The 108,198-nt window shown below is 45.8% G+C and overlaps 3 protein-coding genes and 1 long non-coding RNA gene across 11 annotated transcripts; all 4 read left to right on the top strand.

The window, feature by feature from the left end:
* Positions 1–5,881: 5,881 nt before the first annotated feature.
* On the top strand, positions 5,882–60,291 carry nrp2a (neuropilin 2a). 4 transcript variants are annotated; one of them, XM_029515856.1, is made up of 19 exons: positions 5,882–6,675; positions 14,626–14,797; positions 23,367–23,548; positions 29,958–30,188; positions 31,460–31,605; positions 32,096–32,105; positions 32,153–32,322; positions 33,071–33,226; positions 39,032–39,176; positions 40,781–40,956; positions 41,153–41,332; positions 41,412–41,556; positions 46,822–46,902; positions 47,036–47,140; positions 50,304–50,569; positions 51,112–51,208; positions 52,842–52,874; positions 57,651–57,713; positions 57,819–60,291. In XM_029515856.1, exons 1-19 carry the CDS (start codon positions 6,603–6,605, stop codon positions 58,121–58,123), a joined length of 2,736 nt encoding a protein of 911 aa, XP_029371716.1. In that variant the 5' UTR covers positions 5,882–6,602; the 3' UTR covers positions 58,124–60,291. The 4 variants fall into 4 exon arrangements, with proteins under 4 accessions (XP_029371716.1, XP_029371696.1, XP_029371705.1 ...); XM_029515836.1 differs by lacking the exon at positions 32,096–32,105 and having other exon boundaries at positions 31,460–31,615; positions 57,819–58,123; XM_029515845.1 differs by lacking the exons at positions 32,096–32,105; positions 52,842–52,874 and having other exon boundaries at positions 31,460–31,615.
* Positions 60,292–71,743: 11,452 nt separating this feature from the next.
* Positions 71,744–78,650, top strand: abcb6a (ATP binding cassette subfamily B member 6 (LAN blood group) a). Its single transcript, XM_029520474.1, has 20 exons — positions 71,744–71,992; positions 72,303–72,820; positions 73,690–73,830; positions 73,977–74,166; positions 74,625–74,717; positions 74,842–75,034; positions 75,187–75,308; positions 75,423–75,532; positions 75,625–75,690; positions 75,833–75,958; positions 76,262–76,338; positions 76,498–76,561; positions 76,650–76,735; positions 76,892–76,953; positions 77,037–77,140; positions 77,510–77,684; positions 77,821–77,933; positions 78,049–78,143; positions 78,253–78,321; positions 78,408–78,650. Exons 2-20 carry the CDS (start codon positions 72,305–72,307, stop codon positions 78,562–78,564), a joined length of 2,559 nt encoding a protein of 852 aa, XP_029376334.1. The 5' UTR covers positions 71,744–71,992; positions 72,303–72,304; the 3' UTR covers positions 78,565–78,650.
* A 966-nt stretch (positions 78,651–79,616) lies between these two features.
* On the top strand, positions 79,617–83,534 carry cnppd1 (cyclin Pas1/PHO80 domain containing 1). Its single transcript, XM_029520489.1, has 8 exons — positions 79,617–79,815; positions 80,246–80,348; positions 80,478–80,559; positions 80,646–80,766; positions 80,870–80,998; positions 81,097–81,158; positions 81,283–81,400; positions 81,604–83,534. Exons 1-8 carry the CDS (start codon positions 79,732–79,734, stop codon positions 82,216–82,218), a joined length of 1,314 nt encoding a protein of 437 aa, XP_029376349.1. The 5' UTR covers positions 79,617–79,731; the 3' UTR covers positions 82,219–83,534.
* Positions 83,535–84,592: 1,058 nt separating this feature from the next.
* On the top strand, positions 84,593–98,359 carry LOC115056735 (uncharacterized). Of its 5 annotated transcripts, none has more exons than XR_003841817.1 (5): positions 84,593–84,686; positions 87,242–87,326; positions 88,942–89,727; positions 96,390–96,452; positions 96,895–98,359. It is a non-coding gene; the product is annotated as an uncharacterized LOC115056735 (long non-coding RNA). The 5 variants fall into 5 exon arrangements; XR_003841814.1 differs by lacking the exon at positions 96,895–98,359 and having other exon boundaries at positions 88,942–89,020; positions 89,637–89,727; positions 96,390–96,608; XR_003841813.1 differs by lacking the exon at positions 96,895–98,359 and having other exon boundaries at positions 96,390–96,608.
* Positions 98,360–108,198: the final 9,839 nt, after the last annotated feature.

Here is a 108,198-nt window from a genome sequence, read left to right as displayed (position 1 = left end):
GAAATGCTGTCACCATTTTCAAAATTGTCTCATCTAGTCTGACTCACTCAATGTGAACTGAGATGGAAAAAACTGACACACTGTCAGGCAGCGTGGAATAAGCTCTGAAAATGATAAAAAAAATAAAAAAAAAAGCAGGAAACTGCACGTTAAAAAGAGTAAATGCCACTTGAATAAAGCCAGCGTGTTTCTCTTTGGCCTCTTTTCCTCTCTGAGCTCATCTCATCTCATCTCAAGGAGACAAAGATATGGTCCATATTGCATCCACTGGTCCATGTCAAGGTCAATCATTGGCGAAGGGATGGACAATGAAGGAGATGCCTTTTAAAGTGTGTGTGTGTGTGTGTGTGAGGTGACACGGAGCACTCACTTACATGACTGACACAGATGTTACCTTTGTGGTCAGAAGGCTGTAAGTCAATTAGGTTCTGCTAATGGGGCAGAGTGCTTAAAGTCTGCGACACGCACACACACGATATTGATAAGATTACCATGGTAATGCGAGCGTCCCACCGTTAAACTACGTTAAAGGAGCTGCCTTTCTCAAAGATCTTTGCTTCCCTAAACCGTCAGCCGTCTCATCCTAAGTGCCCTCGTCTGCCACGCTCGCAGCTTCTTCCTGTTTCCCTCAATGCGACCTTTCTTCTTTTTGTGATCCGTCTTTCTTCACCTTCTTCCTCCCACAGCAGATGCACAGTAAATCCCTGTTGCTCTTTGCATCTCCAACGTCCGCTTTCCATCTGCTGCCCGTCTCTCTGTTTCTCTGTCTTTATCTTTTTGTCCTCAGCTGAGAAGTGCTATGAGTGGAATTTTTACCCATAAACTCTTGTTGACAGGGAAACGCGTTGAAATCGAGCCGTACATTCGGTCTATGTACAGTATGTGAGCTCTATTTATAAAAAGAGTTTCTCCTGGATGATGTAACATTACAGTGCGTCTTCAGTTACAGCATAAATAACGTTTAAGTGCCTGACTCCGTACGATACAGACATGATTCCTCTTGTTCTGCCACATACTGCGGTAGCAAGAAGGAAATCTGTGCCTCCTAGTTGTGCAACACTTTTTTTATCCCCCCTCCCCCTATCAAAAAAACTCTCATTAGCATACACTTGTCCTCCAGTGTTTTCTCTCCCCAGTTTGTCAAGCGCTGATCTTTCCTTCAGAGGCCGAGCGATAAAGGCCCTGAAGAGTAAACAAGGCGTGGAGAATGGCCTCCTGTCTTTTCATTATTGCCTCCTAATTCAGTACTCATCCTGCGATGATGGCGCGGGGGCTACAACCTAGAATTCATGTGCAGGCTGTGGGAGGAAGCGGGGGCGAGGAGTTCATATACATTCTTGTATTTGCCCACTTTAGGAAATATTGCATGAAATAGAGTATACAAATTTCCATGCATGAATATATAATGGAATAGATTTCTCTCACTTTCTCAGTTGACACCCCCAAAAAAAAAACACATGCTGAGGCATTTGCAGTGCAGTGCCGTTTTTATGCACTTGTATGTCTATTGTTATTTGAAAATTGCTCCATGTTTCTGGTATTGTAGTGCTGCCTGGATAATATGTGTAGTAAGCCGCCCCCCCACCCTCCGTGTGTGTGTGTGTGTGTGTGTGTGTGGGTGTCTCGAGGCTCCAGACTAAAAGGAGGGGTGGGGGTTTTGGAGGGAATGGGCTGGCGAAGGTCACTTTGATGTGACTATAAAGACACACAGCAGGCCAGTGGAAAGAGATGAAAGAGACAGAGCAGAAGTAAAATATATCCTGGTGGAAAAGCAAAGGAAGATGCGTTTCTCCTTCTTCCTCTGCAGCAGACAGAGGATAATGATGCTGTATCATAAACAAGAGGTGGCCGGGGAATAGAGCCGGCATCTTGCAATTAAAGTGGGCAAACAACATTTCTGAGTGAAGCTGACGACAGCTATGGGGAGACACACAGCAGTGCGGCCATCTTGCATGTGAAACAAGCCAAGCTCATATCTAAATCCAAAACTGCAACTTATTAAGCAGGTTAATAAATTACCATTCTTCAAAATGAGGCCATTTGGCAAATGCTGATCATCCACTGTGACTTATTTACTGAATGTTTCATAAATCCCCCGTATTTTCTCTGTGTGCCACGATGAGCCTGCATAGCTGTCATGTGCACGCTGACCTATTTTCTTAATCATTTCAGCGTACACACTGTCTGACATAAAGTTTGTTTATGTTCACACGGCGCTCCTGAAGATTGCCTGGAGCCCGGACTTCTCATCACCTTCGCTTGATGCTGTTGCCTGCCCCCATTAGGCTCAGCTGTAAACTGCAAATGAATCATCCTGCACTGGAATCAGAGCCAGGGTAGTTCTGGAGGTGACTGCAGACTACACTCGGTGCTCTGTCATCTCTCTTGCCTCAGTGGGTGACGAACCGATCTGAGCAACTGCAAAATGTCAGATTAAGTTCCTCAGAACTGATGGAGAAAAAACCTGAAGAGGAAGATCATGAAATTTGTTTCCTCAAATCATAACACTGCATTTCTGCTCAGCTCGACTTTGAGGTTTCCTCTCTGTCAGCCCCTTTTTTTTTTTGGCACTGCAGCTGAAAGTGTTTTGATGATGACTGAAGGTAGCACATACAGATTCACAGACATAGACGCCGAGGGAGGAGGAGAAGGAGGAGTGTTAAAGCAGCAGACAGACACCAGATGTTTCCATACAATCCTACCAGCCAGCAATGCAGAGCTAGGATTAGAGCATGAAGTACAGTCGGCTGAAGTGTGTGTGTGTAATTATTACCCTGGCCAGGACTTGCCCACAGCGCTGGGTGGCCCCTCAGGAATCTGAGGGTGGTAGTCAGGAGTAGAGGATGAGATCCCTCTCGCTGGAGAAAATGATGAGGGAATATTTGGAAAAAAATCACAGGGTAGAAGAGGATGTGTGTGTGTGTGTGCGTGCAGATGTGCTCATAAGATAAAGATCAGATGAAACTTTAATGATCCCAAGGGGAAATTGGGTCACTGCAGCAGCCACGAACAGTGTGTGAAGATAAAAATACAACAAACAGAACATTTTGAAGATTAAAGATGCAGCAGATCGAGGCCGTGAATTAGCTCGGAGTCCGACCTGTGCGATGGTATGTGTGTACGTGTATAGTGTTTAAATCGTTCTGTTGTGTGTGAATAATCCAGAAAAGCCATCGGGAGGCTCTAATATTGCTCATTGAGGGGATCACAAAACTCCCTCCTTGGCCTGCCACTCTTGATGTCCTTACAAAACCCTGAGACCCCCCCACCCCCAACAAACACACACGCTTGAGATGCATACGGGGTCAAGTCAAGGCTATCTCTGGCTTATCTCCCACACTGTTAGATCTAAAGTCGTGTCTGTCGGTGATGAAGGGAAGAAGGCTGAAGGTGTGGACTGAGGTCACGCAGCCTCAGAGTTTCCCTCCTGAACCTACAGCCGGCTGAAATACACTGACGAGGCAGAGAGCGGGGTCGGGTGGGGGTGGGGGGGGCGTTGAGAGGGTGGGAGAGGTAGAGAGGTGTGTGCTGGTGTATGACAGACGGGAGAGAGACAGAGAAAGAGAGGGAGAGTTATCAGTCATGCTGTCAGTCTCTGGGGCCGGTTGTGATAAGAGAGGCAGTGTGGCAGTCAGAGGTATCTATCTCTCTCTCTCCCACACGCACACAGACACACAAACACACACACATTACGGGGGAGAAAGACCCTGTTGTGTTCCTCTCCACCACCCTTGAGTGAACACAGCCCAGGTGTGCAGCAGTGGGGTCGGACTGTATGCCAGCCATTTGTCGACTGTATTTTGGGGCAGGGAGATGACAGAGGGAATACAGATGGCACGACCTGAGGAAAATACACCAGAATTGTGTGTGTGTGTGTTGCAGCTGCAGGTTAAGTGTTCGATTTCACTGCTCCGATACTCCAACAGCCTCTGACACCGAGCCATGCAGAGTCCCGTGGCTTTTTTTTAGACTCTGGCTCATATTGTGACACGTGCTGGTGAGAATATGAGAATCGCTTTAGTCGTTTGCAGCATATCTCACTCTCTAGCCCACAATGAGCCTATCTCGCTCCTCTCTGCTGCAGCTTCTTTTAAACACATATGAAACGACAGCGCAGATGTGGCCGAACGCAAAAATCGCAGACGGAAATTATAAAAAGAAAAAAGGTGCCGTGATCCCGAGAGCATTTCAAACATCCCTGCAAACGTGCAACTTGCCAAGAATGCCAAACATATACAGGCTGCGGTGTAAATATCTATGAAGGCTGGAGACGAATACATATCTCGCCCACAACATTCCCCCTGTGTCTCTATCTCTCTCAGTTCTCCTGTGGACTGTTGCCCTCCATTAGCCATGTGTTGACCCAATATTTTGGGGGTTGAAAGCTGATGGTGGGGGCAGAGATGTTGACAAATGGGGGAGAGGAGTATCAAATGACCCCTGGGGACATAGAGGGGGGAACAGAACAGAAAGTGACTTAGTGTTGCTTGAAGGTTTGATACTGGCTGTGCCTTTATCTCTCTTTATCTGGGGGAAAGGGTCATTGCAGGGGTTAAGCAAAGATCACCTCATGCTCATTAAAAAGAGTTTAATCAATGCTCTCTCATCGATAAACGCACATGTAATACACACCGGGGCAGCATGGGAAAACAAAAAAGAATCTCATGGTGGTGGTTCCACGATACGGCGCATGGCAAGCTGGTTTATGCCAGTGAGGACCCCCAGCCAGAGGCGCAGATTAGCCAATCAGAGTGATGTTTGACAGGCCGCCGCACCCTCAGGCTAGAGGTGGGCTTAAAGCAAAAAGACTGACAGGCTGCGAGAGTGCAGTAAAAGATGATGGCATCTAGTCAACCTGGCGATAGGCGGGGCAGGAAGGGGGGGCACAGAGCAGCAGAGGATGACAGCCGATGGAGGTGACAGACAGTGACACACAGCGCTGTCATACAACCTTCTGTCAAGGGCACGGAGGTCGTTCGCTGACATTGTTTACGACTTGTGACTGCAGTGATCCCTGGAGAATAACACAACGTAATAATGACTGTGTTGTGTAGCGTAGCGTGGCTCTCACATTGCACCGGGCTGCGCCTCTTACCTGGACAGGCTTCCCAGGAGAAGTCTCAGAAAGTCTCCCATGTGTGCTGACCTTCAGGAATGCACCTAGTTCCAAATAAAGATGCCGGCAAGGCTACATACTGTACCTCATTATACAGCCGGTCCACAGCCAGCCCATTACATTACACGGTAATACAAGCCATAGGCAGGGCACATGGGCTGGACGCTGGAGAGGCCTTTCTCAGCAGATTATTTTGGGCTCTCTACTGTGTCATTACTCGGCCTTGCGCTCTGTATTTAGGCCTGTTGATTGCAGGGCTGAGATTGGGCAGGGCTGAGGTGGGCTCTCCTTCTGATGAGTTGAGGGCTTTGACATTGGTTTATTTGTCTCATGTGTGTTTGTGGTGAAAGCCGTGTGCCATTTTGCTGTCTTTGACACTCCTTTCCCTTTCACTCTTTCTCAGATTTTCTGATGCTCGGTGTTCCTTTGAAAACCGCCCCAGGAGGAGTTCTGCTCCCTGCTTTGCCATTATAATATAAGTCTTATCTCAGGATGAGCTATGGAACAGTTCATATCTGTGGTATCTTCTGTAAGGGGGATGCGTCCTTTATATGTGTGTGTGTGTGTGTGTGTGTGTGTGTGTGTGTGTTAGAGAGGAAGAGAGAGAGAGACTGGGCTGTGTCCATGTCCTCTCTCTCTCTCCCCCTCCCTATAATCAGACACGGACGGGAGGGGGCGGAGCCGAGGCGCCTTGACTGTAACGCGATAGCTGCTCAGCTCAAAAGCACGATCCCTCTCTCTCTCTCACACACACACACACACACACAGAGAGACAAACACACACACTCACTCTACACACCCCTCAGCAGACGCGGCATTTGGAGCTCACGCCGGTGTTGGAGCGGAGCGGAGCGCAGGCTGTCCGGGGCTGAGGGAGAGACGCGGAGCTTCAGGAGGTGACAGGACCGGTGTGGACTCCTCATCCATCCCCGCTGAGACGCTGATCCGACAGGCAGGCAGCTCCAGACTCCTCCGCTGCTCTCGCAGCTCAGACTGTAGACTTGAACCTCTCGTGCGCAAAATACGCGGGGACTCAGAGACGCGGATCCCGTCCCCGGAGCCTCTGGGTCGGAACTTGACGCGCCCTGCAGCCGCCGACCAGAAGCTCAGAGCCGCTCTGCTGCGGAGAACCCGCAGTTTTCTTCAAGGAGTTTGTTTTTTTATGAGCATTTTTTGGATAAGCCTGAGTGGACAGACTTTCAGGCGAGCGGCTGCGTAAATAAAAAGCATCAGATTTTTTTCAGTGCCATGTGGTTGTCACAGTTCCCCCCTCCAATGGTTTAACAAACGCCGTGGGATTATCACTCAAGTTGTTCAGTTTGGACTGTTCCGTTTTTTGTTTTTTTTTTGTTTTTTTTTTTATCCTACGGGGGTGTGGATTTTTTTTTTTATTTTATTTTTGGAGGAACAACTGAATTTCTCTAATACGAGGTGGAAAAACAAATCCGAAACTTAAAGCTGTCTGCAAGTTTCTGAAACATCCAAGATGGATTTTGTGCCATCACTGATTGGATTTTTAATGGCAATGTGTCATGTGGCGCTGGGATTCAGAGGAGAGGGTGAGTTTCAGATACTTCTTTGATTTTTTTTTTTTTTGACGCATTCAGGGTCTCAACCAAAACCCACGAAAGAGAGAACAAACGCTCTGAAGCACAGGAACATGGATGAGTAGTCCAAACATGACATTTGGTTTCATCTGCTGGGGTACAGTTATCCCACTCTGGGTCATATGTTTCACATTATTTCAAACGCACGTGATAGAGCTGAATATTGGTTAATATGGGAGAAAATGACGGAGGCAAAGATGAAACATCTGTAAAAACAGGCCTAATGGGTGGAAAACCTCAGCAGTCCTGATGACTGCTAAACATTTAAGTCCGTGATTAACTGAATCTTGTACTGTACCAGTTGTTGGACATCTAAAACTAAAGAACTTGGACACTTTGATGAAATATTTAGGGGATTGGAACAGTTATCTGCTCCAGCCTGACTGGGTCCACAGAGCGGACTGCGAATGAGCTGATTATATGCATGAGGCTTTTGAAAATTCAAACACATTGTTTACGCCGTTGTTTTTCTTTGATTTAATTATTCATCAAGGGAAATAAACAAACCCCGCGCTGATTAAACTACGAGTTCACATCAGGATGAAAACTGGTTTTAGGCGTAGGCTGGGCTAGAACCTGCTATTTTACAAATTCACTGGTGTCCATGAAACCGTGCGTAAAAGCTCTCCTGTCATTGCAATATTTGACGACGAGGACTGTAATCACCACCATTATAATCATTATCCTCACCAGCCACCGCGGGACTGTCTCCTTCATTATCACCCCGCTCTCTTTGGGCTTGTGTGCGGGCTGAAGGCTGGCTGCTCCAGGCGGCGGCGCACCGTCACCTCCGTGCGCTCTCAGCAATCAAACTACAATAAGCAGCGAGACTATGGAGCAGGATGAGCCAAAGAAAGGCAGACCTTTAGCAGGAGGGGGGCGCAGAGCTTTGCTTTAAGGCACGTCAACAGCGCTGATCCCCGCTGTAAAGCGCGGAAGTGGCATGGTGGAGAGTCCACGTTTTTAAAGCTCCAACATGAAACAGCGCCAAATTAATTTAGAGGCCCAATTAAATGTGGATTTAACTGTGGGGCGCACAGTGCCCGTCTGGTCAGTGACACACATGATCAAATAATAATAATAATAATAATAATGAGGTATCAGTCATTAGCTGCTTCATTAAATCCTGACCACACCGAGGACTGACTCTGGTTCGTTCAGACTTTAAAACACTTTTCTCTGCCTATTCTCGATGCTTTTACGGTGCCACACTTTCCCATTTTATATGAAGGTGCGCTTTTTGGGGATTATTTGTGAGTAACATGAAACTTCAAACAGATTGATTCCCTCGTGGCCTGTTCGTCTTTTATCTGATGAATTGTAGTTTTTAATCCCATTTCTCTATCAGTTTACATTTGGCTTCAGTGCTGCAGCTCCTGGGCTCTTCCTCTTGTTTTAAATAGGACAGAGACAGCCATCCCTCTGTGTGTGTGTGTGTGTTTTACTGGCTGCCTGTGTACCCGTTGATCAGAGACAGATGTGGCCCTCTTGGCAGCCATCGGGCCAGCAAAAAGTCGCCCCCCACCCTCCCCACTTTCTCTCTCTGTCTCCCTCTCCTTGTCTCTCTCCCCTGCCAAGACCCTGCACCCCACGTCTCTCCCTCCACGCTCCTCTCAAGAGCCACATTACACACAGATGCCAGAAGGAAGAGAGGCTGAGCGAGAGCAGAACGGAGACAGAGCAGCGAGCTTCAGAGAGGAAGAGGGTGCAGCAGAGAGAGACATGAGGGGACGAAGAGGCAGTTACTGCAGGGACGAATGGAAGGCAGATGCACTCAGACCCAAGGTGCAGAAAAGTGAAAAGAGAAGTGAGAGCATCGTCCCACAGCGCAAAAGAAACAGAAGCTAAACAAGCAAGGGGGAGCTCTAAGAGGAGAGACCGGGGTGGGGGTACGGGCTGTGAATCAAACGGAGCGAGGGAGGAAAAGGGCAACATCAAAGCGTGCTGGGGTCAGGAGTTAAAATGGCACTGGATGGAGCGGAGCCAGATGGAGGGAGTTTATGAAGTGAGACTATCGTACAGCTAAAGAACGCCACGTGAGGCTGAAGTGATGTGATGTGTATCTACCTTTGAAAAACACAGACGAGCTCTGACAAAATGATGCTCTTCTAAAAGTTGAGTGCGTTGTAGTCGCATCACTTTCCTGCTCTTGATGGTAGACAGCCTGAGTTTGAGGCAACTTGGTACATTTCCAGTGGCAAAAGGTTTCCCCTGAAAATATAATGTTTTGGAACAAACTGATGCATGCCTGCGGTGCCAGAAATCCCTGGAAGTGTTAAAATCTCAGTCTCAAAGTAAAAGATCTGCAGAAGACTGGACTTCTCCAGTTGTGGTTTTCTGTTCTCTGCTGGTGGCAGTTTCACAACAACAGAGCAGAAAAAGGCCCTTTTCCTGTCTCGCTATCCATTTATATCACAAGACAAGCGACTTCCACTGCGCTTGTACTGTAATCGTAATAGTTTGACTCAGTGACATGTACATTAATTACCACATGCATTAATATTCAGGCCATTAAGCAGCTCATTTGCATGTTTATTGAGTGGGTGGCTGTGCATCCTCTCCACCTATGGTATCAAGTTCTTCCAGAATAATATTTCCATTCATTCTCTCCCAAATGTTGGCGCTTAGTGAGCAATTTGTCATTTCTGCTGTCTTTTCTGGTCTTTTTATTTGTGTTTTTCTCCCGTCTTGTGCTTCTCTCCTCTCCGCTCCCGTTCTGTGCATTTCTCTGTATTTTAATCTGCCCTGGCCTCAGAGGTATCAGCTGTGAAAACAGCGTCACCTATTAACATTCATGGCCAAAGACAAACTGAGCCGGCTGCTCAATACCAGTCAGGTATGGGAGTCACAGGTTCACGCAAAGCCCCCGAACAGCCTGTCGCAATTGGGGTGGAATTAAAAACAAGACCCCCATAAATAAAACAGAGCTGGGTCTTTCATTCTGCCGCATTAGCCACACAAGGGGTTCTTAACCGGTGCTCAGGGACGGGCTTAGGTGGGAGCTGGAGGGGGTTGGCATTGTCAAGAGGGAAAGCATTTGGAATTTATTGTAATTCAGAAAGCAGGGTTAAAGAGAAGAGGCTACAAGAGGAAACAGTTTCAGGTGTGAATTTAAAGAAAAGCTTTTTACAGACTCCAATTCTTTATTTTGATTTCTCGAGCAGTTGGTAGCAGTCTGTTAGGTGGGGGGTAGAGAGCGGCAACAAATCACCACGACTCCTGCAGCAGAGCTCAATTCTTCATCGCCCTCCTTGTTGATGTCGGCTCGGCTGTTTCAGCTCTTTAAACAGGGAAACCTTTAGTGAAAAGTGCTCCGGTGGAGCAGCTTTGACACAAGAGAGCACCAGGGGAGAGGGAGATGTGATACTGTAGTCAGGTAGTGTTTAGGATTAGACCCACACCATTACCCCCCGTGGGCTCCAGCAGCCATCTGTTTACTCAATTGATCCATTGAACCATTGATCAGGATGGCCAGCGCTGTGCATTCAGCTGATTAGCATGGGGGCACTTATCCTGTTAGGGAGTGTGGAAGAGAAAGAGAGGCAGGCAGAGAGGAAAATAGGATTTCTGGGGATATTATCTGCCTTTGATGTGCCTTTTGTTCGTACTTAACAGAAAAAAAAAAACCTTAAACACATTAACACTTTAGCATGAAGGAGCTGTCTGTGTGTGACACATTTCTTGGCTGATTGGTCTTTTGGTAGTTGACAAATATGATGCATTTCTCAGTCAAAGACGTCTTGTCATGCGTGATACAGACAAAGTGACAGGAAAATGTCTGCAAAATCTCTTAAAAAATTCTGCTCTTTGTTTAGGAGACCCACAAACATTCATCACAGCGAAGGTATCGGACTGCCTTCATTTTAGCACCTAAATGTCATTCAGATGTACAACAAGTCTGGAAAGCTTCATTAGCTTGATCAGTCCAGGTGGAATTCCCGTCCACACTCTGCTGCCACCGTTACCTTCTTCCCAAAGCGCCGTCAGTCTGCCTCTGCATACAGGTGTTACAGCAGAGGGCAATGAAAGTGAATCCCGTTTCTTCACCCTTCCTCCTCACCCCCCACCCCACCTCACCCCACATTGGGTCCAGTCTAGTGTGGAATGGGGGAGATTAAAAGCAAGGTGCAGAGACAGCCCCTGCTCTTGACTGAATGGATGAGCGCTGCCCACTCTCCCCTCATTCCCTCACTCTGGGCGATAGCACTTTTTAATTAAGGTGGGTGGGGGGAGTTGGAGGGGGTGGGAATGAAGGGGGGTGTGAGGGAGGGAGGGACAAGAGACACTAGGAATGACGGAGGGATTTATCAGTGCCTCTCCTCACACTCGCAGCTTATCCCAGAGCGTGACGCCATACTTCCCAGATAAGGCGACTAATAGAAATGAAAGCTCGGGTGTACGCGCACGCGCACACACACACACACACACACAATGTGAGTTAAGACATGCAGACATATGCACATTTCCTCAGATAATGAAGATAAAGGCACTCGCAGCGGGCACAAAGACGTCTCTGCGCTTGGCTTGATCTGGAGTGACTGTAAAATGTGTGCACACACTCACATGCAGAGAGTCACGTTAATTCACATTCATTTCACTGACACCACAATAGATGGTGTGGCTGCATGTGGAGGTACAGTATCCACACATTTATGGTACATTTCTGCTGCGTTTCACTTTTAGCCTCAAAACATTCAGAATGACAAAGAAAAACATTGTTGTGCAAACAAACTCTTCCATTTTCTGCACATACACACAGAAACACACACCCGCAGTAGTGATATTGTTCTCCTGTAATAGGGTTTTGGTCCTTGCATGGTAGGAACATATGTGGCGTTTTGTGTGTGTGTGTGTGTGTGTGTGTGCAGACAGATGGGCTCCTCTAGTAGAAGAGACAGTGTAATTCATGAAGCTCACTGGCAGCTCCTGAGTGCTTCCCCTCTGTTACTCATCCAACACCACAAGTTCTGTTCTCACCATAACATTATGCTTAATAGTGAAACAACAATAACACACACACACACACACACACGCACACACATCCACATTTTGTACTCACTAATTGATAGGGACATCCAAGCAATTAGGAAAAACTACACTCATCTGTCTCTACAATCAAGAAATCGTCTCACAGCAGCTTATTTATTGCAGAGTATCGCCGCTGTGTTACTGTTATTTTTAATTTTTTTCTCTGCTGCAGGAAACAAACACCCCCCCCCTCCCACACACACACACACACACACACACAGGCTGTGTGAGCTTCCTGACAGAGGTTTCCCAATGGGGTCAGCATCTACAGGGAGCCACTGGATAGCAGGCATGTCTTAATGAGGCTCGTCAGGCTCTTTGTGCATCACGCACACACACATGCACACACGCGCACGCGCGCACACACACACACACACACACACAGTCCCTCTGCTCCATCTCTTCTCTCCGTCGTTGCATCTTCTCTCACCCTCTGTGTTTCTCGTCCCTCACCAGCTCTTGTGGCCTTCCTCCCTCCCCATCTTTCTCTCTCTCTCTCTCTGCCTGTCACTCATCCTCCATCTTCCTCGTCCCCTCACCCGCCCATCATACATCAGCCCCACACCAGCGCCGTCACCCTCCTCCCCCTTCTGATCAATCTTCCTCTTTCCTCCTTAATCCATGTTTTATCCATCGCCTCAATGTTTCTCCTTCTTCATCTCCTCTTCCTCCTCTTCTCACCCTTTCTTTCTTTTGCCTCTTCCATTTTTCCTCCCACTGTAATCCTTTTCTCCCTTCTTCCCTTCCTTTTCCTTCCCACTCACCCTCACTCACTCCCTCCCCTGCACTTCATCCTCCTTTGGCGGCGACTGAATGGGCAGCTCAGGGAAAAAACTGTTGAGGCTGCAGGATTCTCCCCAAACGGCTTAATCTGCTGAGGCCCCGGGAGCTGATAGCCTCCTGCCCACCGTTCCCTCCGTAGGTTTCCTAACAATGGCTGTCTGTCTGCACAGCCGCAACAGAAAAAGAGATGTCTGTGTGTGTGTGTGTGTGTGTCTGTATGTGTGTTTGTAGCTTTCAGCCTGTCACTCTTTGCCATCTTTGTTTTTGATCTTTTCAGTTAGCTTTTTTTTTTCCACCTCTGCCGGCCTTTATGATTGACAGGCCCTCTGTATGTATCTGGATGTGTGTGTGGGTGGGTGACCGTTTGAACATGGAGCATTGACTCTGTGTGTGTGTGTGTGTGTGTGTGTATATGCAAACGTGTGTTGAAATGCGTGGGTTTGTGTTTTAAGCATGTACGAGCCAGCAGCTTGGGTGCACATGTATGTATATGTGTACATTTGTGTTGCCACATAAATACCCGTGGGCGGCTGGAGTCGTGCACCTGCACAAAATCACCGGCAGCTGTGTGTGCCCCGTGTGTGAGCGTGGGTGTAGCGCCTCTCCAGTAACAAAGTAAGGAAGCCATCACAGCTCTATCAAATGTCAGAGAATCTTAAGTGTGCCTTTTAAGCACAATAGGCGGTGAAAATGTCAACACTTGAAGGGTCTATTACACTTCAAGCCTTTGGTGCTTTTTTTTTTTTTTTCTTTCCACTTCCTTTATTGATGCTTTCACAGAAATTTGAAAAAAACAGGCAAGAATATCAACCCATTTATGTCAAGAATAGATTCAGCTCAGCAGCTGAATGGTTAAACCCACCATCTGGTTGAGCATTGTTAATGGCAGCATGTATACCATGAGCCTTCGTTAGACGCCTGATGTTGTAGCATTTTCCTTCTCTTCAATGATGCTTTCCTTATTTAGCCACTGAACGTCAGCTCCAATACCGAGAAAACATTCATCCTCCTTTGACTTCAATATCTCACAGTTCATTTCATTTAGACATCCCACTGGTGCGGCAGCCACCATGCACGCAGACACACACATGTACAGTGTTAGGTAGTGAGCTAAACCACCCCCTGCTGTTGTCATGGAGAACACGTTTTGCCTTTGCGTCTCCATAAAGAATAATAATGCCTGCAAACCTATTGCAGTGCAACAGTAATAAAAGAGCCATTGTGCACAATGTGTAATATCCCATTGGGCATGTGTGTGTTCACGCAAAATACCCATATACATGTTCCTTTTGTATTTACATGTGAGTTTATGTGTTTAGCGTGTTTATGAGAGATAACGCAAAGTGAGAGAGCTGGTGCAGCTCTCGGGCCGTAAGCAGAGAATAGGGCCCTTTGTTGCAGTGTTAGCTTCTCATTACAGAGTCGTGGTGACCCCCAGAACCCCACTAGACAGGCCGTCTGTGTGTCACTTCCTGTCTGAGCTGTCCGAGCGATGCCATTGGCAGGCTATTGTTCCTGGGAGAGCGTGATAGGATCAGGGAATGTGTCCTAATGTTTGCAGATTGGCTTGCTGGAGCAACAATTACACTTGGAGAACGCTCCCAACGGGGAACTAGAGAGATAAGAGCCTGGGTGTGGAAGAGGGTGAAAAAGGCTCTGTGTGTTTCTGTGTGTGTGCGTGTGTGTGTGTGTGTGTGTGCGTGTCCTCGCCAAATGCAGCAATGATCTTTTATTGTTTTAATAGCTTATCCATGTGTTCCCGCTCGCATTGAGAATACACAATGGAGAAGTTTTTCCAATTTCCTCGTAACTGACGGCCTAAATTGCTTTCTTTGTTTTACTGTTCATTTGTTGCTCATCACATCTTCATACAGAGAAACAAGGTAAATGAAGGAGCATCCTCCCTGTTTGAGGGAGTGCACCATTTATGGGGGATTTGCATGGATTCATTATAGCCTGTCACGCAAATAACAGACAGAGAACAGCAGCAGAAGTATATTTAAAATAAAATCCTCCTGAATGTTCGATAGTTCCTTTATTTTACAGTCACTAACTGTCACCGCTCACACGTCTGTTTCTATCCTCCGGCAGAGTGCGGAAGTGTCTTGGATGCCAGCGAGGCAGGTTACATCACCTCCCCAGGTTATCCTCTGGAGTACCCGCCTCACCAGAACTGTCACTGGATCATCACAGCGCCGGAGCCCTCGCAACGTATCGTCCTCAACTTCAACCCACACTTTGAGATCGAGAGGCTTGACTGCAAGTAAGTAGGAATGAGCAAGGAGGGAAAATACGAGAAAGAGAGCATCTCAAAATATTAGCAATGTCTTAACACCGCTCATCTCCATCAGAGCAGAATTGCTTTGACCACTAAGACATCACGGTGTTTTATTATTGTGGCAGAGTGATGATTTGTGTTGACATTTTCATTAGTATGCCACAAAACCATTTGTATCTCAAATAAGTAATTTCCTGTTGTCCGGGCTTTTACATATTATAATTCACTGCCAGTAGTTTGGCTTGATCCCAAGTTGGTGAGTCATTTTTCATATTTTGGCCACAGCGGGTCACTTGTAAAAGAAATGTTAATTGTAGGTACAAGCTTTCTGCAAAATGCAAACCATTAACTGTGGCTTCCTTTTTAAGGAATAATTATTTATTAAGAGAATGGCAACCTTCCTCTTTTACTCCATCTTTTTCCACTCTCACACCATTACACACATTTTGGATGAAGCCAAGGACAACAGCAGGCTTTCAGCAACGGCCATTAAAAGGCTTCTCCAGAGCAATTACTGGGTTAAATTCCTGGCTCAAGGGCACATGAGATTCACATAACCTCAGTTTCCGCAGCCCAAATTTTTGCTCTCATTTGCAGTGGTAAATACAGACAAGCAAAGCAGGTCACAGCATAGACTTCATGGAAAGAATGAATCAAATGGCTCGGTGATTATTCCTCATGTTTGTTCTGCTTAAACTGGATTTTGTTACATTCTTAAAGTTTTTCTGAAACTCATTGATTTGACCACAACAAAAGTTTTCACAAATTTTCAGAAGCATTTTTTTGTGTCAGCAACCTCTGACATTATCAGCTGTAATCCCCCTCCATCTGATAATCAAATGTCAGCCTGCATTTAAAAACAGCTGCGTGTCTGAGTTTGGGCAGAGAGGGCAGAACCGATAGGATGAAAGAAAACAATCGTGATGCATTTGGGAGTTTTCGTGGGAAGGTAAGGAGAGAGGTGGAAAAGCAAGAGGCTCAGCTGAGCCCCAGCTGCTCAGATGTGACGATATTCGGTCAGTTTCCTCTCTCAAACAGGAATAATCCAAATCATATGTGGTCTATTGTTTTTGACCTCAGAGGAAATCACCGTCTCTCCTGTTCAGTCCAGTTGTGTTTCGTTAACTTCAAGGGAATGTTGCACAATTTATCCGTAATGAGACTCTGTGTTTGCTCGTTTAACAGTGAACATACAGATGATTTGTCAGTGCAGACTGATGATACAATTAGAACAATTTATTTCTCCTTAGCTTACGCAGCCCTCTCATTTCTCTGAAAATTGAAGAATTAATAATCTGAGATGGCTGTTTTTTGTACTGTTCAGAGACAAAGCACTTTCTCAGGCCAGGAGGAAAATTCATGAGTGACTGCTTTAGTGCAGAGTTTTGTAGTGATTGTCGGTTCTATTCACGCGGTTGTGTCGCGTTATTTTGATGTCTCAGCTTTGTGAGGCACGGTGGACTTCCCTGCTGCGGTGTTGCAGTCAGGCAGGTGTTCCCAGCCCAAGGCGTGCAGGGCAGGAGGAGGAGGAGAAAACTCAAATGCCTCCTCTTCTCCTTTCCACAGAGGGTTTCATTGAGTTGGGGGGTTTTTGTTTGTTTTTTTACGCTCACCTGGAGGTACCAAGGCCTTGGCCTGCCCTCTAACGCACACTCCCACTCACTCCCTTCATCCTATATGTGTGACAGTGTGTGTTACAGAGAGTCAGGCTGCGTGGGCGGGAAAAGGCTTCTACATTTGAGTAACTCAGTGAGCATGTACGCCAGTGTTACTTTGCCAGACTAACCACTTCCCTGTTTCCTCCAACTATCCATCCAGCCTCCAAATTATCAACCCCATTTTAAAGGCCCATTAGAGAAATAGGGGATCACACCAAAATGTATTTATACATGATGTGTTTGCCCTTCAGTGTTTCAGGCAGGAAGCATTTACCTTCAGGATGCAGGAATACCAGCCGAAATAAGTGAAAAAAGCCAAATTACAGCTCGATATTCCTGCTCTCTTCGTCCTGTGCTATGCTTTTTGCTCAGATTGATCCAAACCCTGTAGTGCTGTTATGGGCTGCTTCCTTTTTTTTTTTTTTTTTTGCCTGTATGATTAGGCATGGCAGTGTGAAGGAGTGTGCAGAGAGTCGATTTTTGCATGTTTTCACGCTCCTCGGCTCCTCGGTGAGGGTTAGGGTGAGAGGAGCTGCAGCGGTGCAGAGGTGGAGGGCTACCCATCTCGGTCAGGGTTGAAAATCTGCATGACAGCTGTGATTAGAGAGAAGACATCAGAGCAAACCAGAGCTGAGCGTTACCTGAAAGATGCAGCACGATGTAGTCCAGACTGCCGATGCGAAAACACACCGAGGGAAGAAATAAATGGACGATAACATGGTCGTAAAGACGGTAAATGGACATATGTTTTCAGTGGCTATGCTTGAACACACAAGCACGTACACTCTTGGGCATGCAACCTGTCGGTGTGAAAGTGCTCATCAGACATCATTTTCCCCCTTGGGCACTTTAGGCTCTTATAAAACCAAGAAAAGTGCTTGGTCAGCCCCAGCAAGGGGTCTGAACTCTGGCTAATATCCCGGCCCAGCTGGTGATTTTCCCTCAGTGGGTTCAAACAGTCAGTACTAGGACGATGTAACGCAGCCAAACCGCGGCTCGACTGCAGCAATCAAATCCACAGCCTTATGCAGGCACTCCGTGTCTGAGGTGGCACTTTAATTCAGGATTTCATTTCAGGGGGGGAGTCCGGCCGTGTGCCAAATAGCTCTTACCTCCAGGCTGCCAGCCGATTGATGTGAACTAAATGTAATAAAGGCTAGATGAAATATCAGGCCCATATCTCTAATGCAATCTGCCATCACCAAGCCCCAGGATGCTACCTAGTGATATACCAGGAGCTGAGGAGGGGAGCGAGAGAGAGGGAGGTGGAGGCGATGCTCCCTCTCCCCCATTTTTTTCTCAAGCTCTCGTTCTCGTTTGCCTCATCTTCCTCCCTCCCTTTCTTGATCTATCTCTTTTCCCCTTTGTTCTTTCATTCTCCGTCTCTTTTAGCCGGAGGAGGAAGGGTTTTATTTTTACACACTTGAATTAAACAACGAATCACATACAGAAAGCACAAACACAGACACACGCACCATAAAACCATAGTCATTCAGGAAGATCCATTTCTTCCACCTCTGTGGGTTTTATTTTCTCATTTTTATTTGGTTATTTGTTATTGAGTGCAGCCTGAGGTGAGAAGATTTGATGATATAACTTTATAACTTTCCACACACACACAGACACACACACACACACAAAGAAGCTGTGTGACCCGTGACTTGCCATGTCAACAACACATGGCAACAACTCCCTTGTGTGTGTGTGTGTGTGTGGGATCAGTTTCCGTATTCCTTTTATAATGTGAAATCAATAGCTGATCAGCAGTAGCTGGAGGGGCACGGGAGGAGGAGGAGGGAGGTTGGTGGTGGAGGATGAAAGGGGAGACAGACGAGTTGCCAGAGGTCACGACTAAAGGGAGTTGTTCAGGTTCTGATCTGTCAATATCTGGCACTTTGCCGGCGTTCAGGACAAGACCGTGGTCATCAGTGCTCTGGACTATTACAACTGCCAGCGTCATAATGATGATATAATAAGTAACAGGTGCAGTTCAATGTAAAACCTGCCACAGAGGTGCTGAGATAAAAGCAATGCATCAGAGCTTCATGACTAATTTAGCCTAATGCATCAGTCCCCCCGGTCCACACACATGTAAGCAAAGTGGAGCAAAGTGGATTGGAACTTATCTGCTTCTCTGTGCATGAGTGTGTGAACAATCTCCATCACAAATATATGTCGACGGCGCTAAATTAAAATGCATCCAGCAGGCGCAGTGGGGTCAGACAGCAGTTATAGTCTGATGTTTCAGATCAATGCCGCGGAAGAGGCGAGGAGTGGATGGGCCGGGGCCCGGCGCAGACTGCTTGTGGTCAGCGGTTTGGCCCCAGTCATCTGTAAGTATGAATCTGAGATGGACAGCGGGGAGGTGAGGGAGAATGAGGATGAGGAAGAGGAGCGCCACTTGTTTTGGGGCTAGATTGAAGATGGCAGGAATCCGTGTATTTGCTTGCAGCATCTTTTTAATATTTCATAGGCACTTATGGTTTATTAGAGTCCCCTTTCGAAGGCAGTGGGGGGGGGGTGGTCTGTCGATGCATCTACTGTATCTATCTATCTACTGTAACCCCTCTTTCTTGCTTAATTTCTGCTCCGATTTCATTGGGAGATGAGAAGCGCGGCAGACGGTTCTTTGTTAGTTTCTGTAGAAAAGAGCGAGAAAACACAATGGAGCAGAGAGGAGAATCATTACAACTGAAGGCCTCGAGTGTCTGACTTCAGCCAAGTTTGCTTTCCTGATATTCTGCAACAGCTGCTGCTCTTTTGTGAGCATAAACAAAACAAATCAGACGATCATGCCGCACCCGCAGCAAACTGTGGTAATTTTTGGTGTAATTTTGATTTTTCGAAACGAAACAAAACATCCCAAGCCGGTTCTGAGACAGATGGGTCATCAAATCATCAAAGTAGTTAACAGCAAACTGGCAGGTGTTAACAGCAGGGAGAGTGACCACTAGTGCAGCAATGGGGGCCACAAAAGGCCAGTTGAAAGGTGTATAGATAGGCATGTGCGCACTGAATAGACGCTGCAGGTCTGTTCCGACGCCTGCAGGAAATGTCCCCCGTCCGTGACAAACAGCAAAGGTGTGAAAGGCAATTAGTTGTTTTGGCGGAGGGGCAAAGTGATATGTGAGAGTAGAGGAAGAAAGGACATGTCTGGACTGGTGCAAAATTTGTGGCCCTCAAGGGTTTTTAGTTTCCTTAACCCCTCTCCCTCTGTTCTAGGGGGAATGAGGAGGAGCAGGAGCGGGGCATGGTGGTGGTGGGGGGGGGGGCTGCTGTCCCATTATGGCTCTATAAACACAGGACTGGTCATGCAGACGAGACTGACTGCCAGACAGACAGAAAACTGGGAATGGATGGTGTCAGACACAGGCGGGGTTTGGATCAAAACATCTCCTAATGGAATTTAGATCTGAATATAAAGGGGGGGGTTGCATGTGGTCGACAGTGCTAATGTGTGTCCTTATGGGAGAGCGTTTGTGTGTGTGTGTGTGTGTGTGTGTGTCCGGTGTCCTGGAATTCGCTCAAGTGTGTGTCTGAGAGAGACAGACAGTAGACTCTCACACGTCAGGCCCTCATGCATGTATTCATCGGGGCCTGGGGAGAGGCTGAGCGAACAGGTCAATAATCACATCTGAGTAACACTCACTCACTGACGCTAATCCATGACAGGGGAGAGCAAGACGGAAAGGGAGAGAGGGAAGGATAGAGACCCACTCCAAAATCAATTAAAACCTAATTAGACTCTCAGCTCCTTCGCGGGCCTTTTGTGCTCGGTGTTGAAGATACAGCGGAGTGTGTGCGCACGCCGGTGTTTGCCTATGTCCGCGCTGTGTGTGCGTGTGTTTGTTGGCACTTGTTTGAGTGTGTGTTTTTCCTGAGCATGTGTAAGTTATAGCCCTAAGCAGACGTACTTAGGGATAGCCCCGGCTCTTAGAGGCTCACCGTGGGAGCTTGCTGCTAAAGCCTTCACCATTGCCTCTGTAATGCAGGATTACAACCAAGACATGTATAAGAGCATTGGACAACGGCTTCTCCACGCCTGGCACAAGTGTGCAGGTTTGGTTCAGCCCTAACTATCGCTTACTTTTACTGCAAGGATGAAGGACGTGCAGGCGGAAACCTGAAACCTCCTCACCGTATTATTGCATTTTCAGCACACATGCTCTTTAGAAGAAGGAGGACAACATCTGGTTTTGAATAATTAACATATGTTGTTTCATGCTGGTGTGCAGAAATAAATGTGGATCGGTAAAAGAGCCCTCAAGCAGCTTACTACTACTGCACTCACACAAAGTTAGCGGGTTTGAGATGACAGGATGGGAGACAGGATGGACCCAAATCAATGCTGCAGAGGCAGAGAAATCCTGAGTGTGGGTGAAGCTTCAAAAAGGCTCGATCCTGCTGTTCCAATAATCCAACTCAGTCGACTGTCCTTGCCTGGCGAACACCTTTTGTATCTAAACTTATAACACTGATGGAGAACTCCTGTTTGACATTCGGAGGCCAGCAGCAGTGTTGATCACGCAACACATTGTGTGAAGACATTTGTATTTGTAGCCAGCATCATGTAGTGAAATCAGGACTTAAATGACTGTCTGAAGCCAAATTGGAACCATCTCCAAAATGGCTTTATCGCAGTTTCACAAGAGCATTACTTGGCTCTTGTATAATCTCATAATCTGATAATTTTCTACTTTTTTTTTTATCTTTGTGAAACACAACTTTCCACACATTGTCATCTCTCGGATGCTTGCGTGGTGGAGGCAAATGTTGTGGTGGCATTACAAGCTCACTGCAGCCTTTTTAACACTTTGATCCTCACCTTTACGTGTGCCATTCTGACTCAGATTAATGTGGCTTGGATTATCCCTCCATCAGCTGTCTTAGCCTGAATGCTCTGAATGGGAATCAATACACTGAAGGAATGAGATAGCCAAAAAAGAGGCTTAGGGAGTCCACTTAATCCAGGTTTTATTCCAAGCTGCAGTGTGGAAGCAGTCTCAGTGCTCAGGTGCCACAGAGAAACACAGCTTAGTGCTGATTGGTACAGTTTAGCTTTCGTGAATACTTTTCATTTTGGGGACATAGTGAGAAAAAAATAAAAAGTTAGCGAGTGTCTGTGTGTTTAAAAGTGGCTGTGATGCTTCAAAGAGCCCATCACAGTAATTAGCAGGACAACAGTGGCCCTGGTGTTTTTTGACGGCTTCGTCAAATGAACTAATTGAGACAAGTGTGTTTGTGTGTGTAAATCTTGGGAGGGTGTCCTCAACATAGCTGCAAGGCTCCTGTGGTGATGCAGTTAGTTACGCAGGGAATCACAATATGGGGGGTGAAGAGAAAGTTGTTAGCGCAGCGACGAGAGAGAGAGGCAGGAATGGATGTTATGGAGACCAAGTTCGCACAGCTATGCAACTTAAAATGCAAGTGAGTGGAAAATACAAATAAAATACTACACTAACAAAAAGAGGCAAAAAAGGAAGATTAGTTTTAGTATTTTGTATGTTTGCTCAGGAATGAAATGTATGGTATAACCTGCAGGTTAAGCATGCCTACAAAGCTAAGGCGTCATTTATTAGAATTGGCATTGAAGCACTGTGTTTCTCAGAAAATGACAGTTTTCACAGTACCCACCCATCTGGGGCCATAAGTGGAAGCAGTTGAACTTTCTCAGTAAACAGGATCTACAGCAACAGATGGCTTTGCTGCACATGCAGAGCAGAGTGCGTAGCCAAGTGTAAAAAGCCATTTAAATGCCCTGATCGAGACACAAGGGTCCTTTAACTTTGTGTGACTCGGGCTGGACTTCACTGCAGAGCGTGTCCCCACCGAATCTCTCTCTTTAGCTCTCATTTCCATCACGGGCAGAAAGGCCTGTGTCTGTGAGGCTTTTCAAGTGTGGAAGATTAATTGTCACAAATTTGACATGCAAAAGAAATGCACAGTTGGAACGTGTGACTGCTGCTGTCAGAGGAATAACACACAGGGCTGTGAGCTAATTCTGGATCAGCTAGGTGGACTCCATCAATCTGCCTATCTCCCTCTCCTTCTTTCCGTCTCTCAGGCACACTCATAAAACACACACACACTGACATGACACTTAAGTGTTTGCTTTTATTGCTCAGGGTCAGCTGGCTAGTCAAGTTTAAGCTGAGAGCTCAAGCATGTAAAGGCGTTGTCACATTTATTTTTGCTAATTCCTGTCTCTAACTGCATCACCTCGCCCCCTGCACTGTTTACGTCCTCACCTTTTTCTCACCCAGCCGTCACCTCTTTATTTTTTCATGAGCCGCTCTGCCTATTTTACTCTGCTTATTAATGAGTCCATCCAGCTCTCTGTTTGCCTGCATCCTTGCCCTCCGATGAGTTTTGAAGCACAGGCCTCTATCAGCTTTCTTACCTGAGATGGAAGATGCAAAGATTTCGGGGATCGCTCACCCCTGAGCTGATGTCAGTGAAATCTGAGTTTACTAAACTGGCTCGTGAGAGCTAAATTTAATGCTCTCGGAAACAGCTGAGGGGGAGCCGTTCAAGTAAGCTGGAGATACTTTGACCTAGAGCCAAATCTGTGGCAGATATTTATTTGTGTCTTAATGTTGTGTTGTGTTCCTAAATGCTTTGCGTGGACACTGTGCATTCTGTCCTGAGGGTGAACTCTGCTGGTAAATACGTCCACACCTGTCTGGGTTTTATTAGCTTAGCCTGTTGCATAACCCCATAACTATCTGTCTATGTTTATCTCCTCATCGCTGCTCTGCTTTGATGTCTTTACTGGGCTTAATCGCCTCCTGCTGTAGTAAACTCAATTCAAACTGAATGTTAGAACTGTTTCTGGAGGACGCTTGTGACAAAGCAACAGAAAATCATTGTGTCTTGTTTTTTCTTTTGTGGACCAGATATGACTTTATCGAGATCCGCGATGGGACTTCAGACAATGCTGACGTTCTGGGTAGACATTGCAGCAACATCGCCCCGGCGCCAATCATCTCATCTGGCCCCTCCCTCCAGATCCGGTTTGTCTCGGACTACGCCCACCAGGGGGCGGGTTTCTCTCTGCGCTACGAGATCTTCAAAACAGGTGGGGGAACATTTCAAGTCTCGACTGACTACGTGGGGCGTGAATTGTTCATCAAAGTCTGACTGTTGGCTGGCTTCTTATTAAAACATGATTTATCATTTACATTTATATCTTTTATATCTTATATCTTTCAAAAGTTGGCAATGAGTGCAACCCGATAGCGGGATTCAAATACAACGGTTAGATAGAAATGAGTGCAAAATGTGTGTGTGTGGAGTTAAAGATTTTATCTTTGGCACATTGATGGCCAAATGTAATCATTCAACCCAACACTTTCATAACAATTTACACCAGCAGAAGCAGCCAGCCATGTAAATGAACTTAAACAAAGAGGGAACAAAGCTGCCTGGAAGCATGTGAGGAATGCTGGCTTCACTGGAGCTCGATCTGGAGGGCTGGGAGTGGGAGTGGGAGTGGGAGGCGGCGGCGGGATGATGGAGAGTGCTCCAAGGCAGCTTGGAGATGTTGGACTTCAGGTTAAAGGTTTGTAGGTGGAGGCGGAGGCGAGGAGATTGATGGGGATGAGTGTGTGGCGAAATGGAATTTTCTCAAGGTCGCCAAAGTGCAGGAGGTGAGGTACACTTTGCAAGCGAGGTTGTAGTGGGAAGTATATTTGTTTTGGTGGAAGCGTGTGTGCGTGTGCGTGTGTGCGAGTCGTAGAGGGGGTGAAATGCTCAGGTGGCCTTGGGGGAGCTAAAAGATTTATGTTGAAGAGAGTTACCAGCAGATTGTCCTTGCAGAATTTGCTGCATCTCAGCTCGCTCCTCTTGAAACTTAAGTTCAAGAGGAGTTTAGTTTAGCTCTTTCAACTATTAGTAAAAGCGTTTTGGTTGAAAGCCGTCACAGAAAGAAGGAACTCCTGAAATCTGAAGCACAAAATGAATTAAGAAAGAAAGCATTGAATTATCACCTCCTACCCTGTGTCAAACCAATGTGACCCAATTTTGACGTTCAGCTCCGTTACCAAGGCCACCAACTCAAACCCCGACAGTGTAATACTGTAGATTGCATCTGTCTCACACTCACACACACATATGTGGCTTGAAGAATGGTGGATGGGGGATGCGGTTGCCATGGCTTTAACAAAATCCTAGTATAAATTCAGGGGGTACAAGAGATTGTGTCACTGTGTGAGCACACGTAGGCGTCTGCTCGCTGCGTATGTGGGTGGTTCCACTCAGCCTGTTGTGTGACATGCTGTCCGTCTGTAGCAGCATGATCTGTGCACGCGCACGGGAGACAGGCACGTTTTGGCCAAAGTGAGGCAAAGTGAGACTGACGAAGGAGGAGCGAGTCAGTGAGTGAAATGTATTCTGGATGCATGATTAAGGCCATGTGTTAATTACGGTGTTTGAAGTGGCTGCACACTCCCTCATCATCGCTGTTTGTCTTCCTGTGGCAGACCTGGGCCACGGGTTTCCTCTAAATACAGCTCACAAAGCTTTGACGGGAAAACAGACATCCCAGATAAGATGTGTTTATTTATCAGACTGGAAGGAGTCACACTCCTCCTACATTCACCCCCATTCATGGATTTTAGTTGTGTTTTTGTGTACTTTTTTGTACAAATTTCAGTTTTGGAAGGGAAGGATATGGTTTTTAACATGCTGCTGTCCAAGATGTAAATGTGTGAAGGTGAACCTGGACGACGAGGGGTTTGTGTGTGAGTGGGCGTGTATTTATGGGCTCGTATGTGTTTTTAAAGGGTGCGTCCAAGCACAGATAGAAATCACAGCACGCAGCTCGGTGTGTGAGTGTGTGTATGTTCAGCTTCCTTCCAATCTTAAACAGACAGTACAGCTCAAGGCACAGGCTGACCTCTCAACACTGTGTCTAGAAGTCAGACAGTATGTGTCTGGTTTTGGCTATGTATCTCTCTGTGTGTGTGTGTGTGTGTGTGTGGGGGGGGGGGGGGGGGTGAGAGAGGCATTTCGTGGCCTGTTTTATTTTTATTTTTTTAATTCTATCAAGTAATGATACTGTGGCTTGTTTGCGTTTTGTTCATTCAACCCTATTACATAAGCAGCGTCTGTAACAACTCTAAGGGTTTCTTCTGGCCAAGCAATCTGTTTTTGTCAGTGTGTGTGTGTCTGTGAGTGTGTAGTGTAGTGAAAGCTAATTTTTTACAACTAGGAGCAGGAATCGACCTTTGACTCTCCATCCATCCTGGAACCCCTGATACCCCTCCACCTCCTGGGGGGAACCATTTGCCCCAAAACAACATTCATCCACCGCCCCCCCTCCCCCCAGACACACACATGTGTGCCTTAATCCTGCTGTACAGTGAAAGTGCACGGCCTCCCTCCTCCCCCTTATTGTTGTGGCCTACTTTGCTGCTATTCATGCATGCTTAACCCTTTATTCAGCCCCAGACTGTAACCCCCCAATCCACCCCATCATACACTTGCACTTGCACCCAGTCACGTGCTGCTGATGCTGTTACCACGGCTACAGGGGGAAGACTTGCCAGCAGAAGCCCCCTTTCTCCTGGTTCCCTAAAGCCCTCCACTAATGCAGCAGGGGCAGATAACGGCACAGCCAATCCTGGGTTAAGACAAGGCCGAGAGCACCCCAGGGCGTTTAGTCCCCTTCGTGGGCACTGGTGACCGCCGCCGTGGCATCTGTAGGAACGCGGCAGGGACGCTGCCTACAGCAAGACCCCCACCCAGGCGCCAGTCATAACATGGGCCCTGTGTGTGTCCCAGATGCTATCGTTTTGATTGGGTGCTGACTCCTGCATCAGTGATGGCTGTTACTGTGTGGCCGATTGCCATGTTGTGTTTATTTCCGAAACACCCAAGTCATCCCAATGTTAAAATTACACTCAAGTAATTAACTGGCAAAGGTAAATTAAATTCATGAATAAATGAACTGAGTGCGAACAGTGTTTAAGACTGATCAGTGATGAAGAAAACGTGTCCCAAAATGAAACAACAAATCAGCAGCTGCATGAATAAGATTCACAAAATCCGGAGTTGCAAGAACACTTTGATCACAAACAGCAGGAGGCTTTTTGGCGTCTGCTTTCTTTTGCACTGAAGATTGGGGGGAAAAAAAAAACGCTTAATGATGGCATTACATTCCACAACTCATAACAGAGGGATCAGTGTGATCTGTGACTCCATGTAAAGCTGCTTCAGACTGATGCAAAATATCTCTCTGGGTCTATAAAAGTGTCAAGTCGTGGCACACCAAGAATGTTGTTTTTCTTTTCTTGGTTTTTCTCTGTTTTTCACCATGTTGTTGTTGTTGTTGTTGTTGTTGTTGCTGCTGTCATTATAGCGGGGTTTCCACCCCCTCCCCTCCCGTGCAGCACTGTTATTCATGCACGCATGCACATACTCATCCTCGGATGCCTCAGGAGAGATTTTCTTCAATGAAACGCTGAGTTCAGCTCGAGCGGGGTTACATGAGAGATCCGCATGTGTTGGTGTATCAGGAGAAGTGGGATGTCAGACAGAGACAGGCAGGTAGAGAATGGAGGATGAGGCGGTTTTGATGTGCGGCAGACACTCAGTGAACAGAGAGGTGAGCCCTCAGCAAGTGCAGCTTGCGTAGGAAGGAGGAGCAAGGCGGCGCCAGACAAGAACGGAGACTTAAGAGTGAATGAGCTCAGATTCTTCACTTCGCTGCTGAGGAGAGAAGGAACAAGAGGGGGGATGAGGGATGAGGGAGGAGGAGGAGGAGGGAAAGGGGTTACCTCCACACAATATGCGATGCTGCCACTACATCAAGCACTCATGTGCAAGAGTCGAGTGGTTTTTACCCAGCAACTCACCCATCTCGCCCCCCTGCACCACAATCAAATACAGACACTCACACATACTATGACCTCCCCCTCCTTGCCAGGAGACAGCTCTTGCCAAATGGCAGCTCATGGTGCGATGCAGACACCAACTAAGGGGCCAAGACATGGGCCGAGGTGAGGGGGGGTAAGGGGGGCTTGTTTTTGGCATGTTCACATACTGTGAAGTAATGAGCACTAACGAAAAGAGGAGGTACTCATGCATACACAAAGGCAGAAAAGCGTGCACACGTAAATATATGAACACTTGCAGGCACAGAGCATTGGCACGTGGCAGCACCGAGCGCTTGTGAAGCTACTAGTTCTTGCACACTGAGTGTAAAACACACACTGAAAGCACAGAGTTGTGTGTTTGGAGGCGATGGAGTCAAGCTGTGCTCAGATTGAAGTTTTGAAGCAGTAGGACTCCAGACTGCTGCACTGTGACCCAAAAAAGAAACAAGGCCAGTGTGTTACTGGGTCTTACGCACACTGGGAAGCTGTCACACACACTGAAAGGCAAAGATTTCAGCACCAAATAATACACACGAAGAGGTTAATAAAACGCATGCACAAAAAAGACATGCTCACGCGAAGACACACACTTTCACGGCAGATGGCTCATGCATACTGCTTAGTTCATTTACTGCTCTGTTATCACCACATGACAATAATAAGCACGTTTGTAATAATGGATTCATCACGTCCGTGTTTACTCTGATTCATGCCCATACAGTTATTTTAGACATGCACACTCAAAGCACATTTAACAGAGAGAGGTGAGGTCAGTAAGAGTGGGATGGGGCGATATCGCCGGTAGCTCACTTTAAATTGCCATCATCTTTCAACATGCCTGGTTCAGGGTGTGTGTGTAGGCAGCCCGGCTCCAAGCATGAAGTGGTTCAGCGCTGCCTTTAACGCAAGAAAGGATTTCTGCATTTGTGTCGACATCTTTGGCAAAACATAGGCACATGTTCGCCAAACAGATCGATAACCTGACAGATTCCGCATGAACTTCATTAATCCATCCAGACGTATACACAGTGAATGAAAGAAAGTCAATTTTAAGATGATTGAAATATGTAATGCGAGAAAAAAAAAGAGACGTAAGGAAGCTGCGATAGAGAAAAGAGGAAAAGCAAAGCAAGATGGACAGAGACAGTGTATATCTCCCGGGTTTTCCCCCTGTGTGTGTCTCTGCCATTAACCAAGTGCAGACAGGGGAGGACCAGAGCAGTCGGTCAGCCCCTCCGCTTTTATAAGGCTGCCTGATAATAAGGACTGGTGCCTCTGAGGAATGTGCTGTTAAAAATGACTGTGTTCCTGAACGTAGCTTTTATGAACATGTCTCTGGTTATCCAATGCAGCCTGGCAGCGGTCCGAGACAGTGCAGAGATGCTGGATGCAACTCGCTGCTTTCCCAGGTTTGAAATCCACCAGAAGCTTCTCCCATGAGTCTCCTCAACCTGACCTCCCTGTCTGCTTTCCAGCAGTCAGTGATGGGAAAACACTATGAGAACAGACTCTTTTCCTTATGCTAGCCAGTCATGAGTGTCCTGGCAAAGGACCATGTATGAAATCTGTTTTTTGTCAGTCAGTCAAATGCAGAGATGCTGGAAATAACAACTTCCAGTGCAAGTGCATTTATAAATAAGCACCACCAGTTGGTTCAGGAAGGCCACCACCATGGCACTTCTGACATGTGCAGTTAAACAAAGATCTCATAAAGATGCTGAAGTGTCTCAGCAACATTATCTCACTAAGATATTTGCCCTTCTGTCAGTATGAAAATAGACAGAGGTGCAGAATGGCAACCTAACAGACTGTTTATAGCCTGAATACAAAGATAGAAGTGTTTGAGGGGAAGGCGAATGGACAGAGTGAGAAAATAGCCGGGGATTGTGAATGAGAGCGTATGTGAGTGTGTGACATTTGTGTAGAGTCCCCTGTCTGTTTTGTGTGTGGCTGAGTGCATGTGCGCTGGACCGTCAGCCCCCTCATTGATGTGCCGGTCCATAAACACTCGTCTGTGACAGGCTTCCCAGTGGGCTGCGGAGCAGTGGCTGATGGGTAGATGATCTGAGCCACACAGCTGCCGCCGCTCAAGGTGAGCCGCCCAGGGCGCATAAATCTGCATGGCTGATGAGGATCCACAGCAAAGGGCCCACTTAGAACCATTATACAACATTTGTGGTGTGTGTGTAGGAGACACACACTCGCACAGAGGTTTTGAATAAATGCAGCACACCATGGGTCAGTCTGCTCCCCTGTTGATCTTTGCTAAAGTGTGTATCATTGAACGTGTTGTATGACGTTACGTCATGCATATGAAGAGCAGATGTGCCAACAAAAAGAGTCATCAGCCTGCTCGTAGAACAAAATCCAGCGTTGGATGTGCCCACTTGAACATTTGCTCACTGTGTATTTTCTCCTCCATCGGTCATCATAAACCATTTGTTCCAGCTACTGTATATTCCACCTGGCTGTCAGTGATAAACGACTCTCTGAATCACCCTCTGCAAGTCAGATGAGATATCCTTTGTGATCAATTGCTTACGTCTTCTCCTAATATGACCGATTGTTTATCCCTTTCTGAATTTCCTCTTATCCTTGGCTTCCCCTCAGGGTCAGAATTCTGCTTCCGCAACTTCACCAGCTCCTCCGGCATGATCGAGTCCCCAGGCTTCCCGGATAAATACCCTCACAACCTGGAGTGTTCATACATGATCATTGCCCCGCCCCGCATGGACATCACCCTCACATTCCTGACCTTCGACCTGGAGAATGACCCCCTGCTGGTGGGAGAGGGCGAGTGCAAGTACGACTGGCTGGATGTGTGGGACGGCCTGCCGCAAGGTGAGGGTGCAGGTTGGATCGGCCGCGGGCAAACTGGTTTTCCAGAGTGCAAGGATGTGCATATACTTGGAAAATCAATGCTTGCGGCCTACACACACGCACACTCTCTGAGTCACACATTCCCACACACACATTTGCATACCAGCCTTCAATTTCCTGAGCTGCCATCGCTGCCTTTGATGTAAGCAGTGTTGCCTTACATTCCTTTACATTACATAGAGGAAACATTATTACACGGAGAGCTGAAAGTGCTTCAACACCCCTGAGGAGCAGTCCTTTCCCAGGCCTCTCCCCCTTCTCCCCTGTTCCCCCTTCCTATCCTCCCATGTCCTCCTTTCTTATCACCTACAGCTTCCTTCCTCCCCCTGGGTGAGTGAGAGTGACGGCCATGATGAATATCTGTTTACAACCAATAGGAGGTGCAGAGTGTCGTGAAAACAGCCTATCAGCTGAGATCAGGAAGTGGCGAGGAAAAAACATTTTAGGACGTTATCATAGACTTTGATGGTGACGGCCGTAGGGTAGTGTTAGCTGCTGTGGTGCTGTTGAAAACCACGGCAGTGGGTGCTGAGTGGTTCACTTCCCACCTCTCTCTTGCTGACAGACCTACACCCCCCCCCCCCCCTTTTTTTTTTTCTAAATATGAGGCAGAGAACTCAGGATTTGCTCTAATTATTCTATTTTCAGTTGCTAAAAAGGGATCCAAGTGGATTTAAAATTCCAATTATAGCCTTGAATTTGGGAGCTTTGATAGCTGAAAACAATTTATACCATTCAAAGTTGTGAATTAGGAGGAAATTAAAGTGTAACCCAGTTCCAGTGAGCTGAGTCCTCAGGCATGAAAGAGGGATGGGAGACAAGATGGAAGACTGAAGAATTTGGTGTCTGGCAACAGAGCTACTCTTGAGAATACTGTAATCCTAGCTGGTGTGTGTGTGTGTGTGTGTGTGTCTGCAGCTGATGCCAGTGCAGCTTGCATTAAGGCAGGGATTCCAATCCCCCTGCTGGGGCCTGGCTGAGAAACACATGGCAGATGGAGGGATGGACAGGAGAGAAAAAGGGAGAAAGGAATGAAGGGAAGGATGGAGATGGGGGGTGGACACATGCTGGGAATCATTAGACAACACTTACTGAAGCAGCGTGACCGCTGGACGCCTGTCTCTGTGCTCAGAAAAAGGCTGCAAGACAAAATACTTCATGGTTTTGCTTGTTCTGAGTCCCAAAAACAGAAGCACCGACACCTTGCTGTTATCGACCGTGTGTGTCTGCAGTGTCTCCTCTGATTGGCCGATACTGCGGGACGAAGATCCCTCCAGAGATCCAGTCGTCCTCGGGCCTGCTGTCCCTCTCCTTCCACACCGACATGGCCGTGGCCAAAGACGGTTTCTCCGCCCGCTACAACATGACGCACAAAGAAGTCCCAAACTGTGAGTGAGAGATAACTTTTTCACTGTGTGTGTATGTTTGTGCCTTCAACTGCTTCACTGTTTGTTTACCTGCTTTCAAACCATCTCCATTTTCTTTCCTTTCAGCATTTTCTCCTCCGTCATCTCTGCTGACACTCATCTTTCACTCCTTTTACCCCCTCCATCTTTTCAGCGTTGCCTACTTTAATGCTGTTTCAATCTAAAGTCCTCTCTCACCCCTCTCAGCCTATTTTGCTCTCTCCTCAGGGAGCATAATTTCTCAGAAGCAGACTCATGCTATTTTCTTTTAGAATATAAATTATCTTCCCCTCAATTTACCCCTGCTCACCTGTTGAGCTGCTTTCTGCCTCCCTCTGCCCTTTCAGTGCCTGGCTTTACCTTTTCATCTCAGCCATCTCAGCCTTCGCAGATCTTCTCTATCAGTCATCCATTCTATTCAAATTTCCTTTCCTTGGTCTTTTCCTCCTTTCTTTCTTTCAGCCCATCAGCCGTCTTGCTTAGCGGCCATGTAGTTACAGCTCTGCTTTCTCCCAACAGACTTCCATTGCAGCATGGCGCTCGGCATGGAGTCGGGGAAGATCAGCGACGACCAGATCACCGCCTCTACCAGCTTCTACGACAACCGCTGGTTGCCACGCCAGGCCCGTCTCAACAACGACGACAACGCCTGGACACCGTCCGAGGACAGCAACAAGGAGTATATACAGGTATATAGATACAGCTGTTCATCTGTTGTTAAGTGTAATTATTGTATCGCACGGATGAGATTATATTTCCAACTTTAAATACATGAGATATGAAAATCGTGATGATTCCAGCTGTGACCCGAAGGACGACTCTTAGAAAGAGAAATCTGAGTCAACATTACTTTCACTGGCTGATAATAAAATAGAGGATTTGTCTCAGCGATATCGGTGCACAGGAGAAGATGCACCAGGCAACCGCATCTGGTATAATAAGGACACACACACACGCACAATCATAAAGAGGAAATGGAGGAACTGTGAACTGATGATAAGGAAGTGCTTCTGTGCTCTCAATCTTTCCTGTCTCAAACACACATACATACACAGGCACACACACACACATACGCAACACACCCACAAGCACAGAGGAGAGCGGCGAGAAGCCCCGTGATTGATGAAGGTGCTCTTCAGGAATGCATCCGAACAGTGCGCCATTGATCTTTGCCTCCAGCCTTTCCTCCCCTCGCACACACCGGCAGCAAATATACAGACACACACACACAAACACTTCCTCAGCAGTAGGCCACAGTTGGTGTCCATCCCCTGCTGTCTCTGTGACAGATATTCACAGCAGCTGCTCTGGTTCTGTTATCTGTATCAACCCCGAGCCCCATAATTCTCTACAAGCGTGTAAATTGGTGTGTTAAGTTGGTTTGTGAATATATTGTCAATGCGGGGAATGGCTATTTACATCGTTTATTTTTTTCAGGTTGACCTTCAGTTCTTGAAGGTTTTGGCGGGTATCGCCACACAAGGGGCCATTTCTAAGGAGACTCAGAAGTCCTACTACGTCACCACCTTCAAACTGGAGGTCAGCACCAACGGAGAGGACTGGATGATGTACCGCCACGGCAAGAATCACAAAGTAAGCTTTTACATGCACACTCATTCACCGAAATTAAAATAAGTCAGTAACTGACCAAACTAGATTAACTTGAGCTACAGAGACGCAGAGGTGAAATGGAGCCTGCAGTTTGAACTTTTACTGCACTTCAACATTCACAATACTTTCTGGGCATCCCAGAGTCATTCCGGTGGATGCGACATTACCCATTCTTGGACTGTATGTATGTATGTACGCTGCAGGTTGTTGCTGTACAGTAACACACACATCTTCGGGGATTTGGGAATTCTGTCCCTCAAATCTGGGTTAAGGTCACTGTGGATTTCCCCGCACAAAAATAAATAGAGAGTGGAGGAGGTGAGGGTGCAGGAGGCGAGTTAATCCACACAGTTACCCCCACAGACTGGGACCCCCCCTTCTGTGTGCTCCAGTGATTGGTTTGGGTGGGGCCGGTGGGGGGTATTTGATGTGGAGATTATTGAGCAAAACGTGGATTTGACTTAAAAAGTCAACATCTGTGCAATTTGTTAGAGCCCCCACTCATTCCACATACACACACATGAGAAACATCGACCCCCCTCCGCCTTTTAGACAACCTCTGGATCAGCTCTGTCTGGAGATCTGTGCATGTGTGCGCATATGTATATGATGTGTGCCTGTCTGTCTGTAGCTTGTAATCTGAGTCCACTAATCTGTCTGAGCAAAAAAGAAAAAACTGTTCAGACGCTTTCAGACACGGACACAGACAGATGCATCAACACGGATCTGGGAGAGATATCCCTTGCTCTGTGAGTGTGTGCTTCAATGTTTTTAGATTGGATATGTTTTCATTGAATGCGAAGAACGCTCAAAGTGCGGTGAAGATCAATAAAATGTTGCAGACGCATGTTAAATTAAGGATCAAAACTAAGATGGAAGCAGGAAATAATGTCTGATAGTTTTTTTAATGGGGCATAACTTTATCCACATAAAATATAGATGTGATGCAGCGTACCACCGGTTTCTGATGACGGCGCCGATGATAATAAAGAAAAAAATGACACAGTTCACACTCTCCGATGTTTAATATAGAAGTAAGCTTATGTTGGAAAAATTTCTCTTTGTGTTTGTGCCGACCACAAGCAGCGATGGAAGGATCGGATTTAGGGAAAATGCCTTTGACAAATGAAGCACAACTTGCAGTCATGATTTCAACTGGTCTGTTTTTTTTTCCCCCCACCCAATGCTGAAAGCAGGCCAGGGTCTCCTCGAGTCCTTGTGAACTGCAGTCGAATCTTCCGTGACTGCTAATCCACCAGTCATGTCGTACAAACTTCCAGTTCGCCCATTCTAAGCCCCCCAAAGAGCCCTTAAGTGGTTGAAGCTCAATGCTCATCAGGGGGTCCTGTAATAACTGGGATTTGGGTCTTCTAATTGTCATTTAACAGAGAGTTGGAAGCTAATGTGGCTTTGAAAGAGTGCACGTGCACGTGTCATGGTGTTTGTAGAAGGTTGAGCCTTGAGTGTGTCTGTGCATCAGATGTGAATCCTCCATGAATAAAGGGATTGACCTGGCACTTCATACTCAGTGTTTGTTATTGGGAGAGCACGCGTTGTCATTCATTGTTAAGATTTGTGTTCTTGTGTTCTTATTTGCTGTGTTAACAAAGACTGAAGGATTTAATGCCAATAAAGATTATTTGACTGCAAGAAAAGCAGGCAGAAACAGAGAGAGAGGGACGAAGAGTAGCTGAAACGAGCAGAGGAATTGTGGGAAATAGGTTGAGGTTTTGTTTTTTTTTTTTTTTTTTTTTGAAGGAAATGAAAATGTGTGAAGAGAAAAACACCAGCGCTGCAGATTGCAATCATCTCAGCACACCACAAACAGACTTTGTGTGTGTGTGTGTGTGTGTGTGTGTGTCACTTCTTTGACAGATTTTCTGCATACAACACATTTTCAGTTCGACACCCATGTGACTCGTTAATTCTAAATCACACTACTCACATATGCACCTCATTTCTTGATGAGACATTAGCACACTAAGGAACGGCACACACACAATTTTTTTTTTTTACTGTAACACACACGTGTCCCTGAACAAATTAACATTAAAAACAATCATCAATCTGTTCAATCTGAAAATCCCATCAGCCCCAGCTTTGTGTTACTGAGGAGCTTTGTGAAGCTGTGCTATATATCTGTTCAGCACACAAACACGCACACAGACACACACAAAGTAACCCGGGATAGAAAAAAACACCCCACACAGCATTTCAGACTGCTCCTCCATCACACTGTGTCACACACCCACATACAAACGCACTCACACATGTAGACACTTCCCAGAGTCGCACACACATGTACATGCAAACAGTCAGACAGCAACTGGTAACACAGCTACAAAGTGGAGGACTTCAGCATGAGGTGGTGTAAGACAGTTTCTAAGGATCGCTGCTCCAACCTTGACATACACACACACACACACACACACACACACACAGCTAGCCCCTCTTAGAGCCAACAGTGGAGAGCAGCCAGCTGGAACCAGTTCATACTGTCAACATCTTCATACTGAGACCGCGAAGGAGTGGGATATGGGGGGAGGGGGTCTGGAGTAAAAGATGGACAGTGGGGTAATGGCTAAAAGACAGAGAGAGACTGAGGGAATAACTAGAGCAAGAAGACGAGGATGAGGAGTGTAATGGGGAGAGAAAGGGACGGGGATGGAGGGAACAACGTGGGGATGAGAAAACTGACGGGAAATGAATAATGTCTTGTGCAGAGCTCACAGCTTCTCCCCCCGGTGCCATCAGCTTGAAGGAAAACACTGGTAGTGGAAGGAGACGTGAGCGAAAAACAGAGGATAAGAGGGAGAGCTGGTGAATGAATCAAGCCGTGCCGTGTACATTTATCCACGCCTCATTTTCCTGAGAACTAACGCGCCTCACTTTAACAAGTGATTAGATGCACACCAGCTAGTTTTTAACAGTGTTTTCTGGTCCAGGGTGTTTCCAATAACACACACAAGCAACTTTCACAGTGACCTCATTCTCCTGAGAGGTCATCAATAGTTAAATACTCATGGTGCCTCTGTCCCGCCAGGGTCCACACAAAGCAGTCTGACCACTCTGAGCTGCAACGTGTGTGTGCGTGGGGCTTTAGACAACGACGAGCAGGGCTTCGTTATAATTTCATGACCCTCCAACTAGGATACACAACATGACAGCGTTAATTATTCAGCCCATCTCGCCAGTCGTCAGGCAGATTACAGAGGATTACAGGCGGGTAGCTCTGCCCTTCCTGGTGCCTCACACACACACATACTTTTAACACACGTTATCGGCTCGCACATCTGTAAGCCACGCCCGGCAGACATTCCTGGTTAGTCAAAAAGTAACCACGTAATCAAGAAATTGGTCAATGACCAGCCATCTGCTTCCTAAGGCGGTTGACCTTTAACCTTGGCAGTAATGGCTCAGGGGTCAAATGGACGACCTTTCAGGTAGCCAGACAATGCAAGAGAGGAAGTGGAAGGGACAGAAGGAGCTGAGAGCTGACAGACAACTTTTCATTGTTTCAGTCTCTCTTGCTCTTCTTGCTCTCATTTAAGTTTGCTGTGGCATCCAAGAAAGAAAAACAAAGAGTGCCTCTTGAGAGCTGATTCACATTGAACAAATTGTTCTTTTTCAGTTAGTAATGTTGGCTATATTCCCTGCTTTCATCCAAAGATGGAAACAAAGAAAAGCAGCTGGCAGAATTACAATGCACCAACTAATGGCCTCTTAGTCATGCTGGGCTTTTTCTGGGAAGTTGTGATGGACGAATATTCTACAGACATTTACAAACTTTCCACTTTCTATAGCCGGGCCATGAGCCTAATGGTGCCATGTTTACATCATTTACCCTTGAAAATGTAGGTTTTATTACAGCTAATCGCAAAACATTTTTGGCAACAATATGCACAATGCTCAGAAAGTTCTGGTGTTTGAATCATGATGTTTGTCCAATTATGTCATATGACTTATTTCGAAATTGAGGAAATTCCACTGAATGTTTGCTGTTGTTGTTGGTTTTATAATGATATAAATGCTCAGATGGACAACTTCCTGTCTCAGTTATGAATGTGTTCGTTGTTCTGCCCTTCCACCACTCCCTGCCTCCTCTTCCACATTCCTCTCTTCATATTCCTCATTTAGTTATATCTTCTGCCCTCCATTCGACCTTTCCTTTCTCTCCCCTCTCTCTCACACCCGCCTCCTCGCCTCATCTGTTTTCAGCTATTCTTCTGAGGGCTCATCCTCCCTGCAGTCATTTTCTGTTTTTCCTGCTGCTCTTTGTTTCACACACAGAATATCTGAAAGTAGTAAAGGCAGGTCGGTCATATGAGCATGCGTGGGTGTTTACATAACCCCCATCAGAGCCCACATCCACTGTTGGGCCTCCTCGGTAAACATGACAGTTGTCTATCCTTGATCCAGCAGCAGATATAGCAGAGATAGCCCCGCTTATCTATTCAAACACTCACGTTGCTTTGTATTACCAATGTCAGCTCCACTTGATTAAATCAGGCCATGCCAAAAATCAAATAAAGCCCCTCGAGTAGGATTCTGAAGTCATATCACTCCTATTCCCACTGGTTATGGAATTTCTGGAGTATCATATTATTTTCAGGGACAGAGAACTTTACAAATGGTAGTAGACTCGTTTTCCAATTCAAATGTAACCAGACAGTTTATCATTTAAAATGAAATACAACATCATCACAAAAAGAGGGAATCAAATTTTAAGGCAGCGCGGGCATGCTTGGGTTTGATCAGAGAAATATCATGTAAGGACCTTTTTTCTTTCTTTTTTTTTTTTTTGAAATTATGGCTTTCATCTTAAATTCAGCTGCTTGTAGCTGTTTTTTCTGTCTTCCCATCATGAAGTGGTTCTGCCCGTATCTGTGGCTCAGCAGTGGCTTTCCTATCAGCCGGCCCGGGCGACCACAGACAGAGAGCAAATGACACTTAACAGTCAGCCAGTCAGTCAAAAACCGCTTCCTCTGCTATCTCAGAGTGTGTTGTGTGCGTGTGTGGATTCCTGTGGTTTCCTGTGTCTTTTGTGTGTGTGGTTTCAGTGAAGAGAGGCGTATGGGCATAAGAAAGGCGGTGTAGAGAGATATCAGCTGTACAGAGGTCTTCCAGAGAAATGGAAGTGATGAGGTAAATGGAGGCGGGAGGGAGGAAGAGGAAGATATTCATAACTGCAAACTGCTGTTATGGCTTAAATTTGGCTTAAAATATGTCGCCTAAAACAGGAAGTAACTCACCACACTGGCTGCCCTCCGAGGCCCTGCTGCCTCAACACCGCTGCTTCATAGCAAAAGGAAAGAAGGGAGTTTTTTTTATGAAGTGAATGTTGATTATTATGGCCAGACACCTCGGGAAATTATTTTAACTCACATCCTGCCCACCTGAACGGACTTCCTGCATCTGAAGGCCATGCCAATTTTCCCATGACTACCAACTGAGAGGTGAGCGGGAGTTGGTGGGTGAGAGAGAGAGAATCCCTCATCCGTCGTTGGGCTTTCCCAGCCTCCCAGCACCAACCTTTGACCCCAAAACACATCGACAGCTGGGCTGGCGACATTGGATCCGTGTTTGGGTTGTCTCCGCTTTGTCCGGCTTGGCACTGTGTGTGTGTGTGTGTGTGTGTGCGCGCATGCACGCATGTGTAGTCAAGCGAAACTGCACTGTGGGTGGGTGTAGAGAAAGAGAGAGAGAAGACAGTGGATGCACTCAGGCGTACAGGCATGTACAGCACATCACCTGCTGAAACTAATCCACCTTTGTTCGTTCCCGCAGATCTTCCACGCCAACACAGATCCAGCTGAAGTGGTCCTGAACCGGATCCCACAGCCCGTTTTGGCGCGGTTCATTCGCATCCGACCACAAACGTGGAGGAACGGCATCGCCATGCGCTTTGAGCTGTACGGATGCCAGATCACAGGTGTGTGTGTCTCTGTCATATTTTCTAACCTCTTCTCTTTCAAACCTTCGTTCTATTTATCCTGCTTCACATTCAGACGTTACATTCAGTTTAAACAGAAACAGCCTCCTGCTGCACTTTTGGGCTCGGTTTCATTTTAAAGGCCAAGCTAGCAGAGCTGATGAGGGAGGGCAGAAATCCTTTTTTGTCCACTGTGATGATCTGGGGATTGAAAGCAGCACCATTGTGATCTCGAGTCTCTTTTTTCCATTGTCTCACCGAGGCAAAGATGTAAAAAGAGATCAACTGTGTAGACTTTGTACATCAGCAAGAAAAAACTTCCTAACCAATAAAAGAGAACACACACAATGTCACGAAGTCACTCACACATACATGTGTGTTTTGGCTCTCTCCCAGGCTCCCTCTGCTATCTTTAAAACATAGCGAGCCCCAGGCTAATTAAAGGAAACTTCTCCTTTATTCTTCCCGCAGTTTCAGTTCCCTCTCTCTAAGCTCTGCCGCTTCCTCTGTGCTCGCTCTCCGTCTCTAACTCCTCTTTTGATGAGTCCTCTTTGCGCCTCCATATCGAGAAATGAGCGTCAATCAATCTTTCATGGCTCCCTGTTCGTGCTTACATCAGAAACTGTGATTCTCTTCAGCTGCAACAGCTGCTATTGAAATAACTATTAGCTCTTACAGTACAGGTACACACACACATGCTGCTTTCTAATTTTAGCAGGTGACCTCAAAAAGCAGGCACACCCTTTGAAATACACACACACACACACACACACACACACACACACACACACAGCTCCTTTGACTCTTATTCATTATTTAAAATCTCCTGCTTTTGCGGTGACATAACAGCATGAAACTTTGATCTGTGCTCTCTTAAACCGTCAGTACAACTAACATCTTCCTATCTCCCTTCCTCATGCCCTTTCTCACTTCCTCTCTGTTTCCCTCTCTTCCTCTTTCTTCAGATCTCTCTACCTCCCACCGCCCTCCACGCTTGTCTACCTCTACTAGTCTCTCTCCTTCTTGCCTCAGTAGGAGTCTGGCTCTCCTTCTCTCAGGCTCCCCGTGCTGTCGTCTTCAGCTCCGAGTCCCTCTCTCCCTTACTTTTTTCTCTTCTTCGACTCTCTACTTCTCTGCCTCCCAGCTCTTCGTATTATACCCTTCTCATCCCCTTAATCCTCATTTCTCCCTCTCACATACTCCCTCAGCAAGTCACTTTCAGCGCGCTCCACTCGCCTTACACATCTGAATGAGTTTCAGTCCCAAAGTGCTTCGACGTGTATGTGGAACTTTCCTTCAGTTAGTGAATGCACATAAAACATGAGCAGTCTGGTGACACAATGCAAAGAACACCACAGACAACATCGCACCCCCCCCCCCCCCATCACTCTTTCACCTCTCCCTCTCCTGTTTGTCTAATCTCTTAATGCATAGTGGCCAGGAGTGCAATCCTGCGGCGAAGCTTAACAGCTCCCAGGCGGGAATGTTTGTAGCAGCCCGAGTATAGGTTAGGATGATGCTGAAACACCTTCGTCAGCCTTCCACCCCTCACCTCCCAAGGTGAAGGTTAACGTAATCCCTGCTCTCTCTCCTCTGCGCCCCAGATGCCCCGTGCTCAGACCTGCAGGGCCTGCTGTCCGGCCTTCTCCCTGACACACAGATCTCAGCCTCCTCCAGCAGGGACATGATGTGGAATCCCGCCACCGCCCGTCTGGTGGCCAGTCGCTCCGGCTGGTTCCCCGCCCCTGCACAGCCTCTGGCTGGAGAGGAGTGGCTGCAGGTAGAAGAAGATTTTAACGTTGTTTTATTCCACATTTTTATTTGTGCGCATATATCAATCTGAAATCAGTTACACACATGAAAGGGGGGACGTTAGTACAAAAGACTTGAGGACCTAGCTGTCATGTTGTTTTGGCTTCAACATGAAAAGATGAGACACTCAACAGATATTAAATCGTCAAATCGAATCCCTTCAGGTGGACCTCGGCGTGCCAAAGACAGTGCGTGGTGTGATCACTCAAGGAGCGAGAGGAGGAGACGCTGCGGGTGGGTCGACCACAGATAACAAGGCGTTTGTTCGGAAGTACAAAGTGGCGCACAGCCTGAACGGAAAAGAGTGGAATTTCATCATGGACTTCAAGACTAGTCTGCCCAAGGTGGGTAACAGGGGACGATGGTGTTGTAGTCTATGCAGCGCCAGGTCAGAAACCGTGACAGTTTGTGTGTTTTGTGCAGATTTTCGAGGGGAACACACACTACGACACCCCAGAGATGCGCCATTTTGAAGAGACTGTGGCGCAGTATGTCCGGCTGTATCCAGAGAGGTGGTCTCCAGCAGGGATCGGCATGAGATTGGAAATACTGGGCTGTGACCTTCCAGGTACAACGCTCTGCTACAGCTCAGTATATGAATCAGTTTATATATGATAATTTGCTGCCTCTGGTATTCCAGGCAGAATAATTTGCACTGCACTCTATTGAACTCAAGTGATTTAAACAGAACTGAATGGACCTTGAGGAGGGTGGCTCTTCAGAAAAGTGAGGCTCACATTAGATATGCATGAGAGTCATTAGAGTCTGGCAGAGGTGAAAAGAGATACCCAGTGCTGGCAGGAAAAAGGAAAAGTGGGAGTCCAGTGCGGTCCCCAACCTGTGTTTGGTTTCGGTTCCCTTCTGATATTATTTCACTTGGAAGATGCATTTTAGGCAAATCTTCTATAACAAGTGTCAGCATCAGCGGGGAGTGGACAGGGCTCGGTTCAGAGGAATGCATCCTCACAGAGAGAGAAAGACAGCACTGGTTTGTTCACTTTCCAGTGTGGTCTGTTATCCAGATGTGAGAAACACACACACACATTCACTGTCACTCGCGTGCGCACACACACACACACACACACACACACACACACACACACACAGACTCGAACTGCTTGTCACTCCCTCTGTGCCTGAACAGGATGAATTGGCTGTGCAGCACAATATGCTCAGTGCTGAAGCACTCACGCACCAAACAAACCATAAATATAAATGTAAACTCTCCAGACTCGGAGCGCTCGCACACCCACACCCACCACGGCAATCATGCTGGGCAATGCAACTTATACTGCGCCTGCCCCAAGGTAATTTGTGTGTGTGTGCATGAGCGCAGAATAAGTGTATTTCTTTCCAACTGAGGTGAGATTAAAGAACACATTATCATTAAGGCCTCTGGACAGCGTAACGCACATTTAAAGACAGAGACGCTCATAAATGCACATCTGCCTCGATCGCATCAATTTTAAACACCACGCCGTTAACCACACATCGTGCAATGTAAATGGGATTTTGCACAGTTGTGTGGGTAAGTTCCTTTATAAACACATTTAGAGATGCAGAGCCAAACCACATTTAAGATGAGCCAGTATTTTATTCAAATATCAAGACTGTCGTAAACAAATATCAAAAGTAAGATGTGGAATTCAGTTGCCACTTGATCGATGAATAATTTACAAAACACAGGGTGTCCCCCATAACCTCCCGAGGCACAGAAGAAGTGATCTGTTTTCCATGTCGGGGTTTGATTGACAAGCGAGCTGTGGGAGGTGCAGTGCAGAATTATAACAATACACCCCAAAGAGAGACAAAAATGAACAAGCAAGAGAAAAAAACTCCGAGGAGTGATTCTGATCAGATGGAGCAGGCAGTTTTGTGCTGGAGAAAACTGCCATCGAGGGTCACACATTGTTCACAGGCCTCTAAAACCCAGCATGCAGAGTGGACTACTGCTGACATCCTGTAAATCATTCACTTCCCCTTCCACACAAACTGTTCACTTCTTTCTGCTGTCCTCAGTTAAGTCCTCTTTTCAATGTCTTTGCAGCAGTATGATTTAGGACGATAAAGGACATATTTTTCACCCTAAATCTTGCGTAGTGCAGTTGGATCCAAGCTGCAGATAAAACACACAACGAGGCAGAATAAAGTCTCTCTTTTTCTCCCAATTCCTACACATGGTTGCAGTTTTTTTCTTTTCCCACCCTGAGGCCCAGTGCGTGGGTCCGTAAATGTTTTTGTTCTTTTTTCGTTACCATGCCTCCTCTCCTCTCCTCTCCTCTGTTACTCATCACTTGCACCTCTTTTCCATGCTCACTGCTGCTGGTCCTGAATCCTTCTGTTTTCCCCAGCTGTCTCTCCCATGCACTCATACTGAAACACACACACACAACCACTACAGTGACTTTTTTTATTATTATTATTGTTTTCAGTATATCTGCTCCAAAAATGAAAAATTTATGAGCTGAGGAAGGCAATTTTAGACTGATCTGTGAGTAAAAAAATGCAAAATTTCCCCACTTCCTTTCTCCAAGTAGGATCACTTTAGTGTTGGAAACACTCTGCCGTAGAGCTGCCATATACATATACACACCTGCAAAGCAAAGCTCAGTTTCACACCTGCTTACTGGATCCTTTAAAATCCCAGTAAGTTCTGTATTATGAAGCTATGATGAGATTTTAACCAGTCATCACTTTGGTCTTTGGACCGTTCACATAAACTCAGCACGTCATCATCTTCAGGGGATCCCATCATTTATGGAAGTGCCTGTGTGTGCCTGTGTGTGTCTGTGTGTGTCTGTGTGTGGATGAACCTTGATCTCAGCACTTAACCCCACCCAACAGAATCTCAAACAATGGCCTCTTGGCTTTCCCATCATGTTCTTTTGTGTGTGTGTGAGTGTACGTACATGCATGCGCATCCCATTCATTAGTGTGTGTGTGTGTCTCTCTAGGACTGCCAAGCAGAGATTTACAGAAAGGCTTTTTACATAATTGAAGATTTTTTTCCCCTCTTCTCTGACATATTGCTGAGTCAGCTTCTTTGGGAGTTGGCAATGTCTTTTGCATAGAGAGGGTTGGCTCTCACCACACTGTGCGTTAGTATTTTTATTTTTATTTTTTCATGTGTGTGTGTGTGCGTGTGTTTGTGCCTGTATGCGTGTATGCATGCACAGCTGCTCCCTGTGTGTATTTGTCTATGTGATCATGCTTTACCATTATCTATGCCAGCGGCTCCCCTGAGTCCAGGTCTAAATGTTGGCGCCTCATCCTGTGCATGATAATGACTTGCATCATCACCTGCAGCAGTAGACACATTATGTAAGACAACACTCCGCTGCAGAGGGACTCTTCCTGCATCGTAAGGCCCTCTGCAGCACATGTGCTGTGTGCTCTGCCTATACATGCATGTGCCTGCTGACTCCAGTGTGTGACTAAAACCTAACACAAATCAAGGACGATGCTCAGGGCAAGGTGGGCAGGTCGCACACATTCACATACACATTCTGACTCTATCTCACAAAGACTTACACATCTACACAAGCACACAAGTCTGTCCCATTCCCATTACTCCCGACATTCCTGTCACACCCTGGAAAGGTCAGCGCATTTACACTGTGACAAGGCCTGACCTTTGAAAGCATAGAGTGCCCAGGGTCCAGGTAGAATCTTAATGGAATAGGCTGTGTGTTTATGTGTGTTTATGTGTGTTTAGCTCAACGGTGCCTGGTGGATGTGGAGGTGCTCGGTTTGTATGGAGATCTAGCTGGAGGACTCAAAGGTTAGACTGGAATAAAAAGGCTAAAACAAACAAGTAGAGTGAGCACAGGGGACTGGATAAGAGGAGATGGTCTTGCATTTGAAACATGACAGGAAGGAGAGGTTTGAGGAGAGGGCTGTTCTCCTTGCTTTACCTTTCTGGTGGGGCCACCAGTGATAATTGTCTCATTAGGTAGTTAATGACTGGTGTAAAGGACGTGACATTAAGGCTGAGTTAATGTCAGAAGCCGTCGCCAGCTGTGGACGGCCCTTTCATGTTTGCCATTTCTCCAGCTGGGGCGCCATCGCACTCGTTTCCACAGGAAGTTCCTTTAAGCGGATCAATTGTGTATCACGCTGCGTTTGTTGCCTTTAGTGCCTTTCATAGTCTATAAATGATAATGGCAGTCATGCAGAAAGAGGAAAATGAACATTAGGAGGCTCCGGTATTACCACTAACAGGCATACAGCAGGTTAAGTCCATGTGACCCTTTTTTTTTGTTGTTTTCAGATGTTTGTGTGTTTCTTTTCCAACTGATGAGCTCAGTCTCACCAGGCACACAGGCCTCAGCGTTGTTTGGACTGGCTTATATAAGACAAGGCGGGGAAAGCTAACATCAGAATGTGAAATATAACACGCTTACGAATCCGCACACATAAATGAGTCATCATCAATTAGTGCAATGTGTTCAACTATCGTGACAAAAACAAGACTCTGTATAAACATATGTGGTTAATGACTTATTTTGCGAGCTGTACAGACATAAATTGAGACTCCATAGTTTATTCTCATGATAAATGTAGATCTTTGGTTGAGACATGACCCAAACCTCTGTGTAAACTCTCGTAACACACCAGAGTTGACCCATCTGCTCCTAATAACACGCCGCTTTCTCCCACTTTACATTCCAACGGCAGCCTGTTCAACATGTGTCTGTGTGAGCACTTGACGTGGTTTAACGAGCGCCCACAGTTGTGTGTTTTTTTTTTGTGTGTTGTTTGTTTTTCTTCATGATAAATCTGCATTTAAAAACAAGTTGATGGTAGACAGAGAACTGTGCATTTCACTTTGTGCATGTTCTCCCTTTTGTCGAGGTAAAGAGCGAGACGCACACAAGAAGCTCCCGCATGCAAAAGAAAGAAGTTGAGATGAAGTGTGTGTGTGTGTGGGGGGGGGGGGGGGGGGGGGGGTGACAGCCAGTGAGTGGTCCCAGAGCGTGAACATCCTGTCCAAGGTCGAGGGGAGTTTGTTAGACACATCCATCCATCAGGTTTAATGCCACACATTCTGTGTGTGTACACGAGTGTGTGAATCTGCATCTGAATGTTGACATGTGAATCCGTGCATCCGCATGTCTGCAATGTCTGAGTCAGTGTGTGTGTTTGTTAGACAGACACTGACGCCTGAGCACCCAGTCACAACACGACGGGACCCCCTCATGTCCTGGAGCGCTCTGACGCTCTGGGTGGGGCGGCTAAGTGGACTCAGGAGACACACTGACTCACAGTCAGCGATGACGTGAACCCTCAGTCGGACACTTAGATATTTACGTGCTGGACTGTTGCAGAAAAAACATCAACACATCACTTACAACTGAAAAGTTTTTTTTAAGAAAGAGATTAGTTGCAGAGTAGAAAGCACTATGCAATGAAACAATCGACTCTTTCCGGTCATTAAACTAAGCTAAGCTAACCCACTCTGGTTGTAGAAGCCATGTATCTTTTCATCTAACGCTTGTCATGATATTAAGAGTTTGAAATCTGAGCCACCAACTTTTAGAATAAATATAGCCAGCTAAAATGAGATGCAATAAATCACAATTTAATTGAGTCATTAAATGTGCACAAAGACACGAAACACCATTCCTGTCTGCTTCTTTCTGCCTTTGTTTCTTATCTCTTCCTGCCTGTGTTCCCAGACCTCCCTGACATGTGACACCACAGGAGAAATTTCACATGAATAATCTTAACCTAAACGCTGGTTTGATTAATGTGCCCCCCTCCACACACCCTTTCAGCAGTTGAATGTCTGATGATTGTTTCATGACCTGAATTCTGTTGTTTGTTCCTGTAGAAACCACCACGATTGCTGACACCGTGACGCCGACTCTGCCAGCCAACACTGAAACCACCACAGTGCCCATCACACTGACAGGTGAGAGCCGTGGAACCAGGAAGCTGTGATACAATAAGAAAGCCTGATGAATGGGCTCTGTGACATGCCGCCTGAATGAAAGTGTTTCTCTTACGCCGTCTTTCCTCTTCCTCGCTGCTCTCCACCTCTGCAGTCTCCACCTCTCCGTCACCAGACAGCGTTTGTAACTTTGACCACGGCCTGTGTGGGTGGACGCATGACTCCAACGCCCCGCTCTTCTGGGCCCTGCACAGACACGGTGAGTCTCCTTCTCACTCTGCATGAGTCAGCGCTGCTGTCTGCTTATCCAGAGACTAGAAGCTGCTTATGCTTTTCTCCAGCGCACAGATGATGGACAGTCACCAGCAGAGATTCAGGTCAGGGCGTGGTCAGCATCTCCTGATGACTAAATTTCATTCTGGCACTGCGTTTCTGCATAAATGGCTCTCTGCTGCAGCAGAGCCTTTATGTGTGCAGCTGCAAGAGGAATTTCATTTGGATGTGGAAATCACACAAGCACGAATGCATTAAGTTTATTTTCTCAATTTCAACGTTTTTATACACCAAACTGGACTTTACCCTTAAATGGACTCAGTCTCAAGAGTCATTTTACAGTTGAATTAATTATATTTCCTTAATGAATTGAGGCAATCACAGAGAAATCGACACCGCCCTCGCACCAAGCACAGACAATGTGACAAACAGCCGCTCTGCGCTGTGCGTCCAAATTCACGGCGTCTTGGCAGGAAGGGGTTAAGAACCAGTAGCTCCAATTAAGTTTAAGACAGGAGACTCCAAAGATGAGTCGGTATTCCCAGCTGTCCCTTTACTGCCCCTCAATTACCTCAGGCACATCCCAGATGATGCAGTGTAGACTTCCATCTACTTAGGCACTCCTTGAAGAAATAATTATTCATTTTCCTTCTATACATACCCGAGGATCAAAAGTGCAGCTTTTGGCGTGTTATTAAAAGCTGCAGCAGACTTCTCCTGCTGGGTTTAAAGAGGGTTTTTTTTTTTATAGGGCTATTTATAATTTTTCCAAGGCACAGTACAGGATTGTTGTACCAACCTTGTTTTAAAATTTGCTGGTTTTCAGCAAGTCTACATGAAAGATTCAGCATTTCTCCTGCTGGATAGAATTGAACAAGAGGTTCCGCATGCCGCTTCTTTTGTCAAATTTGTGATGTCACCTGGGTTAAGTTCAGCAGCGCAACGGAGCTCGCAGGAAAGTCGAGGCATATTCCTGAAGCTCAACCTATTTAGGTCATAACCATCTTTGACATAGAGAGGGGTAGTTTCGAGGGAGGCTTCAAAGCACCTTCTTTCATCACGGCTGGATTGGAAAGGGTTGCTTGGATTAGTTATGTCGTTGCTTTCATGCGTGGAGTATCATTTCCAGACGTTTTGAACACGCCACGCCGCCCTTTGATTTACCCGCTGATGTCAAAGGTCAGAAATCCCAGCGAACACAAGATCATTACTTCACCGCTATCAAATCGCTGTTTCAACTTCTACAGAATTCCATCTTCTCGTGTGACTCGGGATCTGTGATCTCCTCACCTCATGACCTCAGTCGTGAAACTGAGCTGGAATTAGCCCCCTTATACTGCTGCATTATTTGGCTTTAATATGCCCTGGCTAACAAGAATGTGCTCACTAGGCTTCAAAGATTGAATCCTTGTTTGCTTCTCGCTGCAGGAGATCTCTGTGAAATGGATTAATACTGCTGTTTCACTGTGTATGCTGAAGGCAGTCTCAATTATGAGCTGTCTGGCAAATAAGAGGCTCAACAATGGTGGTTTGTCCCTGCAAGATGCTGCACTTCAACACGAGTGAAGAGGCTTTAAAATGAGTGATAAAACAACTCGCCGAGTCACAGAAGTGTTTCGCTCACACACCCTCTCCAGGCGTGCAAACACATACAGTACATGCACCCCTTCCCAAAAACGTGTCATCTGCAGGAAGGAAGAGTACACAGAGATGCACGCACATTCAATCCAGAGCTGCAAAAGGCCAAGGGACACACTGTCACACACACTGTCTGAAGTGTCACACAGGCGTACGGCGGGCAGAGGGGAGCTGTCAAGTCAGAGGAAAGATTCGTCCCTCTAGATACAGCTTGTCTGATCTGCAGGAAGGACCGCACACACACACACACACAGAGAAAGGTTATCGGTCCAGTCACTCAGCAAGCAGCTATGCTAAAAACACACACACTTTCTGAATGCCGCTGTCATTTTTTGGAAAAGACGAACCTCGTGGCGTTACAAGGAAACAAAAACAGACCCACTCATATTCGGGAAAATGCCTGGATGCTCTGATTTGTGTCAGACTATTTTTCCTTGCCTGAAAAAGAGAGAGGCACATATTTGCTCTTACAGACACACACAGACACGACAGGTGATTTAATCTGCAGATTGTTGCTACTGGACATTTTCCCATAGGGCCCACTTAAGAAATCCTTCACCGGACGCCTCATTGAGTCACTCTCTGACACATACATGGGCAGTCTCTTCTTTTTCTCACACACACCGAAGCGTACAGTGTGCCCACCAATCTTACCCCCTCACAATGGATTTTTGTCAGCATCCAATTTGCAAACTAAACATCCTCTGGTGTAAACAAATAGAGTGGCCTGCGTTTTGTTGGACTTTTCCGTTGTTTAAGTTGTGTACCTGGAAGGGAATGAAGAGAAATAGGCCCCGAGGGGTTTTGGCTGGAGTTCTTATATCGCTTCACGTTTGAATGACGCTCTTACTGGACCCATTCTTCTGAGTGTTTATATTTGTCATATCCCTATTGTTTCGTGTTACTATTGTGCAGGGGTGATCCCGTTCCTGTTAGCAACTGGAGATTAGGATTTTTTTTGTTTGTTTGAGAGTCTGTAAAATGTCTGTGATTGTGTGAAAACACACTGTACTTGTTTGTGTAAGGGTATATATATGTGTCTGAGTCTGCCTGTATGAGCCAACAGTGATGATTAATGATGGAAATGGTATTCATGAGGACAGATTGTTCATGTGCTCCGTTTGTGCCCTACAAATTCTTTCAGCAGGATTCATTTTCACCAGATAAAAGTCTACATAGCCTTTCAAATTTTACGTTTTATCGCTTCAAGGGCTGAAATCTAAACCCATTAAAGCAGACTTTTTTTTTTCACTGTCATTTCACTGTTGCAACCACCAAACTCAAGGTTAACAAAGGCTCTGCTCACTTTTAGGCAATGTGTTCAAAATATTAGAACAGCTTGGTTGCACACTACTGCTGTTAAAATGTCTTTTTTTTTTTTATGAACTTTTCATTAAATTCTTTGTCAAATCGGATGTTCATATAGTTAGTTGCAGTTGCAATAGTGTTATTTTGCACACACATATCCCAGGATGACAAAGTAACCTCTGCATTGACATATCTCCCTCCAGAGAGCAACAGCTATCTGTTCCTGGACGCCAGCATCAACGTAGAGGAGCGGCGAGCCGCTCTCGTGAGTCCTTTGGTGCCAGCTGAAACTGGGCCCCTCTGCCTCCTCTTCTCCTATCAGCTGTGGGGTGAGGCCCAGGGCCAGCTTAAGGTCCTGGTCCGGGACGCCCACAATGATGAGACCCTCCTCTGGACGCTGAAGGACGACCAGGGCCCCATCTGGAAGGAGGGTCGCACTATCCTGCCTCGCTCCCCTAAAAGCTATCAGGTAGCAATAAATCCACATTAGCAACGTTAAAGTGGATCTGCATGATAAGAAGTATCTGGGTCAGACCCTTTATGTCTGAAATGTCTCCCCAGACACAATATGTCTTGAATGCGTCGGTAGACTCATCTCAGAGCATGTGAAAGCATCAGTTTTAACCTCTGTTACCTTAGGCCAGGTTTGACTTCAAAAGGAGCCAAACTAAGCCGTGTTTTCTCTATTGGCTGCGTGATTGTTTGGGGATTTCTGTGCATTTGTCAGCGACATCACAAGTAGTTAACATTGTCATGAAAAAGTAAGTTAAAGAAGCTTGCAGCGAAGGCGAGGATGATTGCAAGTGTTGAGTGTAACTTTGAAATCACAGGCACTGTATTAAGTTTTTATCCCATTTCTCTCCCCACCCGCCTGTCCCCATTCTCAATTTGCCTCCACCCCCCTGCTCCCTCGCCGCCTTCATCCTGTCTCCGTCTTCCTCTTCTTTCTCACCCCCCGCCCCTTCCCCTTCCACCTCCTCTTCCTCTTCCTCCTTTGTTTGGATGTGGTAGGTTGTGGTGGAGGGATTCTTTGCGCACGGCACCAGAGGACACATCTGGATAGACAACATCCACATTACCTCGAGCATCCCGCTGAAGGAGTGTACACGTAAGTCACACATGTACACCTATACTGTACACACACATGCTTATGAATATCACATATTCATACATAACTTTCCAAAATGTCTCCCATTCAGAAGAATACTCTCAGACACACACATCCTCATGCACATCAGCTCCCTCTCATCCTGTGTCAACACCGCCATCGCCTCTTCCTGTCATCCTCCATCAATGTGCCATTCCCTTTATTTCCCTCCTACCTCCTCCACTTTCAGCCTGAAGGTCCTCGAACGGTGACACATGCGGTGATAAACACCCCCCACCCTCCAGTCTTCCTTCCAATCCCCAGCCCTCCCATCCCAGTTTTCGGAGACAAGCTCTCCTCCAAAAAGCCCACCGAGTTCAGATGTGGAAGGAGGAAGGAGAGGGAGGGACACCGTTTACTCCTCCACATAGAACGAAAAGAAAAGGACAGAATAGAAAAAGTAGGCCATAAACGCCCTGTGGGCCCCGGTGATGCTAATCTATGTTTCATTAGATTTCTCTTCTCTTTCTCTGCGCTCCCTCTATCTCTCTTCCACTCACTCTTCCATCATATTTGTAAACAGAGCTTTTCCCGAGCCGTCAAAGGGAATTACTAGACAGGCTGTTTCCCAAGCAAGTTTCCGGGTGCCTGTTATGAGCCGAGCGCCAGCACAGCCTCCTTAATCTGGCCCAAGCAGTAGCTTTGGAGAAGGTCTTAAACAGATCAGAGACCGTGCCGCCGGTTCACGGCCAAAAAACTGCCGTCATCGCCTCTGACTGGCGTCCAGTGTGCTTTGGAGCTGGACCACAGAGGGGAGAACGCAAAGTGTGCTGTGTCCCTGGTTTGTTGCAAACACTTCTGTTTTTGCCTTTTTTAATATTCCTTCATTAAGTTTTGTGTATGTGTCATGAAAGTCCTGAGAGAGCCCCCCCCACCCCCCCAAACCCATGCCGCTGTGTTTCCTGCAGTACTCTCCCCCCTCCTTTGCCACTCCCACAGCATGCTGGGATGGTGCTTATCACCCAGCGCAGTTCAGTTCTTCACAGTACGTTGGCGTTCCCGCCAAAAGGCGCAAGTTCCCTAATTGGTTTCTCTCCTCCTTTGTCTTTCGCTCCTCCACCACCAACCGCCCCACCCCGCCCACCCCATCCCTCCACTCACACACAAACACACACTTGTCAAGAACAAATTGAGACACATACACACACCGCGTCTTTGTGTTTGCATTCCAGGCAATCAAAGTGAAGGTTCTGCTCTGTGTGTTTGCAGCAAGCCAAACCGCCCCAGCCCGCTCCAGTTTATCTGGACTCCGGAGATAAACAACTCGAAAATGCGTGAACTTTGCAAATGCGGACGCGCACATAAACACGTAGACCGTACACTCTCAGCAAAGCCCATCTCAAATTCCCAGCTCACACAATGTACTCTGTTTGAAAATACATTCGAGCAAAGAAGCTGGGTAAATGCCATAATTCATATGAGTTATCTGAGGAATTAACTTAAATTTCCTCAGGAGGGGTTTGATAGTCTTGTGACATTTGTGTGACATTTGGCTGACTTTTCCCTCGTATTTAAAGTTATCTAACAGTGCTCACTCTATCCCTCTTTCTTCTCCCCCATCTATGTCTGCCCGGCTTTGTCTCTGTCCTCGCAGAACCCTTTGCAGCTTTCTCTCCTGAAAACCCAGGTGAGTTTGACTTTGGTGTGATGTCACTTCCTCTCTGGTCTTGCTTCCTGCCCGTTTGTATGCACTACCCTGGAGTTTTTTGCTTGGTGGCACTAAGTTGAAGCGCTAAAAAAGAAATTTGCCCAAACCAGTCCTTCCACCAACAACACAGAGTCTCTGGAGCATGCAGACATCACCAAACAAATACCAAACCCCTTGCTAAAATCTAAATTATTAAATTTGTAAACACTGAATAATATTTGAAACTCTAACCAAGTTGGAAAATAGATGATTCCAGTAACGGGTTGAGGCGCATTAGTTTACCTTGTTAGTGTCAGTGGAAAAAAAGATTTAGTCTCAAAAGGGCTAGCCGTGTGTGCAAGGCAAGCTAAATGAAGCACACCTCATGGACTCAGATATTTGAACAGAGCTGCATATTCTCAGTTCTAGGCTGCATGACACAGCCTGAGGGTTGAAAATAACTGTCTGCTTCATGAAAAATATTTAGAGCTTCCTGGGGGACTCGATGAGATTGATGTTAGTGTTCTGGCACCTCATAATGTCTTCCAATAAGATAAGAGCTTTGGCGGTTTCAGTGTGAATGTGATGTGTATGCACTTTTTTGGCTTTTCTACTCTTCCATCTTCACACACTCTCACAGAGTCTTAACCCTTGACAAACTCGCACAAGTGCACACATTAATATCACCACACCGACACAACAGTGTCCCAGTGAAATGCAATCAGAGTGACTGAGCAGCAGCAGCAAGGATGGGTGTCTCTCTCCTCTCCCTAACTCGGCTCTGTCTAATGAGTGTGTGCAGTGTGAAGTAGAAGACACACGCACCATTGCCCTCTGTAATTATGTGACACGGTCCAAAAATCAGGATGTATTCAGCTCTACTTTGCTTTTCCTAGTTCAGTGTGACATTTTCTCAGTCTCACAGCACTCCGTGTCAAGTTTAGAAGGTACATGTGGTCTCTATCTTTTAGTTTTTCAACGTCTTCAGGGGCTCGTTTTTGAATAGCAGACTTGAATAATCAAGTAGAGGCTTCCTGGAAGGTGGTTTTTACGGAGAATTTGTGAAGAGGTTCAAGACAGGGGCAGCAGCGTAGAGGATCTGTGGAGATTGTCTCCAAGGAGACAGCACTTGGCTTGAGGAGGAGAGGACTGGCCGGGAGGCTGATGCATGAGAGAAAAGGAGAAAAAAAAAAAAAAACAAGAACAGAGAATGGGATAAATTATGTACTGACAACAAATCTGCCATCTCCAGCCAGCTAAATAACAAATCCCAATCCAATATCAGCTCCAAGGGAGCTCTGGAACATTGGATTCCCATGTGGGGTCCAACAGATTCTTGCATGGTTCTGAGGCTTTACAGCGAGCCGGTCGTGACTTCCTGTGCCAGTTTGAAACAGGAAGAGGAAGCTCCTTAATTCAATGTGTGTGGGTGCTTTCATGACTAATTATTTTAGCTTTTGTTTCACACCAAGTCATTCCAGTTTAGCTCTGAAAAAAAAAAAAATGGAATCACCTTGCACTTGATTGGATCAACCATTGGACTGATTTCAAACCAAACCCCTCGATGATCTTGGTGTGAAAAGCTGTCCCCCAACCGTGAAAACAAGCTACATGAGAGAAATGGATGCATTTTAATTTCCTGATTTTTTTGGCTTTGGAGATTTATTTTATTTTTTTGCAACTGGCATGCTTGTGCATGCTCATATGAGATGCACGCCTGCTGTTCGTATGATGAAGACATAGGGATAGAGAATGGACAGTTAAATGTAGAAAATAAACAAGTGCCACTCCTCTCTTTTCCCGCTGCCCAATTATTCTGTATCTCTCCACCAGGGGGAGGCGTTCCAGTGCCTCCCTTGCCCATCCACTGGTATTACATTATGGCCGCCGGGGGCGCCCTCCTTCTCCTGGCGGTGGCCATCTTGGTCAGAGCCCTCTGTTGCTGCCGCCAACACCTGGCCACCAAGAAGAGCCAGCTGTCAGTGGCCTATCACAGCTCCTCGCAGTGTTTCCAGTACTCTAACTGGTCATCCAGTATGGCCACCCCAGGGGTGGAGCCAGTCCTGACAGTGAGATTGGACAGCCGGGACCGACACCGTACTCTCTGCTAAAAAGAAGCCCTTAGCTGGGTTGTGTTTGGCAGAGGAGGACGCCAACTTGTGATGTCAGTGGAAGTGTGTGTGGTGATGCTGCGGGATTGACAGAACATCCACTTGACAAGCCCGTCTCTCCTTTAGTTTACAGTTGCAAGGGTGATGATGAGACAGACGTTGTCCTAAACTGCCAAGTGAAAAAATTTGCAAAGAAACACTGTGCTCTCCCTCTCTCTCTCTGTGTCTCTCATGGATGTTGTTTCGGTTGCTGTTTTCCTCTTTGTTCCATTAAGGAGTTTGCTGTTGACATTTCACACTATGCTGTTCCTGATGAGAGGACTGAAGTCTGAGTAAGTTATTTATCTGAACAGCTTGTTTCGGACCATTGAGTGCCGTCTGGCTCCTCATAACCCCAACGGTCCTCCTGGAATGACCCCAGCATGGACGTACACACAGACATGTGTGGGCTGGGAAGAAGGGGAGTGGTGTGTGTGTGTGGGGGGGGGGGGGGGGGGGGGGGCGTTGAGCTGGTTCCACTGCAAGAGCCAGCCAGAGCTGCCAAACCACAGGCTAAAACAAGACCCCAGAGACATGAGGAGCTCTGCAGTGCTGAGAGAGAGAGGAGAAAACTGTTAGGCTGAGAGGCATTCATTGTGCTAGCTGGGAAATGATCTGGCAAGCCCCAGAAAATAAAGCTCTTGGCATCTCTGTAATAACAACACGAGATAGCTGTGATATGAGTTGTGCCAGTCGTGAGGCTACAGTGATGGAGGAGCAGAAAAAACCCTTCCATTGTCCTTTTCAACAGAGCATGTGCACATTTAAAAACAAAGGAATGCAAATCCATCATACTTAAAGTCCTGCATCACAAATGGAGATAACTAGCTCTTTTGATTGAACGTCTTGTCTCCTGCTGATAAAGGCATCAGTCAGTGATGGATGCAGCCGTCTTCAGTGTTTAGTGTTTCATCTTGATTCTCTGGCGTAATAAAGCACGTTGTTTCACTCCCATTTATGCTTCATACCACCCACTCCCATTGTTCCTTATGTCCTTAAGCTGCCCTGATGAAAGCAAAAGTCAAGCCAAGCCGTATTGTGTTTTTGGTGTGAATATGTGCTTGTTGTTTTTAGGGTTGTAAATAGTTACAGCTGTCTGGCATCACCACAGCTGTCTGCCATCACCTCTGCTTTCTTGATTTATATTCCTACAAATCCCAAAATGCCGCTGTACCAGCTGGAAGCCATAAGTGCTTTGCTGTATATGTGCACCCTTGAGAGGGATCCAAGATATTATAAAAACCAGAGCTGCAGCTATTGATGGTCCTTCCTTTAGTGCCATAAGACACCCTGACTGGCCATTAACATGAAAGTAAGACATAGCTAATGTATTTCTTACTAATATTTAACATATCCGAGATCTGAAAGCCTGTTTTATTGTGACATTTCTCAAAAATCTGGCTGAAGAAGTCAAATTGGTGCCAATTTCTCTCTCGTGAGTTGGTACAAAGCTGGCGACATCCTGGATTGAATGAAATTGAGGTCTTTACTCCGTGGCTTAACGGGGCGTGCTCTCGTGATCTGTCACACCAGCAAAAATCCATCACCTACTTGCCCACAGCTCAGCAGAAAGCACCTCAATTTGTTTCCACAATTTAGAAGCTGCTCTTTTCCCTCCAGAGTGTGGAGAAAAAAAGTGTTTTTGGCACGCCCTCACTATGTGCTCTTAAATCAACTTGGGGAGGAGGGACCGGACACCCTACTTTGTCCATCTCGACACCGCTAAGATCCAAGCCTCTAATAGTTGTAATTAGTTAATGGACAGATAACATTTATGAAGGCTGCGGTAAGCACTTTTCCCTCCCATCTACTGCGCCTCCGTCGCCTAATCTGCTGCCAACTTCAGTTGCCCTGGAAACTGTATTAATAACGCCAGTGGCCATCAAAGACCTCCACATCTAGATGTGTGCCTTGCCAAGCTGTTACTCCCACTCCTGAATGCTTGCCAAGAACAGCAAGCGCAAACACACACACACACATTGACACAAGTGCGAAAAGAAAACTCATCTGAAGTATACTTGAGCTTTGGAGCTCAATTAAAGTACTGCAACTACTGCTAGTTTTTACCACACTTGTAATCTTCCCATTCACGCACTCTGATACATATCAGGTTTTCATACACTTTGCCTGGCAGTGTTGAGAATTTCACCAAATGGAGAGCAAGACTGTCACAAGCACTACTTAAATGTTGGCATTTGTTGTCATTAGTTGCTTTATTTTTTTTCCTCGATCATCTTAGACACCACTCTTAAACTTGACAGTAACAGTGTTGATGGTTTTAATGTGATTAATGAAGGGTAATGTTAATTATTTGATGATGACATGTTTGCATCTTTATTCACGTGGAATGAACAGTCTTATACCATCAGTATATTATGTGATGACCGTGTGTTTGAATGTATCATAATGATCTTTCTCTATAAATAAAGTCATATTTTTCTATCATTCAAGTCTTTCTGTGTGTGTGTGTGTGTGTGTGGGTGTGGATACCAAATCTCATTTTCACATGATCACTGATTGCAAATGGGGTTAAACTAGAAAGATCTGAAAATGTTTGTTTATCTGTATTTTGTGTACTCCTGCTCAATGTTTAAAGTCTGTGCATCCCTGTGCTTCTCTCTGACAGGAAAGAAAGAAAATGAAGTCGGAGATGGACGACTTTCCAGCGGCCGGGACTCACTAGGTGGAGGTAGGCACATTTTCATCACAGGCAGAATTTTTGATTCCAGAAAACACATTTAATCTTGTTAGCTTTAACAAATCCTCAAATCTATTCTCGCCCTTTCCTCTCCAGTCTTACATTTCCCTGATTGGAACACACCATCGCCATCATCTGAGCCGCCGGTGACCCGTGTCTCAGAGAAAGACAACTCGTGGCTGTACACCCTTGATCCCATCCTGGTCACCATCATCGTCATGAGCTCTCTGGGTGTACTGCTCGGGGCGGTGTGCGCCGGCCTCCTCCTGTACTGCACCTGCTCCTACAGCGGCCTGTCGTCACGTTCCTCCACCACCTTGGAAAACTACAACTTTGAACTGTACGACGGCCTCAAGCACAAGGTCAAACTGAACCAACAGCGCTGCTGCACGGAGGCATGAAAGACGAGACGGAAGGCGAACGAGAGATAAACAGCCATTTTGTGAAAACCTCGCACTATTTTCTTCATTTCCTCCAGTTCACTTTAGTGTCAGTTTACTTCCTCAGTGGTGCGGATCCCTGGACACACGGACAACGAGAACGCCGATATTTTTAGCTCCAATGAGATCTTGTCTTCTCTTTGGGAAGCATGGCACTGTTCGGTAGCTTTTGTGACAAAAGAACCAATGAGCGAAGGACTGGGTTACCCAGATGGATTGTTTCCATTGTGGGGATGTTAGGCCTCAAAAATAAATACCTACACATATCAATTACAGACTCCTGATCCACCAAAAGAGAACTGTTTATAAATGCTTCATAGATTTGTAAGAGGTCTAGTTTTGAAAGTGGATACTGTAAGCTACACATACTGAGTCAGAAGACGTTGTGTTGGAAAGGTGGTAGGTTAGGAACGTGCTTAGAAAGCGTCTTTTTTGATCACATGTGAACACAGTGGCCTAGAACGTAGCTCCCATGTGTGGCCCGTTGACTTTTTGTTCCGTTGTAGACTCTGCTACCTATCAGCCTCCGCGATCCTCTTAGTTCCTGACAGTCTGTGGTATTTTTAGTCACCAACGTCCCTCCAGTTTGTCTTTCAGCTCAGTCACTCTCTTTCTGTTTAATGTTTTCATTCTGTGATGGCAGATAAGTAGAAAAAAAACTGGTGAAGAAAATGTATGTGTGTGTGTAGAGGTGAGGGCGGGGGGGGGGGATTTTAACACATTCTTTTATTGACAGAGAGACGTTATTGTTAGATTTAGTTGTCGGAGACTGTTGTTGCTGGTTCCTGTCTAAGAGAAGGTCATGTTTACATTGTGGTTAATGGTAAAAGGTCAAGGAGCTTTGGTTGGTGCAACCTATGGATTGCTGGGAAGAGCAGAGACTGAGAAACAAAGAGAGACTGAGAGAGACTCTGACTGATGGAGCACTAAACCCCCCCCCAACCACCCCACTCCTTCCCTTCTCGCGGGGGTAATGTTCTCTCCGTGCTTTCACAAGGACAAAAAACAAATGGGATCAAAAACAAATGCACAGCCAGAAACTGCTTTATAAATCGACTGACTGTGTGCCCGGACACACAACAAGCCTTAAAAGCAAACTGTTTGCAGAAATGTTGAAAAAGGAACGTTGAGGCAACACCAGGACAAGAGAGGAGCGATCTGTCTCCCTGTCTCTTAACATGTGGACCTCAAAAGCCATGTTTTAAAGGACCTACCCCCCCCCCCCCCCCCCCACCCACAAACACACACACACACACACACACAAACGACAAACACATGCACACGCATCGAACCGTCCCACCTACCTACTGGCTAATAGTTTTATTTTCTTGATCTTTTTTTTTTTTTTTTTTTGGTTGTTGTTGTTGTTGTTCCTTTTATTTTCTTTTTTAATGTTGGCTTTCGCACACACCGAGACGGGCATTCTTGGGGGCAGTTCTGAACCAATCAGAAAGACTCTTGCACGAGGGGAATGGACTCATAAGCCATGAGAAGGCGAGGGCGAGAGATCCTCCCACGCACATGCACACACATGCTTCACTTGTACGTCCAGATGTATATACAGAACATGAATACACACCCTCTCTCTTTAGAAACACAAGAAACTGTGGACACTGAGAGACCTACAAACGAAGGGGATGGTGGCTGCAGCTGAGAGGTGTAAATTTGACACCATGAAGTGCATGAATGCTGTGAATGCACTCAAAATTTCATCCCATCCTCCCTCACCATGTTCCCAAACATACACATACACATACACACACACACACACACACACACACACACACACACACACAAGCCGTCCCTCTCCTCTGAGGCCCGCATCTCTGGACCCCACTGACTGTCTTCAAAGTGCCTTGGAGCCTCGGGGATCCAGCTTGCCTTTGGAGTCCGTATCAGACACAGTGATTTGACACTGATAGAGACAGTCACAGCGCCTCCATCTGCCTGGGAGGACCAAACAATGTAAAATGACAGGACCACCCCCCCACTCCCCCCCACCCCCTCCTTTCGCACTGCTCGGACTGCTGTTGTTGTTGTTTTAAAGGGGTCTTTGTACAGAAAAAGCTCTTTTTATGATTGTTATTATAATTATTGTTATGATTATTTAATAAAGGATTTATACCATACCGTGGAAGGAATTGGCCGATATTAAATATGGGGAGGAGCGGGAAGGTTCGACCGGGGGAGTGTGTTCTTAGCATTATTGACATTCCTGTGACACAGCTAAACACTTCCTGTCCGCTTCTGCACGAATTCCATCGTAGACCTGGTGCCAAACTTTCACTTTTAATTGCAAAAAGAACACACACAGGAAACCCGCCCCCCCCCTCCTCCTCCGAGGCGCCGTCACATACACATACATAACGCTGTGTTGTCAGCCCGCTTCACTTGGCCTCTAATCTCCCCATGATGTCCCATTAGTCTGGACCTCTGGTGGCCCTCATTTAGGAGCTCCAACATCAAAGCTTTGAAGTGCCCAGCGTCTTAGCCACACACAAACACACACACACACACACACACACACACACACACGGGCTCATACAGTACACATGCAATTATTGTGGCTCTCTTTTATACAGCTTGCTGAGTTTCCCACACACGGTTCCATTTATCCGCATACATTTCCTCACCTAAACTATTTGGGGTCTCGTGGATGTCTGTAGTGAGGCAGTGGCCCAAATATTGGCACCACACTGGCTGTCTTGATGCTTAGTTCGCTGTCATGACATGAAATAGTTATCATATTAATTATAGAGAAGTTTAACACAAGACTGAATCGGAACCAAATGAAGGCTGCAGCAATGGTACAACGTTATGAGCCATACAAAGCAGAAAGACACGTGTTGTCCCTGCACAGTGGAGGTGGCGGCGGCAGTTAGCATGCTCCGGTCCGTGACATAGCGGGCCAATTACTGTCTCTGGAAAAAACACAGACAATCCCCAGTCCGCTGGAGGAGTGCGATGCCATCTGCTCGCAGGTTTGATTGATCCCGGCAGAACAGTCACGACCACATCACACGAATGAACGCCGACAGGAAATTACCAAAGGAGCCAGATTGTCATTGTTCCATACCGCCTCTTGTTTTCACAGCCAGATTATTCTTAATTTTTTTTCCCTGGTTTGTGTGTGTTACCCAAATGTTTTTCGAGGTTTTTATCAGTCTGTTACGGCACACTGCAGGGGCCCTTTCCTTTAGCCGTCAGATCAGAGAGTTTTTTCGCCTCTGAAGCCAAGGCGGCCTTCAAAGAAAAAGCTCTGGCGCCCTGTAAGTCGATAGGCCAGATTGTGGGGGGGGGGGGCCCGTTTGAGGGTCACGCGACAGGAAGTGGCTGAAACACACAGCTAATTAATCTGGGGATTATGTAATCAAGATGGAAGAGAGGGCAAACCAGCAGCACATTAGTCATCACACTTAGGGAGGAAAGTTTGCCTGGTTTTCTAAGCGAAGCACTCATTACTTTATAATCTTGCGCTGAGGCTTCTCAGTAGCGCCCTCCCTGTTTCTTCAGTGACAGTCTCAAAAAGAGAGCCACCTGGAGACTTAAACGTCCTTCAACAGCTTCCAAAGTGCTGTCACAAACTGCAGCAGCATTGTGTACAGACAGCACATTTTTAGACTGTTTATGTACACACACATCCACCTATATCCCAGCGGTCTTCCCAGGAAGGGGGCCCAAATAATCTTGTCAGGCCTGCCAGCGGTTCAAAGCACCTATATGGGTCAGATGGTGAGAGTGTGCATGTGTGGAAGGGGGGGGGGGGCTCTGTGGCAGCCTGCCTGCCAATGACGGCAGACCCAACGTCAACAAATGCCAAAGTCTTATAAAAACACCAGGCAGACCATCACTTTCCTTCCTCTGTGACATTATCACCCTCCCACCAACGCCACTGCCAGAGAATACAGCCTCCGAAAACAAATACATGGAAATGATGGGAATGAGAAGAGCTCTATTCAAAGCTCCAAACTTGGCCATCCTTCTTGTCATTGTGAAGCAGCACAAAGGAAATTAATTTGACCACAGTGGCCACACCACTGATGGTCTGGCTTCAGTTTTGCTTTTGCCAGACAGAAGCCAATGCCTCGTGTTGAATTAACTCAGCAGCAGTGTTTGGGTGCAGAGCATTGGATGTGAGTTCCCTGAAGCATCGTAGCTCTGTTATTTTCTCCATCAACAGATCTGAGGCCATTATTGCAAAGACTTTCCCTCATAATGGAACTTTTGTTGTGGACACACAACATGACAAGAGTCCTATGTGGTGGGCCACCTGTTCGCTCCACTGGAGGCTGGGGTGTTTACAGTCACGCTTGCCCTCTATAGCCCAGGAAACTTGTTATCAGGCATGGCAGGACAGCTCCTCCACTGAGTCCTAACCATCTGTCTGGAGCGTTTGTGGCAGCTTTTGAGTGGAGGTGTTGCAGTTCATGAGAGACTGATGAAATTATTTGAGAAATTCTTTATTTTAACTGTTTTATTGTTCGGAGAATAGCTTCAGATTAAAGCAGCACCGCCTAAGTTTGAGTTTACATTATCTTTCTATTAGTCTAACTTTTCATTAAAACAAGTCACGTTCTTGATTTGCCTCAGGAAATCTTGATATCTGTCATACTATAGTCAATTAGAGAAATGTTCTATTTTGGTATTGGGGTTAGTATTGCCCAAATAGTTACAGGAACATTTTCATTAGCTTGAACATCTACTTTGCCTCTGGTTTAATCTCTGTGTATTTTATAATATTGTGGTCATGTAATGAAGGACAAGGTGTCATGTCATATTGCATACTGAGATTTAATGATTCCTTTACTTCACATACACACTGGATGAGATGCACTGAGTTATCCCTGCAGCAATTACGTCTTTAAAACAATATATATTCATTAAAATATCAGTAAGACTAAAGTTAGAGCTGATATCTGAAGTTTTAATATTGTCCAACTCTTGAAACAGCTCAAATAAGTTCTGTGAAACCTTCATCAATGTGAACTCTTGAACCCCAGACAGAGGAAACAACTAAAAATGTATCTGTCAATCACAAGTTAACTTAAGGAAAGCTGTTTGTGGAGCAATCATGCCTGACAGGTTGTCAGGATTTGAACGTTTTTTGGACAAAACATCTTAAAGCTTCTGTAATAATCTGTTCAACGCCGGCACCGCGGACAATCCTTTACTCCAAATCTGTCAAATTAATTCAACAGGGCCGAGGTGCCAAGCCTGTTATTATTTGAACAAGTGTGTCAATAATAGAGTGAAAAACAAAGTTGAATTTCATGAAACGTTGTAATCAATTAACAATGGCAAAAGCATCAGGCTTTTCAGAACGCAGCTGGGGCAGATTTCAGAAACAAGCAAATAAACAGTTGTATTCATCATGATTCACTCTTGATGTCATCAGAGAAAGACAGAAAATAAGAAAGGGAAAATCATCTGAGTGTCTTTGTCTGGTACCTCAGTTTAGTTTGTGGGATAATTGAAATGGCCTTCTCATAACTTTCTCTTCAAATTAAGGCTCTTTCATTATGTATTCAGTTGAAGTGATAATCTAATTCAATTGCTCTTTGAGACCCATCTGTTCCAAAATAACTGACGATTCTACCCTTAAAAAAAAAAACAAACCCAAAAACCAAAACAACCTTGTGAGTCTCCTCGTCTCTGCACATAAATCTCCTCATCTGAATCAAATTAGCTCCACAAGTAACGTATGTTTACAAAGTGGCTTTGTAAGAGCAGCCGCCACATTTCCTCTTTGAAGAAGTTGGACATTGCAGCGAGCCGTTGGCAAAAATGCAGCTGCAAATAAAAAGGTAAAAAAGAAAGTAGGTTTTTTTTATGATTATTAAAGATTTCACAGCCTAGTAAATGTTCCCCAGAGAAGACGTGCATTGCGTGCAATGATCCAGACGTGTGTGGATGCAGTAAAACACACAATCCCGACTCCCTTTGTGATATCAAGTTGCAGCATTTTCTCCAGGATGGTCTTGTTTTGCTGTTTTCCTTTTGACTCCATTTTCGCTTGATTTGATCATAAGCAGCATAAGCTGGGAGGAAGAGGGATGTGACAGAGGAAGATTATGAGCCAGTGAGGCCAGCGAGGATGAGAAGCCTCGAGAGGAGAGCTCTCTGTGTTTGGTTAATGTGGGCTGGAGCTCTGTGCTCTGTGTATATCCTAAGTCCTCTGAGTGGGTTGCTGTTGATGGCATGGGTTATATTTTATGCCTTGTAGGAGGTAGAACTAGTGTGTGTGTGTGTGTGTGTGTGTGCGTGTGTGTGTGTGTGTGTGTGTGCGTGTGTGTGTGTGTGTGTGTGTGTGTGTGTGTGTGTGTGTGTGTGTGTGTGTGCATCTGTAATGTGGTGACATCCTTCTCTCTCTGTGATAGTTCTGTATCAAGACTCTGAGAAACTGCACCCAGGAGGAAGCGGATTTACAGCCTCATTCAGCCGAGCTGAGCTCCAGTTAAATATCATTCAAACTGCCAACTTAGCAGTCCCTCTGTCTTCCTTTATCTTACCGCACACACACACACACACATCAGAACATAATAATATAGACACACAAACACAGAGGTTCTTGCTCAACAATGTCCTGGAAGTAATTCATGGGAAATTTTCAGAAGGTGTTTTAAGAGAGCATTCCTTTCATTTTTTTGCTCTATTGTTTTTCCAACTGAATTATTATATCACAGAGGTGAATCTCACACTTGGCGTGGCCTTGACACGACAATGCTCACACGAGCTGTAGTACTCACGTTCAAAAATATTCTTCTTCAATTTCTACTGATTTAGAAAGAGAAAGACAGAGAGACAGCGGATGAGCTAAACTGTATATAAATGGAACAGAGCAGGGAGGAAAGGGCCCTGCTCAATTTCCTTATCACTCCGTCTCAAGCTACAGTTTGGGACCTTGGAGACAAAACAGCATCAGGCCACTGGGGCATGAGCACGGAGTCAAGTGAACACATCGTAGCAGAATAAGCAAGCAATACGAAAGGCCTTCCTCCCATGACCGAGGCCACACACAAAGACTGCAGTCTCTGTAGATACCATATATACACTGGGAAGATCAACAAACACCGACAAAATATTGCTGCAAATATCAAATCAATATCCTGCCTTTATTTTTGCAACTGTTTGGACGTGGCGTCATCGTGGGATTATTTGTTACAGTAATAACCCTCGGGGGATGGAGGCGGGGGAGTTTGCACCACCTGCCCTAACCTCTGAACACACCTGTGGTGGCAAAACAACACAAGTTGGAGGAGGGGGGGTGGGGGGGGCTTTGTATGTGACATTACAACAATGGGTTTATTTTTGTTTGCATGTATGGACCTGCTTGTGCGCTTGCTTTACATTGACGGTGTGTCGGTTTAATTCCTGTGTGCCCTCCCACCCGGCTGCTCTGCCTTTTTTTTTTTTTGGGGTTGTTCACTGTCCCCTTCGCCATCAGCTGTTATCTGCAGAAGCGGGTTCAGCATAGGTGTTGCACGTTGGCCCCAGAGAGGACAGCGTACCAAACCGAGGTCTTAGCACCGTGCAGAGCATGAGAGGATTGCGTCTCAGATGCTTATAGAAGTGAAAATACAAATGGTTTAGCAAATTATGCGCATATAAATGTGTTTCTCTTTTTTTTTTTTTTTTTTTCCAAACTTTATATTTTCCCTACAAACTAGTTGGAGACAATGTGAGTCCTCCTGCTGCACAGTCTTATCACCTGCTGAGTTTTGACTGGTGACACTGTCAAAAACGTTTCCATTCAAAAGCAGTTACGGTAACTCATGAATATAAAATCAAATATTCTGTGAGTGCAGGTGCAGTATATACGTCTGTGTGCAGATTTCTCAGTTGTGTTTGTTCCCACCTATCACCCAGGTTGCATGACAATATATGTTGCTGAAATAGTTGCCTTTGACACAAACACACACACACACGCACTACTGGCATTGCAATATGTCTGAGAGCATCAGTTCTTCATTAACAAGAAGACGCTTCCAGTATTCCCATGACCCCTAGCCAAATAAATAACCCGCCCCCGCTTGACACCAGTGAGAGTCCTTGTCTCCAGATGCTTCGCCTGCCTTGAATCCACCCGCAAGGCCTCCTCCTCCCCTTTTCTTCCTCTTCCATAACTACACTGCAGCCAGGAGGAAAGCAACACTACCTGCATACAATCAGCACTACACACATGCACGCACATGCACATAGTCGTGATGGATGGCCTTCCCCTCTCAGTAATGCACAAAAGCATTATCCGTCACCCTTCCAGCCTAGAGGAAAGAGATGCTCTTTTAGAACTGACACTCTGCTCCCTGCCAGAGTCTGTGTGCACGCCACGAGGAAGTCAGTCTGTGGCGCTCCCCACGCAGGAAGGTGCCCCCTCCACCTCACCTCGGTGAGAGCAGCATTTCCATTTCTGTTAATTTTACACTGTTATGGGATAAATCACGATGCGTGTGCACTTCCGTCATATGGAAAGACTTTGTGCATTTTGGGAAAACTCTGTTTTGATGTCGGTTTGTATTTCCCATGATCCAACCCAAGATCCTGGACCTGGCCTGAGGCCCTCTGAGTGTTTGACCAATCACATGAGGCTGATTTTGTCATGCAGTGTGGCAGCCAAAAATAAGACATCATGCAGCAGTTTCTGGGAAGACAATTATCATGAAAACAGCCTTTAAACCTGATTGCTGCAGGATTTTGTTGGTTTGAGCCACCGCTGCAGTTTTGTAAATCAAGTTGCTCATGCTTTGTTTTTAAATTCATTGTATGAGCTTTGTTTCGTAGCTCCTCTTTTTTGGATCTTGAAAATTCCTTTTGGGGATGATTTACTGGCTGGCGAATCGCAGAGTTGTTCAGAAGGCATATTTTTCGTGGTACTTGTGTTGTTAAGTGCTGCTGGTAGTGACTCAGTTTTGCGTTCTTGGCAGCCAGAGTGTTGTTCAATGCTACTTTGTTCAGTAGCGGTAGGTTAAACATCCAAAAGCTGTGCTCAGGTTGGAAAACTCTTACCTTAAATAATGCACGCTAGAGTGCAGGTAAAACGAAATTCACTCTGATTATTAAAATATCCACCAACAGAACCTGATAATGTTATTTTAGAATGAAAGTGTGGCCATTCCAATATATTTACGTGTGCTAAAGCTTTTTTAGCAGCATTATCGGACTATTTGTGTTGTCCACTTCTGTAGGAAACCATCAGGGGCTCTGTGTTCAGAACACTTCTTGCTCAGGTTTCCAGTTTCGCGCCTCTGAGCTCGACGCCTCCGTCTGGATGTGCAGCTTTGCTTCTGTTACAAGAAGGTACACATTCAGTGGCAGAATGCCAGCAAACCAGAGAGATCATATATAATGAGCCAAGAATGATGAGGATGACCTCATTCCCTGACTTGGTCTTTCACAGGTAAACCTGGCAGCAATAGATCATCATTAATAGATCTGTTAGCAGTTGACTAATTTATATCTAGAAGACAATCTGAAGCAATTTTTTTCATTCACAAACTTAGAAAATTAAACAAGCAAATAAAATGTATATATCCTGCTCCAGAGAAGGAAAACCAATCATGGATAAATCCAGGTGTTTTTTCTGAGGGGGTGTCAGGGGGTGGAATCTCCTCAGGATGCTGCAGATCAGTGTGGCCATCCAGAGACGGCACCACTCAGGCTGTGAGGAGTTGTACTGGGAGACAGTGGAGCCTCACATGAGTACTGTACGTTATTACAGCGTTGTTTTCGGCTTACCCAACAGGCATTTTTATTTATTTCCCACTCGCTGTGAGTGACAGTGCAGTCTCCTGATATTGCTCTGCAGACCTGCGATGTCCACAGGTCATCATGACAGTCATGATGAAGCTCCTGGAGTTCAACTCAAAAGTGACGGACTTGGCATAAGTTATATGAAAATACTTGAAGGTCAAATGCAGCAACCTCAGCTGGGCACTGGAGGATGAGGAGATGATTCACTCATCAATGACTCACTGACGGTGAAGTCAACCCCCACATCCTGGAAGGATGTTTGGTCCAAGCTGTGCCGACTGTGTCATCTCACACTACAGACTTAATGGCTCAATTTCTCAGCTCTTTGCATATTTATTATTTCTGTGTCATGTTGTATATGACGAAGTTTGATATGTCTCCAAATTATGATGATTAATTAATGATCCTACATTTTTGTCCACGGGGTTTCAGAATGCTTCCTTCTCATTGGAAAGTTCAAACAGACCTCTATATTCATCTCCACGCCTCCCTTAAGTTTTCATCTCTGTAGGAGTTGGATGCAGGAGAAAGGGCACAGACTGTTCAGTATGGATATACTAAAACACCCTAAGGTGCTTCCTTTCAAGTTCATATTTCATAATACTGTTAATTTTAAAATCCTTTGCAGTAGCATACTGCTGCCTTCACGTCTCAAGAATACACAAAACCCACTTTTATTTATGGATGTATTTTCATTCTGGGTATCACTTGACTGAGCCACAGGTATTAATATGATGTGGAGCTGCCTCTTGTGTTCAAAGCTGAGTGTTTTAAGCTATTTATACTTATTGTTCTGCTGTTCAAAGTGTCTGTTTCCATGTGGCACATATAGAGGAGAGTTGCTGCAAGCTTTCCTGTACACAGAGCTATAAGTGTGTCAGACAGTCAATCTGGTCTCTGTGTTCTGTGTTATCACCCACACAGATACTCCCAATCTCTCTGTCTCTCTTCTCCGCCTGCCCTCATCCTTCTCACCTCACCTTTTGACTTCTAAGCCCTGCTCTCCCCTTTGCCTTTCTCTCTTTTGACGTAGAGGACTGTGATGAGGGTGCAGTTCAGCAGCAGAGGAGGCAACCCCTTTTTGTTTGGTAAGAGCAGTTTGACAGCAGATTTTATCCCCTGTGCTGTTCTCTTCACAGCAGGAAAAGTGACTGAACTACCCTCAGTGGGCTGCCAGGTTCAGGCGGTTCAGGCTCAGACTCAAAGATGCAATGTAAAGTCAGTAGGCCAAGTGGAAAGTCTTTCAGAGCGGAAAGTGCTTTCAAACATCTCTTAAACTGGAAATTATTGACCCTGTGTGCTCAGGAGCAAGTAACCTATTTAAAGGCCTAGGGTAACATTCATGAAGTGACAAAAAAATATGAGTACATGGTTCTTTATTATCCTTTCACAAAAAAAAAAAAAGAAAATCTGTTGCTTGAGTGTGCCTTAACTCAGCATAAAAACTGTATGTGGTCCATTCACTCAAACACCACAATGATGAAACAGGTTGAAAACCGCTGCAGTGGGTCACTGGAAGAGTCCAGGCCAGATGACAAAAAAAATTAACTTGGCACACATTCTCCTGGAAATTCAAGATTTGCTTTCAGTGTGGGTTGGTTCTGGTACATAAGCTCATCATTTCAAAAACAGACGTACGACATTGTTGAGGGTGAAGCTGTTGCAAGAATACAGTTGTCAAAATCATTCGACATATGACTCAATGTGATGTCGAATCATTCTTTCATATATCTAAAAAACACAAGAGCAACCTTTATTTATCCACACTGGAAAATATGATTAAATCTTGCAGCCATGTTGCACCCTAAATTTCATTGCCCTTTCAATGTGGCTCATTTACTGTTTGCTCAACAGCACTGCAGCAAAGGTGATGTTATATCCGGTGATATCCTCAGTACGAACAGCCTGTCTACACAATTGGTTCCCATCCAACCACACAATGCATCATGGGTGATTTGTGAGTATTAAAGGTAGCAAAGGTCATCTGCCAGTGAGCTGGTGGTAAGATCTGAATGCACAAAGCTCAATCCTTCAGTGAATGCTACATTCAACAGGAGCAGAAGCTTTATTGATCGCCCTCAGGACTAATGAGATTGGATGTACCATTCCTAATACCACCAATATTCTTTTCTCACTACATCAACGGATTAAATTGGCATATACATCCGTCTTATCCCCGCCTGTTTCCATCCATATGTGTCAGGCGGCTTCAACTGAACAAAGACCCATAAAGGATAATGAGAGAAAAGGTGGACTGAATACATGAAAAGACACACCTAAAGTACTTAAAGGGCTCCAGCAGAGTCTGTCTGTTGAGGTAGAGACGCCCACAAAAGGGGAGAGAGATGAGGGCTGTGATGGACAGGCCATCACATCCACTGAGGGACAAAAGAGTGAGGTGACAAGAAGCCAATGGACAGACGGTCCATTTCCACTCACACAAAAGAACCAGGGAGATGAAGCAGATTAGCAGCTCTTTATGCCCATTGTGAAGGCTCCAAATGATAAGATTTACCCCTTTTTTCCATCCCAGCCTGCGTCTCGTGTGTGCATGTGTGTGTTAAACTCACACAAGACATCACAAGCTCTTTGGCTCTGTCTTTTCAGTTTCTTTCGCTCTCTCCATCAGGATGTACCTCTGTTTTTTTTTTTTCTTCTTCTTCTTTCACACACAGGTACACACACACACATACACTTCTTTTGAAGAGTCTTTTATCTATCCTTATTGGAAGGACGCATGCGACAGCAGGCTTTTGAGTCACTTCCCTTCTTTCTGCTAAACCCGTAATTCACAGTTTGATGGGAAAAGCTCTAAACTTAAATCCCTTCAGTGCTGAAACTGATGTACTTTTTTGTCCCTTTGATTTGAAAATTACTCTTTTCAGTGGAAGAGGCACACATAGATGATGTTGCCATGCTGTCCCCCATCACTCATCATTCCCCGCCTTCAGGTAAAAACATGTCACTCATTGTTATTATGTGTCATATTCTTAAGTTCTAATTTTATGAACTCTTGTTCATACCTGAACCTTTTGTAAGTGCTGGTGGGTGGTATTAGTGGGTTCTTGTGGTCATACCTTGTGCACTGAGTGCCATCTCCTGATCATCTTATGACATTGCAGCTTGTGTGGTTCCCAGTTAAATCAAAGACAAACTTGCACTGTTATATAGTATAAATAACATCTCTAAAAAAGATTGATGCCATTCAGATGAAACATGGATGATTTTTGGTTATTTTTGGCAGTTTTATGGTTCGTACCTGAACCTCTGTATGAGTTGGTGGGTTCTGGTGTTCATACCTTTGTATGAAGTGCCATCTGCTGATCATTTTGTGAAATCGCTGCCTGTGTGATTATAGTGCACTGACAAATAATATGACTATTTCCATTTTATGTTACTTTCTGCTAACTCCAGATGAAAATACCTTTTCTTTTCCGCTCTACATGCATTTTCAATGTTTGGCTACAAATTATTTTTGAACAGTTTAATGGAAAACAACTGTTTAAATGTTTAAATTAATTAATTCATGTGAAAGCATCAGGAATAATATAAATGTAACACAGTAAAGAAGCCATTTTGCATACTTTTAATCCTTTTACATATATTTTGCTGGTAAAAATCTGTACATAAAGCTTTTAACTGTCATGTCATCATTTCATGTAGATTATTGCTTATTTATGTCTCTCGACAAAGATGATATTTGAATTTAGATTTTATTTATTTATTTTTCTCTGTTTTTCGCTTTATGAGCAGACGGTTCCCGCGCCGGTCCTTCCCGGCCTCCGTAGATCAGTTCCGTTCTGATCCACTGGGTGGCGCTGACGTTCAGGCCGAGCTGTCGATCGCCGAGTCATGGATGAGCTGTTGTTTAACAGACGCAGCACAAGGACACCGACTCCGTCCAGCAGCACCAAAACAGGCTGAAGACTGTGAATGGAATTTACTCCCATTCGCCGATCAGCAGTCCAAGTGCTGTTTGTTTTCAAGGTGTTTGTCGCTAAGCCAAACTAAGCTAGGCTAACTATCGGCTGGGCGCAGGTGGCGTCTCTGCAGGAGTCCACCAGGTCGACAGCAGCAAGAAAGGTAAACACGCCGATCTTTCCCGCAGTTGAGTGTTGCATTTCCTTGGCTTCTTCTTGTGTCTCATTTGAGGCTCGTGTTGGATCGTGTGCTATATTGACAGTTTAAACTGAGTAGAGGTGTTGGTCGGATGCAATAGTTAACCGTGACTCAGCTCCTAAAGGGTCAGCCACGTCCACGCACCTAATATAACCCAGACAAGTAGACAGCCAAGTGTGAGCATGGTGCAAACTTGGAGACTTGCATTTTCAGTTTTAAAGCTCTTTGGGTCTTGAAGCTGTCTTGTTTGTAATGTTTCTCTCTCTGTCTGCAGCCATGGCGTTTAATCAAAGCTACTGTGAAGCCAGTTCCTCCATCTCCCAAACATGGGTGGATGAAGGTATCTCCCCTTGTTTCTACTTCACGCTGGTCCCCACCATCCTGCTGACCGTCGCCTTCTTCCTGGGCACCATCCACTGCATATGCTTCCAGAAGTATGGCACAGCCATGGAACCCAAGTTCATCCCACGCTCCTGCCTCTTTGGTTTTCAGCAGGCCCTCTCCGTCCTTCTCTTAGTCCAGTTTCTGGGTGGGATAGTGTGGCGGGCTGCCAGCGGAGGAGAGCTCCCGGGCTATGTGGTGCTGTATGGCTGCTTCTCTGTACTGGCCTGGGCCTGGGCCATCGCTCTGCTCAGGGTGGAGAGACGAAGGGTCCTGGTTATGGACAGGACGAGGGGACACAGCACGGTCCTCCTGCTGTTTTGGGCTGTGGCGTTCTCAGCTGAGAACCTGGCCTTCATTTCCTGGTACAGTCCTCACTGGTGGTGGGGGCTGGAGGACAATCCACAGAAGGTGAGAGAAAGTTAAAACAATTTTTATCTAAGTATGCTTTTGAAAAAAAGCTCAGGACATTCAAGAGTTTTGGTGACGTTGTTATGCAGTTCTTTGTTTGAAGACTTTGTTGAAGATGTGATGTCCTGCATGCTGTTTTGAGTGCTTATCATTGCTTCACTGTTATTGTCAGTTTTGTATGGCAGTTTAACTACATTCCTATGTATTCAGGGTTTAGATCAACAAACTCAGTTTTTTTCACACCCCCTCGTGTATGCCAGTATGCTATAATATAATCAGTATGTTTTAACTGCCCAACAGGCCAAAGGGTAGTTAATTATTACAGATCGGTGTGTCTTATGAGTCACTCTGCGTCAAGTTGTGCAGCCTTTTGGGTTTTAGAATTAATGCAGTGGCTGTCCTACTCGAGAGGCTTGCATGCAAAATGCATGTTTTGGTGCACAAAACACTAGCAGAGATTATCAAAAAAGACTAGAGCCTCTTTTTTTTTGCTAAGTCATTGCTAAGGTTCTCTACTGCGCAGTTTACCAATCAGATCATCAGAGAAACTCTTGCCCCTCCCACAATGAGTCAGTTAAAGGAGGTTCATCTTTGTGTGTATATGACTAGGCATGACTATATGTTTGTTCATTCCTGACTCTTAAAGTTATCTTTTTATTTTCTTTTTATCTGTCCTCCACTCTAAAGGTCGTTTGTAATCACACCCTTTTTTCTTGAGCAACCTAAAATAAATGTTATATATATAATTCATTGATATCTAATGCATTTATGAAGTTATGCATTTATTCAAGCAGAACAATTCTTTGACCATTAGTTATGCACCATGACATTTATATTGATCTGTTATAAATTGTGTATGCACCTCTCAGGTGCAGTTTGCCCTGTGGCTGATACGCTACATTGGCACTGGGCTGCTCTTCTTCATCGGTCTCAAGGCTCCGGGGTTGCCACGGAGACCATACATGCTACTGATAAATGAAGATGAGCGGGATGTAGAGAACGGTGGACAGGTAGCGACATACTTACAAGTTCACCATCTCTGTTTGTTTTACAGCAACATCACTTTGTACTGTATTTTCAGTTGTTTTGCATTTGATGTAACTGAACACACCAAAACCTGTGACAACTGAGTTTAATTACCGATTCTCTATCTTAGAGTCTGCTGGGGAGGACAGAAGAAAACCAGTCTACATGGCAGGGTTTCACGAAGAAGGTCCGCCTGCTTGTTCCCTATCTGTGGCCTCGGGGCAACGTCTTCCTCCAGCTGCTGGTCATCTTTTGTTTAGGGCTGCTGGGAATTGAGAGGGCTATTAATGTCTTTGTACCAATTTACTACAAGAATATTGGTGAGTGACATATCTTTTTACTTTTTTTATATATATATATTATTTTTTGCCTGCAAATGTCAAATGTTCGCATATTCTCAAATTAAATAGCCTGTTTCTGTCTGAGACAAGCCAGTACTGATTGTTATTTATATTCAACCCCTTTTCTGAAAAGCCTGAAGACCCATGTAAAAACAAAACAACAATGTTGAATATACATCCAGTGGGTTGGTGTTAGACTCATCAATATAACTATACCTCAGGATGTGTGAATCAATGAGATTGCAAGAGTCTTGAGTGCCCAGAGGGCCAGAAAGAGAAATATAAAATGTGTAATATAAAATACCTCAGTGTCAAAGGGTGCCTTTGGACTTTAATGTGCCATGTTTATCGACTTGTTTATCTCCTTGTTTTTGAGCCAGATACCTGACCTTCTGGCTGTTTTTTCTAATTTACCTTCATGTCTTTGTCCCTCTCAGTGAATGAACTAACTGATGGCCGCAGCTGGCACACTGTAGCCACTACTGTGTGTATTTATGTCGTGCTGAAGTTCCTGCAGGGTGGAGGGGCAGGTAAGACTGCTCTGCAGTGTCGCTGAAAGGTGTACAAATGCTGTTAAAGTGATACTATGCCGATTCTCTTGAGTTATGTGACCATAGTAGCGTTTGCCCCTTTAACCCATATCTCTCTTCTCAGGTGCCTCAGGTTTTGTCAGCAACATGCGCTCGTTCCTGTGGATTCGAGTGCAGCAGTTCACCAACCGTGTGGTCCAGGTGCGTCTGTTCGCCCACCTGCACTCTCTCTCCCTGCGCTGGCACCTGGGCCGCAAAACTGGTGATGTGCTGAGAAGTATCGACCGTGGCACCTCCTCCATTAACAGCCTGCTCAGGTAAGATAGTAGAGGATGTGGTGCGTGACGATAAATATGGTTGGCTTATCAGAAAATGTGCTTGACTTGGAGCACAGTTTTTCCTGGACTCATGTTTTTCCTTTTTTAATTCTATTCTCTTGTTTGAAATTAACCTGTCCTCTTTTTCACAGCTATATAGTCTTCAGCATCTTCCCAACTATCGCAGATATCGTCATCTCGATCATCTACTTTATCACATATTTCAATGCCTGGTTCGGCCTCATCATTTTCATCTGCATGGTCTTGTACCTCAGTAAGTTGCAACTAGTGACCCATAGCTATCCAAAGCTCCACTGAGTGGGATTAATGATTTCAAAAAGGATCAGTCAAGATAAACACAATTCAATGATCCCTATGTTTCCGCCAGCATTGACCATCATCATCACTGAATGGAGGACCAAGTTCAGACGAGACATGAATCAGCAGGACAACAACGCCAAGTCTAAGGCTGTGGACTCCTTGTTAAACTTTGAGACAGTATGGCAAATATTTAGTTACTTTCTTAGTCTTTGATTCATTGAAAAGTTTCAAAATAATTCCAAGACTCATACATTTTGTCTGCTTTGTAGGTAAAATACTACAATGCAGAGAACTATGAGGTTTCCCGTTTTGAGGATACCATCTTAAAATATCAGGTAAATATTTGCAATAAGAGCCAGTTAAGTGCAAGTAGTCCACATTTAAATATCCTGAACTTACTCTGCTGGTTTACTTTAGCAAATATTTGTTGTACATCTACATACAATCTAGCATCTGGTGGTTCTTGTCTCCTCATAGGTGTCAGAATGGAAGACCCAAGCATCCTTGGCTTTCCTCAACCAAACGCAGAACGGCATCATTGGAGGAGGCCTGTTGGCCGGCTCCCTGCTCTGTGCCTACTTTGTGACTGAAGGAAAGTTTAAGGTGCTGATCACACTCTTGCTTGTGTCTTTTATGATGCTAAAATTGACATTTCATTCCACTCATATCATGAATTTAAATTTTTTTTATTTATTTATTTATTTATTTATTTTGGCATCGTGTGCTTCTCATGTTTCATGCTCCACATTCTGTCTGTGCTAGAATTGAGCTTGTACAGCGAACATATTGATACTGTTACTGATGATGAAAATAGTTTGAAGTTAATTCTTGTCTAAATACATCAATAGTAGTGATATGCTCATCATCCCATTGGACTCAGAGAAAAAAATTTTCTTGTTCTGCAAGGTTGGAGATTTTGTTCTCTTTGGTACCTACATCATTCAGCTCTACACCCCCCTCAACTGGTTTGGAACCTACTACAGGTAAGAATAGAATGTCAGTAAGAAAATGGATTGAAAATGACTGTAAATCTTAGCTGGATGAAAGTTGTTTGCATCCATACGTTGGCTTGATTTGTATGACACTGCATCTTTTCTCCTCTTGTTCTTCGTCTAAACTGTAGATTTTTTTTTCCACAACAGAATGATCCAGAATTCCTTCATTGACATGGAGAACATGTTTAAACTTTTTGAAGAAGAGGAAGAGGTACAAGTGAAATTGACAAATGTATTACTGTGAGCGCTGTAATATGTAATATCAGCCTAAGTTTCTGTGGATTTGTTTCCTTTTGCAGGTGAAAGATGAAGTAAATGCAGGCAGCTTTCACTACACAGCTGGAAAAGTGGAGTTTGAGAATGTTCACTTCAGCTACACAAATGGGTTGGTACATATCTAGTAAAACTTTGCAATATAGTCTGTTGTTTGCAAAGTGTGAGCCAAACTATGCACACAAATTGGAGTTTGTATCCAAAGTACATGCAAAGTATCCAGTACAGTTCAGTACATAATACTTGTAATATTTTAATTGTATTACAGCAAGGAGATTCTGAAGGATGTTTCCTTCACTGTACTGCCAGGACAAACCGTGGCTCTTGTAAGTAGCAATAGTGGTAGCCGTGGTCTCCTGTTTATTCTGGGTTTAGGTTGTGTCATCATGATCATCGTGTATTGATCGTCACAGGTTGGACCCTCGGGGCTGGGAAGAGCACTATTATTCGACTACTCTTCCGTTTCTATAACATTCAAGGCGGCTGCATTCGCATCGATGGCCAGGACATATCAAAAGTGAGTGTTGATAACAGAGCGAGCGGGTGAAACAAAAGGACACTTAAATATAATACCAGAAAATGTGCAAAATATTTCCTCACAATTTGAGCAAACATCAGTGACTCAGGATGGCTTAACATACAGGTGTGCCACGAGAGCTTAACAGAAAATTCTCATGTGCACCAGAAAGCACTAGACATCACTTTATGTGCAAATGAATTCATGAAGCTGTTGAAAGGATACAATTGCTGCTGGTTATTTTTCTCTTGTGATGACAAGCAATGACAGGACAAGATACATGAGCTTTAATATATCTGTAAGCGACCATGTGTGTTTACACAGTCACACTGAACAAGTAATTACTTGGTCTGCTTTGTCTTTCCTCAGGTGAAGCAGAGATCTCTGCGAGCTCATATTGGCGTGGTTCCCCAGGACACTGTGCTTTTCAACGACAACATCCGAGATAATATTCGCTATGGCCGCATCTCAGCTAGTGACCAGGAGGTGGAAGAGGCAGCTATAGCTGCTGATATCCATGATAAAATTATGGCCTTTCCTGAAGGTAACTCATCAATGAACCCTCCTGTTCATCATGTCATGCATTTATATTTTCCTTTATCTTAGAACAGAACGATTATTATATCTCGTCCTATATTGTCCAAACAATTTTTTTTTTCTACCTTTATTTTCTCTGGCAGCTTATGATACGCAGGTTGGTGAAAGAGGTCTGAAGCTGAGTGGAGGAGAGAAACAGAGGGTGGCCATTGCCAGAACTATCCTCAAAGCACCACAGATCATCCTGCTGGATGAGGTGAGACCACAAAAAAAGATCAATCGGGTCTGAGCTTTTATAAACATACGGCATAACGTGTTTCACTGATTAGTAAATTTTAGCCAAATTTTTAACGATTAATGTCGTTCTGCAGGCAACTTCGGCACTAGATACACAAACAGAACGCAACATCCAGGCCTCACTGGCTAAAGTCTGTGCCAATCGTACTACAATTGTTGTTGCTCACAGGTAACTGGCTCGTGCCGTCATGGACTTTTTCTCTTTTTCAATTTTTTTCTTGTGTGTAAAGAATTTATCTGAAGATATTGTGTGGGTCCTTTTTTTTTGTGTATAAAAGGTTGTCCACTATCATCGGAGCGGACCAGATTCTTGTAATAAGCAATGCCCGGATAGCTGAGCGGGGGCGGTAAGTGTTCCTTGGTGATCTATCATTCTGACAAACTGACAAGCATACTGTATATCCTCCTGCTCATAAAACTATCTCCATCCAAGACACGAGGAGTTACTAGTCAAGGGAGGCATATATGCAGACATGTGGATGAAGCAACAGCAGGCCCAAGACTCCGATTCCTCGTCAGACACGGAGGCCAAAGATCGCAAGTCAGAGAAACTGCAGGCCCAGTCAACTTCTTCAGGCCACAGCCACTGAATGTATTTTCCTGTTCTGAACAAAACTCCACACTTTAAAGCCATTTTTATAAAAAAAAAAAAAAAAAAAAAGTGAAAGATAGCTGATTTTAATGGGATGGAGTGTTTGAACTAGATGTAAATGTTATTTATTTGTAGAATCGTCCAACTTAAAGTGCAGTGGCAGGAGGTTGAGGTGCCTTAACCAAACTGAGAGGCAGAAAAAGTTTAAATAATCAAAAAGCATTTGTTTTTATACCAGGAAAATCAAACACGTGTAGATACTTATTTCTAAAAATTTAAATAAGTTATTTGTGAACTTAAAAAATGAGAAGTGACATGTGTACCTCTACCTTCATCAGGTGGCACCCTGAGAGTTTACCTCATTTTTTTCTTTGTGTGGTTTTATTTTTAGAAACAATCCCACCATGTTCTATATTCATTTAATTTAACCAATTTATATCCAACTCTTTTTTGGGTTGTGTTGTGTGTGTAAGTTCTGTTAAGATCCAAAGGATATGTGGGTAAAAACACTAATTGTGGTTTCTGCACTGCAAGTAGATGCGAATTACGCTCTCTTTTTTTTTCCTCCCACTGAGTTGTGTGTGTGAATGACAATTTGTCAGTCACAAGCTTTCAGGGATTTTATTCAACCTCATTTATTATTGTATGCGCTTGGTTGTTTATTTTAGAGCTCTGATCTGGTTACTTGAAACATTTTTATGTGTAAGCCTAGAAGATAAAACTCTACTCCAGTTGTGCTGTGGAAATGAAGATGAATGATTTCTATATAAAGTTGCACAATCCTTGTCAGCAACTATATATATATAAATAAATTTATCAGCTGTGTTTTAAGGATGGCAAAATATCTAAACCCACCGTTATTCACAACCAGTATTTGTAAATAAAGATGTGACCGTTAATGATGAGTTATTAATTGGGTTTTGTAAGATAATATGTTAAAAATAAACATCCAAATGTAGTTATGAGTGCGTCCTTTGGCCAATGGGAGCTCGGCGCTGTTGTGTATCCGCCCCACGGTGCGCCCCTCCCGGCCCAGCGTCACCGGCTGTCCGGGGTCAGGGTGTGTTGTCTGCGGAGCTCCTCGAGTCAGGCGGGGGCGCAGCGAGGGGGGGAACCTGGGAACCAACCAGGCCGACTTCTTCCGTCTTCTCTACATTTGGGGCTAATGTTTACGACATTAGCAGACATGGATTTCAACGCTTTATTTAACGAGAAGACCTTTCAGTTGTCCGACTTCCAGGAGTTCACGGTACGTTGCTGACTTCCGAAGGGGCGGCTAAAGCTATTGCTAATGCTAATGCTAACGCTAGTTGGCGGTCACGTCAGTCAACAGCAGATGTGCTGTCCCAATTTACTTTGTAGCGACGTTGAAAGTTAACTATACTTGATGTCAAATGGTTCTGCTTAATGTCTCATAACAATAATAATAGTTAAAAAATAGGTAACTAGGTAAAAGTGTTAGCTAGCTGCTGCTACTACTTTACCCTCCGCTATCTGTTGGCCTAGCATTAGCTTAGCCGATGTACTTTTATATTTGCTATGTTGTGTAGTTAAGTTTTTGCATTTTGAAGCAGTTAATCAGGATATATGCGTTTTGACAGCCTGTCAGTTTAATATGGAGAATCTGAAGTCGTGCTGCTAAAAGCGCAGTTTCATGATAAGTAATGTTTGTGTGACAGTTTCTTCCTGGACACCAGAAGTTGAGTGAAAGGGTGAGGAAGAGACTGTATTACGGCCTGGAAAAGGATGTTTCCTTAGATGCCCTCTCCTGCCCTGTTACAGGTAACAGCCCCCCCCCCCCCCCCACCAAGAAATGAGAAATTATAACACAATTTATTCAGTACATGGAGACAATCAATGTATGTTGTCCATCGAATGGTTTTAATCCCATGGGAACATGCTTTATTTTAGATATTGCTGTTGAAATCTTCCAAAAGTCAGCACCAAGTCCAATACGGAAGCTCCACAAGAAGTATGCTGCTCATGTTGCCAGGTCAGTATTGTGTATGCATATGAGCGTTGGTTAAACAGTCTTAGAGGAACTGTGTGTAACTGGTGAACTCTGTTTTCTCTCTTCAGGGAGGCTTGCATTTCTCCGTGTGCCATGATGCTTGCTCTAGTTTACATTGAAAGGCTCCGACACAGAAACCCTGAATACCTACAGAAGATCTCCTCCTCTGACCTCTTTCTGATATCTATGGTAAGTGTGCGAGGTGCTGGTGTTATTCTGGTTGTGTCTTTGAATAATTTTGCAATCAGTAAACCAAGCATGCTGATGATTTATTGATCTCATGTTGAAATAGATGGTTGCCAGCAAGTATCTGTATGATGAAGGTGAGGAAGAAGAAGTTTTCAACGATGAGTGGGGAGCAGCTGGGAAGCTGGATGTCCAAACTGTCAACAACCTGGAGATGAACTTTTTGAATGCCATTGTAAGTGGCAATTTGTGTCTCTTGTTTTTTCGTGTTTCCCTGCATGTATATGTGTGTGCACAAGTTCTTTGCCCCAATTGATCACTTGTATCTTTTAGGAGTGGAGTCTCTTTACTGAGCCAGATGACTTCTTCAATATACTAAGTCATCTAGAAACCAGGTTTGTGGTCTATTTCACCAAAATACAATTTTAAAGTAAAAAGACAAATTGGGTTCAGTTATTTAATCGTTCTGTGAATCCTTGCTGTTGCAACCAATTGGACCCTCTGTGTCTCTGTCCTCAGCATTGCAGAACGGCAGGGGATGAAACGTGGCTGGTTTACCTACACCGACCTCTGTGTGCTGCTGGAGCAAACAGCATGGAGTCAAGCCCTCACAGCCATCTACCAGCACTTTACTAAGGTCAGAGGGGGGATTCCAAGACAGCAGCCAGGCTATTAATATCCTTAAGAGACATCTGGCAATGGGACCACTTGGGCAAATTTAATTTTTAATGTCTTTTTTTTTTTTTGTCAAAACTGTGTAAGAGGAGTTGAGTTACTAATGTATTTGAATTGCTATCATCAAAGAATTGAGCATAAACTGGGATCTCATTTTACTTTCAGGTCTCCTGTATGCTCAGCTTGGTCTATCTGACCAGTGTGGCTGGCCTTATTGCCACCAGCGCAGTGCTGCACCAGCTCAGTCTCTCCAGGACTGGCCAGTCACCACTTTCACCCACAGCAGACACCAGCCTGACCCAAATTCAGACCTCCACCCAAAATCTAGAAGTTTCTGTGGCAGCACCACACCCTCCATGTTGGATTCAAGCCAACAAGAGTTTGAACCATCAGACCAATGGACCAGGAATAGCCCACAGACAAAGTCCCCCGTCAGCCTCCTCGCACACATCAGGGTTGTGTCTCTGGGGCTCCCTCCTTGCCTCAATGGGTCACATACATCCTGAAACGAAGTCTCAAACCTGGTCTGCTGCGTCCTTCTTCTGTCCTGGGTGTCTTGCAATGTTGTCTCCTCTTCAGTGTGGGCTTAAAAACACCTCAGCACTCTTCGCTTATGGTCCCCCTGATAACCATCAGCATGAAGCGCTGTGGCAGGAGCCCAGCTTCCCTGCAGCCAAAGACACCAACCTGAATTCTGACCCTGGAGTGTTTCCCCCTGTGCAGCTGGCACCCTGCCATCCAGAGTCAATGAAAGCCCAAGCTCTCCTCATGCCTGGCTAGAGACCCGAAAGCACCGCCACTCTCAACTTGTTAAATAGACTCGGGAAATTAAACTGGCATCATCTTCGTGGCGCAGCGACTGCTTTAAGTCATGTTCTGTTTATTTTCCCATATCTAGAAAACAGGTGTGAAGAGTAATGAGGCACATATCAAACACAGTGAATTTGAAGTCACTACTGCACTTATAGTTCAATGCTGCAGAATAAATTTGCCATAGCTTAAATGCCATTGTTTTCTGCTAACGCGCCGCAAATTGTTTTTACAGCAGACACGGAATTTGAGGGTTATTAATTGTTCTTCTCAACCAAAATGTTTCACTGCATTTGTCATATTGGAAGTTCAAACCTAAGATGGTAAGATGGTGATGTTTTTTTTTTTTTTGGTGGGGGGGGGTTTGATAGTGCAGAGGTTGCACAGCATATTTGAGAGATGAGAGTTTTTCAGTAAGTTTTTGCTCTTGGTTGTCTCTTTGGTTGGGTGTTGTGAAAAAGAAGGGACTAAGTTTATGTTGCATATACAATATCAGCTTATCCACATTTCCTCGTGGCACCATATCATTGATGTTTTCATGCAGATGTACATCAGACACATGCACACGCTACAAGCACTGATTTTGTACACATTTTATGTGCAAGAGTTACTCATTGTAAAGTGCATTGTGCTTGTAAACTTTCACCCTTTTATTCAGGAGGAAGCATCAAAGAAAAAGCAAGTGTGAACAGACTGTCTTCATACCTCTGCAGAACTGTCACAGTGATGATTTCCATCATCTCCACTTGTCCTAGTCCCTTAGTTTTCATCAGTCTGGCAATATTATTCAGCTTTCATGTCAGAGAAACACAATACTTACGTAAGATGTTTTCCTATAACAGGGTATTTTTCTGCCAAATTTGAGAGATTAAATCTACAGGTTTTGTTCTTCAAGGGAAAGAAGTTGAAGTAAAGATTTTGGGGTCTGGGGTTTTTACTCAAGTTCTAGTTGGTTTCTGGTGGGTGTTTTTTGAATTGAATATTTTAATATAATATGTTGAAGGATAAGAGCTGTTTTTTTTATGTGGTCTGGAATTTGCACATGTGGCTCCAGTTAAATGTCAACACGACATTTCACTCCATGATCATTACACCATGAACATCTGATATTTTTTCTGTACATAATCACACATTGTCCCCAGGACATTAACTTTGCAATGGGAGCTTGGAGAAGTTGCTCTTAGCATTTGAATTTGATACATTTTGAAGCAACAAGTCCTTTAATTTTGTAAATGCTGTAAAAATGAGTAGAAAAAGACAAGAGCTAATAAAAAAAATTGCATTTCTTTGTGGCATTTATTAACTGTTGTCTGTGTTTAGAACAATATCAACTATTTCCCTCGTTTTGCTTTGTGAGAAAGTCTAACTGGGCCTCAGAAGTATTACTCTTTGTGTCTGAGGTGTATGTGTGTGTGTGTGTGTGTGTGTGTCATTCCCCCAGGTGTGCTGATTGCTGGCTCCTCCCCTTCGTCTCCTTAAACTCAGTCCAGCCGGTTCGGCGGCCCTCAGATCGGTGGAAGGTGAGAACTGAAGAGGTGTTTGTTTGACTTCATGTCAGCCAGGATTTGTCTCTTTGTGGAGCTCCCAAAGTGTTCAGTTTTAGGTTTGTGTTTTTCAAAGTGTGAAGCAGGCCGGTCAGTGCTGGAGCTGGAAGCTGGAGAAGAAAAGGCCGAGAAGTCCCAGATAAGTGTTGGTCATATATTGGACTGAATGTCCTGTGTGTCTAAAGCGAAGTCCCTCAATGAGCAGACTTGATGTGGAAAATAAAACAAAAAAAAAAAGGTGTTGGCAAAAATGTGCAGGTGTGGTAGAATCCAAAATGCAATGGAGAGGCCAGTATGTGATGTTTGTTGGAGCAAAGAAAGCCCAGCAGCTAGATAGAGAAGCAGACTGGGTGAGTTTATGGAAGAGCTGCAGTAAAGAATGGAGATTGTGTGTTGGCTAACCTAAAGCGAAGCTGAAGCTCAGAGACAGCAGTGCAGAGTTTAGTAGCATCATTGTAGTTGTGCTTGTAAACTTGATGGGATTCTTTAGTGCCATTAAAAATGTCAGATGAGTGAGAAGTTGTCAGACTAAATTCTTCCTGTGCGACTCTTCCTGATTCTGGTCCCTAATGAACGGCAGACAAAAATTAGGGGAGGTTGGACCTTAAAGGTCAGAGTGTCCAACTCCTTTTTAACATGGCTGAGTAACAGTTTGTATTCAGAGTATTTTTTTTTTTTTTGGTCATGGCAGATTGGATGTGTCAATGTAGTGTTTTAAAACGTGTTAAATAAAAATCTTGAAATGTCCATGTGTTTTGTTTTTTTTTTAAAGTGCAGCCTTTTGTTTGTGTCCTGTTAAACAGGAGGAAGAATAAGCTGACTGCAGCGGCGGCGGCTGTGAGTGATGTCATCAAACGAGGATGACCACCAGGGGAGTGAATGGCTGGATGGAAGGTAAGGCTAATTAGCTTAGCAGAAAGACAGTAAGTTGAAGGTGTTGTGTGGTGGTTGTTTAAATGACGTAAATGATTGTGTATTGTGGGATGTGACTAGAACGACCTGGAGCTGTTTTGAGCAGGTGTCAAATAGCAGCATCTTGGTGTTCCGGCCCTGAGGTGTGTAGGAAAGCTCTCCCCCCCCCAGCTGAGCAGCGTCCTGTCCATCAGGCTCTCTGCAGCCGTTTGTGTCCAAGCTGCTGGTGTTGCTGAAGCCTGGGTAAAGGAAAGGAACGCCAAGATGGTGCCAGAAGAAGTGACGGTGCTGCGACAGCTCCAGGAAGTTGGTGAAGTGATGTTTGCTGCAGGTTGTCAGAGTTTTGTAGCCTTTTGTAATGAGAAATCTCATTAAAATGTGATGTGTAAATTAAAGTGTTTTTGTATTAGTGGCAGTAGAATAAAATGGAGCTGAATGACTGCTGGGAGTAGGTCTTCCACCAGGCTGTTGTGTTGTGTGTTAATGTGAATAAAACAGGAAATTGTGGTGTTTTGTGCTTTCCACCGTGAATGGATGTGAAATGAATGACTGTGGTGATGATAAAGTGAGGTGGTCCTCAGCAGCGACAATGAGGGACAGAATGAGGTGATTAGGTGTGAGGCAGCATTGAGGAAGAAGTGTAGGAGTTTCCAAATGTAGGAAGGGAGCAGCACGTAAAGAGTAGCTGCTGGCAATGTAGTGGAGCTACAGCGGAGTGAGGTGGAGTCCAGAAGGTCTTTGGTGAGGTAGTGTTCAGTTTGTGTGAACTAGCCAACAGGCCCCAGAGCAGCCAGGAGGTGAAGTGAAGGTGTTTAGCACCGGTTACATCCCTTTGTAGTCAATGTGGGTTTGTGTGTGCGTGCATCTGTTAATGGGAGCTTGTCTGCTTGTTGTGGTCATGTAGTCTTGGTAGGTGTTGAGTAGCAGGCAGTTGTAGTGAAGGAGCTGTGTAGCATGTGAGTGACTTTGTGTGGCAGCACTTGTGGTCGTGTAGTATATGTAGTGTTTTTTCCCTTGACTGTGTGTAGAGTTGGGATGGGAGTGTAAAGCAAAGAGTTGTTAATTTAGAAAGGCAGTGTGTTGTGGTGTAGATAGGTGCAGCTACTTTCCAAAGCACACCCTTAGAAAGGTGTTAAACAATGTAGCCAAGCAAAGGAAGTGATGTATTTATAGAGGCCCAAAACATTGGAGGCAGTGAAGATGGAGAGCAGGCGTAGACCAAGCAGGGAACGGCGTTGTTAAAGAGACCAGATGCCGTGTGTTGTGTCCTGTTGTAGGTGAAGGTGAGTCCCCCGTCAGTGAGGGAGGGAGGTAGTTGGAGTGTGGCCCTTCCACGGGGCTCTTCTCAGGTGATGTGGCCTGTGTGGGCATTGGAGCTGCCAGAGTGAGTGCAGCTGTGTGTGTCTGGTACCTTTAGGGTGAGTGTATGAGTGAGCAGGTGATAGGAAGGTGTGTGTGTTTGTTGTTGACATGAAGGTGAGGTGGTGTGTTGTGTGTATCTGTGGTGGTAGGATGTGACTGGCAGAAGTAGGTCAGGAGTGGTGTGTTTCTGTTGTGTCTGTTTCCTGTTTGTGCCACGTGCGGGCTGGCCCCGTGTGTAGCTGTGGCAGGACGTGTGGAAGGTGGTGCAGGTGTGTGGTTGAGTTGGTGGTGATGTGGAATGCAGGTTGGAGTTGTGTTTCTGAGCAGGGGGAAGAAGTGTTGTGTGTTAGTAGGTGAATGATGTGGAGTTGGGGTGTGTGTGTATTAGGCCGCTGCATGTTATTTCTGTGATGTAGGATGAGTGTGGTAAGTAGTGCAGGAAGTGTGGATGTTGTAGGGGGAGTAGTGGGAGTGTAGTGAGTGAGAGTGGTGTGTGTGTCATCCCCCCAGGTGTGCTGATTGCTGATTGCTGGCTCCTCCCCTTCGTTTCCTTAAACTCAGTCCAGCTGGTTCGGCGGAACTCAGATTGGTGGAAGGTGAGAACTGAAGAGGTGTTTGTTTGACTTCACGTCAGCCAGGGTTATCTCTTTACTCTGTTTGTGGAGCTTCCAAAGTGTTCAGTTTTAGGTTTGTGTTTTTCAAAGCGTGAAGCAGGCCGGTTGGTGCTGGAGGAGAAAAGGCTGAGAAGTCCCAGATAAGTGTTGGTCATATATTGTGAATGTCCTGTGTGTCTAAAGTGAAATCCCTCAATGAGCAGACTTGGTGGGGGGAGGTGTTGGCAAAAATGTGCAGGTGTGGTAGAATCCAAAATGCAATGAAGGAGAGGCCAGTATGTGATGTTTGTTGGAGCAAAGAAAGCCCAGCAGCAGATAGAGAAGCAGACTGGGTGAGTTTATGGAAGAGCTGCAGTAAAGAATGGAGAAGATGTTAGTTGGCTAACCTCAACTCTAACTCCTTTTTAACATGACTGAGGACTAGTTTATGTTCAGTAGTCTTTTTGTTTCGTAATGGCAGATTGAATGTGTCAATGTAGTGGCTTAAAACGTGTTAAATAAAAATCTTAATGTCCACGTTTTTAAAGTGCAGCCTTTTTGTTTGTGTGTCCTGTTAAACAGGAGGAAGAATAAGCTGACTGCGGCGGCTGTGAGTGACGTCATCAAACGAGGACGACCGCCAGGGGAGTGAATGGCTGGATGGAAGGTAAGGCTAGTGAGCTTAGCAGAAAGACAGTAAGTTGAAGGTGTTGTGTGGTTGTTGTTGTTGTTGTTTGAATGGTGTAAATGATTGTGGGATGTAACTAGAACGACCTGGAGCTGTTTTGAGCAGGTGTCAAATGGCAGCATCTTGGTGTTCCGGCCCTGAGGTGTGTAGGAAAGCTCCCCCCCAGCTGAGCAGTGTCCTGTCCATCAGGCTCTCTGCAGCCGTTTGTGTCCGACCTGCTGGTGTTGCTGAAGCCTGGGTAAAGGAAAGGAACGCCAAGATGGTGCCAGAAGAAGTGACGGTGCTGCGACAGCTCCAGGAAGTTGGTGGAGAAGTGGTGTTTGCTGCAGGTTGTCAGAGTTTTGTAGCCTTTTGTAATGAGAAATATCCACCCCCCCCCCCCCCAAAAAAAAAGCCCAGCCTTGCTCATTCACTGTGTGATGTGTGTAAATTAAAGTGTTTTGTATTAGTGGCAGTAGAATAAAATGGAGCTAAATGACTGCTGGGAGTAGGTCTTCCACCAGGCTGATGTGTTAATGTGAATAAAACAGGAAATTGTGGTGTTTTGTGTATTGTGCTTTCCACTGTGAATGGATGTGAAATGAGTGACTATGTGCTGGTGGTGATGATGATAAAGGGAGCAACAACAAAAGTGAGGCGGTCCTCAGCAGCAACAATGAGGGACAGAATGAGGTGATTAGGTGTGAGGCAGCATTGAGGAAGAAGTGTAGGAGTTTCCAAATGTAGGAAGGGAGCAGCAACTAAAGTAAGAGTAGCTGCTGGCAATGTAGTGGAGCTACAGCTGAGTGAGGTGGAGTTCAGAAGGTCTTTTGTGAGGTAGTGTTCAGTTTGTGTGAACTAGCCAACAGGCCCCAGAGCAGCCAGGAGGTGAAGTGAAGGTGTTTAGCACTGGTTACATCCCTTTGTAGTCAATGTGTGTGTGTGTGTGTGTGCGCATCTGTTAATGGGAGCTTGTTGTGGTCATGTAGTCTTGGTAGGTGTTGAGTAGCAGGCAGTTGTAGTGAAGGAGCTGTGTAGCATGTGAGTGACCTTGTGTGGCTGCACTTGTGGTCATGTAGTGTTTTTTTTCCCTTGACTGTGTGTAGCGTTGGGATGGGAGCGTAAAGCAAAGAGTTATTTTAGAAAGGCAGTGTGTTGTGGTGTAGATAGGTGCAGCTACTTTCCAAAGCACACCCTTAGAAAGGTGTTAAACAATGTAGCCAAGAAAAGGAAGTGATGTATTTAGAGAGGCCCAAAACATTGGAGGCAGTGAAGATGGAGAGCAGGCGTAGACCAAGCAGGAAACAGAGTTGTTAAAGAGACCAGATGCAGTGTGTGTGGTCCTTCCTGGATGTTGGTGTGGTGTCCTGTTGTAGGTGAAGGTGAGTCCCCCGTCAGTGAGTGAGTGAGGGAGGTAGTTGGAGTGTGGCCCTTCCACGGGGCTCTTCTCAGGTGATGTGGCCTGTGTGGGCATTGGAGCTGCCAGAGTGAGTGCAGCTGTGTGTGTCTGGTACCTTTAGGGTGAGTAGTGTTTGTCTCTCTCTCTCTCTCTGTGTGTGTGTGTGTGTGTGTGTCCATTGCTGTGTCCATCACTGTGTGTGTGTCATCCCCCCAGGTGTGCTGATTGCTGGCTCCTCCCCTTCGTCTCTTTAAACTCAGTCCAGCTGGTTCGGCGGAGCTCAGATCGGTGGAAGGTGAGAACTGAAGAGGTGTTTGTTTGACTTCATGTCAGCCAGGATTTATCTCTTTACTGTGTTTGTGGAGCTCCCAAAGTGTTCAGTTTTAGGTTTGTGTTTTTCAAAGTGTGAAGCAGGCCGGTCAGTGCTGGAGCTGGAAGCTGGAGGAGAAAAGGCTGAGAAGTCCCAGATAAGTGTTGGTTATATATTGGACTGAATGTCCTGTGTGTCTAAAGCGAAGTCCCTCAATGAGCAGACTTGATGTGGAAAATAAAAAAAAAAAAAAAAGTGTTGGCAAAAATGTGCAGGTGTGGTAGAATCCAAAATGCAATGAAGGAGAGGCCAGTATGTGATGTTTGTTGGAGCAAAGAAAGCCCAGCAGCTAGATAGAGAAGCAGACTGGGTGAGTTTATGGAAGAGCTGCAGTAAAGAATGGAGAAGATGTTAGTTGGCTAACCTCAACTCTAACTCCTTTTTAACATGACTGAGGACTAGTTTATATTCAGTAGTCTTTTTGTTTAGTAATGGCAGATTGAATGTGTCAATGTAGTGGCTTAAAATGTGTTAAATAAAAAATCTTGAAATGTCCATGTGTTAAAGTGCAGCCTTCTCGTTTGTGTGTCCCGTTAAACAGGAGGAAGAATAAGCTGACTGCAGCGGCGGCGGCTGTGAGTGACGTCATCAAACGAGGACGACCACCAGGGGAGTGAATGGCTGGATGGAAGGTAAGGCTAGTTAGCTTAGCAGAAAGACAGTAAGTTGTAGGTGTTGTGTGGTGGTTGTTGTTTAAATGGCGTAAATGATTGTGTATTGTGGGATGTGACTAGAACGACCTGGAGCTGTTTTGAGCAGGTGTCAAATGGCAGCATCTTGGTGTTCCGGCCCTGAGGTGTGTAGGAAAGCTCTCCCCCCCCAGCTGAGCAGTGTCCTGTCCATCAGGCTCTCTGCAGCCGTTTGTGTCCAAGCTGCTGGTGTTGCTGAAGCCTGGGTTAAGGAAAGGAACGCCAAGATGGTGCCAGAAGAAGTGACGGTGCTGCGACAGCTCCAGGAAGTTGGTGGAGAAGTGATGTTTGCTGCAGGTTGTCAGAGTTTTGTAGCCTTTTGTAATGAGAAATGTCCAACCCCCCCCCCCTCCCCAACAAAAAAAAAAACTCTGGCCTTGCTCATTCACTGTGTGATGTGTGTAAATTAAAGTGTTTTGTATTAGTGGCAGTAGAATAAAATGGAGCTGAATGACTGTTGGGAGTAGGTCTTCCACCAGGCTGATGTGTTGTGTGTTAATGTGAATAAAACAGGAAATTGTGGCGTTTGTGTATTGTGCTTTCCACTGTGAATGGATGTGAAATGAATGACTGTGGTGATGATAAAGTGAGGTGGTCCTCAGCAGCGACAATGAGGGACAGAATGAGGTGATTAGGTGTGAGGCAGCATTGAGGAAGAAGTGTAGGAGTTTCCAAATGTAGGAAGGGAGCAGCAACTAAAGTAAGAGTAGCTGCTGGCAATGTAGTGGAGCTACAGCTGAGTGAGGTGTTGTAGTCAATGTGTGTGTGTGTGTGTGCATCTTAATGGAAGCTTGTTGTGGTCATGTAGTTTGGGTAGGTGTAGTGAAGGAGCTGACTTGTGGTCATGTATATGTAGTGTTTTTTTCCCTTGACTGTGTGTTGGGATGGGAGCGTAAAGCAAAGAGTTGTTAATTTAGAAAGGCAGTGTGTTGGGGTGTAGATAGGTGCAGCTACTTTCCAAAGCACACCCTTAGAAAGGTGTTAAACAATGTAGGCAAGAAAAGGAAGTGATGTATTTATAGAGGCCCAAATCACTGGAGGCAGTGAAGATGGAGAGCAGGCGTAGACCAAGCAGGAAACAGAGTTGTTAAAGAGACTCAACATATCTTTGAAAGGGACGATGTTGAAATGGATAAAAAGCAGTCAGAAAGAACGGTGCAAGCACATTGACAAAGGCCTAACCTGAATGTGTTCAGTTGGATGAGAAAGCAGCAACATGGAAGTGTAGCTTGTAGCTCAGTTGTCAGCTTAGGCATGTTGAGTGAACAGAAAGTGGAGTTTGTGCACAGGAGGAGTGCAGTTGGCTGTCATGTGAATGTGGCAACTAGTTTGGCGAACGTCCTGAGTGTAGCTAGGCACAAAGTGTGTAGCTGGATAATGATTTCTGAGTGGACCACAGCATACGGAAGTGATTGTGGGCCCCGTCCTGGGTGAGCTGCTGTGAGAGGTGACGGCACAGCGGTTGGCTGAGAGTTCCCCCGGGTCGTCTGCTGGTGCCGAGTGTACCTGAGGCTGAGTGTGTGTTTATTAGTGAGCTGAATGTGCACAGTGGGTTCTAGTATTCAGACTGTGTGTGTGTGTGTGTGGTGTTTGTTAGCAGTCAGCGAGCTTCCATGTGTTGTGCTGAGCATGTCAGTAGGTTGATGGTAGCTTAGCGTCAGCGATTAGCCCACGAGCATCGATGAGTGGTGGTGTTGTCGTCCATGGTTGAGGCCATGTCCACCAGGTTGTAGTTGTGGTGCTGGTGTTAGGCTGAAGGTGCGGTCCTGTAGCAAAGGTGAAGAGGGATGTCTTTGTGAAATGTGCCCATTGTTGTCATCAAAGTGCTTCTTGGTGTGCGACAGGGTGGCCCCATAGTGTGTCCTTGTAGTGGAGTAGGCACATGGTGCAGTTGTAGTGTAGCTTGTGGTTGTAGTGATGTGACCAAAGTGGGTGCTGTTGTTGTCGTTGCTTTATGTGTAGATGTCATCGTGGGATGTAGTGAAATGATAAAGTGATGTTGTGAAGTTAGCCACGTGGAGTGGGTGTATTAGTGTGTGAGGTGTGAGTCATTAATGTGGGTGAGTGTTTATCTGCCAGGCTGTGGCTTAAGTGGGGTTTGTGAGTGTTGTCTATTCTCATCTGCCGAGAATAGAATAGTCTCTGTCTATGTTTAGGTCTATAGAAACTGTGCCTGTCCCCCGACGACCTAAATTTAGAAAAGTTAATAAACTCAAATTAAACAAAAGAGGAGCTAAAAACAAAAACCTAACTGTAATTAAAACAGCCACAAACTTAGTCTCAAATAACACTGCGATCAAATGTGGACTGTTGAACATTCAATCATTATCATCAAAATCTCTACTAGTTAACGATCTCATAGCTGATCACCATATTGATTTATTTTGTATAACTGAAACGTGGCTGCAGCAGGATGAGTATGTTAGCATTAATGAAGCTATACCCCCAACTCATGTTAACTTTCATATCCCTCGTACCACAGGTCGAGGAGGTGGGGTGGCTGCAATATTTCAGTCAAGCCTATTAATCAACCCCAGACCAAAATCTGGCTTCAGGTCTTTTGAAAGCCTCACTCTTAGTCTCTCCCACTCGGACTGGAAAGGTGAAAAACCAGTTCTGTTAGTTACAGTATACCATCCACCTGGTCCGTACTCAGAATTCCTATCAGAGTTTTCTGAGTTTATATCAGAGTTAGTACCAGAGTGAGTGCAGCTGTGTGTGTCTGCTACCTTTAGGGTGAGTGTATGAGTGAGCAGGTGATAGGAAGGTGTGTGTGTTTATTGTTGACATGAAGGTGAGGTGTGTTGTTGTGTGTATCTGTGGTGGTAGGATGTGACTGGCAGAAGTAGGTCAGGAGTGGTGTGTTTCTGTTGTGTGTCTGTTTCCTGTTTGTGCCACATGCGGGCTGGCCCTGTGTGTAGCTGTGGCAGGACGTGTGGAAGGTGGTGCAGGTGTGTGGTTGAGCTGGTGGTGATGTGGAATGCAGGTTGGAGTTGTGTTCCTGAGCAGGGGGAAGAAGTGTTGTGTGTTAGTAGGTGAATGATGTGGAGTTGGGGTGTGTGTGTATTAGGCCGCTGCATGTTATTTCTGTGATGTAGGATGAGTGTGTGTAAGTAGTGCAGGAAGTGTGGATGTTGTAGGGGGAGTAGTGGGAGTGTAGTGAGTGTCCACCACTCTGTGTGTGTGTGTGTGTGTGTGTGTGTGTGTGTGTCCATTATTGTGTGTGTCTGTCCGTGGGTCCATCACTGTGTGTGTCTGTCCGTGTGTCTATCACTGTGTGTGTGTGTGTCTGTATGTCTATTGCTGTGTGTGTGTCCGTGTGTGTCTGTCTGTGTGTCTATCACTGTTTGTGTCTGTCCGTGGGTCCATCACTGTGTGTGTCTGTCCGTGTGTCTATCACTGTGTGTGTGTCTGTGTCTGTGTGTCCATCACTGTGTCTGTGTGTCTATCACTGTGTCCATGTGTCCATCACTGTGTGTGTGTGTCTATCACTGTGTGTCTGTGTGTCCATTGCTGTGTGTCCATTGCTGTGTGTCTGTGTCCATCACTGTCCGTGTGTGTGTGTCCATCACTGTGTCTGTGTGTCTATCACTGTGTGTGTGTGTGTGTGTGTGTGTGTGTGTGTGTGTGTGTGTGTCTGTCTGTGTGTCCATCACTGTATGTGTCTGTCCGTCTGTGTGTTCATCACTGTATCCATCACTGTTTGTGTCTGTCTGTCTGTGTGTCCATTGCTGTGTGTGTGTGTCTATCACTGTGTGTGTCTGTCTGTGTGTCCATCACTGTGTCTGTGTGTCTATCACTGTGTCTGTCTGTGTGTGTGTGTCCATTGCTGTGTGTGTCTATCACTGTGTGTCTGTCTGTCTGTGTGTCCATCGCTGTGTGTCTATGTGTCCATCGCTGTGTGTCTGTGTCCATCACTGTCTGTGTGCGTGTCCATCGCTGTGTCTGTCTGTCTATGTGTTCATCACTGTGTCTGTGTGTCTATCACTCTGTGTGTGTGTGTGTGTGTGTCTGTCTGTCTGTGCATGCATTGCTGTGTGTCCATCGCTGTGTCTGTCTGTCTGTGTCCATCGCTGTGTCTGTCCGTGTGTCTATCACTGTGTGTGTGTGTGTCTGTATGTCTATTGCTGTGTGTGTGTCCGTGTGTGTCTGTCTGTGTGTCTATCACTGTTTGTGTCTGTCCGTGGGTCCATCACTGTGTGTGTCTGTCCGTGTGTCTATCACTGTGTGTGTGTCTGTGTGTCCATCACTGTGTCTGTGTGTCTATCACTGTGTCCATGTGTCCATCACTGTGTGTGTGTGTCTATCACTGTGTGTCTGTGTGTCCATTGCTGTGTGTCCATTGCTGTGTGTCTGTGTCCATCACTGTCCGTGTGTGTGTGTCCATCACTGTGTCTGTGTGTCTATCACTGTGTGTGTGTGTGTGTGTGTGTGTGTGTGTGTGTGTGTGTGTGTGTCTGTCTGTGTGTCCATCACTGTATGTGTCTGTCCGTCTGTGTGTTCATCACTGTATCCATCACTGTTTGTGTCTGTCTGTCTGTGTGTCCATTGCTGTGTGTGTGTGTCTATCACTGTGTGTGTCTGTCTGTGTGTCCATCACTGTGTCTGTGTGTCTATCACTGTGTCTGTCTGTGTGTGTGTGTCCATTGCTGTGTGTGTCTATCACTGTGTGTCTGTCTGTCTGTGTGTCCATCGCTGTGTGTCTATGTGTCCATCGCTGTGTGTCTGTGTCCATCACTGTCTGTGTGCGTGTCCATCGCTGTGTCTGTCTGTCTATGTGTTCATCACTGTGTCTGTGTGTCTATCACTCTGTGTGTGTGTGTGTGTGTGTCTGTCTGTCTGTGCATGCATTGCTGTGTGTCCATCGCTGTGTCTGTCTGTCTGTGTGTCCATCGCTGTGTCTGTCCGTGTGTCTATCACTGTGTGTGTGTGTGTCTGTATGTCTATTGCTGTGTGTGTGTCCGTGTGTGTCTGTCTGTGTGTCTATCACTGTTTGTGTCTGTCCGTGGGTCCATCACTGTGTGTGTGTCTGTGTCTGTGTGTCCATCACTGTGTCTGTGTGTCTATCACTGTGTGTGTCTGTCTGTCTGTGTCCATTGCTGTGTGTGTTAGTCTGTGTCTGTGTCCATCACTGTGTCTGTGTGTCCATCACTGTGTGTGTGTGTCTATCACTGTGTGTCTGTGTCCATCACTGTCTGTGTGTGTGTCCATCGCTGTGTCTGTCTGTCTATGTGTTCATCGCTGTGTCCGTGTGTCTATCACTGTGTGTGTGTGTGTGTGTGTGTGTGTGTGTCTGTGTGTCCATCACTGTGTCCATCACTGTATGTGTCTGTCCGTCTGTGTGTTCATCACTGTGTGTCTGTGTGTCTATCACTGTGTGTGTGTGTCCATCACTGTCTGTGTGCGTGTCCATCGCTGTGTCTGTCTGTCTATGTGTTCATCACTGTGTCTGTCTGTGTGTCCATCGCTGTCTGTCTGTCTGTGCATGCATTGCTGTGTGTCCATCGCTGTCTGTCTGTCTGTATCCATTGCTGTGTCTGTCTGTCTGTCTGTCTGTGTGTCCATCGCTCTGTCTGTCTGTCTGTGTCCATTGCTGTGTCGGACACTGTCTGTCTGTCTGTCTATTGCTGTGTGTGTCCATTGTGTGTCGTGTGTGTTGTTACAACACAGCAGTGATTGATTGTGTGTCTTATATGGTGTGCAGTGAGAGGAAGATACTGAGGTGGGCCAAGGTGAGTGGGGAGAGAGGTGTGGGTGTGTGTCAAAGAGTGTGTCCTTAGTGGGTGTGGTTGGCTGTGTGTGAGTGTGGTGTTGCAGGTCGTGGAGGAGAGATGAGGTGAGTGGGTCTGTGTCTGGGAAGGTGTGTTACTGGTGTTGTAGCAGGTGTGAGTTGTGATGTGTTGGGAGGAGTTCCCTGGAGTTTGTGTGTTGGTGTGACACCTGCTGCTTTGCACTGTGAGTGTGTTGGTGTGTGTGATGGAGCTGTGTTTCTGTCACAACCAGGAGGAGATTGTGTTTCCCTGTCCTCCCAAGAGTGTGTTTCCTCTTGTCACGCAGAGCGTGACGTTGGTGAGAAGCTGTGTGAGGGTGTAGTTGGAGTAGTTGTGTGTTTGATGGGGCTGTTTCTGCTTCACCACACACAGCCTGCACTCCCCACAGGACAGACAAACAGGACAGACCCACACTGACTCCAGAGAGTGTGTGTGTGTGTGTGTGCGTGTGATGGCGGTGATGTGGCTGAGTGTGGTTGTGGTTGAACTGTGTGACACAGCCACTTCAGCTGTGTAGCACAGTTTGGGAAACGATGCGGTGCAGGGTGTGTCGGTGTGGGTTTGTGTCACAGCCAAGTGAGGGTTGTGTGTGGAGGTGAGCGTCCTTTGGAGTGTTGCAGGTTGTCCAAGCTGCCCTTTGTGTGTTCAGAGGTGAGTTTCCACGGTGGATTGTCTTCACACAGCAGGGCTTCCAAGCCTGAGTCGGTAAGTGCACGTGTTCCTAAATACTCTGTGTTGTGTTGTGTTGCGTTGCAGGTAGTGGAGAGCGGGAAGTTGTGAGCAGGAAAGGTGAGTGAGTGTCATCACGGACATGTGTGTGCTCTTTGTGTGCAGGTTGCTAGTTGGAGGTGACTCCTCCACACCCTGCAGGGGGAAAGGAGGAACAGAGTGCTGCAGGTGAGTTGCCGTTGTCCTGCTTGGAAGAGGGTGCTTGTTGGTTGTGTTGTGTTGTTGTGTTCCAGGCTGGTGAAGTGGGACTGGGTCTGTCTGTAGCAGGTGAGTGCTTGTGTGGAGTTTGTTGGCTGGTTGGTGAAGCGCGGCCTCCTGTGTTTGGTTGAGGTGAGTCCTTCCTGGAGTTGTGCTGTGCTTTGTGTTTCAGGTGTGGTGGTAGAGGTGAGTGGTGTGTGTTGTTGGTGAGTCACCAACAGCACACACCACTCACCTCTGTACAGACACACACAACACCTGGTTGTTGCAGGTCTGGCGGGAAGGGAGGAGGTCCATCCCTCCTCCCTTCCCGCCAGACCTGCAACAACCAGGTGTTGTGGGAGGAGGTGTGATGGGTGATTGTGGGTGTGTGCTGTTGGTGAGTTGTGTTTCATGTTGTGTTCTCTTTCAGGTTGGAGGTGTGTGAGGTGTTGTGCTGAGTGGAAGGACTCTGCCTGGGGAAGAGGGTGTGTGGGATGAGAGGGAGAGAGAGGAGAAAGCAATAAAGGCGCACACACAGAACAACAACCATCATCATGATGTCTGGAGCTTTATTTGACTTTGGTTTGTGTCCATGTAGTTTGTCTGTCTGGGCAGAACAGCAAAGACACTCAGACAGAAGCTGTCCCACATTCTCTCTGTCCTGTCTGCTGAACCCTACGATCAAGAAGAGGGGCTACAGCAGACAGAGAAACACTTAAAAGAAAGAGAGAGAAACTCTACATACACACACACACCCTAACCCCAGCGTATGGAGGGGTTACAGTTCCCCCACCCCCTAACCAACCAACCAACCAACCAGCCTAAGTGTGATGGGCCAGTGGCCAGAGAAAAGGGGTGCTGCTTCCACTCCTGACTTCCTCCTCCACCTTTGACCTTGTCACACACTTGCTGTCCTCTGCTGCTTTGCTGCACATTCAGTCCTCATCAGCTCTCCTGCTTCATCCGTTCCTGCTTCAACGAGCACAGGGACACTTCCACGAGACACCACAACAGTTTCAGGCCACATGGGACAGTCACACTGCAGCTGTCTGTCTGTCTGACTGTGAAGGACACAGTCAGACAAGCATCTGCAGTCACTTGAGACACAATAACACTGCTAAACAAAGCAGAGGGGACACAAGTGACAGGCAAGACAGCAACACTTGCAGACCAACAAGGCAGAAAGGACAACGTGGGAAAGACAACAACATGACAGGAACAGCAGACAAGAGGACACAACCGCAGCTGCTACATTCAACACAGACATGTCCACTTCAACACTGGAACGGACACATCACACTCCCAAACAGAACCAACACAGAGTACACTCAGGACAACACACAACTACAACAACAAAGAGTGAAAGGAGGAAAAAGGACACACTCTGAACATCGACAAGGACTACACACATACACAAACCACTGAGGAACACACGAGGAAAGGGAGACATCACAAAAGGGAACAACCTCAAGACTAACAACAACCAAGAACAACATACAACCAGGAGGAGCACAACACACTGTCAGGGGGGATAGACACTAATGGAGAGGACAAACACACTTCACACACACACATGAGATAAAACACACAAGGAAACTCACTTCTCACTGAAGCCACTTAAGAAGACTCAAAGAGGATCCACAATCAGATGCACACTTTACCTACAGCTACACAAGGAAGAGGACAAACACACTACTCACTGTTTACACTGTCCACAAGACAGAAACAAGGGGGTGGGGAAGAAAGACACACAAGAGACAGGCACCAACAGACAATGGGTGGTGGACAGACAGCTACAGGCAGTGGGAGAGAGAAACAGGCAGGGGGGAGACAACAACAACAGAGAGACAGGCACCAAGAGACAAGACAGAGAAGAAGGTATCAAAGGAGAGACAGACAACAGACAGAGGGAGACACACAATGGGGGATAGAGACAAACAGGGAGACAGAGACCAACAGACATGTGGGTTCACACATGTTGAGAGAGAGAGAGAGGCAGAGACCAACAGAGAGACAGGCAGAGAGAGAAAGAGAGCGAGGCAGAGGCAGAGAGACAGACAGAGAGAAAGGCAGAGGCAGAGAAAGGCAGAGGCAGAGAGACAGAGGCAGAGAGACAGACAGAGAGAGAGGCAGAAAGACAGACAGAGAGAGGCAGAGAGCGAGGCAGAGGCAGAGAGACAGAGAGAGAGGCAGAGACCAACAGAGAGAGAGACAGACAGAGAGACAGAGGCAGAGAGACAGACAGAGGCAGAGAGACAGAGAGAGAGACAGACAGAGAGAAAGGTAGAGGCAGAAAGACAGAGAGAGAGGCAGAGAGACAGAGAGCGAGGCAGAGGCAGAGAGAGAGACAGAGAGAGAGGCAGAAAGACAGACAGACAGAGAGAGGCAGAGAGCGAGGCAGAGGCAGAGAGACAGAGAGAGCGAGGCAGAGGCAGAGAGACAGAGAGAGAGGCAGAGACCAACAGAGAGACAGGCAGAGAGAGAGGCAGACAGACAGAGGCAGAGAGAGAGACAGACACAGAGGCAGAAAGACAGACAGAGAGAGAGGCAGAAAGACAGACAGAGAGAGAGGCAGAAAGACAGACAGAGAGAGAGAAAGACAGACAGAGAGAGAGGCAGAAAGACAGACAGAGAGAGAGGCAGAAAGACAGACAGAGAGAGAGGCAGAAAGACAGACAGAGAGAGAGGCAGAAAGACAGACAGACAGAGAGAGGCAGAGAGCGAGGCAGAGGCAGAGAGACAGAGACAGAGGCAGAGAGACAGAGAGCGAGGCAGAGGCAGAGAGAGAGACAGAGAGAGAGGCAGAAAGACAGACAGACAGAGAGAGACAGAGAGAGAGGCAGAGACCAACAGAGAGACAGGCAGAGAGAGAGGCAGACAGACAGAGGCAGAGAGAGAGAGACAGACAGAGAGAAAGGCAGAGAGAGAGACAGAGACAGAGGCAGAGGCAGAGAGAGAGACAGACAGAGAGAGAGGCAGAAAGACAGACAGAGAGAGAGGCAGAAAGACAGACAGAGAGAGAGGCAGAAAGACAGACAGAGAGAGAGGCAGAAAGACAGACAGAGAGAGAGGCAGAAAGACAGACAGAGAGAGAGGCAGAGAGCGAGGCAGAGGCAGAGAGACAGAGAGAGAGGCAGAGACCAACAGAGAGACAGGCAGAGAGAGAGGCAGACAGAGGCAGAGAGAGAGAGACAGACAGAGAGCGAGGCAGAGGCAGAGAGAGAGGCAGAAAGACAGAGGCAGAGAGACAGACAGAGACAGAGGCAGAGAGACAGAGAGCGAGGCAGAGGCAGAAAGACAGACAGACAGAGAGAGGCAGAAAGACAGACAGAGAGAGAGGCAGAAAGACAGACAGAGAGAGAGGCAGAAAGACAGACAGAGAGAGAGGCAGAAAGACAGACAGAGAGAGAGGCAGAAAGACAGACAGAGAGAGAGGCAGAAAGACAGACAGAGAGAGAGGCAGAAAGACAGACAGACAGAGAGAGGCAGAGAGCGAGGCAGAGGCAGAGAGACAGAGAGAGAGGCAGAGACCAACAGAGAGACAGGCAGAGAGAGAGGCAGACAGAGGCAGAGAGACAGACAGAGACAGAGGCAGAGAGACAGAGAGCGAGGCAGAGGCAGAGAGAGAGACAGAGAGAGAGGCAGAAAGACAGACAGACAGAGAGAGGCAGAGAGCAAGGCAGAGGCAGAGAGACAGAGAGAGAGGCAGAGACCAACAGAGAGACAGGCAGAGAGAGAGGCAGACAGACAGAGGCAGAGAGAGAGAGACAGACAGAGAGAAAGGCAGAGGCAGAGAGACAGAGAGCAAGGCAGAGGCAGAGAGAGAGACAGACAGAGAGACAGAGGCAGAGAGACAGACAGACAGAGAGAGAGGCAGAGAGACAGAGAGCAAGACAGAGGCAGAGAGAGAGAGACAGACAGAGAGAGAGGCAGCAAGACAGAGGCAGAGAGACAGACAGAGAGAGAGGCAGAGAGCGAGGCAGAGGCAGAGAGAAAGAGAGCGAGGCAGAGGCAGAGAGAGAGAGACAGACAGAGAGAAAGGCAGAGGCAGAGAGAGAGAGACAGACAGAGAGAAAGATAGAGAGAGACAGACAGAGAGAAAGATAGAGAGCGAGGCAGAGAGCAAGACAGAGAGAGAGGCAGAGAGCAAGACAGAGAGAGAGAGGCAGAGAGGCAGAGAGCGAGGCAGAGGCAGAGAGACAGAGAGAGAGGCAGAGAGCGAGACAGAGGCAGAGAGACAGAGAGAGAGGCAGAGAGCGAGACAGAGAGAGCGAGGCAGAGAGCAAGGCAGAGGCAGAGAGACAGAGAGAGGCAGAGAGACAGACAGAGAGAGAGAGGCAGAGAGCAAGACAGAGAGACAGAGAGAGAGGCAGAGAGCGAGACAGAGAGAGAGAGGCAGAGAGACAGACAGAGAGAGAGAGGCAGAAAGACAGACAGACAGAGAGAGAGGCAGAGAGCGAGACAGAGAGAGAGGCAGAGAGCGAGACAGAGAGAGAGAGGCAGAGAGACAGACAGAGAGAGAGAGGCAGAAAGACAGACAGACAGAGAGAGAGGCAGAGAGCGAGACAGAGAGAGAGGCAGAGAGCGAGACAGAGAGAGAGAGGCAGAAAGACAGACAGACAGACAGAGAGAGGCAGAGAGCGAGGCAGAGGCAGAGAGACAGAGAGAGAGGCAGAGAGACAGACAGAGAGGCAGAGAGAGAGAGAGGCAGAGAGGCAGAGAGAGAGAGAGGCAGAGAGACAGACAGAGAGAGAGAGAGGCAGAGAGACAGAGAGAGAGAGAGGCAGAGAGCGAGACAGAGAGAGCGGCAGAGAGCGAGACAGAGAGAGCGAGGCAGAGAGCAAGACAGAGAGAGAGAGAGGCAGAGAGAGAAACAGAGAGAGAGGCAGAGAGCGAGACAGAGAGAGGCAGAGAGAGAGACAGAGAGAGAGACAGAGAGAGAGAGACAGAGAGCAAGACAGAGGCAGAGAGACAGAGCAAGGCAGAGAGACAGCGAGCAAGACAGAGGCAGAGAGACAGACAGAGAGAGAGGCAGAGAGGCAGACAGAGAGAGAAGCAGAGAGGCAGAGAGACAGACAGAGAGAGAAGCAGAGAGGCAGAGAGACAGACAGAGAGAGAGGCAGAGAGACAGACAGAGAGAGAGGCAGAGAGAGAGAGAGAGAGGCAGAGAGACAGACAGCGAGAGAGGCAGAGAGAAAGACAGAGAGAGAGGCAGAGAGAAAGACAGAGAGAGAGGCAGAGAGACAGACAGAGAGAGAGGCAGAGAGACAGAGAGGCAGAGAGAGAGGCAGAGAGACAGAGAGGCAGAGAGAGAGAGAAGCAGAGAGACAGAAAGACAGACAGAGAGGGAGGGACCAAGAGAGGCAGACAGAGGGAGAGACAGACAGAGACAGACAGAGACAGGGTTAGAGAGTTCAGTCTACAGCAGCAGAGCTAAAGAGCAGAGGACTTTAACTTGAAGCTGTCAGGAAAGTGTTCAGCCTGATCTTGAAAGTTACTAAAGAGTCCTCCCCAGACCAAGACTGGAAACACACACACACACACTAAGGAAACAGGACAGCAGACAGCACTGACAATGACAACACATGACGACAAACCTACAATAAATACAACTCTGTATGCTGTTTTGTGTATTGACTGTTGTTATGTCATTACTAAACACACTGTCGACCACCAACTATATCAAAAACAACACCAAAAAACACTTTTTTATTTATTTATTTTTTTAAGGGATGACAGACTACTGACACCAACACAACACACACACACACACACAAACACCTAAACTACTTCTAACTACACAACACAAACAATCAACACATACACAACAAATCAGGACCAGACACTGGCTAAATACACTACACTACTAACTGCATACTATTACTGCTGACAGACACACTACACAACAGACAAGACTACACACCACAACACACTGAATACAACTGACAAGACCACACACACACACACACACACAACTAAGCATGACACCAAACAGGACAGACAGACACACTACACTACTAATTACACACAGCAGCAACAACAACCACACCTAAACAGGATACAGGACATCACTACACAGCACACAAACATCTACTGACTACACAACATGCACTGCACACAGGACTCAAACATCACAGAAGACACTAGACAAGAGACACAAACACATCATACAACAAAGGACAGACAACAAACACAATCAATACAACAGAGAGGACTCAACAACACAACTGACCACACCAAAGCATGACACTACACTGTAGACAAAAAGCTATAGACAACACAACATACAAGACACAAAGCTCAAGACAGTTAACCCCCCCAAAAAAAAAAAAAAAAAAAAAAAAAAACAACACAACAGGACAAGAACCAAGAAAACAACAAACAAGCACAAATCTAAAGACAACACATAGACACTACACTACAAAGCACAAGACACTACTGACCACAGCCTACACACACACACACACCACACTAGTTACAAAGCACAACTCACCTCACACAACACACAATCTGCACTAGAGAGAAGACAACACTAAATCGCTAGACAATTGCAATTACAGACAAGACACAGCAATCAACCCTGCAGACAAGACTCACAACAACAAACAATACACCACACACACACACACCAAATTACACTGGAGGAAACAAACCACACAACACACAACTCCTTATTTACACCCGTCACTTTATTTCACACAAAGGCACATCATCTGAGGAAACAGCACCGACAATGGACCTGCAACAGGGAAACACAACTTTTAACACACTCACTTGGACATCCACAACATGTTGCCTGCATTATCTACACAGCTACCTCAACAACACACATCTGCTCACAGCACACTACATCTGAAGCAACAAAACACACATCTTCACTGCTCACCTTGTTTGCCGGCTACACAACTTGGACCTCTTCTGTTACTCTGAAAACACAAAGACAGAAAAACGCATCAGGTTCTTTTAAAAAAAAAAAAAAAAAAAAAAACACAAAAAGAACACAAACTACACAGCCATTCAGGTCTATTCCATTCTAACATCTTCTTTAGGATGACATTACAGACACACTTCTACACATTTACACACTATATACACACAACCACAACTAATACACTCTGATTTCTCCTGAACACTTCACTTCCTCACATATGGAAGAAGTCTACATAAACTATTTCTAACCACACACACACATCACTAACTGACCAACACCTTCACCTCAACACAACCCTCATTGATGGCTTCTGCAGTTTACACATTCTTTGAAATGACTGACTCCTCTTCACTATGTCGCCCACTGTCACGATGTGTCACGACACATCTCAGTGCACAACAGCTGCTGCTGCTGAGCTGTGTCACTCTACAGTAACACTATCTACCCTGCACACCTGCTGACACACACTCACACTCGGCTCACTGAGAACTCAACCTTTCCCTTTCTGCAGCTACCTTCACACACTCTCAAACGAGTTGGGGGACTTTTACAACAACTCTCTGAACTCCTCCGACACCTTTAACTCAATGCTGCGCTTTCTCGTGGAGACTCGTGATCGTTTCTGTGCGTCACATATCCGACGTGCTGACGTACTTGGGCGTCATTATTAACATCAACATTCAGCATGTTGCCTACGTTCCTACGTCTGAGGATAAAGCAGCTGATAGCTCTGTCGCTCTTGCCTGGTGCTCAGCTATGCCGCTCGACAGAAACACTATCTACCCTGCACGCCTGCAGACACACACACGCTAACAACAGACCCAGGAAGTCCTCTGTCCTCGATGGCCGGTGCGGGACGCCACACCGACACCAGCGCCCTCGCCCCCGGCAGCCACGCCCCAGAGCCAGCCCAGCCGCTCCCCACCTCTCCCCGCCAGCCACTGAGACCGCCCGCTCCACAACAAGAGCCCGCTGTGTTCCCCAGGACAGGTTGGGGGCGCCTAACCAACCTGCCCCAGCACAGGCAGACCCCCGTCGTGTAGCAGGAGCATCCCAGCGACGGCAAAGAGCCATGAGGGGCACCCAGACCGACCCCAGAGCGTCGCCGCCAAGGGCCCGGGCACCGATGCCAGAGTGACGCCCTCCCCAACCTCCCAAGAACCACGAAGACTCCCAGAATCCTGCCCCCATCTCACCAACGCTACACTGACAAGACTGAACAGCCACTCAACACGACACACTGACAACTATTACTAATTCAGGCTACATCTGAAGCTGCTACAACACACTACACTTTACTTCTTACCTTGTTTTCAGACAGCACCGCTTCCATCACTTCTGTCACTCTGAAAACAAACCCTGGGGGAGAAAAATGGCAAATTCAGAACACATGACATCAAAAACAGGAGCAGAGAAATGACTGAATATCAACACTGAACACACAACACATGACTCCTGACCTTTTTTTCAGCCAGCACAAGTTCCACCACTTCTGATACTCTGGAAACAGACAAACCAAAAATAAATAAATAAAATTGGAGAGAGAAGAACACATGACATTAGAAAAAGAAGCAGAGAAACAACTGAATCTGACCACTAAACAGAACTACTGTTGTACTTCTTACCTTGTTTTCAGGCAGCACCGGGTCCATCACTTCTGTCTGTTCCTCTGAAAACAAATTAAAAAAAAAAAAGAGGAGAACACAGCAGGTTAGAAAAAGGAGAAGAGAAAAACAAATCCTAAACACCAAATATACAACTACTGACTTCTTACCTTGTTTTCAGGCAGCACAGGGTCCATCACTTCTGTCTGTTACTCTGAAAACAAAGACAGAACAGGAAAGAATGAGAGGAGAACATGTGACATTAGAAAAAGAAGCAAAGAAACAACAGAAGATAATCACTAAACATGGAACAAGTCACTTCTCACATTGTTTTCAGGCAGCACAGCTTCCATCACTTCTGTTACTCTGAAAACACATTTTGAAAAGAGGAGAACACAACAGATGAGAAAAAGGAGGAGCAGAGAAATAACAAGATCATCACTAAACATAGAAGAACTTACTTCTTACCTTGTTTTCAGGCAGCACAAGTTCCATCATTTCTGCCTGTTACTCTGAAAACAAATTAAAAATCATGAGAGAGAGAGAGAGAGAGAGAGAGAGAGAGAGAGAGAGAGAGAGAGAGAACATGATATTAAGAAAAGACGCAGAAAAATAACACAAGATCATCACTAAACATAGAAGAACTTACTTCTTACCTTGTTTTCAGGCAGCATACATTCCATCACTTCTGATACTCTGAAAACAGACAAACAAAAACAAGAGACAGAGAAGAACGTGATGTTAGAAAAAAAGGAGCAGAGACAGATAAGACAATCACTAAATATACAACTACTGACTTCTTACCTTGAGCTCAGGCAGCACAGGGTCCATCACTTCTGTCTGTTACTCTGAAAACAGATAAACAAAAACAAGAGACAGAGAAGAACATGTGATGTTAGAAAAAAAAGTAGCAGAAACAGATAAGACAATCACTAAATATACAACTACTGACTTCTTACCTTGTTTTCAGGCAGCACAGGGTCCATCACTTCTGTCTGTTACTCTCAAAACAAAGACAGAACAGGAAAGAATGAGAGGAGAACATGTGACATTAGAAAAAGAAGCAGAGAAACAACACAAGATAATCACTAAACAGAACTATTGTTTTACTTCTTACCTTGTTCTCAGACAGCATACATTCCATCACTTCTGATACTCTGAAAACAGACAAACAAACAAACAAACAAAAGGAGAGACAGAGAGAAGAACTCATGACTATTAGGGGAAAAAAATAGGAGCAGAGAAACAACTGAAGATAATCATGAAACATACTACATTGGACTTCCTACCTTATTTTCAGGCACCGTTACTTCCATCACTTCTGAAGACAGACAAACTAAAGAAAGGAGAGAGACACACAGAACAACAACAACAACACAGGACATTAGGAAAAAGGAGCTGAGACAGAAAACAGAACCTCAACACTAAACAATACACATCTTTTCTTACCTGGTTTGCAGGCAGCACAACTTCCATCGCTTCTGTGACTCTGAAAAGAAATCAAAAAGAACTACGCATCAGAAAAAAGGAGCAAACAAAGAACAGATGGTCATCGCTAAACACCGACCAACAACAAGACAACACACCAACCAGCAACAACAGAAGAAACCACACGCCTGAGACAAAAACAAGCCAGGCCCCAAAGCTGACGCCGCCACGCAAACCAAGCTGAAGGCCAAAGCCACCGCAACCAGCACCAAAGCGCAACAGAAACCGCAAGCCAGCACAGATAATAAACACACCGCCTGAACCAAACCGGCGATACACTACACAACCACGGGTCGACAAAACACCGCCAACATTGGCCCCCACTTCTTCACTACACCTCGTCTAACTCTCCTGTTCGCTTCCTTTCCGAGCTGCGGCAGCTCTGCACATTAGGCGACACAATGCTTTCATTCATCGTTCAAACAGAGCTCAACACAACACTTTTCTTTGACAGCTGATCCTTGTGTTCCATCCCTTCATCCTGCATGTCGTCCCAACACAGGAGGAGAACATTCATTAAACATTAGAAGCTCAGACACAAGATCAAAGTAGTCGCACAACTAAAAAAATCACAACACACAAGCGCCAAAGTAACACCTAAAAACTCCAGAGCCAAAGCACAAACCAAAGCAACACATAGCCAACGGGCCAACGCACAAGCAACAAACCACCGCCAATGTTGACCCACAATGAAGTCAACTCATTTGGCAGAATGTTTGCATTCATTATTCAAATAGAGCTCAAGAGAAAACTTATCTTTGACCGCTGAGCCGTCCTTCCATCCTCCATCCTGGATGTTTTCCCGCCATCAGACCTGCTGAAAGGAGGAAAACAAAAAAAAGAAAGGCATTAGTTTCAATGATCCACTGTACTTCCTGTCTCTGCACTGTCGTCCTCAAACTGGGGCCTGCCTGCCTTTACTGGAGATTAACAACAACAACAACAACAACAACAACACAGATTTGTTGGTTCAAGTTGACTGGGATCAAACCAAAACAACACACCAAATAATAAACCAAAATAAGCAAAGCACCAAAACTTACACAGCCAATGCACCAGAGAAACAACAAGCCAAAACAAAGCACGCAACCAAACCAAAAACCAACAGCCAAAACACAAACAACATGGCGTCACCGCCACTCAGTCAGCACAGACAATCATGAAAGCAGAAAAGCAATCAATCCAAATGCATTATAAAAAGAAAAACAGAGCTGTAAACAAAACTAAACAGGCCGCACACTGGAGCCCTCTTTGCTGCCCCATCTTCAGGAGGTGAAAACAGCCCCCCCACTTCCAAAAACTTCAAAAGAATCCAAAGCAATACAAACAAACAAACAATTCACAAAAATGTCAACCCAACAACAAGCCAACAAATCAAACCACAAAACCAAACAAATCGCAATCCAACAAAAATCACTTAACAACCCGCAATCCAGCCAAAAAAAAAAAAACAAACAAACAAACCTACAAACCACAAAACAAAAATCAAGCCAACAACAAATTCATAAAAACACAGAGCCAACAAATCAAATCGCAAACAGCAAGCCAACAAACAATTCACAAAAACAGAGCCAACAACAAAGCAAACAACAAGCCAACAAACAATTCACAAAAAAAAAAACACCAATCCAACAACAACAAATCAAACAGCAAGCCAACAAACCACAAAAACAACAAATGAAATCGCAAACAAACAGCAAGTCAACAACAA

Source organism: Echeneis naucrates, chromosome 2 (genome assembly GCF_900963305.1).
Source record: "Echeneis naucrates chromosome 2, fEcheNa1.1, whole genome shotgun sequence".
NCBI lineage: Eukaryota > Metazoa > Chordata > Actinopteri > Carangiformes > Echeneidae > Echeneis > Echeneis naucrates.
The sequence above is the reverse complement of the archived record's forward strand: the minus strand, read 5'-3'. Positions and strand labels throughout refer to the sequence as shown.

Excerpts from the sequence above, each read along its gene's own strand:
- abcb6a (XM_029520474.1), top strand. The coding sequence starts at position 72,305 with ATGGCGTTTAATCAAAGCTACTGTGAAGCCAGTTCCTCCATCTCCCAA. Across the intron at positions 76,339-76,497 it reads TGGTTTGGAACCTACTACAG|AATGATCCAGAATTCCTTCA; the intron begins GTAAGAATAGAA and ends TTTCCACAACAG. Across the intron at positions 77,934-78,048 it reads AGATCATCCTGCTGGATGAG|GCAACTTCGGCACTAGATAC; the intron begins GTGAGACCACAA and ends GTCGTTCTGCAG.
- nrp2a (XM_029515856.1), top strand. The coding sequence starts at position 6,603 with ATGGATTTTGTGCCATCACTGATTGGATTTTTAATGGCAATGTGTCAT. Across the intron at positions 50,570-51,111 it reads GCTCCCCTAAAAGCTATCAG|GTTGTGGTGGAGGGATTCTT; the intron begins GTAGCAATAAAT and ends TGGATGTGGTAG. Across the intron at positions 52,875-57,650 it reads TTTCTCTCCTGAAAACCCAG|GAAAGAAAGAAAATGAAGTC; the intron begins GTGAGTTTGACT and ends TCTCTCTGACAG.
- cnppd1 (XM_029520489.1), top strand. The coding sequence starts at position 79,732 with ATGTTTACGACATTAGCAGACATGGATTTCAACGCTTTATTTAACGAG. Across the intron at positions 80,560-80,645 it reads TATGCTGCTCATGTTGCCAG|GGAGGCTTGCATTTCTCCGT; the intron begins GTCAGTATTGTG and ends TTCTCTCTTCAG. Across the intron at positions 80,999-81,096 it reads TGAACTTTTTGAATGCCATT|GAGTGGAGTCTCTTTACTGA; the intron begins GTAAGTGGCAAT and ends TGTATCTTTTAG.